The sequence below is a fragment of the Xyrauchen texanus genome, chromosome 45, assembly GCF_025860055.1.
Source record: "Xyrauchen texanus isolate HMW12.3.18 chromosome 45, RBS_HiC_50CHRs, whole genome shotgun sequence".
Taxonomy (NCBI): domain Eukaryota; kingdom Metazoa; phylum Chordata; class Actinopteri; order Cypriniformes; family Catostomidae; genus Xyrauchen; species Xyrauchen texanus.
Window position 1 is genome coordinate 920,603 of NC_068320.1, and position 144,179 is coordinate 1,064,781.

General features: G+C 39.8%; 2 protein-coding genes across 3 annotated transcripts; one reads left to right on the forward strand and one right to left on the reverse strand.

Annotated features, from left to right (window-relative positions):
- Positions 1-4,877: 4,877 nt before the first annotated feature.
- Positions 4,878-83,793, reverse strand: ptprb (protein tyrosine phosphatase receptor type b). Its single transcript, XM_052118159.1, has 30 exons — positions 83,362-83,793; positions 81,344-81,632; positions 64,838-65,101; positions 62,355-62,618; positions 57,939-58,208; positions 57,220-57,492; positions 56,382-56,648; positions 54,261-54,521; positions 49,826-50,089; positions 48,586-48,849; positions 47,215-47,478; positions 46,788-47,057; positions 45,310-45,573; positions 39,682-39,930; positions 39,153-39,422; positions 33,983-34,261; positions 32,414-32,557; positions 31,886-32,147; positions 30,288-30,394; positions 30,041-30,146; positions 29,882-29,962; positions 23,174-23,255; positions 22,913-23,003; positions 22,692-22,768; positions 22,429-22,563; positions 17,627-17,749; positions 14,516-14,679; positions 14,048-14,183; positions 5,802-5,911; positions 4,878-5,407 (listed from the first exon to the last, which is right to left on the reverse strand). Exons 1-29 carry the CDS (start codon positions 83,413-83,415, stop codon positions 5,804-5,806), a joined length of 5,682 nt encoding a protein of 1,893 aa, XP_051974119.1. The 5' UTR covers positions 83,416-83,793; the 3' UTR covers positions 4,878-5,407; positions 5,802-5,803.
- Positions 83,794-111,064: 27,271 nt separating this feature from the next.
- Positions 111,065-113,773, forward strand: LOC127637210 (uncharacterized). 2 transcript variants are annotated; one of them, XM_052118163.1, is made up of 5 exons: positions 111,065-111,242; positions 111,886-111,957; positions 112,126-112,191; positions 112,471-112,820; positions 112,997-113,773. In XM_052118163.1, the coding sequence occupies exons 1-5, from the start codon at positions 111,132-111,134 to the stop codon at positions 113,034-113,036; spliced, it is 639 nt and encodes a 212-aa protein (XP_051974123.1). In that variant the 5' UTR covers positions 111,065-111,131; the 3' UTR covers positions 113,037-113,773. The 2 variants fall into 2 exon arrangements, with proteins under 2 accessions (XP_051974123.1, XP_051974122.1); XM_052118162.1 differs by having other exon boundaries at positions 112,471-113,773.
- Positions 113,774-144,179: the final 30,406 nt, after the last annotated feature.

Sequence of the window (144,179 nt, forward strand, 5' to 3'; positions counted from 1 at the left end):
TAAGGTTATGGAAACTCTGGTAAACTGAACAATTGAAAGAGTTTCTAGCTACTAACAATATTTTGTCTAACTCTCAATCAGGTTTTCAGTAAAAGACACAGCACAACTACAGCAGCACTAAAAGTAGTAAATGATTTCATTGACTCTTTAGATAAAAAACAACATTGTGCAGCTCTTTTTATTGATCTATCTAAAGCATTTGATACTGTGGATCACCAAATACTAAAACAAAGACTTTTCAGTGTCGGGTTGTCAGAACAAACAGTTTGCTGGTTTGAAAATTATCTATCAGGTAGAACACAAAGCGTACAAGTAGATGGTCTCACCTCCAGCACTCTTAGTATATCCAAGGGTGTGCCCCAGGGGTCAGTGCTGGGACCACTCCTATTTATTTTATACATCAACATTCTTGATCGAAATGTCTCCAACGCAAATTTTCATTTCTATGCCGATGATACTGTGATATACTGCTCTGCTGCCACTCCAAACCAAGCTCTTTGTCAGCTACAACTTGCTTTTGATACTGTACAATTTACCTTGTTTGACTTAAAACTTGTTTTGAATGACGACAAAACTAAACTTATGTTGTTTTCTAATGTGAAATCTAAGCTACAAAACCTTCCATCCATTACGACTTCTCAGGGCTTCGAGATTGAGACTGTATCCCAATACAAATACCTTGGTATTCTAATTGATGATTCTCTCTCTTTTAAACCTCACATCCAGCATTTGGTGAAAAAACTGAAGCTAAGACTGGGTTTTTATTTTAGAAACAAGTCATGTTTCTCCTTTGAGGCAAAAAGAAGGCTTGTTGCTGCCACTTTCATGTCAGTGCTGGAATACGGTGATGTTATATACATGCATGCATCCATTCAATGCTTGAAATTGTTGGATACTGTTTACCATGGAGCCCTTAGGTTCATCACAAACTTTAGAGCACTTACCCATCATTGCTCTCTGTATGATCGTGTTGGTTGGTCAGCATTGTCCACCCGTAGGCATAATCACTGGCATATTCTTATTTATAAAGGTATTCTTGGTCTGCTTCCCCATACCTTCAATCTTATATTAAAAAGAAAGGCACAGGACGATATTGTCTTCGCTCTGAGGACTTATTGTTGTTGTCCGTCCCTCATGTCCGGACTGTAATGGGAAAAGGGTCGCTTATGTATGCGCCCCCAGCCATGGAATCAACTGCAAAATGTCTTAAATCTTCAGGAACCAGTTTCACTGGCTGCTTTTAACTTACTTTTAAATTATATAGAGGCTACACATACTGGCTGTAGTTGTTATGATTAATTATTTGGATGATCCTTGCTTCTATGTTTTATGTTTATGCTATATGTTATATGTTTTTTTTTTTGTTTTTTTTTTTATGTCTGCAACTTTGTTATTTGTGCTGCTGCCTGTCTTGGCCAGGACACTTTTGGAAAAGAGATTTTTAATCTCAACGAGTTTTCTTCTGGTTAAATAAAGGTATATAGTAATATTCATATCAAAGTGCACTCGCAAACCCCACTACTTTGGCTTTGTGTCTGGGGCCCCAATGTCTTAACCCTTGCCTAATTTTTATGAGACTGTTTTGACTTTCATAAAGTTGATTTATTCCTTATGTCATTTCATAGTTACAGTATACTGACTACTGACACCATGAAAGTTATTGTCCGGACCTTTGCTGGGAAGAAAATATAGAGACCAGACCTCTTGGAACTTTAATTGAATAAGCCTGGTTTATATCAAATAAAGTTAATATTTATTGCACCAATAGATGAAATATTGTGTGCATGCTAAAAGATCCATGTTTAAATAAAGCTGGGTTGTAGAACGAAAACAATCTTTTAGTAGCATGTATAGGCGGTTAAACACACAATGTAGTATTTGGAGGAACCTGTGCAAGTCATGCTTGTTCATAAGAACTATTTTGCATATTGCATTGTCATGCAGGACTGTTTGTGGAACACACTGCAAGAGTTCAAATGTTTAATATTTTTGCGTACATCATTGGCTAAGTTCTGTTCATGGTTAAATTGATTTATGGTGAAATAATGGGTATACAAAAGCAACATTACAAACTCAACGGATTTCCCATTTATTTATCATCAAAGGTGTTGCTTGTTTTCTCAAGTTTATTATTTGTTTTAGATCTGCATATGGAAAGGTTCGATAGTGTTTGTCAAAGAAGCACTTGTTGTCAATTGTCCAGTGACTGCTGTTCAACCTCTTGACCACCAGATGTCATTAGTGTGCAATGTGTTGAAAATAATTGAATATTGAACCATTTTATGATACAGTTGAGGGGAAAGTCTGTGCTTCGGAAAACTTAATTTTGCCACCAAACACGCCGAATAATGCTGAGGGGGACGAGTCAGAGTCAAATATCCCTCCTAAATAGGGCCTAGTAATGCCTGTGTGTTAGATATTCATATATTCTCAATAGAGATTATTTAAATCATGAAGAGCCTAATGAAAAGGATAAATATTTAAGGAGTAGGATATTTTCACTAAAAGTAAAAACAAGGATTATAGAAATCAGTTGTTAAATCAGTTTAGTTTTGTTTGATTTCCCACACCATCATGGAGGACAGCAAAACTTGTCAAATTCAAAATGTTCCAGATGCCTTGATGATCAAAATTAACCACACTATTGCCCACCCCTAACTACAATCAAGCATGCTACAAATAAATGCTAATATTAAATGACAAGAATCTGACATTTTTCAAAATGCAAAAGTTAATATTACTTGAAATGGTAGTTCCCTACAATAAAAATATTGTCTTTATAGCTTAAAACAATGACCTTTTAATTGATACATTTGAGTTGTCATTACTAAGGTTTACATGTTGAAAATATGAAGTCTGATGTGTCAACAAAACAAATTGAGTTCAAAATACACAACAGGAGCTACAGGCAGTCCTGCAACTGTGTGTGTATGTAACTGTAATGGTGTAAGGAGGACACCCCTCTGGGCCAAGCACGGAGTGGCGAAGTGTTGCATATGTTCATCTTTTCTGGCCGTGTGTAGTTTGTAAAGCTTAAACTATTTGGTTAGTTTAGACGAGGGGTCGCCAAAGGGGGCTTAATCACTTTCATGCAATCGACATTCAGAGAGGGGAATGTATTTTACTTATATGTTCACTTGTACCTGTAAATGGCATTCCAACATATCGCTTATTGTAATCCTTCGTCCTAATCACACAGTGCTTTTATGTAATTATGAGCTGAATGGGAAGCTTCTATTAAAGTGTGACAAATCTGCGCTAGTCAACAGGGCTAGCCGCTGATATAACAACGCAGTGCTTCGCTTTTGATGAGTCCTGAAAGTAAACATGTCCGCTTTGAATCATTGCAGATGACAGCCTTTATTTTCTTTTTCCAACACATTATGTAAATAAGAAAACACTTTTATCAATGTTTCAAGCATCTACTCCTTAAACCACAATGGACTTACAAACTACATTATGAACGGAAAAGGGCAAACACACAAAAACACACATGGTGGGTCGGGGAAATGATCAACACAATTAAGTGTTGAATATACACAAGCACAATTTTTCTCTTTTTACATTATTTTTCCAAATTGATAATACTGAAAGAATACGAATGATCCCAAAGAGCAAGAACGGTCAGATTTGGTGCAGTCCATGAGGAGGAGATGCACTGGAGTACTTAATGCAGCTGGTGCCACACCAGATACTGACTGTTACATTTGACATTACATATTTTAAACAGCAGGTGGAGGCAAAAGACCATTGTTGTGTGTAATAAGAGCCAGTTGGTGACGTGAAGAGAGTCAGCATCAGTCAGTGTTCACATTCAACAGCACTCCATGATCGCTTGTATTACGACTACACTACTAAAGCTAGGAAATAAACGGCTTTAAACTAACAACTTCAGCATTACAGCTCATCACAGCTGAGACACAACAAACTCAAGGCGCTTACCTCTTACCAGACTTTCCACATTGGAGAGGACAAAATGTCGGAGGAGATTGCAGTGTCTATAGTGAAAGACTCTTGCGCACCAGCTACTGTGAAATGTGGAGGAATACCCCCACTTGAACGACTTTTTTTCCATTGAGAAAATAGGATGAATTTCACCAAAATTCCATGTTCAAAAAGCTGACTAACAGACTACAGCATCATCAACAGGTGATCACACATGCTGCATCTCTCTCTCTCTCTCTCTCTCTCTCTCTCTCTCTCTCTCTCTCTCTCTCTCTCTCTCTCTTTCTCAGGCATGCACGCACACAAACACACATCCTTGTTTCTCCTTTAACATGTTAGAAACAGCCCGAGCCATGATACTAGTAGTTCTAAAGTTATGTTTTTGAAAGGCTTGTGCACATCATTTGTTTTGAACCAGCAACAGCAGATTCTGATCCATGGACAAAAGCTTCTTTTTTTTATGACTACTCAGTTTTTCTGAATATGTAAAAAAATGTACTTGTTCATTGAACTGTTATATATAAGCAATATCACTCTACAGCAGTGTTGATATAGGGCCATATTGCACTTTTGCTTGTGTGATATTGCTTGCTTATATATATATATATATATGAGGAATAACACATGAGCAAGAGTGTGATAGGGCCCTCTCTTTGGTGCAGTTTTTCCAGGAACACAACAACATCTGGGGTCCTTGCTTGACGTATTATTTATGCTGCAGTTAAATAGTACCACTTTCAGAGCTAAAGTACCTCAGCCACTTGAACAAGTGCAATGATTACTAATGTTGTGGAGGTTGGGCTATTCAAATGACATTGCACTGTGAGACCACAAAGTAGCCAATTTTACAACAAGTCTTTTTTGTAGAGTAGAAACAATAAATGCTCTTTTCGAAATGGAAAGGATGTTTTGTGCCCTGAAACTTACAGTGTTTTTATAGTATAATGACCAGAAGTCCAAATATGAAGGAAAATGTACAGTAGCTTCTTATTTCAAATAATCCTCAAGACAGAATTTTTTTTTTTTTTTTTGTATTCTTTTATTAGCACATTAGTTTAAGTTGAGGAAGTCCACTAGAGAATATTTATGCTACAAATGTCTCATACTAAATTAAGTTAGTCTTATATTTAGGCAAATGATTATTATTAGAAAACAAGTTTTCTTACCCAGCTACAGAAGAATAACCCTCTCATCATGTCATACATTAAACATTGAAACAACTAAAGAATAAATGGTCCAGTAAGTGCCAACAGCCTGAATATATTTAATACAGCATATAAAAGTTCATTAAAACATAAATTAATTATAAACTGTGGTCTGCAGTACATATGCATGTCTTGAAATGGTTGTATAAAAATAAAGGATATATCTCTATAGTGCATTATTAAAGTTGCATAATTTTCTTCTCAAATGTTCTTGTTTAATAAAGGAAAAAGTCTTCAACATCCTGTATTCACAAAATCTGTGAAGAGAAATACAAGCATTGTTCAGATACACCGACACCTCTCTCTCTTTTCAAAATGTTTAATGAATATGCATTTATTTAGATGTGCGTATTACATGCTTAGTTTCTTGTTTTATAATAATAATAATAAAAGAATTGTCAAATGTTTTACTTAAAGTGTGTCTGTGCTATATTTGGCTTATATGTCTTCTATATTTATATCAATGACATTCAGACATTTTAAGCGTGACTAAAGTATGCAAGTGCTGTTTGGAGCCTCTGTATATAACAGTTTTATCAGTGACGTCTTTAAATGAGTTTTATGAATGAACAGAACAGTGAAACACCTTTCACAAACTCTATGAAAATAAAATGCACTACAATATGATGAAGTGACAGATGTCATTCTTACCATTATAATAAGTTGTTGTAGATGGGGAAAAGAGGTTTATCTTGTTCATAACAAAGTTTACGGGCCCTCAAAACATCACGGACACACTGATGGATATATGAATACTGACACTGCAACAGAAAAGACTTTGATTAGGGATCTGTTCATGTAAACCAATTCATACATTACATACACATTTCTAGAACATTGCTACAGAACTTATTATACATTCACACCTATAAAGGTTGATTATTCTGAATATGTTGCAATATCTGTGAATGTGCTGCAGTATCTTGTTCAATCGAAAGCATTTGTAGCATCATTTTGATTATAACAAAAATCATTGACTCTTCCCATTGTTGAGATAGGGGGAGCTGAGTCATGTCTGGAACGGATCCCTCTTTCGTCAACATCTCGCACATGCGCAATCTGTTATGTATGTCTAAAGATGTGCAACTGCGTTCATCAGTTAACTATGCTTAATAAAACTAACGACATATAAAGTTAAAGATCAGTTCAACATGGCTAGAAAAATAACGGCATGGTTATGAATTGCTTTCATTTTTAAAAACATAAGCGTTAGTTACACAGTATTAAGATAGCAACATATGTGCCGCAGTGATGCACTTGAGGAAACGAGAATGGGTGCCGAGCACTCCTCGTTGCTGCGAGTTCTGCATTTCGCACTCTTTTCCAGTCAAATCCCATAGAAAAATGCAAACAAATGGGTCCCCGCTCAAGATATACATCCACTGAGGTGCAGATACAATCTTTGTTAAATAAAATCTAAAGTTACACATACGTGGATTAGAACCCTCTTATACATGGGGAGAAATGTGTAACTACTAAACCACCCAGTCAGACTGGCACTGATCGATGAACTTCTCCACGGACTTAGAATATCTCATGACCGACAGTAGCACACATAGAGATGAAGTTCTCAAATATATTATGTTAAATATTTATTTTAAAGTTGAAATTATCATTAAGAATGACTATTTATCAAACATTTCAAATAATCTTTTACTCATGCTTATCATTGCTGTGCGACTACAAACGCCATGTATAATCTGTAGAATTGTAGAATCACGCAAGATTGATGAAAGAGGAATCCCTTATAGATACGACCTTGGAGCTCGGAGGCAAAAATCCTGTTTTTATTCGCTTCCATAAATATTCAATGCACTTACCCTGAAGGATTGTTTTATTTTGTCTACTTTACTTATTATACTTCCAGCTGAAGTCAGAAGTTTATGTACACCTTAGCCAAATACATTTAAACTCATATTTTTCACAATTCCTGACATTTAATCACAGAAACATTCCCTGTCTTAGGTCAGTTAGGATCACTACTTTATTTAAAAAAATTGAAATATCAGAATAATAGTAGAGAGAAGGATTTATTTCAGTTTTTATTTCTTTCATCACATTCCCAGTGGGTCAGAAGTTTACATTCACTTTGTTAGTATTTGGTAGCATTGCCTTTAAATTGTTTAACTTTGGTCAAATGTTTTGGGCCTTCCACAAGCTTCTCATAATAAGTTGCTGGAATTTTGCCCCATTCCTCCAGACAGAACTGGTGTAACTGAGTCCGGTTTGTAGGCCTTCTTGTTTGCACACCCTTCTTCAGTTCTGCCCACAAATGTTCCATCAGATTGAGGTCAGGACTTTGTGATGGAAACTCCAATACCTTGACTTTGTTGTCCTTAAACCATTTTAACACAACTTTGGAGGTATGCTTTTGGCCATTTGGAAGACCCATTTGTGACAGAGCTTTAACTTCCTGGATGATGTCTTGAGATGTTGCTTCAATATAGCCACATAATGTTCCTTCCTAATGACGCCATCTACTTTGTGAAGTGCACCAGTCCCTCCTGCAGCAAAGCACCCCCCACAACATGATGCTGCACCCCCATGCTTCATGTTTGGGATGGTGTTCTTCAGCTTGTAAGCCTCCCCCTTTTTCCTCCAAACATAACTATGATCATTATGGCCAAGAGTTACATTTTGTTTCATCAGACCAGAGGACATTTCTCCAAAAAGTAAGCTCTTTGTCCCCATGTGCACTTGCAAACTGTAGTCTGGCTTTTTATGGTGTTTTTGGAGCAGTGGCTTCTTCCTTGCTGAGCAGCCTTTCAGGTTATGCCGATATAGGACTCGTTTTACTGTGGATATAGATACACGTCTACCTGTTTCCTCCAGCATCTTCACAAGGTCCTTTGCTGTTGTTCTGGGATTGATTTGCACTTTTTGCACCAAAATACATTAATCTCTAGGACACAGAATGCATCTCTTCCTGAGCGGTATGATGGCTGCGTGGTACCATGATGTTTATACTTGCATACTATTGTTTGTACAGATGAAAGTGGTCCCTTCAGGTGTTTGGAAATTGCTGCTAAGGATGAACCAGACTTGTGGAGGTCCACAGTTTCTTTTCTGAGGTCTTGGCTGATTTCTTTTGATTTTCACATGATGTCAAGCAAACAGAGTTTGAAGGTAGGCCTAAATGTACATCCACAGGTACACCTTCAATTCATTACACCTCATATCTGAAGCTAATTGTCTAAAGGCTTGAAATAATTTTCTGGAATTTTCCAAGCTGCGTAAAGGCACATTTAACTTACTCTATGTAAAGATATAAATATAGTAAATTAAAAGTGAAACAATCTGACTGTAAACAACTATTGGAAAAATGACTCATGTCATGCACAAAGTAGATGTCCTAAACAACTTGCCAAAACTATTGTTTGCTAATAATAAATCTGTGGAGTGGTTAAAAATGAGTTTAACCCTCTGGGGTCGACGGACATGCCAGCACATCCTGCTGGATATTTTCATCATTACAGCAGAAACAACTGAAATACTCTGTCATTTTTGGGTATACAGATAAGTGTAAGACATCATTAGAGACTATAAAGGGTCTACTTTTATTTGTGTACACTCACAATAACAACAAATCTTGTGCTTTTGTAAAATAAAGAAAATAAAAAGGGTGAGCTTTCAGCAGTCTCTGTGTTCAGAAACACGTCACAAAAATGAAAACTGAAACTCCACGAATACTGATCACACAAACATGAAATCATATGTCTAAAGAAAGCTTAAAATGTCTACTTTTAAATAAAACTATTCCAATTTAAAACAAATATTCTCCTGCGAATTATCTCTAATGTGATCACACCCATCAGCAGAGCGTGCCATTCATACGATAATGTAATAATATAATAATATTGAGGCAAATGGTAAACGCCCCCGACAGTGAGGTTTGATGTAAACAATTCATTCACTTTACTGCTCGTTTGTAACGATACACAGGCAAGGAAACTCCTGGATAGTAAGGAAGAGTTAACACTTTCCTCAGAATAAGAGCGAGACTCCGATGAACATTTGTATTTTGAAGAGAGACTTGATCCAGCCGAGGATACAATTTCGGACGAGTAAGTCATTTAGTTTTCATTAGTTGACATGTTATTTTATATAAACATGTACATATTTTACTAGTGGGATTGTTTCCAGACTTGCCAGCCAGGATTCAGAGTATTGACATTTGAAATATGACTCCTAATAAGCAAGTTTTAGTTACATTTAAATGCTGTTTCAGCTAAAGCAGGTATTTAAATTGTATGCTGCATGATATAAATATGATATGTAATATGATATAAAAATAATATGAATGTTTAGATTATATTTGATCTTGTGTTTATGCTGCCTCATTATCATCAACAAAGCTTGTGCTTGCAAATATGTGTTCAGGTTAAATGAGTAAAATACATTTTAAATATGCCCATATTAGAAAATCAGCATATTATAATGATTTCTGAAGGATCATGTGACACTGAAGACTGCAGTAATGATGCTGAAAATTCAGCTTTGATCACAAATGACATTTTACAATATATTCAAATAGAAAACTGTTCTTTTAAATTGTAAAAAGAGTTTACACAATGTTTTTACTGTATTTTGGATCAAATAAATGCAGTCTTGATGAGCAGAATCAATATTCATGATAGTTCACGCCTCCTCGCATATGACATTTCTAACACTAAAAGTGTCTTACAAAAGTTCAATTACTATATTGTTTTGTATGAATGAGTGATCAGGATGGTTTTCACATAATTTTGTCACAAAAACTCTAGGCTACAAGAGTTAAAATGTAGTTTTTTCAAAAACCACACATAAACGTTATTTTCTCAAATACAAACCTGTACACACATGTTGCTCACATATTATAGTAGCCCAGTTTGAGCTGAATACAGTGTTATCAGACTTTAGACATTAATATGTTTTTAAGCAACTGAAAAAAGCACAAATGTCAAGGCATGTCAAAACTTCTCCAGGGCCCAAAACATCCTCAGACCCCAGAGGGTTAATGACTTTAACTTAAGTGTATGTCAACTTCTGACTTCAACTCTATATGTAACCTTACATGTTTATTATATGTTACCTTTTAAATGATATTTTCTTGATATTTTAGCTTGTTTTAAATATTTTACTGTTGTACTTTTGAATAACCAGCATCAATGTATTAGTTTGGAGAGCAATGCTGAAACAATGTTCCATGTAACCTTGAAGAGCCTCTGTGTGTTTGATAAGCGTTTGTCTTCAAATATACAGCTGTGTGTATGAGTGTGTAATCATAAAAAGATAAAAGAGAGAAAAAGTTTTGATACTGCTTTGAATTGTTTTAAACTGTTTTATTATATACTTCTGTTTAGAATAGGAGAAGAAATGCATGTATTAGAATAAAGAAGATTAACCAAAATATAATCTGTGAAAACAAAAAATCTATAATTGCTTTGTAAAACATTCATACATTCCCCATTCTCTGTTGTACTGACGAGACGACAGAGACTACAAAGGAGATGAGCCAAAAGGAGAAGTCGGGTGGCTAGGAAAAAAACAGAAGGTTCTAATTTGGGCATTCCGAAACTTCAGTTAACATCATCGAAGGAATTTCCCAAAATGGAGAGACTGACTACATGAGGACTGATAAACTGATTTGATTTTTGATTCGACATGTATTTAGGCCATCTCCCCAATGTTATTGCTCAGCTGATATTTGTCATTTATTTGCAATACCTTTGTTAATTTACTTTATCTAAACAAGATTTTAAGGTTGCAAACAGCCTCCTGACACTTTGTTTCAAAATTTGAGTCTTTTTGGGTTGAAGTATATCCACGAATGTTGTCTCCATCTAGATTGTAAGTAACAAAGGCCTAATTGCTTATGATTTAGGGTAGTTTGACTATCTTTATCCACCTTGATTAAACAACAAGAAGGTGTGCACACAAAGCTATGGGAAGTGGGACACTTATACTGGAAGAGGACGGGGCCAGTCCATAAACACTGAAATATAAGCCACAAGACATAAATATTATACATGGTGTGATCAAATCACTTTCGAACCTTTTCGGTGTTATTTTCAATATTTCAACTTTGTTGTCATGATGACATTTGTAAACACTGTAACTCCAGTAAACCCTAATTTGTTAACAGCTAAAGTGTTTTAATCTTGTGGCAATACTTTTAGAAGTATGTATTTTAACATTCATGGACTGGTTCCATTCACTTCCATTGTAAGTGCCATAATGTAACCACAATTTATTTTTATATTTAGTATTTTAAATAATAAACAAGGGATGTGTAATTATTTTTGTCATTATCAGGCTTATTACATAGCCGCTTACCAAATTAATAAATACAGACATGAAAAATTGAGTTGATCTGTTGAGTTGATACAAGAAATTAGCACTGGCTCATTGCCATCGACAATGGACAAATATGCAGTTTAGCAGTTTGAAAAATCTTTCAACTATTCACTCTAATTGCTAGTTCAGGTTGGCCGAAGGCTGCAGTTTGTCCTGTTAGAACAACGATGTCTCACTCAGGTTATGTTCCAAATCGTTGGTTTATTGAAGATGCATAGATGTGTGGTTCTGTTAATACAAAATACAAATATAAACATATATAACCCACAAACAATATCAATAAAGCTTCTTTGGTAAAATACTGACGAATAGCAGTGAAATATAACACAATACAATCTCTATGATGATGATATACTTGAAAAGGTGGGGATGGATGTGTTTGCGCTAACACTGTGCACGAGCTGTGCACGCGAGAATGGCTACTGATGCATGTGCGGTCGAACCGAGATGTAAACAACTATGAGCGCATGCGCACGATCTGAGGTACAACCGTGCCTCGGTGATTATAAGGAATAAATATAACTATTACTAACAACAAATGACATTAATATACATGGAATTGTAGCAGTGTCACAGCAGTAGAATAAAATTAAGTAAACAACCTTAAATGTAAACAGGGATACAGGCGGATTAGCTTCGCTGAGAATGTTCAACAAGTATGTGATTACTTACAGTGTGATGCACGCACACGCACAATCGATAAACTCCTCTGATTTGGGCTAATACACTATATTTAACTCTACAAACTATATACAATATTCAGCCGATCTCCTTTCCATTTATCACCCATCTAACTCTCTCCCTGACACTTCGCAAAACCTCCAGTGGACAGTTTTGGAATAGTCCATTTCTCGCTGAATAACAGGGGTAGCTGGGAGAGTCCATGTGCCAAAGGGGAGCACTTTTTACACAGTTATTGTACAAAAATATTTGACCACTCAATGTTGCGATTAACCAATCAGAATCAAGTATTCAAGAGACACAATTAAATAATATAATAATCTATTCCATTATTCAAAAATACATTACAAATGCAATTCACGAAAACAATTACTTGAATACACCTCTTCTATGCATTACTGAGTTCAAAGCCATTTTAATATTTTTCTGGGCTTAAAGTAAAAAATGTCCATTTACAGACAAAAGACAAGTGATGATTAAATATATCATCGCAAAGGGGAGGATCTCAGCTTTCTAATGACACCTACATTGAGCTTCTAGTCCAAGATAATCAATGAAATAACAAGGGTGGTGCTTGAACTGAAAATGAGTGTGAATGTCTATGGACGAGCTCATCTAAAATGCGTTAGAGTTCTGTATATTGTGAAGGAATGTGATGGAGAATTCTAGTTCTTACTGACATCTAGTAGAATAAAATGACACTATTCAAAGTGAGGTACAGTGAACAGATCCAGAATTACAAGTTTACAAAAATCTGTTTATTATAAGATTACATATAAAATATTATTTATTAATAATTGAAGTCTTCTTTTTTATTTGGGGGGTCTCTGAAAAATTTGACCAATTGTTAGCAATTATTCCACAGCATGTGTGAGTGGTAAGCTTTTAAATTTGAGTGTGAAAAATTGTAGAAGGGGTTAAATAATGAGTGAAACAATTTAGTTTTAAATTCAGTTTTGTCCACCAAATCAAAGCCATGTGGTGTAATCAACACGTAGGCAGCCATTTTGTTGTCATATTACAAAAAAATTTTAAAAATCAAGAGCTCATGGCAAATTAGCCGTAAATGCGCCACTGATTTTTTCACTTGCGAATATTAATTTGTAGCTCTACACCTGAATTTATATAGATGTGTGTTTAACACCCTTAGTTTTTTGTTTTATAATAATAATAATAATAATAATAATAAAATAATTGTCAAATGTTTTACTTAAAGTGTGTCTGTGCTATATTTGGCTTATATGTCTTCTATATTTATATCAATGACATTCAGACATTTTAAGCGTGACTAAAGTATGCAAGTGCTGTTTGGAGCCTCTGTATATAACAGTTTTATCAGTGACGTCTTTAAATGAGTTTTATGAATGAACAGAACAGTGAAACACCTTTCACAAACTCTATGAAAATAAAATTAAATAAAACAGATAATCTTGATCGCGGATTGTGTGAAGTAAAAAACTAAAACAAAAGGTAATTTTGTAATGAAGGATTAAATTACACTCATGTTTGAAGGTGTATTAAACATGTCATGTGGCATAACCATTAAGTATTAAAGTATTCAATCTTTTTTATTCTTTCTTTTTTTTTTTTGTAGCAAATGACTTTCAAAAATGTGTAAAATTAACATGGACACAAAGATGAAATTACTCTAAAAATAATATTTAAAACACATTTGTTAAGTTTAAAGATTTCTCATTTTTATCACCGCAAACAACCTTGTACAAAAAAGGTGCATTTCTGACTGCTGCACTTCCTGTAGGGCAATCATTCAATGATGATGCTGTCAACTGAACTGTATTTAACATATAAATATATCATGAAGCACCCCTCTTCTAATGGCAGTATGAATGTTGCTGATGAAGGTACAGGCAGATTCATACCTCAGTTTGTACCATGTACGACCGATGCAGGCGCAGATCAAACACACAGCCGTAAATATCCACTGTGCAGGTCTTTTCTAGCTGCTGTAAAACACGGTCAAGCACAATGAAAGTGCCAGTTCTGCCCACGCCAGCACTGAGATAAAAACAATAATGCCAGTTGTTATTGTGATTTTGAGGGTTTCAATCTGAATTTGAAATATATCTATATATACACACATTAATTAGGTGAAATGTAAAAAAAGAAAATTCTGTCATCATTTACTCGCCCTCATGTTGTTACAAACATGTGTGATTTTCTTTCTTACAAACACAATGACTCTCAAGCGCCAAAAAATATATAAAAAAAATTGTATGGAAAAGATCAATGTGAGTGTTTCACAAAAGGAAGTCACATGTGTGAAATTGAATTTTCATTTGCTGGTGAACTGCTGTGTTAATGTTGTTAATGTTACACATATCCTGTACCTGCAGTGTACTACAGTGACTCCAGGACTGCTCATCCGGTCAGTGGAATCTCTGACAATCCGCACAAACTGAACCAGTGACTGGGTTGTGTCTGGTACACCGTGATCCGGCCAAATGGTGTAATGAAACTGACGCACCATCCACGGGTATCTCAACTGACCCTCCTGAAAAACAGTGTTGGGGAGTAATTAACTAAATGTAGCAACACTATTAACTTTATAATCTTTCAGTAGCATGACAGCATTTCAGTTATTTTCACAATAGTGTATATTTTCCAGTAATGAGCAAAATTAAAACGCTACAATTGTCACATTATATTTTGAATGCAGCAATGGAGTCGAGGGACTCACCTAAACCATCTTCTCTCTCATGTAGTGCTGACAAAACCAAATCTTTTAAGTGAATCAGTTCATGTAAGTGAACCGGTTAAAGTAAACCATTTTCTTGTAATTAGTGTTGGGAACTCAGATTCATTTAGTAAGATGGTTCATTCAGACACTGCACGTTAATGAACTTGTCACATAAAAGATGAAGTGATTTACTTGAGCCCCGCGCAGCCTTAAAGGTGCTTTTCCTTCTTTTTTGGAGTGAAATATTTAGTTAATTGCTGGCGTTTATTATTCTCATGATTCACTATTGTCTGTGTTTTGCCTCTGTCATCTATTCCTCATGGACTACATTTCCCATAATTCCCTGCCCTCATCAATGCCAGCTGTCCTTGCTTGTCTCTCACTGGTGTCTCATTCTCCTCATTAGACATTGTGTATTTAACGCTCTGTTGTTTGCTATGTGTTTGAGCACCCGTGAGCACAATGTAGATGTTTTCTTTGTTCCTGTGTTTACCCCGTTATTCCGTACTTTATTTATTTAATTAAATACTTGTAGCTGCATTTAGATCCGGCTCCTGTCACCTCCCTTATTGTAACAATTGCTTCACAGTATTTTGATCCAGTTATATAAAAATAGGCTGTTTTGTTTTTAGCTTATTTTTGCTGTTATTAGTGTAAATGAAGTAAAAATGTATGTTCAGTTTCATATTGTCACCCTACTTGTTTAACCTCTCTGGAAATTGTATATCGCCAGAAGCCTCTGATGGTGAGACCCTTTCACACTCGGCTGACAGACCAGAGGATATTTCACACGATCCTCACGCTCTCTCTGCCATTGTGTGCCAGGCTCAAGAAGAAGGTTTCAGTTTTGAGACTGTTTGTGTTGCCATTGGTGGCGTGCCAAAAGTTTGTTACGTTCCAAAAAAAAGTTTTCAAACATTATGCCATTCAGTCAAACAACTAAATATTAAATCATTATTTTAACATTAAGAAACTGATTTAGCAAAAACAAAAAGCGAATCATCCCGGGTTAACATGTGCATTTGATTCTGTAAATGGTTGGTTTAGTAATTTAGTTTGATTCTAAACAATACCTAATAAAAAATGAATAATTCAATTGCAGTTTATTTATTGGCGTTTTTTCCAGTACTGTCCATTTCCTGTCTGCACTTTGCAAACACTATATAGTACTTTACAAATAAAATATATAATTATTAGTAGTAGTCTTTTATAATTTAACACATCGTAGGCCTACTGTAGTGCTGTCCTTAAATAAATACATGAACAAACATTCGGCCTCTTAGCTCTTAAATACGTTTGCTGCATTTGTGAGTGTGACAGAAGGCACAAACCTACCTATGAACCTCATTACAAATGATGTAAAACTGTACTGTATCTTATGTTTTTTTAAGAAATGGGATCTATAATTTATTATTCTATACATATTAAGATTCTCCAGTGCTGTGTCAGTTTGAGAATGCCTCTTCACATGTGTCGACACAGTCGCTCAGTACGTTTTTGCAAGGAGACCTCTCACCTTGTTACCGTCTTGGTCTGGGACTTGGTCTGGTGTTGTAAGCGCTTACGTGTTACCTTTTTGAGCAATTAAATGTGGCACGCTTACACACACTCTCCTTGAACACTGAGCTGCTGCTCGCCTCGGCTCAAGTCAAATGTGTTGGGGAGCTTCATGGACTTGAGTATAAAATCCTAGGGAAGGTTATGTGTCCAAAGCATTGGCCACTTCTTTCAAAGCTCATATCGCCACCTCGCATGCATTCTTTTCTCCTCCGTTTGAGTTGGATGAGGATAAAAGACTACACATGCTTTGTCATGCGGGGGCATATGTATATTGACAGTGTGTCAATTCAGGCTGTAAGATCAGCTCTTTGTCTGCTTTGGAGGCAGAGTAAAAGGTATGGCCATCTCCAAGCAATGATGAATGATAATGTGCAACATGTAACAAACATATATTAAACTGTAAAAGACCTGACTTTATATATGTTTTTGTTTTTTAATATTTGAATATTTGGTTACAATACTTGCAATTATTTAAACATGCATCAACATATCAAAGATGAATGTGTTTAATATATAAGACTATATAACATGAGAAAACTGGCCTTGGAAACATGAGCTCCTGAATGAATAGCTTAGAATGACTATCCTGAAGTATTAGCTACTTTTAGAAGTTACTTCAGAAGTTAGAAGAAAAACTCATGTCTAGACATGTTTAGGATGTTGTGTTTTAAGGTAATTGCTTATTCACAACACAAGCTATGCATTCTGAGTAGCCCGTTACTTAGTTCTAGTTGTTCATTGGTCTATTTGCCCGTGCAGATGTAAGTTACAATCTGACGTTTATGTAGTGGGTATAGCGGATTAATGTCACATACTGTATATAGGATGTGTTTAAGGTAAATATCCCATTAGTAAAGTTCATTGTGAAGGTGTTCAGCTCTTTCAACTCAAGCAGATACAATGACTGCATAATTTCTCTCAATTATTTCTAGATTTTTCTTTCTTAAAAATAAAATAAATAAAAATAACATAAAAACAGTTAATTGTATCATATTTGTAATCTTTTTTACAGAATGTGTAATTTAAAATGTTTGATTATCATCATCATACAGTACCTTATTGTTTTAAGTCTCTTATTGTTTTATCTTATTGTTATGGTTTTTAATTTTGTCAACAAACATTTTCATCTCAGGTTAAGGATTTTAAAAATGGTACTTTTCTGAACATAACCATTTTTTATATTAGAAATCAGCACACTCACACATGATATCTTGAAGTCTCTGATGGTCCACTCTGGAAAGATCTTCTCAGAAAGCATTTGCACCACAACATCACCGTAATACACCGGCTCACTGTCAAACGGCCAGTATCGATCACACTTCACCTGAATAAAACAAACATACACATGTGAGAACTGATTGGTCAGTTCTGAACCTGCAGATCACTGATTGGTCAGAGAGAATCGTCACTACCAGTGTCACTGGATTTGCGACACAGGAGATCAAACCGCTAGTTTTAAAGTTAGCAACAGCGATAGTAGTATTATTTGTTCACATGACTTTCGAATTGTAAAAAGAAATGGCTGTATGCAAAACAACATCTTAGTCAATAAACCACTCCTCTCGTTAGCGACGAACTAAACGGAAAAGTCTTTCAGGAAGTGTCTCAGCTGTTGTCCGCACACGGCTACCACCGGACCTACCAACAGTGTAGGGAAAAGTAAAAAAAATAAAATAAAAAAATTTAATTAAATTAAATTGACTACAGAATCATCAAGGACCACAACAGCCAGAGTGGTTCAAACAGAAAAATGTGGAAGTGGTTCGACCAAATTGGCACTATCCATGACAAAAGACCGGCAAGCAATGGGACAGAGAGTGCCCTGGACTCGGCCACAGCGTTATTGGAGTCCATGATGGAGGATGGTACGTTTTGTTATGTTAACTCTATACTCTATTTAAAAAGGATTTCAATGAACTTTTTGAAACACTTAAAAGACTGAAAGTTCAAACATTCATCAGTGGACCACTTCCAGCAAGAGGAACAAACAGGTTTTCACGGTTGCTTGGGCTTAATACATGGCTGCAAAAAACCTGCAATATAAAAGGAGTGAACTTCATTGACAACTTCAATCTTTTCTGGAGTCAGAGGCAACTGTTTCGACAGGATGGCCACCACCCAAACAAACTTGGTTCAAGAGTGCTAAAGGACAATATCCACTTCTCCCTCAATTATCCTTCTGCAGTGTGTGCCAATCCACTCAGTCTGAATGGCACACACACACCTGGACACAGTATGAATGACCACAGGACTTCACTTCAGCACCTGAATGGACATGCGGTTGACAAATCACACAAGGACAATGATAACACCACTCAGCCACAACAATTTCTGCTCATGGACACAATCTCATCTGAGCCCTGCCCACAAAGTTCACCACAGACAGACTGTGACATATTAGAACTGCTCCAAGATTCAGCACCCAAGGACGACTTTCTGGAAAACATCCAGGGAAACCAGGACAGCATATTACAGCCACTCTCACCAGACACGTTATCCCTCTCTCCAGCATCTCCACATCTGTGTTTCTCAGAGAAAATGGAAGAACTGGTGTATGCTGGAACCAAACTATCCCACTCTTTTGCTGCAAGCCCCCAGATATCAAGCAAAAAACGTCAGGCCCCTCAAGCACCTGCGGGCCCAGCTCACCCTCTCCCTCCTCCTGTGAGAGCTCTTTGACCTCTGCCACAACGCCAGGGCTCACACCCTCCTCCATTTGCTCGAGGTGAACCAAAAACTGATACCAGCTCTCAGTGATATGTGTTGGGTCCCCGCTATGATAACAGTAACTTTCTCAAATGTTTACAAAACAAGCGGGAACCCAGTGTGCCTGTATCAATCTCTATTGCTGTTCGATTACATCATAGAAAGTCTAAGGCCTTCAAAAGCCGTACAGCAAACCCATCTAATCTGGTGCCTATTACACGCCAAACTAAGATTGCTGTGGGGACAAAAACTGTTAAGTTAGCACTTTTAAACATCCGCTCACTTAAAAATAAATCACTTCTAGTCAATTACTTAATAAGCACATACAACCTGGATTTTCTGTTTCTAAATGAAACTTGGCTAGAAGACAGCTGTAGTGCAACAGTCCTTAATGAAACATCCCCTCCTAACTTTACTTATTTGAGTGTCTGCAGAGAAGGTATTAGAGGTGGGGCTTTAGCTGCTCTCTTTAAAGATGTCTATCAATGTAAGCAAATATCATTTGGGAATTACCCGTCTTTCGAATATCTGGGTAGTGTGTTAAAATGTGCTCCACGCATTTTACTTATCATTATTTACAGGCCTCCAAAATACTCTCCAGCCTTCGCTGAGGACTTTACAGAACTGTTATCAACAATTACCTCAGAGTTTGACTGTTTTGCCATTGCTGGAGACTTTAACATTCACATAGATAATGCAGAAAACAATATGACAAAAGAAATCATAACTGTTTTAAAAACTTTTGATCCGACTCAGCATGTACATGGACCCACACACAATCATGGACACATTCTAGATTTACTTATCAGTAAGGGTCTAAACATTTCATCGATTGTTATTAAGGATGTAGCATTGTCTGATCATTTCTGTATTTTCTTTGATATATTGATCTCTCCTGCCATTGAAGCTAGATCTGTGTCTGTCAAGAAGAGATGCTTAAATGAGAACACTAGTGTACTATTTATGAAGGCTATATCTTTAGCACCAAGTATATCTGCTGACTCATTGATTTTCTCCTTGTAAAACAGTTAAACGATGGGCAAGGAGGAGGCGAGAACTTAAAAGTTAAAAGTGTAATTGATGATATTGCTCCTGTGAAAGTCAGGAAGAAGAGTGGCAGACAAAAAGCACCTTGGAGAAACTCAACAGCAGTGCAAAATATGAAAAGACAATGCGCATGTGGCGGAAGACAAAACTTGTAGTCCATTATAACATCTACAAAGACAGCATCCATGCTTTTAATATGGAACTAGGCAACGCTAGACAGACTTTCTTCCTGAATATTATAAACAGCAACTTAAACAACACACGCACTCTTTTTGCGACTGTAGAGAGACTGACAAACCCCCCAAGCCAGATTCCCAGTGAAATGCTCTCAGACAGCAAGTGCAGTGAGTTTGCTTCTTTCTTCTCTGAAAAAATCAATAATATCAGAAAGGTGATCAGCACATCCTTGAGTTGTGCTGGGGTCAGGCAAATCAAACCACAACCTGAGAAAGTAATTACTATGTCTGATTTCAAAGAAACTGATGGCAAAATTTTGGAAGAAACCGTACAGCACCTTAAAACATCAACCTGCGCCCTTGATGCACTTCCCACATCTCTTTTCAAAAGTGTGTTCAACTGTTTAGAAGCAGATCTCCTAGAAGTGATAAACTCCTCACTTCTCTCTGGGAGTTTTCCAAACTCCCTGAAAACTGCAGTTGTCAAGCCCCTCTTGAAAAAGAGCAATCTGGATAAGACCATATTAAGCAACTATAGACCGATCTCAAATCTTCCTTTCATAGGCAAGATCATTGAAAAAGTTGTCTTCAATCAGCTGAACAAATTCTTGAACTCAAATGGATACTTTGACAATTTTCAATCTGGTTTCCGATCTCATCACAGCACAGAGACAGGCTCATAAAAATAATAAGCGATATTCAGCTTAAATACTGATACAGGCAAATTATCAGTACTGGTACTACTCGACCTCAGTGCTGCATTTGACACTGTCGATCACAACATACTTCTTGACAGGCTGGAAAACTGGGTGGGACTTTCTGGGATGGTCCTAAAATGGTTCAGGTCATACTTAGAAGGGAGAGGTTATTATGTGAGTACAGGAGACCATAAGTCTGAGTGGACGTCCATGACATGCGGAGTCCCTCAAGGCTCAATTCTTGCGCCACTCCTGTTCAACCTGTATATGCTCCCAATGAGCCAAATAATGAAAAAGAACCAAATTGCTTACCACAGCTATGCAGCCGACACACAGATCTACTTAGCCCTATCACCTAACGATTACAGCCCCATTGACTCCCTGTGCCAATGCACTGATGAATTAAACAGTTGGATGTGCCAAAACTTTCTTCAGTTAAACAAAGACAAAACTGAAGTCATTGTGTTTGGAAACAAAGATGACATTCTCAAGGTGAAGGCATACCTTGACGCTAGGGGTCAAACAACTAAAAATCAAGTCAGGAATCTTGGTGTGTCTCTAGAGTCAGACCTTAGTTTCAGTAGTCATGTCAAAGCAATAACTAAATCAGCATACTATCATCTGAAAAATATTGCAAGAATTAGATGCTTTGTTTCCAGTCAAGACCTAGAGAAACTTGTGCATGCTTTCATCACCAGCAGGGTGGATTATTGTAATGGACTCCTCACTGGCCTTCCCAAAAAGACCATAAGACCGTTGCAGCTCATACAGAACGCTGCTGCCAGGATTCTGAGCAGAACCAGAAAATATGAACATATCACACCAGTCCTCAGGTCTTTACACTGGCTCCCAGTTACATTTAGGATTGATTTTAAAGTATTATTACTGGTATATAAATCACTCAATGGGCTAGGACTTCAATATTGCAGATATGCTCACTGAATATAAACCCAACAGATCACTCAGATCATTAGGATCACATCAGCTAGAAATACCAAGGGTTCGTGTTATTGTTTATGGTCAGTAATGTTTGTGTCGCGTTTAAGATGATGTCACGGCAGTAGAGGTGTCGCGACTATAACGATCAGCCTAAAATCCCACCCACGTTGAGATGGCACTAAACTGCAGTGGAAAAGCAAGCTCAGGAAAGTAAAGCGAGAAGAGTCGAGTCGAACCGTAACGTGCTGTGGAAAAGTGCCATAAGTTAACATGGAACCATCTATGGAAGCATTCTTTCTCTCGTTTTACTTTTGTACTTCAGATTTGATAATTTAAACTGGTTAAATCTTTTGTTTTTTAGCACTTTATTTTAAAATAAGATGCATTTTTGTGAGTAGACAGGTATGTTATTTGCAATAATCAATGACAGCACTCACCATCCCTCTCTCCACACACTGCGTCACCATAACAATGCTATGTACATTTTGTTCCCACACCATGCGCCAGAAATCATCTTTGGTAGCAGGAAGAGGCCCTTGTGTGGCAATATATTCCCATCTGAAATTGTTGCCCTGTTAAACAGATTACAATAAAATTAAACATGGGTAACAAATATGCATGTGAACACCACATCACCTAAAATATTCCAATCTAGGCCTAGCAAAAATCAGCTGAAGAAGATAAATGATCCTGAACTCACAGGTATGTAGTTTGCATTGATGAAGTCTGAGCAGGGGTCGTCCTCCAGGCAAGACAGTCTGACACGTGAGGAGTCATCTGCAGTAAATTAATTCAGAGGTTAATGAGTGGGGGCCAAATCTACCAGCAGCCCTTTCTTAGTCAATTTGAGCACACAAAGAAAAGGATTAAAAACATATACTTGATAAATTAGGTCAGAAAATGTAATACATCTCTACTTACAAGGCAGTATATTGTTGTATCGGTTTTTGCTTCGGTTCCATTGTAAACGTGCTGCGCTCTGAGTTTGGGTCCTTCCCACATCCTTTAGGTTCTTTTAATGTTGAGAAAAGGTTGATTACATAGCCATTAATGCATCCAAATGATAAAGTATACCTTATGTAGTGATATATGTTTATACATGTACTATCAACTGTGCTATTGTACATATCTGCTTTGGTGGACTTTGATATTTAATTGATTTGACGATATGAAGTGCACTACCTCAAACTCCTCTGATAGAAGGTAACTGGAATCAGCCTGAAGTTTAGCAAGATGGGACTCAAAGTGGGCTGCACTTACTGGGCTAATGCAAAATAGAGAACATACATTTTAATTTCTTATAGTAACACTTTAACTACTCTCTAGTTGATAACAAATGTAAATTCATTAAAACATCCAAAGCACAAAGAGATCAATACCTTGACCCTGAAAACACATCCATGGCCATGTACTGAAGTTTGAGCTTTTGAGATTTGGCAATAGCAAAGTGGACATCAGACTTGTATACTGACTGGCTAACATCTTGCAGCCCCTCGAATAGAGATATTTTTGAAACTCTTTCGGAAAATAATGAACCAGCTTAACATTATAAAACAAATGTCTGTGTTTACACATAATGCACATCCAAGATATTGCATCCATATATATTTAACTGTTCATCACAAGCACAACTGTCAACACTCACACCCTGTCTACACCAGACGTACAATGGAACCCATTGTAATCAATGATGCTGTCTACCATGGAAGTGTCCATTGTGGCACATCGATTGCGCCATCAGAAAACAGATGTCCTGTTCCATTTTGGACTGCACGCAGTGGCGGTACTACAGCCAACAACAAAAATAAACCTCTCAGAAAGTTTGTGTCGATGCGACCGGTGTAGACAGCCTCAAGCCTTTGTGTCGCATCAACGGATGCACTTGGTGTAAACAGGATGTCAGTACCATAAGTTATCACACCATCATGACATATGCAATATTCAATATTCATGCAATATTCATGAATTAAACAGTTTACTCACAGTTTTTGCAATTGCATCCAAGTGTTTTTAACTGCCTCATCCTTCAATAACAGTTCCTTTGCAAAGCTTGAATTGAATTGACCCGAACGGGCTGCGGTAACACATTGTCAAAAAAAGAGAGGTTTCCTCACTCCTTAGGTCACATAATTGGAGTTAATGGCAGCTGTTATCATGGGCACAGACACCGAGCACTCGCAGCCAGGGCCCTGCAAATGCGCCCATCACCCCCACCCCCCGCCTTTGCGCACCCGGCCGCGCCACACCTACGGTCAGCCGGTTGTGATGAGTCTTGAAGACGGCCCAAGAGGCCCTCTTCCTCAGTCACTAACCCGGCCTATGCTGGGTACATGGAGGGAGGTAAGTGCTTTGAGGTCCCCCTCAGCGCAGCCACCTCGGGTCGAAGCAATGTTCCTCCTAGATGTGGCATTGCCATGCCCCCTGCCATGAGGCCCCACACAGGTATGTCAGACACGATCGTCCCCTTAGTGCCCCTCACCCGGACCTTGGATGTGTGGCTAGCGTGTTCCAAGCTGTCACGGTGGATGGCCAGGACGGCTATGTGATTCAATTTGTCAGGCACCCGCCCTGGTTCAGCGACGTCCGCTTCACCTTGGTGCGGGAGAGAACTCCGCCACCCTGTGGGCGGAGTTTGCGACCCTTCTACGCAAGGGTGCGATAGAACCTGTCCCTCCAGCCGAGATGAAGAAAGGGTTCTACAGCCCTTCATCGTACCAAGGAAAGGCAATGGGTTGCGGCCAATCTTGGATATGCAAGTTCTAAATTGGGCTTTACACAGACTCCTGTTCAAGATGCTGCCACAGAAACACATTTTGGCATGCGTCCGGCATTAAGATTGGTTTGCGGCGGTAGACCTGAAGGATGCGTATGCTCACGTCTCTGTTTTACCTTGATGCAGACCCTTCCTGCAGTTTGCTTTCGACGGCCAGGCGTATCAGTACAAGGTCCTCCCCTTTCGCCTGTCCCTGTCCCCTCGCATCTTCACGAAGGTCGCAGAGGCAGCTCTTTCCCTGATGATCTGCATACTCAACTATCTCAACGACTGGCTGATCTTAGCACACTCTCGAGAGTTGCTGTGCACACACAGGTACCTAGTGCTCATACACCTCAGCTGTCTAGGGCTTCGGGTCAACTGGGAAAAGAGCAAGCTCTCCCCGGTTCAAATCATCTCTTTTCTCGGCATGGAGTTAGACTCGTGTCAATGATTGCATGCCTCACAAGCGAACATGCACAGTCAGAGCTGAACTGCCTGAACTCTTTCAGGCAGAGGACAGCAGTTCCACTGAAACACTTTATAGGCTCCTGGGGCATATGGTATCCTCGGCGGTGGACATGCCGCTTGGGTTGATGCATAGGAGTCTGCTTCAGCACTGGCTTCAGACTCGAGTCCTGAGATAGGCATGGTGCCGTGGCACACATAACGTGGCTGTTACACCCCTCTGCCGCCACTTATTCAGTGCTTGGACAGACCTTGCATTTCTACGGGCAGGAGTTCCCCTACATCAAGTGTCCAGATGCGTCGTGGTCACCACAGATGCCTCCAAGTCGGGCTGGGGTGCCGTGTGCAACTACATCGACACATCGTCTCGTTCCCTCCATCAGGGAACAGAGGTTACGACAGTAACTGAGACGTTATTATTAATGCTATTTTTATGACTGGATTCAGTGATTCCATCCCTGTTTTCAACATCGTAGACTCCTATCATTGAATTAATGAAAATTAATTCACATGTGTAAAGGCTGCATCACCATGCTACCACCTCGGGATGTGAATATTTTTTTTTTAAATCAGCGTTTCAGCGGTCGTCACAGTCTAAAGTTTACAACGCAAATGCTTTTGTAGTTAACACAACATTTAGGAATTTGTTTTAATTTTCCAGGAATTTTCCATGAATGGAAAACGTATCGGTTACCTAACGTAACCTCGGTTCTCTTCTCTCTGTCGGTGCACCATTTTGAGAACACAGACCATTTTGACGCTTAGAGTCTTCTCGTGGAAGGGGCTCTAGTGTGTATGATGGTGTTTATTACTCCTTCTGGCAGTGCGACGGGTAGTCGTTGATCACCCACGCATGCAGCGCCCAGAGAGGAGATCTGCTCTCACTGGGATGGGCCACGGCGCTGTCAGTGACAGCTGCGTAAGCTCCGGGAACCATGTCTGATTCTCCCAACGCGGGGCTATGAGGAGCACCGAGTGACGCGTTTCCCTGATCCTCTGCATTACCTGTGGCAATAGCGAGACGGGAGGGAAGGCGTAAAGCGGGCGTCTGGGCCAGTCCTGGGCCAGCGTGTCCTCACTTTTCGAGAAAAATATTGGGCAGTGAGAGTTCTCTTTGGACGCAAAGAGGTCTATCTCTGCTCTGCCGAATAGGTGCCATAACGTCTGGACTGTTTGAGCGTGCAGGGACCATTCCCCTAGGGGAATATTGTCTCTGGACAGTCTGTCCGGGCCGTCGTTCAGGTGGCCTGGCACATGCGTCGCCCTCAGCGAGCGCAGGTGGCACTGGGACCAACTCAGTATGCGTTTCGTCAGATGGAAGAGGTTCCTGGATCTGACACCGCCCTGACGGTTTAGGTAGGATACCACAGATCTGTTGTCCGAGCGGACCAGGGCGTGGTGACCCTGAATGACCGGGAGAAAGCGCCGGCGGCGTACTCGAGCGCTATCATTTCCAGACAATTTATGTGAAGGAGCTTTTCCTGAACTGACCATAGGCGAAAACCGGAGAGCCCTCGCGAGACCGCGCCCCAACCCATGTTGGACGCGTCTGTCGAGATGACTTTTCAGCGAGATACAGCTCCCATTGTCACTCCCGCTGATACCATTCGGCCACTGTCCAGGGCTGCAGAGCTGATATACAGGTCTGAGTCACCTTGATGGGCTGGCGGCCTGTGGCCCAAGCCCGGCGAGAGCAGCGGTGTTTAGCCAATGCTGAAGCGGCGCATGTGCAGTAAACCCAGCTGAAGTACTGCTGCGGCTGAGGCCATGTAACCTAGCACTCTCTGGAATTTCTTCAGAGGCGTGAGGCTGTTCATCTGAAAAGATCGCGGCTAGTCAGCTGAACACGGCGCAGCTGTGTAGATAAGCGAGCCGTCATTGCCACGGAGTCTAGTTCTATTCCAAGGAAGGAAATTGTCTGACTGGGCTGTAGTGAGCTCTTGGTCCAATTGACTGCAAGACCCAAACTGTTCAGATGGCTGAGGAGAACTGCTCTGTGAGACAGAAGCTCCATATGTGACTGTGCCATAATCAGCCAGTCGTCCAAATAGTTCAAAATTCGCAAACCCTGACTCCACAGGGTGCGGCGCCGCATCCATGCACTTCGTGAAAGTACGAGGTGCTAAGGACAGGCCGAGCGGGAGGATGGTGTATTGATAAACCTGGCCGTCGAGGCGAATCTCAAGAATGGCCTGTGACGGGATTTATCTGAATCTGAAAGTATGCATCTTTCAGATCGAGAGAAATAAACCAGTCTCTCTGGCGCACATGCGCGAGGAGTTTCCTGATTGTAAGCATTTTGAGCGGTCTTTTTGCAAGCACCTTGTTCAAAACCCTGAGATCTAATATGGGTCTGAGGCCGCCGTCTTTCTTGGGAACAAGAAAATAACGGCTGTAAAGCCCCGACTCGCTCAGAGAGGGTGGCATTTTCTCTATGGCCCTTTTGCACAGAAGGCTTGCTATTTCTGAACGAAGCATGCACGCTGCTTCCGTGTTCACAGTGGTTTCGAGCCAGCTCTGAAGCGAGGAGGGCGGCGATCGAACTGTAGCAAATAGCCCTGTTGTATTGTGCTTAACACCCACTTGGATATCCCTGGAATAGCTTCCCACCCTTTGAAGCGTAACGCTAGAGGGTGAATGGCCAATTCGCTCTGATTGCCGCACACAGAGCTGAACAAAATGTGTGAGCGCGTTTAGTGTGTTCATGCATGATTGCTCGCAGACAGCATGAACAGGCTGTTTTGTGAGTGACTTCCGATTGGAATGAATGGGGAAAGAGTCACATCTGTTACGTGATGCGCAAGCATAGTCATGGGCACGGGACTTACACACAGAGGAATGTTTGCTGGCCGTGTAACAGAGCGGGCAGAGAATGGGCGCGCGACGTATTCGTGAGCGCATTTATTGACTCTAGCGCTCGAGCGGTTCAGTAACCGCTTTATGTGAGCGTGCTCTGGTGGGGACACGAGACATGCAGTGCTTGTGTGCAGAAGTGAACACTGGATTGTGGGCACATTTTCTACACATAGGGCTGGTCGTGTGACAGAGCGGCCAGAGAATGGGCGCGCGCACGCATTTGTGGGCGCCTTCTTTGACTCTGACGCTCGAGCGGTTCATAACCGCTTTATGAGAGCGTGCTCTGATAGGGGCACGGGATGTGTTATGCTTGTGTGTAGGGGCGAACACTGGGTTGTGGGCACATTTTCTACACATAAGACATGTTTGCTCTTTACAAGATTTATTTGGGTCGCCGTGAAAACGGCGTTTGAGTGCTGAGCAAGCGGGCAGTGTTACCGGCTTGTTGGCTGCTAAATTCACCACTGTAGTAGCCTGAGAGAAGGGGACTGACAGGGGCAAAGCTTTGACGGTGGTCCGGCCGCGGCGGGACTGAGCCGTCGTTTGTTCAACAAAGTTAGGAAGACTTCGATTGCTCTGGTTTCAGCGTTACCTTAAATCGAGGCCCGCGGGGGGGCGGCGGTCTGCGGCGGCTGTCTGAGCGCGATCGAGGGCGGCCGCCCTGTCGACGCTGAGAAGTCTGAGATTGTTGAGCTGGGCGCTGTGAAGAGGCTCGTGCAGGAGGCTGATCACGTGAGCGGCCTGCTGAGGAGTTAGCGCGACGAGGCAGAAAGAGATTCATGGCTTGTGTGGCTTTTTGGACCTCTGAAAACCGGTCAATGATACCACTCACCGCGGAGCTGAAGAGACCGGATGGAGAGAGCGGTGCGTTGAGGAACGTAGAGCTCTGCTTCTCCCATGTCGGCTAGCGTTAACCACAGATGTCTCTCGGTCACAGTCAGCGCGGCCATGCACTTCCCTATAGCTTGGGCTGCAGCTTTGGTAGCCGGAGGGCGAGGTCCGTAGCACTCCGTATGTCTGCAACCGCCTCTGGATGCCTACTTTCCTCATCCCACTCCCGCAGAAGGTCCGCTTGGAGGATCTGTAGGACGGCCATAGAGTGCAGAGCAGATGCAGCTTGGCCGGCGGCGGAATAGGCGCGGCCAACACAGGCGGAAGTTGTTCTGCAGGCCTTAGACGGGAGCACTGGTTTAGACCGCCATCTCGCGGAGGGCGGGCAAAAGGTGTGCTGCTACCGCATCCTCGACCGGAGGGATGGAAGCGTAGCCCTTCTCAGTAGCGCCGTCCACCGAAGCAAGAGAGGTGGAGACGTGGGATCGGACCCTGGCCGAGAAAGGCGCGTTCCATGATTTGGAAAGTTCCACAGCTCCCATAAAAAACAACAACTTTTTTTAATTTAATAACTTATGACTTACGTAGTTTTATTTCAATATTTAGTTTAGTTTAATTTCAATACAGTTATCCATGTTTTTAGATGCTCTTATCTTTTCCGTGTTTTTTTTCTCATGATTTCTACAAGCCATTAAAAAAAAAAAAAAAACATTTAAAAAAATCATGGAAATGTATTATATGGGCCCTAATATGTTGAAAAACAGCTATTAATAAATTTTCAGAGGTACCTTTGTATGCTTGCATTTTTTAGGGGTAAAGGGCCTACAATTGGCCATTGTCCCCTACTAGTATAGGCCTAACAACGATATCATCCATAGAAATGTTTTAGTCTATGTAGTTAATGATATCAAGATTTTATCTACATATCAATGTAGTACATAAGGCTCAATATGAAGAAGAAAACAGATGAAATATTTCAGTACCTCTTTATTCCTGAGCACATCTGTGAGGTGGGCAATGCCTTCCACATACACATCTTCATCACTGGACTTTCCTGCACCGCTCTTGATACATAAGCACAAATTAGTACTGTCAAACGTGATATATTTATCTTACACCTTATCTTGTTCGTGCATACTTACATTTTGTGCACCCTCTTTCTGTAAATCAGTAAAGCGGTCACAGCAATCATCATGGTGATTAGAAATGTAGCGGTTGTGATTCCTGCCGTGAGCCCGTTGCGTGACACTAAGTGCAGGAAACCATTAATAATACAAATCTAGACGATCTTTGTTTAAAGGTTTTTCAGAACAACATGATTCCACACATCCATTTGATTTGATCCATTTGCTCATAAACTAAATACAATCAAATATTACTGCATCTTACCTGATTGAGTTAACAATGGGTGGGAGAGGTAGCTGTCAGTGTAAAGGGGATGAGCAAATTCTCTGTTTTCTTCATCAAACAGCTGAGTGAAGGCACGCACACTTAATCTAAAACAAGCATACATAAATATCTATTATTACCTCCTTTAATCCTGTCACAATATGGCAAGCACTTTCGAACTTCGATCTAATCATGTACAGGATATTAATAATAGATGTTTAATTAAATGTACTAGTTACAATGCTAATCCTTGCAGCAATGGAATTACTACTAGTGAAAGTGCCAATTATTTATATCAGTAATTAGGTTTGCACTGGTGAAAACAGTCATTCTTGATATCAAAAATTACATTTCAACTAGTAAAAAAACGAATTCTTAATATCTGTAACCATTTCAACTAGTAGAATTTCACAATGATATGTCATTCACTTTTGGGCCTCACTTCCCAAAGCCATCGTAACTTTAGTACTTGAAAATGGTCATAGATTTGCGAGTGTTCTGGAGTAATCATAGAGCGCTAAGAGCATCGTAAGGAGACAGACTTATGAGGTCATCTTCATCAATTTAATACTTTTAATTGTATGATGATTACAATGAGAATTTAATATCAGCTACTTTTAAGGTTTATTGTATATTAATCAACAATTAATAATAATAACAACAATACAAATAAATGCATAGCGGTGGAGGAATAGTGGGCTAAAGCTCAGTACTGTAAGCATTGTGTCCTTGAGTAAGACACTTAACTCCAGGTTGCTCCGGGGGATTGTCCCTGTAATAAGTGCACTGTGGATAAAAGTCACTTTGGATAAAAGTGTTTGCCAACTGCATGAATGTAAACATAAACAAACAGATAAATGAACTAGTAAATAAATAATTGACTTGATTAGTGAATGTTCCTAATGAGCATCTTCCAGCTCTCTGCTTTGCACTTTGCTGACTACACTGTGAATCTCGTTATATTCAATCTGTGCTTGATCGTTGGCAGGATCATTCACAGGGACTCACAAGGATCATTCACCATTAACAGACAGAATGTCTTCACTGACCCTTGAATCAATTGCACTTTGACCCACAGAATTTGTGGAAAGGAAACATTGCAAATGCACATCTGATGAATGAAGCAGTGATTGTCTAAAGGCAACGGATCGTTCTGCACAATAAGATCACAAAACTACATTTAATTAGCCTGTGTAGCTAATTAGTGTTTTGGAAAATAAATGCAACCATTTTCCAGCGAGGTAAATATTAAGCATTTCTAAAGAATTACAATGTCGAGCGACACTACACTGTCACATTTCAGCACTTCACATATACGGACAGCGACTCTCTTAAGTTACAGCATCCGCGCATGTTCATGTTAAGGGGAGCTTTGTGAAACACACTCAAAAAATAAAGAACGAAATGCTCCTATCTGCTAAGATCAACTGTTATTAGGAAACAATGCCCTGTTCAAAAGGCAATTACAGATTCCTTTAATGTCTTAGTAGTTAAAATTCAAAAAACACATTTCAGCTAACTACATCTTACTGGTAAAAACCCGTACAACCCTTTAAGGTAGGGGAGAATTCTTAGGCTAATAAACAATTCAGGCATACCGATATGAAGTTCTGGGTTTGAGTGGTCCATCGCAAAGACTTCGTCCATGCTGGATAGATTCTGGATCCCATTTACAAGGTCCTCCTAAACGCTTCATCCCAGCTCCGAGGTTTATCTCAAACACACGGATCATGCTGTCAGATCCCTCAGCACAGAGACTGTGAAAGTATCCGGTCTGGTACGCTTTGATTGAGCCGTTCTGTCTGTAGTCCAGATAAGAGGGCAGAGGGTGTCTCTGCTCAGGTTGGATATAATCAATATCTGTAAAAATAAAAAGACTGCATTAGATTTGTTATAGTTAGACGTTGTATTAAAGACATGTTATCTATGGCTGAAACCAGGCACAAAACTTCCTGCAGGTAGTCTCTGAGTCCTCAAACTATAAGATTAATCTGCCAGAAGAGCAGTGCCGAATCATAACTGACGTAAAGTGTTTTCTGCAAGTATCTTGCTGTTTAAAGGTTCAACCGCTAGAGGGCCAAAAGTTACATAGTGCAGCTTTAATATGTAAAAATGTGTGGTTGTACCATGTGACTCAGTGACGATGACCGTGAAGAAGCGAATGGCTCCGTTTACATCACTGAACCAGCTGCAGTTGAATTTGAACAGGACGGTGGAGTGTGTGATGACGCTTGCACTCACACGCACTGACACTGGTGGAGCAGGCGGCCCTGAAAAATAAACATTGACTGGGTGAGATTCTGTCATAGCATTTGAACACCTTGATTACTTCTAACGCACAAATCGAAAGAAATGGATTTACTGTTTAGTACCTTTTCTTTGGAGTAATTATTCTAGGTCTTACTTGAATTAATAATTAATATTGATAATATTTTCATGCTTGTAAACTAAACCTCATAAAACTCATTCTGAGAGTCACAGATTTACAACATCATTTTTATGTTTATATTACCATATTTATTTATATTGCCTGTTTGCTGTAGGATTCTAGTGTCATATACTGTATGTAGCTTCAGAAGATTTATTTTAATGAAGATTAAAAATGTACATGCATGTATTAATGGCAAGTGTATATTTTAGATGCTGTAACTGGCCACTGTTTCTTTATTTGAATCCCCAATTTGCCTTCACTGGTTCATTTGAAATGTTCCTGTGGTGTGACAAGTGCATTTTTATATGTACAACTATTCCATCTAGTCTCAATTCAAATGAGCTTATAATCACTTATAGTGAATAATAATTATCCAATAATTAGAAAAATGCTGTTTAACCCCCCAAAATAGGCAAGAATATAAAGGTACCATTTCTGTAAACATTAAATTCCATCTTTTTTTTCCCCCAAAACATTTTGCTTGTAGAAATTTTGAAGAAAGGAACATTTGCCTTGATGTTAGCTGCCTTCTCAAAAAATGCTGCCACGTTTATATGAAATAAATATTGTGAGTTGATGCCAGACTTTATATATAGTCACACATCCTCAGCATTTGTGTTATATCTATTCAATATTATTAACAAACGTGTCACAAATATTTCATGTCAACTACCCTACCTATTCCAGTTTCATTTTCTTCCAAATGATATTTGAGGCTTCAGATTTAAAAAATCTAAACAAATTATTGATCAACTCATGTATAGAGTCTAAATCAAATATGGTGACACGTCAGTCACATCAAACTTCAATAGTTCTTGCGAGTCTCGTGAATGAACAGCATGACACCAGGACACAGGAACCATTTGTTTTATTTAATCTGAGAGTGAATAACTTTAATTTTGATCTGTTCATCACACAACGTGATTGTAGACATTCAGAAGACTTGGAAAATAAAAAATGAGTTGTATGGACACTTTAAAGTGAGTTTTTATAACAAAAGTAATAGTCATTTGGATTTTAACATTTATAGTCATAAAAGTATAGCCATACAGAATACGCACACTGTTTTCACAATTTCTACGCTGATTTTGGTGGAAAAGCTGTGGAAATGTACTGATATTTGAAATCATCATCAAGTAAACACTGAAGGAATGGGGAATTTGGAGAACATTGTGAAGAGCAAATGTTCAAGTTCTGTGGATTGCTGTTGGCAAAGATTCTCAGCTGGTTTAGTAATGAGAAAATAAGTTATGTTGTCACTCACTGTCAATCATGGTGATAACGCTGTTCTTTGCAGCTGAACTCTTCTGGTCTCCAGAGTTCACTTTGATGGAGATGCTGTAGTTTTTGAAAGGTTCCAGGTTGTCAAACTGCTGTGAGAGAGCAGTGTTTCCCAGTGTGAATGTATAGACTGGAGACTCTGAGTCGTGTTTGTGGCATTCCACAACATAAGAGTCGTAATCAGACTCTGGAGGTGTCCATGAGCAGGACACAGAGTTGGAGCTCAGAGGATAACAGTGAATGCTTGGGGTCGGCTGTGGAGCTAGAGAGAAACAACACTTCTGTAAGTAAATAGTCACAAGCCAAATATTTTCCAAAGTGACAAGTAGTTCACTTTACTATAGGTAAAATGCCCTGAATGACCTGGGTTTCACAGTGCATCTACAGTACACATTCAAAAAATAATACAGACCCACTTTATATTAGGTGTCTTTAATTACTATGTACTTTAATTTGATACAATGTACTTATTATGCACATACGTGTTGTTGCACTGCACTTCAATTTAAAGAACCTGTTAAACTTAAACATTATCTTAAACCATACCCTCCCCCAACCCTTTTTTATGGCCCCCAGCTGAACCATTTCCATGTCCATTTCCAAGGAGAAGACCACAGCCTGCCCGAAGGGAAGGCAATTGTGTGGAAATATGTCACATGGTCTTACCGAGTCTTGTCGGTAGTGTCGCATGTGGAGAAGTCCCCGTGGTAGGTCCTATTCAGAGGGGATGGAACTCTAAAAACACGCCGACCATTGGCAGAGGGGGACTCTGCCCAAGGAAGACGTGGGTTTACCAATGGGGAAACCGTCTTGCAGAACATACATCACACAGGGTTACATAGGAGCAACCGGCACATGTGGAGCACCTACCCCAGTAGAAGGCCTATTAGCACACGTACTGGGCTGGCATTGAACTTCTCCGCGAATCCGTCTGCTAAATGGCCAAGAAGGAAGGATGCCAACTGTAGGCCTTATTCACCAGTGATGACATAAACCTACAGGCTCTGGACGGGAGTGTCAGGCAGTTCTGCCAGTTGGCGGCACTTTGCGGGCACAGGCCGAGTACCCCCTGGCAGCCCCATTGTTGAGGGTCGTGAAAGCAGAGGAGCTCAGAGATTGGGTCCGGGCAGTGAAAGGTGCATGCCACGACTTTGTGAGCTCCTCATGCACTTCTGGGAAGAAAGGGACCATGGTGAAGCATGGCCGTGAAACCAATCATCAAGCCGTGAGGGTTCAGAGTGGGGCGGAGGGTCTAACAATGGCAGAGGTGTCATGCCTACATTTGCACTGCTTGGAAAAGTCCCAGAAAGCCCCATAAAAAGCTTAAACTGTTAGAGCTCTTGGAACTTGTGCCCAAGATAACATTAAATAATTTGTCAAAGTGAGACAAGGCATGTCCAATAGCTCCTCCAATGTGAGTTCATACTGAAAAGTTCACCAAGAGGCATTATTCCCTCCCATTCCCTGGTGTTTGTTAAAAAGAGTCCAGAGGTCCACAGTGATATTTTTAAGCACCCCTTGCAGGACTGTCACAAAGGAAACAAGCATGGCGTGATCTGAAAAAATTGTTCTTAGTACCTCAATATCAAAGGGTCCTCCACAATGCATGAGGGATTTTTTGCTCAAAGAGAGATACTTGTTCAACTCTATCGGCTAACTGGCATTCCAGTCTTTCATGTGGGCAATGTATGCTTTGGCAAGCATATTTCTGCAATAGGTGGGATGAGCCAGCCCATAGTTAACAATGCATCCACTCACAGGGTGTGCATATACATTGTGGAAACACTTGTGACATTTTTTGTTAAGCTGAACAAAATTCAGGGAATAGTCAAGGTCCAACTCACTGAATATTCCCCACAAAGACCTGGAAATATCCATCTGCATGTGGTCCAAATTTTAACTGAAAGTGGCAGCCTCATGGATTGACAGTGCAATGTACAGTGTTACCCTCACACCTATCAGGTACAATCTGTACCTTGACCACAGAAGATGCATACTCAGATCTTTTCCTGAGATGCTGCAGTCTGTGTGGACAGAAACAGAGTTCACTTGTACAGTGTCCAATACTGAGCTAAGGTCCAGGATATCACCTTATTTTTGTGGTAAGGTCCAGAATATTCCTTTTGTCCAAATTTAATCAAACTCAAGACAATCTCAACATTTGACCTAGGGTTAACCCTCTGGGGTCGACGGACGTGCCTGCTGGATTTTTCGTCATTACAGCGGTAACAACATAAAACTCTCTGTCATTTTGGGGCATACATATAAGTGTAAGACATCACTAGAGACTATAAAGGGTCTACTTTTTTGTGTACACTCACAATAACAACAAATCCTTGTGCTTTTGTAAAATAAAGAAAATAAAAAGGGTGAGCTGTAAGCAATCTATGGGTTGCGAGCATATGTCAGAAACACGTCACTAAAATAACTATAATAACAATATTTTACAAGTGGGACTGTTTCCAGACTTGCCAGCCAGGATTCAGAGTATTGAAATTTGAAATATGTCCAAATAAGCAAGTTTTAGTTACATTTAAATGTTGTTTCGGCTAAAGCAGGTATTTAAATTGTATGATGTATAATATAAATATGATATGTAATATGATATAAAAATAATATGAATGTTTAGATTATATTTTAACTAGTGTTTATGCTGCCTCATTATCATCAACAAAGCTTGTGCTTGCAAATATGTGTTCAGGTTAAATGAGTAAAATACATTTTAAATATGCCCATATTAGAAAAATCAGCATCATATAATGATTTCTGAAGGATCATGTGACACTGAAGTCTGCAGTAATGATGCTGAGAATTCAAATATGATCACACATTGCATTTTACAATATATTAAAATAGAAAACTGTTCTTTTAAATTGTAAAAATAGTTCACAATATCACTGTTTTTACTGTATTTTGAATCAAATAAATGCAGTCTTGGTGAGCAGAAGCGTGTAGGTCTAAAATTAAGTAAAGGACATCGCCTATAGATTATAGCATCAAAGTTTCATCCACCTGAGACACTGCAAACTAAATTTAAAAGTCTGCAGATCTTAGGGGTCTGATTCTGTCTCAAGAGGGATCTATTGAGTCAAGACCTACATATTTTTAAAGGACATCCACTATAGTGTCTACACTAATCAGCAACAATATTAAAAGCACTGGCAGGTGAAGTGAATAACATTCATTATCTCATTACAATGGCACCTGTTAAGGGGTGGGATATATTAGGCAGCACGTGAACAGTCAGTTTTTGAATTTCATGTGTTGGAATCAGGACAAATGGGCATGGGTAAAGATCTGAGTGACTTTGACAAGGGCCAAATTGTGATGGCTAGATGACTGGGTCAGAGCATCTCCAAAACGGCAGGACTTGTTGGGTGTACCCGGTATGCAGTGGTTAGTACCTACCAAAAGTGGTCCAAGGAAGGACAACCGGTAACAGGGTCATTGGCACCCAAGGCTCATTGATCCACGTAGGTAGCGAAGGCTAGCCCGTCTGGTCCAATCCCACAGAACAACTACTGTAGCAAAATGTTACTAGCACAGACTGGTCAAAGATTGGGGCGGCTGTGGCTCAGGTGGTAGAGCGGGTCGGGTTTCTAATTGCAGGGTTGGTGGTTCGATTCCCAGCCCACATGACTCCACATGCCGAAGTGTCCTTGGGCAAGACACTGAACCCCAAGTGGCTCCCAATGGCAGGCTAGTGCCTTGCATGGCAGCTCTGCCGCCATTGGTGTATGAATGTGTGTGTGAATGGGTGATTGGGACACAATGTAAGGTGCTTTGGTAAGCTCTAAGGTTAAAAAAGCACTATATAAGTGCAGACCATTTACCAAAGTGCCCATGCTGACCCATGTTAACTGCTGAAAGTGCCTAAAATGGGCAAGTGAGTGTCAGAACTGGACAATGGAGTAATGCAAGAAGGTGATCTGCTCTGATGAATCATGTTTTTTTTTTCATGTGGATGGCCGAGTCCGTGTGTATCGTTGGGGAAGAGATGGCAGTAGGATGCATTATGGGAAGAAGGCCGGCCGGCAGAAGCAGTGTAATGTTCTGCTGGGAAACTTTGGGTCCTGGTATTCATGTGGATGTTACTTTGACACATACCACCTACCTAAAGATTTTTGCAGACCACATACACCCCTACATGTCAATGGTATTCCCTGATAGCAGTGACTAATGCGCCCAGCCACACTGCAAAAATGGTTCAGGAATGGTTTGAGGAACATGACAAAGAGTTCAAGGTATTGACTTGGCCTCCAAATTCACCAGATCTCAATCCGATTGAGCATCTATAGGATGTTCGATCCATGGTGGCCCTACCTCACAACTTATGGGAATTAAAGGATCTGCTGCTATCGTTTTGGTGCCAAATACCACAAGACACCTTTAAAGGTCTGGTTGAGTCCATGCCTCGATGGGTCAGAGCTGTTTTGGCAGCATGAAGGGGGCCTACACGATATTAGGCAGGTGGTTTTAATGTTGTGGCTGATCAGTGTATGTACAAATTTTCATCTACCTGTGACATTGCGATCATGGGGGTATGATCCATGGTTTCGAGCACTATAACTAACCTAACCTATTTTGCAGAACAACATGTAGTTACACAATAAGTACATTGCGTTGTATGTATTTTAATGTTAGTACATGGTAGGTAAAGACACCTAATATAAAGTGTGACCAATAATACAATGTCAGAAGCTAAAGTAGATAAAGTACATGTGAGAAAATTAATTTGTTCCACTTAAATACAGCAGCAAGCTGCTCTCTAACCATATAAAATGTTGTCTGGTATCCATTGTTGTCTTTTGCACTTAATTAAAATTCATTGTTTATAACCGACCACAAGTGACTTGCGACAAGATTAGTTTTGTCACTTTTGACGTGACCACTAGATGTCATTGAGTGTGTTTGCATAAACAATCGTAAACTAATTATACTTAATTACCCGACAACTTATATTGTGTGCTTATGTTCTGTGCATGCTTGGACATTTAGACATCAAAACCACAGAAAGAAAATTATCATTTCAAATCTCATATAAACTTTGTGATATCAGGGTTTGAGAATGGCAGATTTTTTATAGTTATCAGCATATTGTTGTTCTTGTAAACACATCATTGTTTAATGTTGGCCTATTAATCTGCACTTACGGGTTCTGATGGTGTGATAAACAGGAGTGCTGTATGTCACTGGACCTTCTGTTGTTCCGCTGATAGTGTGTAGGCTGATATTGTAGAGGCGACCTGGATGAAGTCCTTCTAGGATACGTCGGGTTAGATGAACACCAGAAACATGAAGTTTGTCTTGAGGAAACCATGTCAGTTCAAAATCATCATAATCTCCGGTCAAGGGTGCATGCCATGTTATCTCCACTGATTCGGTTGATCCGTTGACAGTCATTGATGACGGAGGGGCAGGAACTTCAGTGACACAAGGGGATATTTAGTTTTTTTTTTTCTTAGTGTATTGGTGATGCTTTTTTGCAGCCAATGGTGCATGGTTGCATTAGTGCCATGGATTATCAATTATTTTAAAATGGAAAAAGCTTTAAAATTAGAATGAACTAAAAGCTGCACCATTTTGATTATTACATGGGGTAATTAAATTGACTGTTATTTAAAATAAATATCTATTGTACGTGAAATATGATCGATGTACATGATTTGAAGTAACACTGACCTGTGCGGCCTTCTGCCGTCGCAGTGTTGCTCAGATCTTCACTGTAGCTCAAAACTGTAGCCGTATACAGTCGACCAGGAACAAGACTCTGGAAGACCACCTGAGTGCATTCTGGATCCAACCTCTGCTCTAAAACATCTAAAGACACTACATATCCACTGAGTCCTCCAGGACCACGAGTCCAGCTCAGCAGAAGACTATCTGACCGCCCCTCATTCACAATCTGCAGGTCCATGACTGATGCCGGGGCTGGAAAAACAGGATTACGTTGGAAATCAAGAATGATAATTGTAATGGGTTCTGTGTATCTCAGCAAGTATTGACGCTGACTACCACCCCTGGAGTCGTGTGTTCGAATCCAGGGTGTGCTGAGTGACTCCTTCCAGGTCTCCTAAGCAACCAAATTGGCCCGGTTGCTAGGGAGGGTAGAGTCACTTGGGGTAACCTCCTCGTGGTCGCTATAATGTGGTTCACTCTCGGTGGGGCATGTGGTGAGTTGTGCGTGGACGCCGCGGAGAATAGCGTGAAGCCTCCACACGTGCTACGTCTCCTCGGTAACGTGCTCAACAAGCCACATGATAAGATTCATGGATTAACGGTCTCAGACGCGGAGGCAACTGAGATTTGTCCTCCGTCACCTGGATTGAGGCGAATCACTATGCCACCACGAGGACTTAGAGCGCATTGGGAATTGGGCGTTCCAAATTGGGGAGAAAAAATGGGAGAAAATAAAAACAAAATATAATAATTGTACTAGTTCACTATTTCATTGGACAAAAATAAAAAACATTTATTGAAAATTACATTTCAATTGGAATTGCAAATTAAGAAAGTATTAATGCTTTCATTGACAATATCTTTATTTAATTATCAGAATCAGAATCAGCTTTATTTATATGATTTTCCCTCTTTATTAGAGTGATTACAGCTTGAATATTTGATTCACACATGTGCATAGCCCTGAAAAGCCTCTTTCTTCTGATTGGTCAACACGCACCATCTTCTGTTCTTACTTAATGCTGTGTGATTGATTTAAAGTTTATGCTGTCAAATTGTAAATATTAATTTGTCTCCACTGATATTAAATTGTTCATTAAAATGTACAGCTCCATTTTTATTGCAACTGTGCTATCTTTTTTAGCATGTAACCAGACAATGGAATACCCTTGACAAAGTGTAGCCTACTAGTCAGACAAACAACATTAGCTGAATGGAGGTTGGGTATCGCGATCCTACTTATGCTAAAGACTGTGAAGCAGTTTGTTTTACTATTTTGTTCAAGCAGCAGAGTACTGTAGGCTTACCGAACACTATATCTAGTTATATTACTAAATGTATACCTAATTGTGGCAGCGGGGGTGTGATTGAGCGTTTGTCCGAAGAGAAAGAAAGTGGTAAGTATGCATTCACCTGAGCCAGGTAACAGTTAACGCCTGTTTCCAATTGTAGTGAGTTTGGGGAGAGCGGCATAAAAGGGACCATGCCAGTGCCAAGGAGACAGAGAGCGTTAGGGAGTAGCTCTCTGTTGTGCCGAGTAGCTGATTTGCTATAGTATAGCTGATGTATAATTGTGAAGCTGTAAAGCTCAGAAAGATGTCAATTAAAAAGCCTTGCCTGTGAGTGGAGAAATCTGATTCCCTGTGTCCTCCTTCTGTCTTGTTGTGAAGTCTGTTACACAAATATTTTAAGAGTTTTGGCCACCGTGCGCAGCAATAGTGTATAACACAATGACTGACCGAAATCGCATGCACAACGTGCAAAAAAGGCTGGATTAAGTACAATTTAATTCTGAGGCTCTTCTCCGGTTATTCCAGCATGAACAGCTACTATACAGTCCATTCCCTCAAGCACCAACGATTTAAACAAAGACAGCACATTCAGAAGAAGTTGGTAGTGTAAATGGAAAGTATGAAAATAATTGAAAGAATAGAAATATGGATTAACATTCTTTTGTGCATTAACTATTAACAATAATCCATGACCTTTCGATAGATACCCTTCGATAGATACCCATCGAGAGTTCATAGCAAATTATGTTCACATGCAAATGAGCATGTTGCCAAAGGTTTGCTGGATGTTACCACTACCAGCGTAGAGCTACAAACTTCTGGCAAACATCTGTGGTGGATAAAAAGCTCATTTGCATGTGAAAATAATGAGTGGAAAATTTGCAGCTAGTTTCGAAGGGTTAACACAATCTCATAATTATTTTTTCCTCAAAACGGCTACAACAGTGTTTGTCAGAACTGAATTTGGACTTTGCGCTGAGATAAGTTGCCATTGCGCTGATATTTCAATACAAAAGATTGCCCAAGAAAATAGCAAACCGTGCTTTGCCCCACTTAATTTACATACGTTACACACACAGTTTACATGCATACACACTCAGTAGCTCAAACGCTCCCTCCAACGACTTTTAGAATTAGTGCTCTCACGAAAATTGTCTTAAGCTGCGTTCACACTGCCAGCTACTTTGTCGCTGCATGTCGCCAGTGGCTGGCGTTCAGGTCGCTAGTGGTGTGTTTGGAGAGTCTAAACAGCACTGTTTCTTTAAAATTAATATTATTATTAAAATATTAGGATCACGTGAGCTCTACCATCTTCTCTTGTATTGTACTTCTCTGTCGCTCCCGAAAGTCGCTCTTCATTTGCATTAAGTTCAACATTTCTCAACTTTGTTGTGTCGCTGGACACGCCCACATCCGGTCGCCAGCGGTCATGTTGCTCATGTTGCCGGAAGTCGCCAGCTCTCATTGAAAATGAATGAGATGAGGTTGTTTTGTCACTGCGTGTCGCTGGCAGTTTGAACACAGCTTAAGACGTTGTGCATGGTCGTAGTGTGTAGCATGGCAGTGAGGAACAACTATATAATTACATTTGTGCAAAATGCTTTGAGCTTAACTTTTAAAGAAACACATATAAATATAAACTGTAAATGAATCAAAACTCTCTGATTTTTTTTTTTTACATTTACATTTACATTTATTCATTTGGCAGACGCTTTTATCCAAAACGACTTACAAAAGAGGAAAACATCAGCGAATCATCTTAGGGAGACGGTGGTACAAAAAGTGCCATATTACAAAGTTTCACTATCATCATAATAGTAAACAAAACAGATTTAAGTGCAACAAGAAATGTAAATAATTAAAAAAAAAAAATTTTTTAAGTGCTGTTTTTTTAAACGATGTGTTTTTAGCAGTTTTTTGAAGATAGAGGCTTGCATCTTCATATAAATAGCAACCTTTGGTAACTAAATTCTCTGCGTTCACTGATCAGGACTTCTGAATGTGCTGCTAGAGTTTTCATTTATGCTCCCAGAGCTTTTGTTAGCAGTCCTATCACAAACGTCTCCTGTGGGCGGGGCTAATATAGATGGGTTCTAATTAGCCAGGGAGTTTTTGAGTGACACCTCCTTGACCTGGAAGTTGAGGTCTTTGGTGTTCATGTAAAGTGTGAGAATCTGCAAGCGGCTTCATGAATAATGAGTTGTTTTTTTTGAAAAATTCCCACTGGCTGTACTTTTTATTAATTTTGAAGAATTTAAACAGATTAAGAAAATCGCAATCAAGCATAGAGTTTGTTTTTACAGGATATAAGATATTCAAGGGTATAGCAGTGGTATTTGATCCAAATACTTGAAACACTGCATAAAATTGTGGCTTTTACAAAATCAGCTGAATGATTGATTTTAAAGATTGTAGATGCTAACATAGATGCATATCATCTTATTGAAGATGAATGAATTTAACTTAAGTAAAATTGTCATGGAAATCAAATTTATTATAACTACACCGTGTAAGTATATCAGTTAGTGAGTCTTGTGTGCAGTTCCACTACAATTTCAGTCATGTAGTTACAAGATGTACAGAACACACACTCACCAAAGCACACGTAATACACAATATCAATATTTACGTAATACGCACATTGTACACAATATACAGACAACAATACACCATTTACATGAAATATACACCTATATTCACTGTTACCATTTATAATGTAAAGTTCAAAAGGATGACAACGCATTCAAGGTTTGTTTGTTTTCATTTATTCAGTGTAACCGTACTGTATCCGTACCGTATATGACCGGCCACCAGGATGACAAAAAAGATATCTGAGGTAGCATCATATTTTCTCCAAAATAATTTTAAGATCTATGCATCTTAGTCACTGATAAGTGCTTGTATCGTACATGGACTAATTTAGTTTTTTGTGGAGCAAAAGCTGTTTTTATATTCTTTTTATGTTTCATGTAGTTACAAGTGAAAATGCCAAGATCAAACTCCTCATCGTTCCAGCCAACCCTGCTGTTGAACACATCATACAGTTGTTACTACAGTAACGCCATCCAAAACGGTCTGAAATCTAGGAGTAACCATCGATAACCAACTCAATTTCACAGATCACATCTCAAAGACTGTACGATCATATAGATTTAGACTCTACCATATCAGGAAGATAGGATTATGAACAATATTGTTCAGTCACTTGTCATATCTAGACTGGACTACTGTAACTCTCTCATTGCAGAACTCCCTGCATGTGCTATTAGTCCTCTGCAAATTATTCAGAATGCAGCAGCACGTCTGGTCTTTAATGAACCAAAGAGAGTACATGTTACACCACTCTTTGTCTCTCTCCACTGGCTGCCGGTTGATGCACGTATCAAATTCAAGGCTCTGATGCTGCATACAGAACAGTCTGCTCCAACACACATAAAATCGTTTCTACAGAGCTACACGCCCAAGTTTATATCGAGGGGACTTTTTTTAAACTAAATATTACAATTGCACACCTGATGAAGAACAGAAAACGGTGCGGATTGACCAATCAGAAAAGAGACGTTTCATGGCCATCAACATGTGAATAAAAAATTCAAGCTGTAATCTCATTTTCATTTTGTAAACTTATATTTATATATATATATTTCACTATAAGTTTTTTTTTAAATTTCTTTTATTTTGCATTATATACCTGTAGAAAATGAAAATTTTTGTTTTAATTTTGTATTGTGTAAGTTTTCATCATTATAGCACCACAATTAGTTCTATCTGCCTACAATGATGCACTAAACTTTATAAAAAAAAATTAAAAAAGTGACCTGTGATGGGTTGATTTACATGTCAATCACACACTTGTCAGATTGTACACAGATAATCTAATGTCAGGTTTGAGAGACGGTTCATACATTTATTGAATATTCAAAAACTAAACTCATTTTCTCTGTAACTGGACCATTTTACTTTTTATATACTTTTTAAGTTTTTATCATTTTTACCAAAAATATTTTTTCACTGATAATATTTTTCACTGAGTTTTAGTGGCTCTATGTAGCTAATATGAATAGTTTTTTGATGAACAAAAATCTCTGAACTTAAAGCTCTGATTTTTTTTTATTTTTATAAAAAAATAAATAAATAATATGCTCTCATAAAGGTAAAAAAAAAGCCCCTCAAAGTCTAAATATCAATTTCAGGGGGCAAATATAGCCTCTCTGAGTCATCCCATCAATGGAATAAGAGCAAAATGTTCAGGAAACCTTTGAAAATGGTAAATGTATGTTCTATTCAGTTTGGTGACACTAGTGGGGCAGAAATGACACACATCAGCTTCAGTATTCACCTGTGCGTGCCCATATAGAGGACTGACTGCTCAGCGTCCCTCTCCTGCTCATGACTGTGATCTTATAGAGTGTTCCCGGCAGCAGGTGTGTGAAGGATGAGCTGAGATCATCATCTCCAAGCGTCCTGCGTGACTGTAGAGTTTCACTCTGATCATACAGAGACAGCTCATACTCGTCCACCTGACCCGCCGCTGCAGTCCAGCGCAATGAGAGTTCACTGCTCGTGTTGGACATTAAATGCAATCCGGATACTGCCGCTGGACCTGGGGAAACAACATGAATTTTATCCAGTAAACTGTCCTGTAACCATAGATGCTGGTAAAGGCTTTGCTCACATATGATCCACACCGAATCTGTGCGTTTCTGCACATCTCAAGTCAAATCAATCTTGCCACTGTACAATACAATTATTGTGTTGTTTTCAGCAGCTTTGGAGCGGTTCTGATGCATTGTGAAGACAAAGTGCTGCAGATTTACCCATTCGCACGATTCCAAACATTACAAGATATTTTACAAATCTAAAAATGCAACATTGTATCACAGAAATGTATTTGGCTACAATGGCTGTTAGAAATGATTTTAAAATTATGATATAAAATCACTTTTATGTAATTTCACCTGGTTTTACGCCAAAAGGGGGAAATCATATCTTTGCTGTAAATGAGCGGCTTGGTTACATTTGGTACAACATGAAAGCCTCCTTTTTTTAAAGCATAAATCACCCGCAAAACACGCAAACGCAGTTTAGGAGATTGCACAAGCAAATTAGTTCCCTTTAAAAGGGATCCTAGTAATTTAGGCACTAAGTGTACATTCAAATATCATTAAATGACATAAGAACTCTATAACTCTAAATATTACTCTTAAAACTCAACATGGAATGCCATTCACAACCCTTATTTCAGGACATTTTCAGTGGAACACGATGGGATTTGATTTTATCCATGAGGAATTAATAAAATGGTGAAAAGTTTTTTTTTCACGTTTTTTTAAACGTGTTTGGGGAAAAAGGGGTTTGGTGATGGAAAAAAGATGTTTCAGAGACAGATTATGAAGACAAACATTTTCTGTGAAATAATATGTGCTGATCAATCGTGCACAATAAGACCAGGAAACCAGAAATGTGCGTTTAGAAAGTAAATTCGAGCCATTTTGAATTTTTACGACTTTGACTTTAAACAAACACATTTAAAAAAATTCCAAAATATTTTTTGTTCGAGCTCAGCGGGCGCAGATACTTGTAAGGCCTGGTCACAAGTTTACAGCCATTTAAATAAAAATAAGCTTCAGTTATCTTGTGTGTAATTTAATTACTGTTTAATTATTTTGTGTGGCTGCTTGTAATTACACATTGTTAAAGTTATTACCACAGTAATAACATGCTTTTTAAATAACAAACATTTGGTTTGTTTGACACTAGAAACTTAAGGGCATAATAAACAGTGATCAAACATTTGCTTTAATATTTGTATCTTACGTGTTAATCCCTTCACAGTGAGCTCTTTGCTTTTGGCAGTGCCACTGATGGTCTGTACAGAGACTTTGTACCAGCTGCCCGGAGTTAAACTCTTAAACAGATGGCGGTTGGTATCAGCGGGCACAGAGGTATTGGCGATCACTCTGTCACTGTCATCTTTTAACTGCAGTCTGTTTTCATCATAAACACCCACTGCAGACATCCATGTGACCAGCAGACAGTCAACGCTATCAACATTATCTGTCTGCACTCCTGTGACTGTAGAAGGGACTGAAACACACACACATTAAATATTCAGACTTCATAGCAAGTATTACCAAAAAAAAAAAAAACACACTTTAAAGACAATTGCTATTGTCTCTCAAGCCATAATAAACAATTCTACTGTTTTCATATTATCATCGCCCTCGTCACTCGTGCCTCTCACCTGTTCTGCCTCTGGTTGTGCGGTCGTTTGTTAACTCTCCACTGACTGAATGCACTGTAACCGAATACAGTTGACCAGGGAACAGCTGGTGAAACTCTATCTCTGTGATGTGTTTAGGGACATGTCTTATGTCCTGAATATGTGTCCCCTCAAACAGAGACACAGAGTAGAAGTCCACATCTCCATCACCAGCCGACCAAGAGACCGTGAGACTGCCGTCTGTGGTACCAGCGTTGAGATGTAGAGCTTCAACCTGACTGGGAACTGTGGTGTGAGGGGAAACATCACAAACCTCTTACTGGAAGATATTTAATTGTGATAATACAATAATAATAATAATATGTTTTTTTTACCAGGACTGTCAATTATAGTATTGAATTATAGAATGATGCACTTAAAAACTGATGCAGTGATAAGAAATGCCCCCTGACCCGTACGTAAATTCCATAATAAGGAATATTCCTGCCATCAAAGCAAATTCAAGCTTGAAGAAACAGCTTCATATATTTGTGAATGTGAACGGCCCTTAATTCTACCTCGGATAAATGAACAAAGTCAGTCACAAAAATGGAGTGATGTGGACTGACAATATAATGACTTCTAAAGCACTTATTGTAATGTGTATTCAGTGCTTTACTCCTCAATAATGTCTTTGACTTCATTTTGGGTGCTTTTCTTGGCGAGTATTGATAAATCTTCATAAATGATCAATTATACATTTTAAGCCCTAGTTTGAATTTTAATTCTGGAAATTTATTTTAAAAACATAACACATCATGAGGTACTTTTAGTAAAATTACCACAAATGCAACATTTCATTTGAACTTTTATTTGAGTATTTTATCACCATCTTACATAAACATGTCCAGGTCACATTTTACTCCCAGATCAAGAGAAAGAAACAAAGATTAGCCTTTATTTCACAAAAAGAAAAACGATTCCAAATTATAGAGCATTAAGATTTTTGTACACTTATCTAGTTTTTCATGACCATTTTTCACCTGCACCTGATTTTTTACGTTTGAGTTTTATTTTTAAGTTTTTTTTTTCTTTGTCCAGACATTTGTTTAATATTTAAATCAATAATTTTATTTATCAACATTATTATTTTAGGTTTACATTTATTTGAATGTATATAGTACAATACAGCACCAATGGTCACCAAGTTTTTCAGCATTTTTAATAATCTTTTTATTATATATAAAAATTTGCCAAATGCTGTTTAAATAGTTTTAAACAGACTATAGCATGTCACACTATAAGATGTCAACTTTCCAAAAGTATTTCATGTCAACAACCCATTAATAAAAGGCAGTGCATCAAATAACTAGGATAAATACGTTTCAATTTTAATGATATTTTTTTTTTTACCTGTACGCCCCTCAACAATCTCAGCACGCTGGTATGACCCGCTGTGTGTCGACAACACAATCTTGTAGAGTCGTCCTGGTGTGAGCGCAGTGAAGAGATGCTCCCTCACTGTGCTACTCACATTTTTAGCTGGTAACACCTGTGTGTCATTGAAGAAAATCTGAACCTCATAGTTATCAACATCTCCTGGAGCAGACGTCCAGTTTAGTCTCAAAAATGTGCTCCCACGCTCCGCCAGGGACAAATTACCTACAGCACCTGGAACTGAAAGATATAAGAGTGAAATAAGATCACCTTTATTTTAGCCCACTGAATACAACCTCATTAGGATCTTATTTAACCATTTCAAGTTCATGCTAAACATCGTTTTCCCTTTCAAGAAAGTAACTTCGACGCTTTGTCTGATGCTGACGCTATGAGCACACCCAAGGGGGCGCCATCATAGCAATTTCGATTGGCACTGATGCTTATGCTGATATCGTGGGCATATTTGTTGCAGCGCTTCAATCCCTCCTTTCAGAGTGCCAAGGTTACGAGAGTAACTAAGATGTTTTGCCCATTCCGATATAAGCCTAAGTTACTTTGTCCCTCTGCAAATTCTATAAATAATTTACAAAAAGATATCTAGATAGATCTAGCTCCAAGTTCGGAAAAAAGTCAACAGAATGTTAGAAACTTGTAGCAATATTTTAAGCAGCCTGATCTCATGTGGCAACATATTTGCAAAATGATATTACAGTATGTGGTTCATTACATATATTGTAGAAATTCAATAGTGTTGCTAAAAGCTAGTTACATTTTCTCTAAAATCAAATCAACAACACCTACCTCCCTAAGCGAAAATGTCAGATTAAAAAAAATTGCTGAAGCAACCACATCCTTTTGACACTTTCGGCTCAGGTGTTCGGCGTGCTCTTCAGGACTTCAACCCAGAGTATCAGTTGAGCTAATACGCAAATCGATCGTAATTGAACAAGCTTGTAAACGTAGTTCGTTTTGGAATGCAAACGTTAAATGTATTGGCTTACATGAATGAAATATAAGTATATTTCTAGTCAATATTTGTCTCTCCTCGTCCGCCATCTTGGATTAATTGTTTTTACTGATACTTCCCACCTCAGCGTCATCACCACGTCAGGAGCATGAATATGATGCCTTAAAATACTGTCTATGTTAGCAGCTTACTGAATTTAGAAGATTCAATGAAACAGAGTAATATAGAAAACATGATGTCACTCACATGTTCGGCCAGGTATAGAAACGGTAGCGTTGTAGTGTCCACTCCAGGTGCGTATGGTCACAACGTAGAGACGTCCAGGAATCAGATCACTGAACACACACTCGCTGTGTGATCTATTCAGTTTATGATGCTGTAGAAGTGTGCTGTTATATTCAATCACTGCTTCATAATAGTCATAATCTCCAGATGCGTGGTTCCAGTAGACTTTGAGGAAGTCATCTCTGGCTGAGTGGATTGCAGTGGGATTCTGTACTGCTGATGGCTCTAGATGAGGAAATGATACAGCAGCAGTGATTTATATGACTCTATTGAAGTTCAGAGTTTTTGGACAACAAAATCCTGCAAACACACCTCAACATTCTCTACAAGGCACTACGGTAAATACAAACTACGTTTAAAAGTTCACCCAAAAATGTTCATCATTTTACTTTCATCATTTACTCACCCTTATGTCATTCCTATTTCTTCTGTGGAACACAAAAGTATATTTTTAAAGAATGTTGTGATCCCTGATTTGGGTAAAGCAGCAGTTGATAGTGACTCAATTTAAAGCTTAAAACAGCAAAAAGTGTCATAAAATTTGTCCATATGACTTGTGTGGAGGTAAGATTGGCAGAACTCAATATTTTCATTGTTAAATAACTTCAGTTTATTATCAATTTCAGGTTGTTTCCCAACTAAATCTATTGAATGCCTTCAGAAGACTTGTAAAATGGCACAAATTACATGGCGTACTTTAATTAGAGTTTTGGGTGCTTTTTAAGCTTTAAAGTGAACAAAAACCAGTTAAAACTGCCATGTCTATGGAAGTCAGCAAATTACAGCATTCTTTAAAATAATAACAATAATTACTTACATTTATAAAGTGCTTTTCTAGGCACTAAAAGTGCTTTACATAGTATAGAGGGAAAATCCTCAACCACCACCAGTGTGCAGCATCCACCTGGATGATACAACAGCAGCCATAGTGCACCAGAACACCCACCACACCCACCACACACTAGCTATACTGGTGTAGAGGAGAGGAGAGTAAAGTGGTGTAGCCAATTCAGGGATGTAGATTATTAGGAGGCCATGATAGATAAGGGGCCCAATTTGGCCAGGACTCATACCTCATTCTCAACCCCCCTACTTTTTATGAGACATGCACAAAGATTTTTAATGACCATAGAGAGTCAGGATCTCAGTTTAACATCTCATCCCAAAGATGGTGCCTTTTTACAGTACAATATCCCCATCACTATACTGGGGACTATACACAGGACTATACACCCACACAGGCAGCAAGGTGTGCACCCCCTGCTGGCCTCCCTAATACCACTTCCAGCAGCACTTTCCCCAGGAGGTCTCCCATCCAGGTACTGACCAGACTCAACCCTGCTTAGCTTTAGTGGGCAACCAGGCAAGAGATGCAGGGTGATATAGCTGCATTAAACGTCTCTGTTTGTGTTCCACAGAAGAAAGAAAGTCATATGGGCTAGAAATTCAACTTTAATTAGAAAATTATAGTGTGAGTAAATTATGACCGAATAATCATTTCTTTAAATGTGTGACATTTTTTAAATATTTATCATAAAATCTATCATGTCCAGGTCTATCATGACACAAATGCTAACACTACTTTTAGAACAGATTTAATAGTTTTCCAAGTAAGTATTTGACCTTTAATTTTACCGCATGTTTATGATTGAAAAATATTACAGTATAATTAATTGTAACAATATCATTGTAACATTGGTTCTTGGAGTGGAAGAGAGGAGAGAGGCATAGATACTTTGAATCTTTTAATAATAAATGCTGGAGTGGAACAAACTATAAAGCTAACCTTAACTATAAAGCTTATATGATAAACATGTAACAACGTAACACTTCAAGGACTGACAAAGGAATTAACAAAACAGGAGGGTATTTATACAAGCAATGACAGATGAATGGAGGATAGGTGAGGAGGATTGGAAACAGATGTAATTGACGAGGGTAGTGGATTCGGGTAAATATAAAAAAATAAGAGTCCTTGAAGAACATGACTGAGACAGTCTGTGACATTAGGCAACTCCTGGCTCCCAAAGATGGATGAGGAGGGTAGGGTGATGCAGAAGGTGAAGAAGGATCTGGGGAGGTGGGCCCAGGGCAGGGGCTGGGTTAGGAGGCCTGGGAGGCAGCCACAGGGAAAGGACTGGGTCAGGAGGCCTGGAAGCGGCCACAGGGCAAGGACTGGGTCAGGAGATGGAACTGCTGGAGGAGGAGAAGCTGGGGAAGCGGGCCGAGCCATGGAAGAGTCTTAGGGCGGAGCCGTGGAAGAGTCTGAGGGCGGTTCTAGGAGAGGCTCAACAAAGGCAGATGGAGCCATGGAAGGCTCTAAGAGCAGAGCCATGGGAGGCGGAGCCGTGAGAGACCCGAGAGTCAGGGAACTTGGTTACTGGAGAGCAGCCAATGGCTCAAAGGGCCAGGGTGGAGGCGCAGGTTCAGAGGACCGAGGTAGCACCGAAGGCTCGGAGGAGCTGGGGGATCTGAAGACTGAGGTGGAGCCATAGGGAAGGAGGTCCCCGGTGAAGCTGGAGGCTCGGAGTGACGAAGCGTAGCTGGAGGATCGGACAGCTGAGGTGGAGCCAGGTGACCGACTGTGTGAACTAGTGTGTCCATGGTGTTGGGTAGAGCCAGTGGAGGAGGAGTACACTGGGTGGGCATACAGGTGGGAATGGAATCTAGGACAATAAGCTATGTGAAAGCAGGCTCTGGGACGGTCGAGGCTACAGGCTCTGGAATGGTCAAGGCTACAGGCTCTGCACGGTCGAGGCTACAGGCTGGTTGAACCTGGCAAGTGTGGGCGCTGGCTCGTTGAACATGGCAGGCGTGGGCACTGGCTCGTTGACCGTGGCAAGCATGGGCGCTGGTTGTGGCCCGGAGTTCCTGCAATAATTCATAGCGTATGGGAAATCTACCACCGGGACTTTGTGAAGGTCTTCCTTGTGGGTTGGTAGAGGTGAGAGGAGATGTAGGGACAGCATGGCTTGGACATATTCTAAAAAGGGCAGATTCTTCACTTGCGGAAGGGCTGTAGGATGATGAAGTTTAAGCCCATTCCATAAATGGCACAGAGGCAGGGCTGGACTGGTTATCTGGCATACCGGGCATTTTCCCAGTGGGCCGAAGTACTTTTGGGAAGATCAGGGGTGGACTGGCCATAGGAAGAACAGAGCGTGCCGGTGGGTTGGCCCGGACTGAATAGGGCGCTTTAAGCTAAAATGAGCCGCCGTGTTATGCAGAACAGACCACAAAACGGTGCCGCGATACAAACACAAGTGGAGTAGAAGGTGGAGAGGAATCGCGGAGAGTATGTATTCTTTGTTAGGTCAGTCTTTCTGTAATGCTGGTTCTTGGAGTGGAAGAGAGGAGAGAGGCAGGAGTAGATATTATTTATTAATAATAAATGCTGGAGTGGAACAAACTATAAATCTTAACATGATAAACATAACACAACATAACACTTCAAGGACTAACAAAGGAATGATCAAAACAGGAGGGTATTTATACAAACAATGGCTGATGATGGAATGATGGACAGGTGAGGAGGATCGGAAACAGATGATTATGGGTGATGAAGTCTGAGGAAACATTTCAAAATAAGATTCCTTGAAGAACATGAGGGAGATGACAATCATATATGTACTTCTGTATATATCAAATATCAATTTTAGTTGAAGCAAAAACCCATCGCTCAAACTTTTTTTATATATTCACACAATGGAGTCCATCAAGTAAATAATATAAACAATTCCAAATTATTTTTTTTAGCTGTTCCGTCTTGAATTTTTTTACATGGACTATTAAATATATTACATTACATAGATATGGCTATGGTGATTTGGCTATCGTGATTTTGATTATACCAAGAAATATTTCATGAATATCAACAGTACTCATTAGATTTTAATTTAAAACTTTCACTTAATGTTTAAAACAACAGCGGTAACATTTTAAAACAAACCTAAATGCTCAAGTGTTGCAACGTTTTTCCAAAATTCATCCCAAAACAAAATGTGCATTTTTATAACCAGTGGCTCCCTAAAAACACTTATCAACTTATATTTGTATGTGCTTATTTCACTTATAAAAAATAAATATCATTGCTTGGGTCTCTTAGGGTAAGAAACATTTCTGATCAGTCCAACCTTAGCAACTGTTGCTGTTCGCCATATTATCAGAGGTACTTTTACTCTTCTCTAATGTATACAGAGGTATGTTATGTTTTGGATAGTTATAAATGTATTTTTACAGAAATGATTCAAAACTATATTGACACAAGGTAAAAATAGGCTTACTTTCGTTTGATTTGGGGGTGAGATATGATTCAGACATTAGTTTCCTAATGAAATATGAAACAAAATATGACACAAATAATGCAATAAGAGTTATAACTCTCGAAACATCTTACGCGTTCTCTGGTGTAAAACGGTTTGGTTTGCGTAACTGCCACTGTGTGTGCTAATGAAGATGGTGTACAGTCGACCGGACACAAGACTGCTGAACACACACTCTGTAGTCACTTTAGACACAGAGAGAGTGTGTACGATCTTCTCCTGGTCCTTCAGCATCACCATATAACTGTCCACATCTCCTTCTGCAGCTTTCCATGACACATTAAGAGAGTGTGGAGCATTATTTGTGACTGTGATGTCAGATACAGCAGCGGGCACTAAAAAACAGAAAAAGAGACGAGTAACAATCACAAAAACAAGTGGTCGACATCTGCCTGGTAATTATCAATTTGTGAAAAATGAACATTAATTTTATTTACATGGCCGATATTTTTATCCAAAGTGACTTACAGTAGATCTATTGTGTATTCCCTGGGAAAACAAAAAGCTAACCCTTAAACCCGCAAACTTGCCACTCGTTAATTTCACATGCAAATGAGCTTTTGATTCATTACAAATGTTTGCCAGAAGTTTGCAGATCTTTGCCAGTAGTGGTGAAACTCCAGCAAACCTTTGGCAATAATGGACAAGTTTGCCACAAAGCTCATTTGTGTGAAATTTATCAGAGGTGAATTTGAGACAAGTTTGCGGCAAATTTGCCACAAACTCTCGATTTTCTTAAGGGAATCTATTAAAGGTGTTCACTGCTGTCTGAAATGCTTGAATTTCTCAGAAATTCTTGAATGACTCCAGAGTAATTTTTCAATGATCTAATATTGATGTATTCTCTATACTAAGATTACTTGACCAGAATTTGCTGCAACAAGGATGACTTTGTTTTTACACACAACTATGGGTTTAGTGTCTCTGCAGGCACTGTATTGACCTGAAGCTGTCAGATATCTGTTGTTTAATGTGCAGATCATATGAGTTAGGAAGTTTTCAGCTCTTAAAACACTGAACGTAAAGGATACACTCCCATTAGCTCCAAAACATAAAACAGCATTGAAATATTAAAATCGACTGTGACAGTAGACTGTAGAGACCTGTATGGGCGAACACAGTCACCAGACAATTGTTTAAAACGTTTTATACCAGTGTTTGTTGTGTGGATATCTTTTTATATATTTTTTATTTACTATGACTTTTGTATTTAGTCTGTTTTAATTAACAGACTAATCAATCACATTAAAGAACTGTATTTCAGGGGCAGATCTAGGGGGTAGCCACCAAGAACCAAAGCCTGGCCACCCCATTGGCCACCTCACTTGCAATTGCCGTTTTGGTCATTTTTTGTCTTGGGCACAATTTAGTTAGTCTGTCTACACCAACAACCACTATACCCCCTTCGATGATATGACCCCCCACACCCCTGTGAAAAACTCCTGGCTCCACCCCTGCTGTATTTCAATGAATAATGAGAGATATGCTGTGTTTTGAAATGGTTAAAGACAATCAACCTGAAAATGATTTCCAAGGTTCAAATATTGTCTCTTAATATTAGAGTGCATTTTTGACAGTAAGCTTCTGTTATTTTCTGTATTAGTTTAAAGTTGTTTTCAAGTGTGACAACTTCATTGTTTAGATCACTTAGAGTTCATAAATTTCTGGCTCAAAATAGAAAACCCATTTCAGCTCAGAAGGATGTGTTTAATACAACGTGCTCCATTTATATCTAGCTTCCTGAAATTCCACAAATCCCCTTTGTATTGGAACAGGGAATTGCATTGCAGAGATTCTATCATGAATTTAATATGTGGGAAAATATCTGACCACTGTTTTGTATATGTTTGATAGCACATTCTATCAAGCCTGTTTAAATGCACTGTAAATGTAAAAATATGATATATATTGCTTTTGTTATATCTTTTCATAATTGTAAAAAAAATTGTAATACATTATCATACTTCTTAATATTTATAATACTAATACTACATGAATAGTCATGGTTAAATCATTCAACAATGTAAAGTCATGTTATACATGATTTTGCTTAAGTAAGTGCATATTATGAATTGTAACTTTAAATTATTTGACCATGTTTTCATTTAACATTGGTATCATTTAAAAAAAATGTAAGTTTAAAATAAGTAACCACATTTAGCTGGTTTCTGCACGCTTGCACACTGTTATGTTACCTGTACGACATTCCGCCTCAGCATGTTTGGAGATTTGTGTTCCACTAACAGTGGTCACCAGTAACTTGTGTAAAGCGCCAGCTTTCAGGAACTGAAGCACGGTGGAGGTGATGTTTGCTGGAACAGAAATGTTGTAGACCACCTGATCTTCCCGCAACAACAGCAGATGATAGTAATTCAGATCTCCATGTGGTTTCTCCCAGCTGGCATTCAGACTGTTTGTATGTCCCTTGTTACTGAGTTTCAGGTGATTCACCTTCAACGGTACTGAGAATACACAATTTGATTACCATCAGATTAACACAATTGCATGACAATTCATAATTATTCATACTAGATTATCATAAAGTTACGTCTTATATTCCTACAGAGACCAACCAAGCAAAAAACAGAAATATAGGCATAACATTTTAGCTTGCCTTCTATTTAACAATGTATTTTAATAAAGTAAACATTATAACAAAATGCTGTTACTGATTCCATATTTATTTATCCAATACAAATGATGAATGCTTCCCTTGTCTCATTCCAAAGCCATATATTTCCTTTCTTCTGTGGTACACAAGTTAGTTTCCTTTTAAAATAATGGTTATGTTTGGGGTTTGGGAAAGGGTTTAGACTTTAATCGTCACAATGTTGTTTGTAGTGAGTTTATTTTTCTCAATGCACGTAAAAGTTTCTACAAGCCAACTTGTACAATATCTCCATCTTATTGTGACTTGTTATGAAACCGGGTTGGTTATATTCTTCACATTTGTTGAACCAAAACGTTTAAGTCTGTCAGAAAATCTAGGTATACTGAGTAGTTTTTGATTCGAAAATTGCAAGATAGGCATACATGTTCGTCCCTCGAGTGTAGCAGAACTCCGGAGGTTTTGTCTGGTGGTGGTTACAATAATGTGGTACAGACGACCGGGTGTGATGACGTTAAAGGTGCATTCTCTCATGTCACGGCTCAAAGTTCGAGTCTGAATAACTGCAGAGCTGTTGCTGTGAAAAAGCTGTACGATGTAGCCATCACGGGATGACGACCCAGCTGCGTGACTCCATAGAGCACTAATGGAGCTCTCATCAGAGTGACGAATGTGTAACTGGGATACTGGTGGAAAAGCTGAAAACAAACAGACAGATAGCAAGAGAGATGTTACTTAACCATGACCACACCACTGGTTTAGATGTATGCGCATAGTGCTGGGAATTTAAGGCTAGGTTTGTGATAGCATCCAATCATATGAAGCATTCAAAAGTTATATGCATAATGTGAACTCTTGGTGGCGCTAGAGGGTTTCAGTTAGAGCCTCCAAATTTGCCACAAGTAATGTTCAGGCTCTTGTCTACCAATGTGTCAAATTTCACAACTTTTAGCTATACAGTTCTATAAGATAACGACAGAATAATAATAAGACTAACAGATGCAATATGTGCTTACTGACCTTCAGTACTTGGATGCCTAATTAATGATATTTGTAAACAGCAGTAACATTTTTATCTTTCCTACTTGCTACAGTATTTTGAATCATGTATAGTTTATTGACAGTATTGGCACGTAGGTTATACCTATTTCGCCTTGGTAGTAGACGGTAGAAGCCAGTCCTCCACTCTCTACACTGACCGCTGCGCTGTACATTCTGCCAGGCTGCAAATTTAACCCTGACAAGATCACTTCCTTCACCATTTGATTCATCGTTTGGTTAGCAAGGATCTCACTTCCGTTTGAGAGCAGCACACAGGTTTGGTCCCATTGTCCTGAAGGAGGTGTCCAGGTGATCTTCAGAACTCCACGAGCAGACAGGTTCTCCATCATTAGATCTGACACCTGCCCTGGAGCTACAATATTCATAAAGTAAACATACAGATTTATGATTTTGATGTGCCAATGTACTTGGAGTGAATATATGCAAAAGCCTTCAATTAGTACATTTTCTTCATTATTTCGTTTTCTACTGTTCGTAACGATATAAATTGGACCCTTTTTACGCACTGTGACGACACATTTGCAGTTTATTTAGAAGTTTTTATGTTCCATTTTTTATATGATAGTTTGTGTTATTTTGCCCTGGCATTAAGTTAAAAAACATAACTAGTTACCACTGCTGAATCTGCTGAGGGAGTGACAGGACATTTGTCATCTTTCTCTGTTCTGACTGTCGTAATCCATGTACCGCTCTAAACTCTTTTCCGCTTGTGGAAAGTAGTGAAAAGATAATGGCAGATTTTTTCCAAATGAGAATATAAAAATATCTGCTGTTGGCTTTGGAAGTTTACCCTGCTATACTTTATATCTGTGTTCCAAACCAGTAAATGTGAAAATATTTTTTTTTGGCATATTTGTTTATGGTACCAGAGCACCCTAGGCCGAAGGTCGATGATCGATTTTGTAATCGTGTCGTCGGATCTGAGGCCATATGTTTTGGACACTCGGGTAAAGAGAGGGGCAGAGCTGTCAACCGATCACCATCTGGTGGTGAGTTGGGTCAGGGGGTGGGGAAAGACTCTGGACAGACCTGGGAAGCCCAAGCGAGTAGTCTTGGGTGAACTGGGAACGTTTGGAGGAGGTCCCTGTCCGCGAGATCTTCAACTCACACCTCCGGCGGAGCTTTTCAGGCATCCCTGCGGAGGTTGGGGACATTGAACCGGAGTGGGCAATGTTCAAAGCTTCCATTGCCGAGCCGCGGTGGAGAGCTGCGGCCTCAAGGTTTTAGGTGCCGCAAGGGGTGGTAACCCTCGAACACCGTGGTGGACACTGGTGGTCAGGGAAGCCATCCGACTGAAGAAAGAGGCCTTCCGGGATTTGTTGTCCCGGAGGTCTCCGGAGGCAGTTGCAAGGTACCGACAGGCCCGAAGGGCTGCGGCCTCGGCCGTGAGGGAGGCAAAGCAGTGGGTGTGGGAAAAGTTCGGAGAAGCCATGGAGAAGGACTTTCGGTCCGCACCAAAGTGCTTCTGGAAAACTGTCCGCCACCTTAGGAGGGGGAAACGGGGAACCATTCAAGCTGTATACAGCAAAGATGGGACGCTGTTGACCTTAACCGAGGAGGTTATTGGGCGGTGGAAGGAACACTTTGAAGAACTCCTAAATCCCAACACACCCTCTATGGTAGAGGCAGAGCCGGAGGATGATGGGGGATCAGATTCTATTTCCCTGGGGGAGGTCACTGAGGTAGTCAAACAACTCCGCAGTGCAAAGCCCCGGGGATTGATGAGATCCGACCAGAAATGCTGAAAGCTCTGGATGTGGAGGGGTGTCATGGATGACACGCCTCTTCAGCATTAGCGTGGAAATCTGGGACAGTGCCTAAGGAGTGGCAGAGCGGGGTGGTGGTTCCCCTCTTCAAAAGGGGGATCAGAGAGTGTGTGCCAACTACAGGGGTATCACACTTCTCAGTCTCCCTGGTAAAGTTTACTCCAAGGTGCTGGAGAGGAGGGTTAGGCCGATTGTCGAACCTCAGATTGAAGAGGAACAATGCGGTTTTCGGTCCTGGCCGTGGAGCGATGGACCAGATCTTTACTCTCGCAAGGATCCTGGAGGGGGCCTGGGAGTATGCCCATCCGGTCTACATGTGTTTTGTGGATCTGGAGAAGGCGTATGACCGGGTCCCCGGGAGAGACTGTGGGAGGTGCTGCTTGAGATGCGGGGTGGGGGGTCCCTTCTTAGGGCGATCCAATCCCTGTACGTCCAAAGCGAGGGCTGTGTCCGGATCCTCGGCACAAAGTCGAGTTCATTCCATGTGGGGTTGGTCTCCGCCAAGGCTGCGCTTTGTCACCAATCCTGTTTGTGATATTCATGGACAGGATATCGAGGCGTAGTCGGGGTGGGGAAGGTGTGCTTGGTTCGGTGGGCTGGGATCTCATTGCTGCTTTTTGCAGATGATGTTGTCTTCATGTCATCATCGGTCCGTGACCTTCAGCTCTCACTGGATCAGCTTGGCAGTCGAGTGTGAAGCAGCTGGGATGAGGATTAGCACCTCTAAATCTGAGGCCATGGTTCTCAGCAGGAAACCGATGGAGTGCGTACTCCAGGTAGGGAATGAGGTTTTGCCCCAAGTGAAGGAGTTCAAGTACCTCGGGGTCTTGTTCACGAGTGAGGGACAATGGAGCGGGAGGTTGGCCGGAGAGTCGGGGCAGCAGGGGCGGTATTGCACTCGCTCTATCGCACTGTTGTCACGAAAAGGAGCTGAGCCGAAGGCAAAGCTCTCGATCTACCGGTCAATTTTTGTTCCTACACTCACCTATGGTCATGAAGGTTGGGTCATGACCCGAAAGAACTAGGTCAGCGAGTACAAGCGGCGAAATGGGCTTCCTCAGAAGGGTGGCGGGCTTCTCCCTTAGAGATAGGGTGAGGAGCTCAGTCATCCGTGAGGAGTTCGGAGTAGAGCCGCTGCTCCTTTGCGTTGAAAGGAGTCAGTTGAGGTGGTTTGGGCATCTGGTAAGGATGCCCCCTGGCCGCCTCCCTAGGGAGGTGTTTCAGGCACGTCCAGCTGGGAGGAGGCCTCGGGGAAGACCCAGGATTAGGTGGAGGGTTTACATCTCCACACTGGCCTGGGAACGCCTCGGGGTCGCCCAGTCAGAGCTGGTTAATGTGGCTCGGGATAGGGAAGTTTGGGGCCCCCTGCTGGAGCAGCTGCCCCCGCGACCCGACTTCGGATAAGCGGTTGAAGATGGAGGGATATTTGTTTATTTCATTTTTTGTAACACTTTACAATAAGGATCTTGTTCTGTTTGTTCATTAGTAAATGCAATAGGTACAGTATAAAGAACTTAAAATGAACAGTCATTTTTAATAGTATTTATTAATCTTGTTTAATGTTAATGATAAAAAAAACAATTTTCAGTGTTAGTTCATAATGCATTAACTAATATGAACAAATATTGAATGTATTAAAATTTGTATATATATATATATATATATATATATATATATATATATATATATATATATATATATATATATATGTATATGTTTAAATTAACTTTAATAAGTGCTGTAAAAATATTGTTCAATGTTTATGTTAACTAATGTAGTTAAATAACAAATATTAATTATTATTTTCATTCAAATATTATGCAGAATCTTATTTAAGTCTACTTAATTTTACGATATAGCATTTATTATAGTTCATGTTTTAAATGCAAACAAAATAGTAACTTTGGACATGTGAACTTTTGAAACAGACGGTCAGAATGAAGCACACAAGATCATGATTTCAAATCATGCTGGATAACATTAGAACATTATTCGGGTTTTTGTTCATGCCAACTCCAGCGCATGCTGTCATTTAAGCAAAAGAAATACATACCAAATAAAAGCAATTCTAAAATTCATGTAATAAAATAAAATAAAAAAGAAATATAAAAAGAAAAAGTTCAAAATAATTTTTACTTATGCATTATTTGTAAAGAAAATATGTTTATTAAATTTTAATAGTGCATTTTGAACTAACATGAACCACAACAAACATTAATGCATTCATAAATGAACATTACAATATTACTAGTGATGTAAACAAAATACATGAAAAATAAATAAATGCAAATTTTCACATTGTAACTCTTGTAGCTTCTAAGTAATAAAAGAAAGGTCAAAAGAAAATGTCTGCAAAGAGCATAATTCATTGAAATAATAGGAACCGCTTAATATTAGGTGTCATGAACTACTATGTACTTATGAATTTGATACAATGCTCTTGTTACGTACATACATGTTGTTGGATTGTAGTTACATTTAAAGTAAGTTACACTGTTAATATTACAATTAAACTTAACCCTATCCCATACCATAAACCCTAATCCTAATCTAAATCCTAAGCATAAATACACCCCCCTAAATCTATTCAACCTCAATAGCAGCAAATATGAATCTTTTTAAATACATTGTGTTTTAATGTTCATATATAGTAGTTAAATACACCCTATATAAAGTGGGGCCAAATGAAATTGCAGTTGTTGCATTTCAGAGACATTTTCTCTGTTACTCACCAGTTCTTCCTGTGACCCATGTCTGATTAGACAGTGTTCCACTCCTGGTTTTGACGGACACCTGGTAGGCCTTTCCAGGGATTAGATCATGAATCATCACAGCTGTAATATCTGAGGAGAGGCTTTTCTCAATGGGCTTTGAACCAGGTGATATCACACTGACAAGATAACTGTCCACATCACCAGAGGCTTTATCCCATAAAACCTGCAGGTTGTTCTGGCTGCCATTGTTCTCCACACGGAGGTTAGCGACAGCAGCGGGAACTGTATAGAAATGGAGAGATTATTTACAGTACTTACTAAAGATCGTACAATAATGCATACTACTTGCTTACCTCACTAATGCTAGTAAAAATAATACAATGTATTTTTACTTTTAGTAATCTAATAACAATACTTTATTGAGACAAAACAAGTGAATGCAGTCTGAGTTAGTTCTTGGTTATAGTGGTGAGTAAAACAGAACAGTCAATCAAATGAAATTGCAGAACAAAATCAATAGAATTCAACGAATTCAGGGTCAATGGAATGCAGTATGTTTTAGGATTGAAACATCATGACGTAAGGTGAGATAACAAAAGAGACAAAGCTAACCTTTCAGTGCTAAAAACAGGAAAGGGTGTTAACATGCTTTAAATACTGCAGAGGAAGTTATACACGCAGAGATATGTGAACATTAGCCACTCACACAATTAGAAAAAGAGTTTTGATGGAAGTAAAAATGACTGGTAGTTTCTACGAATAACTTACAATTTATCTTTCTTTTTCAGCTAATGGTCAGTGAAACATATATTTATATACAGCCGTTTTATTTGCAATTTGCAACCCTGTTACCAATGTTTGGGTAAACTCCATGTCTAAAGTCAATTTAAAGCTCTAATATCTGATCTAACTTTATAGCAATAAACATTAAACGTTACTGTCAATCAGATTTTCTACATGATATGGTGGATAAATACATTAAATTATTGTGGCAGAAGAGAAAATCATTGATTAGACAATACAAAAAGTGTCTTTAAAAGGCAATATATTGTTTATTTCCATGCTATTGAACGTAAGCCTATCATTAACCTACATTCAACAGCAATCCATTTTGCAATTGAATTTGTCAATATGTCTGAGGTAAACTTATTAAATGGTTGTTTATCACTTTGGTTGTTTCTTGTGTAAAATCCAAGTTTTTAGGTCAAGTTTTACAACCCTTATGAAAATCATTGACACAAATTCGCCGCTGATAATTTTCACATGCAACTGAGCTTTGTGGCAAACTTGCGGCAATTTATCAATATTTGCCAAAGGTTTGCCGGAGGTTCACCACTACTGAACTGGAAACTTCTGGCAAACATTTGTTGCGAATCAAAAGCTCATTTACATGTGAAAATAACGAGCTGTAAATTTGCAGCTAGTTTAGATATTTTCTAAGGGTAAGTTGCATTTAGAGTTGTGCTCCATCTAGTTGTGTTAGAATGTAAGAATGCGTCCTTATCTTGTGCCATCTGTAAGTGTGGTGTGTAGCCATGAAAAGCTGAAAATTCCTTATTATGCTGTGGTGGCATGATTCGTTTTTTATATAACCAATTACACTGAATTAATGCATTTATTCATAACCCTAATTATAAGCATTATACAAAAAAACACAAAATGTTTTAAATTTAAAAAATAACGGGTAATATGATTGCATCCCTTGCTAAACTAGCTGCAAACTTGCCACAAATTTGCTTCAAATTATTATTACATGCAAATGAGCTTGTGATTCACAGCAAATGTTTGCCAGAAGTTTGCAGCTCTTCACCGCTAGTGGTGAACCTGCAGCAAACATTTGACAACCATGAACAATTTGTAGCAAGTTTGCTGCAAAGTTCATTTGCTAGGGAATTTATCAGTGATGAATTAGCTGCAAGTTTACAGCAAATTTGCAATGAACTTTCGATTTATGCAAGGAATGTAAAATGTGACAAATGTAGTAGTCAACAACATTTTTGTAAAATTTGTGAAAGTGGAATATTTATTAAGTTGTCTTTTTGTCATGCTTTAGAAATTGTTAAAATTTTGTCACTTGGGTCTCACAATTCTAAGGATACATTTTTAATGGGGAAAACACATCTCAAATGTATTTTATTAGTAATAAAAATGTAATAGATTTTTTTGTTAATAATTAAAAATAATGATTTACTATAATTAATTGAATACCACTAAATGTATATGTCATATGATTTTAGTTCTTGGATACTGTTGAGAAAGTCAAGACTTCTGAGGTGGGACAGGTCAAACGCATAATATTAGGGCTTAATACAGACATTTAATTGAGTTAAAATGGCTACTTTTCTGCTAGCCAAATTATCAAATATTTAATCATTCTCACAACAAAAAAACACAGGATTTGTGACATGACTTAGAAAATGTAATGAGACAGAAAAAGTATACAAAATAATTATTTATTTTCAAATTAAAACTTTTTTTTCTGAATATCAAATCCAAAATACCTGTTTGTGCTTGTCCAGATGTTGAATTTTGTAGCCCTGCCACCACTGTTATGACAGTGACATTGTAGAGGCGTCCAGATGTCAACCCTGTTATTACATACGAGGTGGCTGTGCTTGCGACTGTGTAATTCCATGTTGAATCCATGTCCCTGCTGTCTATGAGAACAATCCAACATCGCTCTGTTTGTCCTGGACCAGACTGCCACAAAACCTCCAAGCTGTTTGAATCTCCAGAAATGCTGAGATTTTCCACCGCTGATGGTCCTATAGACATACATCATCAACAGTTAGAGCTAATATCATATAATGTAAAACATTTTGTGTAAGGGCGGAGGGCAGGGCCGGGTCGTGATTATACACACCTGGTCCCTTGTCAGGCTAATTAAGCCTCAGAGAGGGATAAAGGCCGACTGCGGATGGTGGTGCGACGAGAGAGAGATTGTTTGCGGGAAGCTGACTGTCATGTGTGTTTGTGTCTTTTGGTTTATTTCTTCATTAAACTATTATTTATATTGTCAAGCCGGTTCTCGCCTCCTCCTTTCCATTGTTCCCTTTACAATAACCTTGACATTTAAAAAATAAAAAGGGAGAGTCACGTGACACCAAGCAAGTAGCAGACGTGTAAACGCCGAGCTCTGTGCAATTTGCTAGTTTTAATAATTTTTAAACCGGTGAGATTCGATACACCCTGCTACATAACTGTTCTTTGAAGTCAACATGGCAAAGAATTCAAAATCCTTGGACTCTGGAGATATTAAAAGAAACTTACATGCTCAAGCTTATACCTCAAATAAGCCTGTAGACCAGGGAAACTCAGGGTCAACTGTCCAATATATCTGTGATGCTGACAAAAGTTGTTGCAGACTTAGAGGATCTTGCTGTAATATGTCGATCGATTACTGCAATGCAAATGAATTCTCCGAGTTGGAGAATCGGGGACGTCGAGAGACAGATCGATTATCTGGAGTCATCGGAGAGGGAATTATCTGCTAATCCACAAGCGAAGTAGAAAAACTGGAGGATTTGGAGAACCGCAACCGGCGAAACAACATCCAAATTGTTGGAATTTCTGAGCATGAGGAAGGCCGAGATATTGTGAAATTCGTAGTCGAGCTCTTTCCGAGTCTGCTTGACATAACAGGCCACAAGCTGGAAATCGAGCAAGCTCACAGAGACCTGGCTCGGAGATCTGCTGAGGGAGACAGCCCCTGATCAATTCTGGCCAAATTAGGAGTGGAATCAGAGTGGAAGAATCACAGCATTTTCTTGTACACAGACTTTGTGAATTTGACAAGAGAGAAACGTGATCGATTCAAAGAATGCAAGAAACTCTTACATCAATGGAAGATTGCTTTTGCTCTGATGTTTCTGGCCAAATTGAGAATAGATACTAAGGATGGACACAAAATATTTAAATGCCCACAGCAAGTGATGTCTTCCATAAAATCAATAAACTGAGGAAGTTAATCTATATTTCCTAATATGTCAAAATGTCAGATAATATGAGTGGATGATCTCTCTCCACATGGAATGTGAATGGTTGGGGGACCACATAAAAAAAGGAAAGTTATTTATTTTCTTAAACGTAGGATATATGATATAGTGTTTCTTCAAGAAAAACATATTTTCCAGCAGGAATCTGAAATATTTGGGAAGATATGGGGTGGACATGTTTTCTTTAGTGCTGGCTCAAGTAAGAGCAGGGGAGACATTATATTGATATATAAACATCTACAATCCAAATGTCTCAAACTGATGAAAGATAAATTAGAAAGAGTCATTAGTGTTTTAGCAGAAATTCAGGGACAAAGGTTGATTTTGCCTAATATTTAAGCACCTAATGCTGATGATCAGGGATTTTTTTTATTAAACTTGAAGGGCTTGAATTTTGCAAGCTGCTGGCACCCCTCATGATATAATATTGGGAGAAGACTTTAATCTTTTTATGGACTCAGTCCTTGATTATAGTGACGCAAAAGTGTGTAAGCCCCCTAGAGCAACAGTGATACTTCACATGATGTGCAAAAATCTTGGCCTTACAGATATTTGGAGACTTCTGAACCCATCTTCTAGGGACTATACATTTTTTCATCAATCCATAAGATTTATTTTAGAATAGATATTAAAACATTTTTGGTATCTAAGTCCCTCATTTCATTTGTTGTTGATTGCTCAATTGGAAACATGTTAGTCTCAGATCATGCCCTGGTGAGTTAAGAGGTTTTTCGACATACAGAGTAAAACAAATCATATAGTTGGTGCTTTAACAAGTTGATACGCAATTCCCCCACACACGGTAGTGACGTCACTCTACTTACATTTAATGTAGAAATTACCATCAATAAATGTAATTTATTGATGGTGGTGAAATTTTTACTTCGACCTTTGATATAAATAATGCTTTTAAAGGATTCTATATTGATCTCTATAGTTCCATGTCTTCGTCTACTGATGAAGATATTAGAAACATTGTGGAACCATTAGAACTCCCTAAAATTTTGTTTAACTGATTAAGTAAAGTGAATATGTCTCTTATACATATAGATCAGGTGGGGTTTATTCAGGGCCTCAGCTCTTCTGATAACATTATCAAACTCCAGTCACTGCCATCTCACTTGATGCCGAAAATGCATTTGATACGGTAGAATGGCATAATCTTTTTAAGAATTTGGAAATATATGGGTTCAGGTATACTTTTATTGGATTAAGTTACTTTATAGACACCTGGTAGTGACAGTACAAACAAATTTATTAATTTCATATTATTTTACTTTGGTTAGGGGCACCCGGCAGGGTTGCCCTCTTTCCCCATTATTGTTCTATCAACTGTCATGAAAGGAGGATGATTTTCCAGATTTTAAGTTTTTGCTCTTCACAGATGATATTTAATTATAATTTATTTATTTTATTTTATTTCAAATTTTATTCCCAGCAACTTTGTCTGATTTAGTTCGAGTTAATTTTGATCCCTTAATTAAAATGTTCTAGAGCGATATGGGCAGGTGGGCGTCATTACATTTAACTATGATTGGGAAGGTTATTGTTATTAAAATTAATTGTATTCCAAAACTGTACTACCTGCTATAATTTCTCCCTATAGATGTCCCTCTCTCTTACTTAAAGCAATTTGATAGCATAGTGAAGTCCTTCATTTGTAATGGTAAGCGTCCTAGATTACATTTTAACAAGTTACATATACCAATTAAAAAAGGTGGGCAAGGCCTACCCAAGATTTTGATTTATTATTTTGCATTCGGTCTCAGACATTTGGCTCACTGGTCGCTTCCACCTGAGAGAGCCCCTCCCTGGTTTTGTATTGAACAGAAAGTTCTTGCCCCTATTTCACCATTACAAAGCCTTTTTATCAAACTAATTGGAGAAGTTAAGTTACACCCCTTTATTTCACATTTGCACTGGTCAAAAGTGTCCGGAGTGTTTAATTCAGACATTTATGTTTCCTCAAGCATATGGCTGAACCCAAAATTATGTATTGATAAGTCCCCTTTCTGTTGGTCAGAGTGGATTGTGAGGGGGGTTGCTACACTCGGTGACCTATATGAGAGCGGAGTGTTGAGATTTCAAAATTTGTTTCAACATATTGGGATTCCCAGATCTCAGTTCTATAGGCATTTACAGCTGCGCCACCAGCTATGTTTTGTTTTTGGGAGTAACACACACCCCCTAAAGCGGCAGATAGTATGGAAGAGGTGATTACTGCTTTTGGAAAAGTTCATGAGGCATCAGTGTATTACTCCCTGTTAATTCAGAGTCTGGGGGACAGAGTCAAAGCTCTATCGAGAGATTATGGGAGAAAGATTTAAACTTGGTATTGGAGGAGAGAGCGTGATTGGTATTGGAGGAGAGAGCGTGATCTAGGATTCTAAAAAAATGTCAAGTCTGTATCTAGAGTTGCAAGGATGCTCCTTATGCAGTTCAAGATTTCACATATATTCTATTGGACCCCCTCTAGATTGTATAGGCTTGGTCTTAAAGAAACACATAGAGCGATATGGGAAGGTGGGCGAGGATGGAGACGCAACCCATGTTTTTTGGGTGTGAGTTAAGAGCCAAGGGTTTTGGTTGAGGGTGCACTTGGTTTTCGTTTTTCCCCAGACTGTATTTTGGGAGAAGGGGTGTAATCAATAAGGAGAATAAACATGTGGAGTATTGAGTCCTAACCTGTGTTATGGTTGCAAAGATAGGTGATTTATAGGGGTTGGAAGTCGGTTGGAGCGCCCCCGATTGGTGCTTGAAGATGGGAGGGTGGCAGCCTTAGAGGAGGGGTCTTATAGAAGTTTAGGGAACCAGGATTTGTTTGTTGGAAAATGGGGTGGATATGGGGTGTGATAGTCAGTGTGTGTGATTTATATACAGTGTATATGTTTTTTTTCCCTTCTCTTTATTAGTTGTTTGGTTTTTGTTTCCTTTGTATGTGTTCATGTAAGACCACAGGGGTGTTTGTTGCAGTTCGGGGTGGGTTTGGGGATGAGGAGGAGGAGGAGTGGGAGTTGGATTCTGTGTATTTATTTTATGTTTTTCTGTGTTTTAGTAAAAAATGTTAATCATAAAAAAATATTTAAATTAATCCAGAAAAGAGCATGGTAAATAATAAAAAAAATAGCAGAATGACTTTGAATTCAGAATTTTATAAAATGTTCATCAAAGAAGAAGATACTTCTTGGAAAATTGGTCACATTACTTTTTGATCCATCCATCCATCCATCCATCTTCAACCGCTTATCCGAAGTCAGCTGCTCCAGCAGGGGGCCCCAAACTTCCCTATCCCGAGCCACATTAACCAGCTCTGACTGGGGGAATTACTTTTTGATATGTATCTATATTCCTGTATAAATTCAATAGGAATATATTAAGTACATGTGTTTCCATCATAGTTTATGTACACATCTTCTTAACTTGTAAAAATGTATTCACCACAATCAAGCATATCACTTATTTATTAATTGTTTTGCATTTTGGAAATTTTATAAGCACATAAGCATTGCTTATTCTCTTTTTGTGTGTGATTTTTCTCCCCTTTTCTCTCCAATTTGGAATGCCCAATTCACAATGCACTCTAAGTCCTCATGTTGGCATAGTGACTCGCCTCAATCCGGGTGGAGGAGGACGAATCTCATTTGCTTCGGCATCTGAGACTGTCAATCAGTGCATCTTATCACGTGGCTTGTTGAGCTTGTTACTGTGGAGAAGTAGCGCATGTAGGGGCTTCATGCTATTCTCGGCATCCATGCACAACTCACCACACGCCCCACCGAGAGCGAGAACCACACAGTATAGCGACCACGAGGAGGTTACCCAGTTTGGTTGCTTAGGAGACCTGGCTGGAGTCACAGCATGAACTGGATTCAAACACATGACTCCAGGGGTGGTAGTTAGCATCAGTGGTGTAAAGTAACGAATCACAAATATGCACGTTACTGTAATTAACTACTTTTTACCAAGAATTTTACTTTTTTTAAATAGTTTAAAAATTGTGTACTTTTACTTGAATACATTTTAAGTGCTGTAACTATGCTTCTAATGTGCTATTTTCCCACCGTCTGTGTTGGCTACTTCCCTGTCCTAATTTTATTTTTATCTATCAACATGATTGGCTAGGGGCAGCTGCAGATCTGGCACCAACTGTTATGGATATGGAGAATGCCTCAAACACAGTTCAACACCTGAACATCACAGCAGCACCTGAAAGGGCTTTTTGCAGTGAAAAAGGCCAATTACTTGATCGTGTCATGTGAGTTTAACTTGCTCAAGCCATATATCAGCATTAAACCTGCCTCTAATTTGAAGAAACATATCGAGGAAAATTTAATATTTATGCTTACCAGATTCTGTGTCTATAACGTAGCCTGTAATTGAACTATCTATCACTGACATTATTGGGCTGCTGTGAGAGGTTAATGCAATTTTATCAATAGGGCTGGGCGATAAAATGATCTAGATGTTAATTTAAAAAAGAGAGATTTCCTCGATCAAACATTTGAGTAGTTGTCTTTATTTAGCCTATGTTCTACATCTAGAACAGGGGTGTTCATTACATCAATTGCGATAGCAAAAATGTCCTTTTTAGAAGAATATTTCAGCTCTGTAGCTCCATTCAATGTAAGTGAAGGGGTGCTAAAATTCTGATGCTCCAAAAAGCACATAAAAGCAGCATAAAATTAATACATACAACTCCAGTTTTTTAATCCATGACTTCAGAAGTGATATGACATGTGTGGGTGAGAAACAGATCAATATTTAAATCAATCTTTGCTAGAAATTATTCTCTCTGCCCAGTAGTTGGCGATATGCATGAAGAATGCGAATCACCAAAACACAAGAAGAAAATGAAAGTTAAAGTAGAGATTGACTGAGCAGGGAGGAGAATTAATAGTAAAAAAGGAATATTGATCTGTTTCTCACCATATCTATCATATTGCTTCTGAAGACATGGATTAAACCACTGGAGGCACATGGATTAGATAATTTTTATGGTGATTTATGTGATTTGTGGAGCTTCAAAATTTTAGCACCGATTCACTTTCATTGTATGTACCAAAAGAGCTGAGATATTCTTCTAAAAATCTTTGTGTTCTGCAGAACAAAGAAAGTCATACACATCCAGGATGGCACGAGGTTGAGTAAATGATGAGAGAATTTTCATTTTTGGGTGAATAATTCCTTTTTTAAGCGGAATCCCTTTTTGTAGCCCCTGTACCAAACAAATTTTCCCATTCCTGCTCTACCACCTCTATTTTGCAGGACATGATGTGCCAAATGATCCTGCTTATTTAGCATTTTTTTGCATTCCTTGCATTGTTTGAACATGTTTTATGCAAAACAATAATGCTCTGTTGGCATTAAGGGAAATTTAGACCCTAAACATAAACTGATTTTAATGTAATTGTTTCATACATTACGATTTAAAATGGTGACCTGTGTATTGAAAATACATTTTTAATATTTTCATTTCTGTTATCATGTCTCCCTTTAAATTTTTGGAATCAGATTCATGTAGTGTTGATCATAGATAAGTGATGTATTTTAAAGTTGGCGTACAGTGTTCATTATAATGGGGCATAGGTTTTGCAACTCAGTATTCAATACTCACTACTCATGAGTACTTTTAATAGAGCTACTCTTTTGCTCTTACTTGAGTAGTTTTTAGGACAGCTACTTTTACTCTACTCACACTAAAATACTTTGGGAAGTAACAGTACTTACCCACTCATACTTGAGTATAATTTTTCAGTACTCTTTCCACCCCTGGTCATCGTCAATACTCACTGAGCTACCCAGGCCCCTAGCATTGCTTATTCTTATTCTTATACGTTCATCGTTTTATCCTTTGCCATTTTAACGCATTCTTCGGATTTTTACACTTTCCTACTGTTTCATCTCTGTGTATTATACCACATGCGTTCACTAAAGATAATGTTAAAGAGAACAAAACCATGTCAGACACTGTAATATGCTCTGGTCCTCTCCCTGCTCATCGTGGTGACAAGGTTTATAGTAGCTTATTGTCACTGAATGGCTGGATGTCTGAGTGGTGTCTGGAGAATAAAATAGGATTTATAGACATTTGGAAAAGTTTTTGGGGTAGACCTGACCTGCTAAAGAGAGAGACGGACTCCATCCCTCCAGGGAAGGTGCTGCTCTCCTCTCTAGTAATTTAGCTCATAGTCTTAATAATGATAGTATTTGAACATTTTTTGCATAGGTCAGGAAGCAGACACACTGGCTAATCTGAATGTCTGCTAGCTGCCTTGAGACGTCACATAGGTCACATAAAATACAACACATAGAGACTGTATCACCTAGATATCATATAGAGTCGGTGTCTGTTCCCTGAACTACCAAACACAAAACTCACAATAAATCATTTAAAAAATAATTTATTGAGGTCAAACTCAAGGTCAAACAAATTATGATAAACATCATATAAAGGTAGGGCTACTAAACATTAGATCTCTTTCTACCAAAGCACTAATTGTAAATGAAATGATTACAGATCATAGTTTGGTTGTGCTCTATTTGACTGAATCAGATAAACATATTAGTTTAAATGAATCTACTCCCCCAAGTTATTGTTATAAACATGAGCCTCACCTGAAGGGTCGAGGAGGAGGTGTTGCTACAATTTACAGTGAAGTTTTTTGTAACGGACAGGATATAAGTTTAAGTCTTTGAACTAATAATGCTTAATGTGACACCGTCAGATATAAATAAAAAATCTTGCTCTTGCTACAGAACATATATCACCTGGGCTTTACTCTGGTTTCTTTGGTGAATTTGCAAATTTTCTACTAGTTATATAGATAGAGCTTTAATTGTTGGTGACTTCAGCATTCACATATATAATGAAAATGACACATTGGGATTAGCATTTATCAATATTCTATATTCTTAACTCTCTTTGAGTCAGACAAAAAGCATAATCAAAGTCCAGGCAGAGGTCATAAACAAGGAAACAGCAATCAAAGTTAAACAAATCCACACTTGTAAATCTTAAAGGCAAGCAAGATTGGTACACGAAAAGCAAGGGTTCTGGGAGATGTATTTCGTAATGTTTTAGTATTCAGGAGATAGCTCCCTTTGGTGGTTTAAAGAGTGGTCTGTGAGCTGAGACGTTACACTCAGATCATTACCTCATCTCTTGTTTGTTGCGCTCAGCTAATGTCACTCAATCTACACCACGCAATCTTTCAGGTAGAACTATTCTTTTGACAACTAAATATAGCTTCACTAATAATCTTCCAGAATTGTCTCTCATACTCAGTAGGCCAAAAAGTCTAGAAGAACTTGATGTAATAACAGAAAGTATGAATACAGTCTTCTCTAGCACTCTTGACTTTGATGAAAGAAAATGAAAGAAAAAAGCCTCGTACCACGGTATAGTGATCAGACTCATGCTCTCAAGAGAGCAGCTTGGAAAATGGAGTGCAAGACAAAATTAGAGATGTTTCGCTGTGCATGGAAGGATAGTGTCCGTAGCTACAGACAGGCACTAAAAGCTGCCAGGTCAGCATATTTTAGCAAACTCATAGAAAATAACCACAATAATCCTAGATGTTTATTCAGTACTGTGGCTAAATTGGTTAGGAATAAAGCCTAAACTGAACCAAATATTCCATCGCAGCACAATAGTATTTTCCAGTAATCTCAGAACCTCTTCTTAATATTATTAACTCCTCGCTATCCTTAGGACATGTCCCAAGAAACTTTAAAATGGCAGTTATGAATTAAGAAGCCACAGGTTGATCCTAGAAAATTGGCTAATTACAGACCGATTTCAAATATACCAATTATGTCGAAAATACTATAAAAGGTAGTGTCCTCCCAACTATGTTAATTTCTACAGAGAAATGGAATATATGAGAAATTCATTCAGGATTTAGGCCCCATCACAGTACAGAGACAGCACTTATCAGAGTTATAAAGTAATTGCTCTTATCATCTGATCGCAGCGGCATTTCCTTCTAGTGCTTTTAGATCTAAGTGCTGCCTTTGACACAATAGATCACGATATTCTCTTAAATAGGCTGGAGAATTATGTTGGCATTAGTGGACTTGCATTAGCATGGCTTGGGTCATATTTAGCAGACTGCTACCACTTTGTATGTTTAAACAGGGAACTGTCAAATCAAACAGTATGGAGTTCCACAGAGATCAGTTTTAAGACCTCTTTTCTCCTTATACATGCTTCCCCTGGGAGATATTATCAGGAATCATTGAATACATTTCCACTGTTATGCAGATGCTACCAAGCTTTATATTTCTTCTAAACAAAACGAAAAGTTATAATTCTCCAAATTAACAGAGTGTATCAATAAAATCAAAGATTGGATGGCCAGGGGGCCTGGGTAGCTCAGCGAGTAAAGATGCTGACTACTACACCTGGAGTTGCAAGTTCGAATACAGGGTATGCTGAGTGACTCCAGTCAGGCTTCTTAGCAACCCATTGGCCCAGTTGCTAGGGTCATTTTTCTCTAAGATGCTTGCCTTAGTGGTAATGACAGCAGTATTCTTTAATATTAAAAATTACAATTGGTACATACAATAAATACCAAATGTATTAAAAATTAAAAATGGAAAAGTAGAGTTTGATTAGACTATAAAAAAATTTTTTTTATGTTTTCATTAAAATCAGACTGGGTGAAATAAAGAATAAAAAAAAAAAAATATATATATATATATATATATATGTCTTTCTAATATGCCATATGCCATTCCAATATGCAATCCATGAGAAAAGGAAAGGTGTGGATGGCAGAATGTCTAAAAAACTGTATTGGCAAACACAATCACATTGCCCTTTGCTGTTTTATGAAAAACAAAATATGTTCTCCATATGGAATTGTGAGATAACAGGTCAAGAAACTTTTGAGGTTGAAGGTCACATTCAGGCAACCTCTTCTAAAGAATGTTGTTCAGGTGAATACAGAAATCAAGAGCTTCTGTCTGTCAGTAAGCCTTATATTTTTATATTTGTAACTCAAGTAAGATTAATAAATCACAAAATATTATTTTAAATCAGATTTTTTTAAAATATATTTTTAAATGAGGAGTGGTGGTGGCGTAGTGGGCTAAAGTGCTGAGCTGGTAAGCAGAAGGTCACTGGTTCGATCCTCAACGCCACTACCATTGTGACCTTGAGTAAGACACTTAACTCCAGGTTGCTCCGGGGGATTGTCCCTGTAATAAGTGCACTGTAAGTCGCTTTGGATAAAAGCGTCTGCTAAATGCATAAATGTAAATGTATGTTCAAGTTTGCCTACATACATTTTATGTTTAATTTTAATGAATAATTCAATGTTTGGCTTTCAAATATTGTTACCTAATACGATTCAGACATTTTGAACTGTGACTTCAGTGTACAAATATTTTATATTATATAACTGTTATCACTGTAATCAGACTGACCCTCTAATGAGCGCTAACAAGTCTTTGTATACATTAGAACAAAAGAACAATGAGCAGGAAGGGAGTGGGCTGGAAGAACTGACCTGCAGTCAAGCTGGAGTCGAGCCCAGACATATACATACACACACCGCATTAACAACACAGATCAAGCTTTCCTCATATTCACACAAGAACTTGGACTTGAATAGCACATACAAGCCTAGATTTAAATAATCTACAGTTTTTACATTTGAAATTATCAGTTTTTTCTCTGCTTTTGATGTCAAAATGTAAACAGCCATGTGTAAAACACTTGCGCACATTGCATAAGTTGCTAAAAATGTCAGTTAAGGTGTTAACATGCAAGACGACATTGAGGTAATTGACTAAAAAGTATGTGTGCCAATCATTTAATCCATTTATGACCTTACACTGATAAAGGAAAGCCGTTTAAGGCATTTACATTTGGTACATACGTATGACCCAGGATTAGGTGGAGAGATTACATCTCCACACTGTCCTGGGAACGCCTCGGGGTCTGAGGGAAGTGGCTCGGTATAGGGAAGTTTGGGGCCCCCTGCTGGAGCAGCTGCCCCCATGACCCGACTTCGGATAAGCGGTTGAAGATGGATGGATGGATGGATGGACATACGTATGAGGCTGTTTACATGCTCACCAAAATGCTGATAACTCTGCTGAAAAAGATTTATGATAACATACTAAAAAAAATCTGACAATGCAAGAAATCCACATTTACATGAGATGAGAATAAATCGAAGTGGCATACACACAACACTTGCGAACATTGCATAAGCCGGTAAGAACGACGGTTAAGGTGTTTACGTGCAACGTGGAATCAGTGTAAAGGCCAGATATCTTCCGTGTTGATCAATTTATTCTCATGCGTTTATGACCTTACAATGATAAAGGAATGCCATTTAATAAATGTACATGACTACATATGTTCCCTTACGAAAATCGAGAGCTCATGGCAAATTTGCAGCACACTGGCCGCAAATTAGGCACTGATAATTTTCACATGCAAATGAGCTTTGCGGCAAACTTACTGCAAATTCTCCATTGTTGCCAAAGGTTTGCCTTCTGGGAAACATTTGCAGCGAATTAAGGGTTGTCAGTTTATTCAGCATAATCTGTGTAAGAACATGTATGTAAATGTGATTATTGTCTGCTTATTAAGCGATGTAACTATCTTTTTGGTGTCCAATCCCTTCCCAAATCTAAACTTGCCGCAAATTATTTTCACATGCAAATGAGCTTTTGATTTACTGCAAATGTTTGCAGATCCTCATCAGTTATGGTGAACCTCCAGCAAATCTTTGGGAACAATGGACAATTTGTTGCATGTTTGCCGCAAAGCTCATTTGCAGGTGAAAATGATCAGTGGCGAATTGTGGCAAGTTTGCGGCAAATTTGCTATGAACTCTCAATTTTTGTAAAGAGAGTTTTTGGCAGACGGGGGAGCTTTGAAAAGTCTTATTTTTGCAATTATATTTGTTGGTGCTAATGGTGCAAAAATCATGCACTGGATCTTTAAGATGTTCATTAACTGTCTTTTGCAAATTGCCCTCACAAAAATCTAGAGTTCATGGCAAATTTTCCACAAACTCACCACTGATTATTTTCACATGCAAATGAGCTCTGTGGCAAATTATCTATTGTTGTCAAAGATTTTCTGCAAGTTCACCACTACCGGCTAAGAGCTGCAAACTTCTCGCAAACATTTGCGTTGACGTACAAGCTCATTTGCATGTGAAAATTATGATTGGCAAATGCAGCTAGTTTGCCAGAAGATTTTTTGGAAGGATGAGAAAACACAATTAATGAATTGTCTTACCACTATTCACAATCACAGTTTAAACACATGTGCTTCAGCCTTCAAATTACAAAAGCAAAAATATTTACATTTTCTGAAGAAAATATGAGTGATTCTTGCCCATACAAATGTCTCCACCACAATTCTGGAGTGTTAGGTTGTCAGGTTGATTCTATGCAGTTGCTATTGTTCTGGGAGAATGTTGCCGGTTGCAATGAGGTGTTCCACATGCTTAAGTAATAGCCAAAGTCAAAAGAGTCTATCCAAGTCTTTATAACATTCTGGTCCCTAGTTGTGGTTCAAGTCTATTTTATTGTCCATCAGGCAAAAACTGGCCTGAACACTTAGTTCTAATCCTTTACACCACAAGTGCAATGCTCTATCAGTTGAGCTACTGCACAATTTAATCGTGCACAAACAAGCTTGTAAATGTTGATGGTTATTTAAAGAAAACAAGTATTGGGTAGTTGTTAATTAAAAGTAGTGATGCTACTAGCTTCACTAAATTTTTCATAGTATGACTATCTCAGATATTTTCACAATAGTGAAGCTTTTCCAGTAAGGAGCTACATTTTCCAACAAGTAGCACTGTAGCAAAACTCTATATAAAACAACTAGTTTAAATAAACAATTTTTTTATATTTAGCATTGAGAACTCATTTTTTATTAATTTTAGTGAGTTGCTTCTTTCAGATGGTTGTAAATTAATTTGTTCACATAAATCATTCACTTGAGCCCCAAGAGCCTAAAAGGGACTTTGCCTTCTTTTTTTTAAGCGAAATATTTAGTCTATTGGTGATGTTTATCACTGTATTTAAATTCATTTAGATAAAATAGGGTGTTTTCTAGTTTATCAGTATATATTAAGTATTTAACATGTTGGCCCTAATTGTTTCACCCTTATGAAAAATAATCATGATATTACTGTATTAATATCATAGCAACCACAACTATAGTAAAAATTGTTAATTTTGTGGATACTATGGTTTGAAAGTCTGACAGCAGGAGGGGGTGATTGTCACACTGTATGTGCCGTGGCACCATGCCCATCTCGGGACTCAAGTCTGTAGCCAGTGCTGAAGCGGTCTCATTATGCATCAACCACCGCGATGGGTTGGGGAGTGAAAGCCGTGCGTCAAAACTCCGCATGTGGGGCACTAACAGGACAATTGCTTTTAACGTACTGGGTGGGGCTTCGTGGCGGGGGGAGCAGAAGAGCGTCCCGAGGCTTGGGTGCTGAGAAAAGACTGAAAGAACTTAGCTTGCTCCGTGCACCCGGCAGCTGGGGCTGAGAGATGGGCCTGGGTTAAGGCGGAGCTACCTGTTGTTTAGACACAGGGGGACGCCCTCGGCGAGCAGGCGGGGCGTGCTGGTTTGGCGGCGCTGCGGCAAGATGTGGGATATCACTCTGTCTGCTTCTTCACCGCCGAAAACTGCTGGGCGAAGTCGTCGGCGGTGTTGCTGAAAAGGCCAATCTGGGAGACGGGGGCGTTGAGATAGCGTGCCTTGTCAACATCGCGCATCTCGACCATGTTCAGCCAGAGGTGATGCTCCTGGACCACGAGGGTGGCCATCGCCCAACTGAGTGCCTGCACTGTGAACTTCGTGGATCTGAGAGCGAGGTCAGTGGCAGATCGCAGTTCCTGCAGCACGTCGGGGTCGGTACTACCCAGGTGCAGATCTTTGAGTGCCTTGGCTTAGTGGACTTGCAGGGCATGCAGGGTGGAGGCGGCCTGTCCGTTGGCGCTGTAGGCTTTCAAGGTCAGTGATGACATCATTCTACAGGCTCTCGGGACACAAGTAGATTGCAACTGCTCTGTCCATCTGGGGGACCTCCGTTTATCCGTGGGCCGCCCCTCCATCCAGGGTAGTGAGAGCAGGCAAGTGGAGGGGTTGGTTTCGGGCAGTAAAAGGTGCCCTCCATGAAAACGTCAGCTCGTCATACACTTCCGAGAAGAAAGGAACCGGGTTATGAGCGGCAGCCTGATCCGAGGAACCGATCGAGTAGCCGTGAGGGGGGGGCGGAGGTTTCCAGTCCAGCCTCGCGCTCACAGCGGCCCGGGAAAGCATAGCGGACATCTGCGGGTCAGCCTCAAACTGGGCCATCAGACCCGAAGGTGGCAGCCCAGATGAGTCATCAGCATCAGACGCCGCTGTGATGCTCTCTGATGCAGCGGCGATGTCGTCATCCAATTCCGGGAGCTCAAGGGAGAATGATGGCTGGCTGCAAGGCGAGCCGCACTCATCCCAAGCTCGGACGGAAGCAAGCAAGTGCTCCGGGGGGCAGATGGTTCATGGGTATTTATCCGGCGAAACCGAGCCCATCATTATCCCCAAATCGCCTTCATCACCAGCCGAGTCGTCCTCAATCCCGTGGGAAGAAGGAACGACACGGGGATGGCTGAAGTGGCTTTCTCTCGTGAGAAAATAAATATAAATAAATAAAGCCGCGACCATAATGTTGCCATGGCTATGTTCTCGCACTGATTCATAAAACGCTGCCTGTGTGTGATCGCAGCCCAGGAACGCAAGGCAGCTTTTATGACCGTCAGAAGTGGAGAGAAATAAACCGCATCCAGGAACTACACAGAGGCGGCAATACATCTTTAAAAAGACACCTCCTGAAAAGGACATTCAATGCCTGCTGTTTATTGCTCTTTTATGAGTGGGAACTCAAACTCTTTTAGAGGAAATAAATTATTTCAGGCAATGAAAGCGCTGTCGAAGCGCCCATGGGCGTGGACTGCACAGCATGCTGGAAATGTGCCATAGATCCAACAGCAGTACTTCTTGCCAACAGAGGTGAGTGGACCAGTGGTCTGTCTGCCAATTTGACAATGGCCTTTTCTCAAGTTCAGAGGTACGTTTGGCATCCCAAGAAGACCCCTTGTGTCACTTCATTCGACACAACTTCGAGTGAGTGACAGAAGGGGAACATGGGTAAATGCTTGACGCTGCATGAAATCTATTCAAGGCTACATACAGAGAAGTAGCATAATAAACTCATCACCTTCACTTTGTTCATTCTTGAAAGAGTAAAAAAAAAAAACTTTGTAACTTAATTTATATGGTGACTAGATTCACAACTAGAATTAGAAAGGAAAATATTAGGCTTCTAATTTAAATGTTGGCTAATGTTAATTTATTTATTTTCTCAAAAATGTATCGAGAAAATAACGTGCCGATCAATGTACCTATATATTATGACATTACTAGTCATTTGATAGCACTGTGTGAGGAACCCTGATAGCACATGTAGATCATCGAGACGTCTATTTGATCTGTGTGTTTACATCTGGAAGACGTATTTTTTACGTTGTTTGCTCATCTGCAATAAGTCTTTGAGACGTTTGTCAATAAGTATGTCTCGGATGTACATAAGACATATAGCAGATGTCTTTGAGCTGTTTATGATATAAAAAGTTTGTAAATCAGATTTTTTTTAAAGATGTTTAGCAGAAGTTTAATTAGATTTTGATGCTTTCCAGATGAAAAGATCTAAAAGAGAGATGTACGTGTGCCATCTGGGAAGTGTGTATAAACTGATAATCTGCCGTTTTACTCGTGGTTAAATGAATAAAAGTAATTGTTGTGGTAACGCCTCTAGTGTTCATTTCACCAGGAAACTGCTGAGATACAATTCTAAACGACATCTTGTTTGCCACCCATACAACACGTCTCAAAGGACACAAGTCATTTTGGAATTATACATTTGATGATACTGCAAATAGTACAGTAAATACAATATAGGTTGAAAAAGAATATCTTACTAGTTGGCAGTGACACAGTCTCTTGCATCTGTAGCTTTCCATGCATCATTGATATTATGTCCAGATGGTATCCCGTTCCGGGATCTAAATTCTCCACTTTACATTCAAAATGTGAGGAATTGTCCTGGTCTTGATGACAGTCTGTTGAGTCAATGTGTCTTCCCCTAATAGACACTGTGTATTGACATTTCACATCTTCAGTTTTCAGTGTGATTAATATAGATTCTGTTGTAGAAATGGCCTTCACAATTTTGATGCTACATTGCTGTGTATGCACCACCGTGGTACTCTGAAAAAGATAAAAGCAATTTTCACTGAGCTGGCAAAACACAATTTTAGCCACATTTGGGCAAATAATTGTTCATGGGTAGTTGATATGTATTGTAGTCTGACATGCTATGCTCTATCTAAAACTATCCCTGCTGAAAACAACAACATAACCATTAGAATAGATTTGAATTGTTTCCACTACAAATACCATTATGAGAGTAGTGTTTAGGGCAATACTTCATTAAGATTTAATGGTTTGTTTTGGTTTCCAACACAGATATGTATTGTTCCAAATGGTATCCTCTACACATAACATGCCACCAGTAGAAGCTTACACATTACCAGTAAAGATTTATTTTTATGGATATTTTCCATTATACCAACACCATTCCTATTATGACCATTAGAAAAACTATTTCAGTGATGTTTTGTATAATTTTTTTTTCTCCCCACAGCGAGGACTTTTTGCTAATTCTTGTATGATTATTATGCATGCAGCTTTTGGGACCTCATTTTAATGCAGTACTCAAACAAACATTTAAAAGTACAAGAAACCTACTAAAGAATGTCTCACTATTTAGCATGTGTGACTAGGGAAGGCAAAATTTGTATTAAAATTTGTAAAATAAATAAATAAATGATTTGAATTATTATTGGTAACCAATAAGAGCAACTGAAAAATATACATTCCCTTAATCATTTTAAGCTAAAATCTTGATGTTGAAATAAATAATATTATAAAAAATGACATTTCCAAAATGATTTGTACACTTAAAACACACAAAATGAATGTCTTTTGCATTATGTAAGAAATTACCAAATCATTTGTGTTTACTTTAAAGATAACTCCATTTTCAAACAAACATTTTTACAAAAATAAGTTTCAAATATATAAAATAAATATATACATTGTTCAAATTAAGATACAAGTTTTTGAAAAATTAGTTTGTCAAATATTAATGGAACGGACTATTTAAATAGCTGGCTAGTGAACTCCCCCTGTGGTTACTTTGCTAGGACTGTGGTTTCCAAACGTATTTGAAAAGGACCCCCAAATATGATGATCCTTTTGCAAGGGACCCCCTTCCTAAAATAAAAAGGCTGCTATGTATATTTACATTTAAAGACCCCATTTATTGTGTGTAAGGAAAATTCTACATGTGATATTATAAAGACAACATGTTTTTTTATTTTTATACATCAGGTCAATATAAATGATCAAAATATTATCTGTATTATTGTTTTAATTTGCATTAAATTTACAGCGCTTCTTTTTTCTAATCAATATTAGACAAACGTTAGATGTAAAAACTAGTCTTTAGAAAGCAGAGTAAAACGTTCATAATGTGAAATTCAAAACATGTTAAAGTTTATTTTCATGATATTTTCTGCAGACCACCTAGCACCCCCTTGTTGGGCCCCTGGGGGTCCCTGGACCCCAGTTTGAAAACCCCTGAATACACAAGTTTGAACTTGAGGGGAACTGACTTCATACATCCCAAAGAAAATCAACAAAACAACCGCTGATTAAAAGTCATTGAGCAACAATTGCCCAGAAGTTAGTTTTGAGAAAAGCGCTTGCAGCATTTGTTTGATATTTTTTAATTTAATGTAATGACTTTAAGACATTTTGTATTTTGTATACAAATACTTTTTGGGGTCACTGTTTGTTAACCCATATAAACGTTTCCTTAACGTTAGTAAAAAAAATCAGTTTTTCAAAATTAAATATGTTAATTAAAACTTACCAATATTCCACATGCTACCCAAACAGCTACAGGAATGGCATTGGTTTTCAGCATTGTTGGTCATTAGCTTTTTGGGTTTAATAGGCAGAAATCCTCTTCAAAAAACACACATTATTCCTTAGCATGCGATCCAGAGAGTGGTTTCAACAAAATCTAGTGTGTAGGAGAGGACTTCTGTGGGAACCGCTCACTTTCACTCATTAGCAGCAACAATCAGGAACTTGTGAAGGAAAACAGTCCCGTCTTGAAAGGATATCCTCAATCAAAACACCAGAAGCATTGTTTTCAGGAGTCCAGTTGAGACGCAATGTACTGTTTAATTACAGTCTTTTCCTTAAAACATCTTAACTACACTAGACTCCCACATAAGGTGGATGGTAAATTTATTTTCTTCAACACACTTGCTCTTCTTGAACCTTTTTAGGTCATAAATGCCAGTGAATATGAACTTTCTCTAGAACAATAGATTTCAATGACTATGTTCTCCATGAATACTCATACAGCCCAGCCCCATTTCCTTCCTGTATCCTCAGTGTTCCTGCAGAACGACATGTTGAAAAGAGAAATGATCTACTTGTCACTGACTTTAAGCATTGAATGCAATATGACAGTGACTTTACTGAAAGTGATTCCCACTTTTCAAAGAGAGGTTTTTCAGATGGAGTGTAAAACAATCTCTAACAGCAAGGGTGAAAATGTGATAGAAACAGGTAACATTGGAGCAATGTGGCAGTAGCAGACATCTATGATGGTAACACCTTACATTATGTTCCCTTTGTTAAGGGTTTATAAAGGGGTTGATTCATGACCAATGAGTCATTTATAAATGCATTATAAATCAATGAAATACACTTATGTCTTCGTATTTAAATTTGAATTTGTTACGCATGTCACAATATCCACCCACGTGACACATAGACGGTTGAAAAGATCAACTGAACCTGCAAGCATAGTAAGAACAGTAATAGTTTGTGTTCAATTATGTCATCAAATACGCCCCTGCCACCAGGTTGTGGACAAAGTCCCGGTAAACAAAGCATTGTGTTTCTTTTGTGCTAATGGGATAATTAAATAACGAAAGGCTTCTGGTTCTGATAATACTCACCTGCTGCAAGTTCCTCATTCTTTATGCACACTGCTTACACCAGTCAGGAAAGACATTCAAGTCTGTAAAATCATGTATTTTTTCATGTTTGGATGGTTGCTGGACATCCCCCAGATAGCACGCGTACCTCTCCGAGATGTCCATTTTAGATCTTTTCATCTAGAAAGAATCAATCTAATTAACATCTGCTAAACATTTTAAAAAGATCAGATTTACAAACATTCTAATTCATGAATGTCTCAAAGACATCTGCTGAATGTCGTATTTACATTTGAGACATACTTATTGATATTCATCTAATAAACGCAATGCAGATGACCAAACAACGTAAAAATTCCGTCTTCCAGATGTAAACGCACATATCAAATAGATGTCTGGGTGATGTACGTGATGTACGCTATCAGGGCAGGGGCGAATCTAGGGGGATGCTGGGGTAGCCTTGGAGAACATGATAACGTAATAGTGGACTTTTTTCTTTTGCAATTCAATTAAATGAGTAAGCAAAAATTATATTTGCTGTAATCTCCAATACTTCATGTAGGTCTGGCTACTGAGTTTAAAGTATAATGCCGCCAGTCAGGGAGTTGTGAAGTTCAATAGTTTGACATCTGGTAGGATCGTGGAAACATACAAAGGTACAACATGAGAAGGGTATGAGTGTTGTTCTTGATGTCAATTATGGTGGTTATGTGCTGGGTAAGACTGCCCTGATCATAGTCTGCCAGGAAAAGGTATATTTTGATTCAGAGATACATCAGTCGGTGCCAGTGATGGACGTTGCTGTGCACTGTGTACAACATTACAGTAGATTCGTTATGAGTCTGTTTGTGTTCACAGGCTTGTAGATTATCACCCAGTGCCAGCCTATAGACACTTTGATCTCGATCTTGTTGTGCTTCATCATTCCATCTGTTTAGGTCAACAGACATGAATGAAGCCAGTCATGAAGTACCGTGACATGTCTTCTTGAATATCTACCCGCCTAACAGGGAACGTCCCAACAACTTTGCCTAACACTATTTAAAGGTTTGAAACAAATGTTGTAAATAAAACAATAATGGAACATCCCTATAACGTAACAAACGTAACCTAACACGTTATACTAACATTAAGAAAGCTGAAGGCATTGCTAGATTTCAGTATCATCCGGGGCTTAGCCCACAATCCATATAATAATATAAAAATAAGAAGAATCCTTCCTTCCATGACTTAAAAAATGACCATCCTACCTGTCAAATAATAATTAAGTGCAACACCGACACCAGTTCAGAACTTTATATAAGCAAATGTCAGGTGGACAATAAATGGATTAAATATGTTTTCATTTAAATTGTGGAGAATAAAAGTGAGAATTACAACTTGCCAACTCATTGTTCATTGTGCAGAAATGAACGCTAACAGTAAAATCGAAGTAATGTAACAGTTTAAATTTGCAGTTTACATTTATCATAATATTTTCAGAATATTAAAAACAATATAACATGTTAGAACAAGAGCTCACACCTTCCTTGTTGTTTTTAACCCTGATGTACTTACAGTTTTTTACGATTGCTATGACAGATTTTTCAATACTTTTAACAATTTTCCAAAACTCTTAACACAGTTAGCACTACATCTGTCTGTGTAAGCTATACTATTAACACATTTCTTGTTGCTTTAACACAAAATGCATACAATTAACACAAATTTAAAATGCTTGAACTTCTTTTACACACAAGCTCAAACAAGACCAAAACAATGGATTTTTATTGCCAAATTTACCAATGCTTTAACACTGTATGTCAGAACAGATAACACCATGTTCTAAACCTAACCTTACAGGCTAAAGTCAAGGTAAACAGCTGTTTATATTGTGAATTGAAACACAAATATATCCCCTGTATTCTATTCTATTGTTACTGAGAAACAGCTGATTGAATTATGCAAATATATAAATCACAGCTGATTCCCATCTAGGAAACACACTCAGGTGTTGAGGTTCTTTCAATCGCATGACCATATGGTGTAATGTAAAAGAGGACCTTTTGGGCTGATCTTTTGTGGAAAGGGAAAAATATAGCGCAACAAAAGAAAGAAATAAAAATGTCTGCACTAGGTAGAGGAAGACATATACCAGGACAATGGATAGGAGTGGGGCAAGGGAGAGGGAGAGGGGTCTTTTTTTTTAATTGAATTTCTGCAGCAAAAGACCTAAACCCAACAAAACAAAAATGTAGAGAGGCTTCAAAAGAAACTGCAGTGCAAAACACAATCTCTGATCAATACAATATATACTGTCTGTTGTATTAGATCAGAATCAGAATCAGCTTTATTGCCAAGTATGCTTACACATACAAGGAATTTGTCTTGGTGACAGGAGCTTCCAGTCAACAACAATACAAACAATACCAAAAACAGCAGCAAGACATAGGTAATTAAAAACAAAAAAGAACACAAAATAAATAATTATACATATACGTACATACACTCACCTTCATACATACCCACATACACACTAGTAGTGCAAATCTAATACAATCTGTTATATAAATAACAAAAACCTGTATATTATGTACAGAGCAATGTAAGTAATGGCAGAAGTGGATATGTTGGATAATATAAATTAAAATTAAAATTAAACTGTGTATTGCACATCATTATTGCTCAATGGGGCAATTTAATTGTTCATTAGTTGGATGGCCTGAGGGAAAAAACTGTTCCTGTGTCTGACGGTTCTGGTGTTCAGAGCTCTGAAGCGCCGGCCAGAAGGCAACAGTTCAAAAAGGTAGTGGGCAGGGTGAGTGGGGTCCAGAGTGATTTTACCAGCCTTTTTCCTCACTCTGGAAGTGTATAGTTCTTGACGGGGGGGCAGGGGGCAACCAATAATCCTCTCAGCAGACCGAACTGTCCTTTGTAGTCTTCTGATGTCTGATTTCGTAGCTGCACCAAACCAGACAGTTATTGAAGTGCAGAGGACAGATTCAATGACTGATGAGTAGAACTGTTTCAGCAGCACTGGTGGCAGGTTGAACTTCCTCAGCTGGTGAAGGAAGAACAACCTCTGCTGGGCCTTTTTCACAATGGAGTCGATGTGTATCTCCCACTTCAGGTCCTGTGAGATGGTAGAGCCCAGGAACATGAATGACTCCACTGCTGCCACAGTGCTGTATAGAATGGTGAGGGGGGACAATGTTGGGGTGTTCCTCCTATAGTCCACTATCATCTCCACCGTTTTGAGCGTGTTCAGCTCCAGGTTGTTTTACTGCACCAGAAAGCCAGCTGTTCAACCTCCTTTCTATATGCAGAATCATCGTCATCTTGGATGAGGCCAATGACAGTGGTGTCGTCTGCAAACTTCAGGAGCTTGACAGAGGGGTCATTGGTGGTGCAGTCATTGGTGTACAGGGAGAAGAGTAGTGGGGAGAGCACACATCCCTGGGGGGCACCAGTGCTGATGGTACAGGTGGTGGAAGTTAATTTTCCCTGCCACACAAGCTGCTGCTTGTCCGTCAGAAAGCTGGTAATCCACTGACAGGTAGAGGTGGGAACAGGGAGTTGGTTTACAGTTTTTTTTACAGTCGCTAGGACACATTTATCAATACTTAGGTCACTTTTTCAAAACTCTTCACACAGTGAGCACAACAGAAGTATATGTGGGCTAAACTGTGGATCAATTATCATTGCTTTGGCACAAAATGCATTCAGTGACTACATCTTTCAAATTACATTAATTATTTTCTCACTTCGACACAACAACCGCCAAAACTCTGTGTACCGACAGGCCAATGTGCGCATGCTTACATACTGTTTTCAAAACTGTTACAGTTTTTTTAAATTGTTTAAGCACAATTTTGAAAACAGGGCCCGGTTTGTCAAAACACTACACACAATTATTTTGGCATAAGCACAACCCTTCACCAAAGTAGCACAACACTTCAGATCATTTGCAAAATGGAACACTTTTGTCAAAACTATACACTACTTCATAAAAAGAATATTTTGTGACCATACGAAACACACACATTTCATATGACTTCAATCTTTTTGAACCAGTTACACACTGCTGTTGCTAACCTAAAACACTTTTAGCAAGTCTAATTGTCAGTGATTAGAGTACTGTAAATGAAGTACAAAGAGAAAAGTGCAACTATACAAACACTACACAAGGCCAATGCTGCAGACTGAGGAAAATATAATTCATTTCTCTCCATATACCCATATCAGTCAACATGGAGAATCACAACAAAACATGTCCCAGTTTTCATGCTACTACAGTAGTGTGCATAACACTATTAGCTCAAACAACAGACAAACGTAAAATACTGTATCCAGTACAGGTTATAATTACAGTAAATAACAACAACAACAAACATAAAAAATAATCTGAAAAAACTGACAATATTGTACACAATACTACAGTAAACATACTATACATTATCTCTTCGACTAGCTGGATCTGGCCAGAGAATTTCATCAACATCACAAGCAATATCGTCATTAGCAAGACAATGCGGGAAGAACCGTCTTGAATGTCGAATCCATCCTTGCACAGCTGCGGCGTCGACTTGGTCACAGGCATCCTCCATGGCCTGAATGAGGGGTACCTGAGCCTGGGGCTGGAGATCGTAAACCTTCCACTGCCATGCAGTGAAAAACTCTTCGATAGGGTTTAGAAACGGAGAGTACGGTGGAAGGTATAGTACTGTCAACTGTGAATGGTGTTGAAACCAGTTCTGGACCAAAGCGGAGCGGTGGAATGACACATTGTCCCAGATGACCGTGTATTGCATCTGGTGCATTTCATTACCTGCTGTGACGATGTGGTGCAATCGGTCCAAAAATGCAGGAATGTGAGGTGTGTTGTAAGGGCCCATTTTGGCATGACGGAGGACAACCCCATGCTGTGAAATGGCAGCGCAAAGGGTGATGTTACCCCCACGTTGCCCTGGGACGTTGATTATAGCCCTGTGGCCAATGATATTTCTGCCTCTCCTTCTTGCTTTTGTGAGGTTGAACCCTGCCTCATCAATATATATGAATTCATGCAGGATTTCCTCAGCATCCATTTGCAAAACTCCCTGAAATACAGTGAAAGACAAGATTGTGTAGTTCAGGATAGGTCTAGTATACAGTCATTGTAAAAAAGTCATGTGTGCAGTATGCAACATCACAGTGCTAAAGTGAACAATACAAACCTCCACATACTCATGCCGCAGCCGTTTGACCCTTTCTGAATTCCGCTCAAAAGGCACTCGATAAAGTTGTTTCATTTCAACCTGATGTCTTTTCAGGATGCGTGCCAGTGTTGACAGAGACCTGATGGACATTATTGAAAATGGCATGGTCACCGATAATGTTGGCTTGTAGTTCTCTGAGCCTGATAGCATTATTGGCCAAAACCATGTTTATTATAGCTCGCTCTTGTTCTTGCGTGAATATGGGCCCCCTTCCTCCTTGACGTTCCCGACCCTCAATCCTATGTAGAGAATAATACATGTAACTTACTGTACAATGTCACAGGAAGGGGTATCACAAGTGCTGATATGGTGCATAAAATAAGCGGCTGATTACTGTAACTGTAGACAGATCTTTTACCTGTTTTCCTGTGGAAAAGTCCTTATGACAGATGCCACTGTATATCTGCTAAGATTTGGCTGAACTCTCAGTCCAGCCTCCCTCAGCGTCAATCCGTGGTTCACAACATGGTCCACTAGTGTTGCACGAATGTCATTTGATAAGTTTGGTCCTCTTCTTCTTTGTGCACGTTCTCCTCCTGCTTCAGGTCTTCCTCGACCTCTGGCTCTGGCTCGGCCTCTGCCTCTTCCCCTACCTCCTTCTCCTTCTCCGTGTACTCCTCCTCTCACCCTCACTCTTCTTCTGACTCCTTCCATTTTGGTTGAAGGCAGGTGAACCTACCTGCTGTATTTTTATAGTGCTTAAACCTGATTTGTGTGTCTACAATTTAGCAATCATGTGTTTGTGCACCTGATGGCTGTGTTTAACAGATTGGCTCATAGGTCATTTGACAGTCAGTGCTTTGGAATTGCAAGGAAGTGACATCATGATATACTTCTGTGTCTGATGTATACAAGTGTGTTTAGTGTTTTGCAAATAGTGTGAAGCTGACAATATGCTTACAGTTGTGCAAATCTAGCCTTGTGTTTTGCTCCTTGAGTGTAAGGTTTTGCTAATTGTGGGAAAAGTTACATTTTAGTGTGTAAGCAATCGTAAAAAACTGTAATGTTACAGTTTTTTACAATCGCTATGACAATTTTTTCAATACTTTTAACAAATTTCCTAAACTCTTAACGCACCAACACACCTACAACACACAATTGGCAAAACATTTAATTTCATGCTCAAAATCACACATTGTAAACTAAACTCCAACACTAATTTTCAAAATACAATAATACACTAGCAACAATACACTATGTCTACCAAAACACTGCAAACATGTCTCAAAATCAAATAATATTTCAAAACACTAACATATGTTCTCGTCCAACAGGAAGATTTAGTCAATCATAGCAGAATGTCATAAAAACGTCTCGGGTTACATGTGTAACCCTTGTTCCCTGAAAAAAGCGGAACGAGATGTTGCGCTGCTAAGCGCTACGGGGAACAGCTTTAGCTGTGAGCCGAGCTGAAATATTGTGTGAAACACGTCAATGAACATTGACCGGAATTTATAGCCTCGGCTGATGTAATCATTAGATGCACCTGAGGCCAGGCTATAAATGGATACGTCACCAGGTGTCGTCAGATACTTCTTTTTGAAGAGCAGTCCTGGGACGTCCCAGTGCGGCAAAGCAGCGCAACATCTCGTTCCGCTTTTTTCATCTGATCACATTCCTGGACACCCTACACAACACACTCATTCCACCAGATCAGGTGTTTTCATGGCTGCAATCGCCATGCTAGGCGATATTTCCCCCGCTGCTTGGCCAGGGAAAACATTGCTTGTGATGTGGATGAGGTGCAGACCGCAACAGAAGAGAGGATGCAGCATAGTTTTTTTTTTTTACTGTAACTGTGTACAGTAAATTCTTCTGTTGTTTTGTATGTAGTGTATGTGCAACATTGTGTTGGTTGGGAATGGGATGTACACTGTGTACATTGTTTTTGTGGGAAAAATAAAATATATTTGTTACCGTATTTGTGTGTTCTGAGTATAAAAACAATATTCTCAAATATTTTACAACACACTTATGTATGTACTGTCTGTAGTAAGTGTAATACTGAACAAAAAAAAAGGCCCAAGTCATTATGATGAATAAAGTGTTTTCCATTCATCATAGTGTTTTACATTGAGCACATCAGTGTTCAACTGGTTCTTATAAATGTCTATTCATATGATGGTTTGTGTGTGTCATTTGAAAACAAAATACCATTTTGAGAAGAAATAACATTGTTTTGAATGTAAAGTTTCATTTTGCAGGAGAATTGAGGGGGTTTGCCCATTGTGTGTGTGTTTTTTGATTTGTGTGTAGAGTTCTGAGAATATGACACATTCTTTCAGAAAATGTGTGTAAACAATTGAGAAAAACTGTAACATAAGATCTGAGACTTCAGCCCTATCAGCCAGGGTCTAGCTACACCACTGCCCACAACCAAAATGTTTAAAGAACATACATTTTTTAGCCGGGTATCTAGCACTGTAGTAAGGCCTTACTACCGATTTATAACAGAGGATGATTTAAAGCACATCATTACATTAGATGATGGCAGTAAACCTCTGGATGCATTCAAAAACAAACGTAAATTATTTTGCACATGTATGTTATACACATTGTGAAATAGAGTCCCTAATGTAACATTCCATAAAATTTATCAAAACATGTTACAGTTGTTTTGTAATGTAATCAATAAGAGAATTATAAGTGCCTGCTTTTCTGTCAATATACTATCTGTACTTGCCTCATTGAAGTTAGGAGTTGCAAATATTCTGTACGTAGTAGGGCTAGTTTTTATGTTCTTTCGATGATGGTGGTACCAGAGCAGTCAGCTATGTGACAGAACAGCAGCTGAAGCCTCTTAAAAAATTACTTTATTACCAACATGCTGTGTCACTGTGCAGCAAAATACATGAATTTGCACATTCCAAATACCATAGGAGAAGACTAGGCTCACTATACAAAGATGTCTTGCTCAGAACACAATCCTAAAAGAGGTAGACATGTCACAGACAGTTATGGCTGTATACTGTAAGCTTGCAGTCATATCAGCTACCAGAAGGACAGGCAATGCAGTCTCTGCTTCAGAATAAAAGAGGAGCTTCAACTAATTTTCTGTCAGGATGAACCAATTGGAGTAGATTGTAGAAGAGTGTATGTTTGGATGGTGTTAACTTCAGCAAGTCAGCACAGTGCAATCAACACTACACCTTCACTTTTGTGTGCATAAAGTAAAGAGAGAATGGCCTTTTTCTGATTATGAAGTGTTTTCACAGCTGGAAAGGGAAGAAGGGTGCACCAGTTCGTCATAACTCAGCTGCCGTGTTGGACAAAGGAGGTAACGATGGTCCTCGCTGACATAGAATGTAGCCAAGGCAAAAATATGGACTCTGCTTTGCTGTCATATTGCTGATGATGACCTTTATCAGAGATAATGATCATGCCCTTTTCCTTTTGTTGATGTGGATAAATGTTTTACTGGATTCATGTAATGGCCAGTGAACATATTTTTGAAGTTTATAAAGATGTATTATTGTTTAATATTAAATTACTTCTGTCTTCTCTTTTTGCATGCAGGTTACCACTACCCAGGTAAATACAAAGACCACCAATGATAATTCTGCTTGGTACAATTGTCAGAAAGTACACAGACATACAATAGTTTTTCTTAACACAGAAGTTTCTGACTTTGATCTAACAGAAAATTCTGCCCTTTAAGAACAAGTTTACAACTTTGTTTTTCAGGAGATTGTATTCTGACAAAGAAGACATGTATGTTGTCCATAAAAGGAATAGTGGTCATCCAATCAGTTCACCTCCAGAGAAACTTCACATCTGGTCTCCGAACCCACTTGTAAAGAGGTTCATGAAAGGAGGAGGCAAGAACCGGATCAACACTCAACAAGACTTTAATTATAACATAACATCAAACTGGAACATAATAACAGATGTCGACCACGAACACACACACAGCTCTGTTTGTGTCTCTCTCTCTCTCTCCAGCAATCCCGACTCCTCCTCTTATCTCTCTCCTGCTGATTAGGCCACTCAGCACCAGGCGCGCACACTCACAGCCTGGCCACGCCCTCCTCCTCATCACATACCCCCACTGCCCCATTCCCCCTTCTTTCCTGTAGGGGAGGAGTTGCTCCTTCAGCTATGTAACCCGCTAGTATTCCCCTTTTCCAGGGGCAGGAGAGCTAGCTCCTCCACCTCCTGGCAGACGTCAGCGGCTGCTCCACCTCCCTACGGATAGAGGCGAGCTCCCCCGCCTCCTGGTGGATGGTAGCGACTCCTCCGCCCTCTAGCGCCCAGAAGGAGCTCCTCCATACCCTGGCGAATGGCAGTGAACCTGGTGGACGACAGCTGTTCCTTCATCTCCTGGTGAATTGCAGCGGGCTCCTCCGCTATTGGCGTGTCTTCCTTCAAGTAGCTTTTATTCTCTGCCTTCTGTTCATTTGAGTGCAGCATTCTCAGGGCTTTCTTATTTGTCAGTTCGAAGCAACAGAACTGTCATTTCACACTTCAGCTTCACATCAGTCATAATAATAATATTAAGACACAATAAGGCATGGCAGGCACTGCCCTTTCTCTGGCATATTCTGCTGTTTTAAGGTGTCTCTCCACTATCACTGTAATGAGAAACAGCTGTAAGAAATCAAGTCAACCAGCTTGACGAACCACACTCTGGCAGATATGTTACATTAGGTATGACTATTAATTACTGGTTCAATAAATGTAAAATGTCAACAAAGTACCAACAACCAAATGTCTAATTTAAATATCTTATTCAGGTAATTTTTATTTGAATAGTGTTTAACAACACACATTGTTTCAAAGTAGCATTACAGGATATTCAACTGTAACAGAAAATGGAGCTGTAATGTTTGTATTGTTTTAAAATGTATAACAAAAATTTATCATGGCCAATCATACAAACACTGCAATTTCATGCAATTATGAGCATTTTAACATTAAAAATATTTGTTATCAAGCAGCCGGAAATATATATTTGTACAGGTAGATGACCCCCCAAGAAAACTTTCGTAAATATATGAGTAAATTCTGAGTAATTTGTGCATAAAATGGACCTTTCCGAAACTTTCTTCTGAATTCACGTATGTTTCATATTTCCCAGATTTGTTAGTAAAACCTGTGTAAGTTTGTGAATTCCAAACATTCCTAAATAGGGGGCGTGTGCACCTTCATTCACAATTCTATTAGGAAGGCACCAGACTCGCTCACTAGAAAATTCTGCTAACATCCATGAGGAATAGTAATGAGATCATTTTTATGAATGAAGTGCATTCACATCATACATTTTTGAATAAATTAAGGACTTATGTTGCCGTTTTTAATGTCATCTAAAGCTTTTTTTGTGAATCAAACAGTTCCAAAAGTTGATAAAAATGGTTTGACATGAGTGTAAAAAAAATTTAGTTCACACCGGGAGGAGGATGTCCACCACCATTAACCTTCTCTGGTTCAGTTCGTAGCGCATCGCCAGCACCATTTGTGAAATTCTAGGGAAAATCATGATGTTAACAATGATATACTTGCAACTGTATCATTAGACAAAATTAATCATCAGAAAACTTAATAGAATGCCTGAAGAAGATTTTTGACAAAAATGCTGTTAGAAATTACAGATTTGCAAGCTACAAGACAGTGTGCAAGCTTTTTCTATTTCTTCCTTGTTGTATTGTACCTGCCCACAATGTGTTAATTTAACAGCATTTAACAGCATTGGCATTGACCATACGTTATCAGCTGAACGTCTTGTTTACTAAAGTAACCTCCACTCCCTGATGGAGGGACCGGGACGTTGTGTCGATGAAGTGACACTAGGGGTCACTCTTGGGAGTGTCATTCTCTGATCTTTTGAGAAAACGGCAATGAAAATTGGCGAGTGGAATTTGCATGCCAATCCCGGCATATTCCGCTCCGGACATACGGGTAGAAAATAAGGAGAGAAAATGCAGCCACTCATTTAGGTTTCGCACTGAGGAGCCGAGACAAGGTCCCGGCCATTTCAGCGAGTAGTTCAGAGTTGTGGCAGGAGGGACACAACGTCTTGTTCCCTCCATCAAGAAACGGAGGTTACGTTAGTTCTCCTTCTGTCACTCATTTTACATTGTGCCAATGAAATTACACTAGGGGTCCCAACTCAAGGGATCACTGGGTCATTGTTTGGAGACAGCGCTTCCCTTCCGCTGTCCACCAAAGCAGACAAAGAGCTGCTCTGAGCTTCTAAAGCTCTGCGTGCGATCCAAATAGATGCGCAAAGCACGCACCGGACAGAGCAATGCTCCTGGGGCAGCGCTTGCAGGTTCACTACTTGATCCCTGAACGGAGTCATGGAAACCTTTGTTGGGGGGCTCTAGATAACTTGAGAGTAATCCTGACTGAACTGCAGGCCCGGTTCACTGACAGAGAATGCCTACCCCCCTACCCTCTTGATGGAGGTGAGCACTGTCAGGAGAGCAGTCTTCAAAGAGAGCACCTTTAACTCAGCTAAATCTAGGGGCTTAAATGGAGCTGCCCATAGGCCCCAAAGGACCACGGAGAGGTCCCACGTGACACAGCCTGGGGGGGTTTAACCACCTTGCGCCTCTCAGGAACCTGAGGATCAAGTCGTGCTTCCCCAAATACTTACCATCCACTGCATTGTGATGTGCCAATATAGTGGTCAAATACACTTTCAAGGTTGAGGGGGACAGCTGCCCTCCAATCTCTCCTGCAGGAAGGAAAGCACTGATCCGGTCTTCGTTTTGGGAAAAACACCACTTAGCGAACAGACCCCACTTTAGGTCATACAGGTGCCTCGTTGAGGGGGCCCTGGCCTGAGTGATCATGTCTAGCACCACAGGTAAGTCTTCCACGTCACGTCCAAGGGCCAGATGTGGACATTCCAGAGGTCTGGTCACAGGTGCCAGATGGTGCCCCATCCCTGAGAAAGAAGGTCCTTTCTTTGGGGAATTTGCCAGGGAGGGGCTGTGGCGAGAAGCATGAGGTTCGAGAACCAAGTTCTGGTGGACCAATAAGGGGCCACTAGGATGACCTGCTCCTTGTCCTCCCTGACCTTGCACAACGTCTGTGCAAATAGACCTGAAGCCAGAGCTGAAGTGGTCCCATATGCATCAACCCAAGTGGCGTGACAGCAGCTGAAGATGCCATATGCCCCAGGAGCCTCTGAAAAGTTTTTAGGAAGGTTCTCGTTCTTGTACCCCGTGGAGGCAACTACATCGGGATGATGTGTGCCACAGCTGGGCGCACGGGGGCAGGGGACAAGCCAAAAAGAAACAGTCATGAAAACGACGGCCATCTGTATGGGCCCAGGACTGCTCTTTTCTTGAAAAGGTGGTGTTGTAGAAATTTTGATACTCATTGATCAGTGATAGTCATTGCAAGGAAATGCCCCTGTGTCTGAGGAATGCAGAGGGGGAGGATCTGCTTCTGTCAGAGACCTTGGATAAAAGAGTATAAAAAACAAGTCAGCCCTCCCCTTCTCGTCTCACTCATGGCACAGATTAACTCCTGTGTAATGATTGGGTCCTTCTTACAAGAATACATTCTTTTAAGAGACTGTTTGACTGGGTCCTTCTTGCAAGGATAAATTCTTTTAAAAGACTGTTTGAGTCAGAGTGTCTCTTACACAGTGATAATGGTTGGTTAATAATTTTTTTGCCACAACAATTTGGTGTCAGAAAAGTGGGATTCCTTGGAAGTGCCTTCTGGACCTGAGTGTGGATGGTGTTTGGCCACCTGGACTGAGAAGTTCCAGCTCTACCTCATAAGCTTAAGAGAGAGGGGCCGACCGCATCAGGGCCAGGAGAAACTCCACTGGAATCAAATGAAAATGAACCCGTGGCAACCCAAATATCTCTGGTAAGGGACGACTAAAATTATTTTCTTTTGGTATAAAAGTGAGTGAACCATAGTGGCTGAAACTGTTTTCTGTGGTGCGAGTACAAGAGGTTCTCGAGCAGAAACTGAGACCTACGAATAGGTCAAGAGGTTTTCTAAACAGAGACTGAGTTCTCACAAATTGTTAAATTAGGTTAGCTGAAATACTGAGCGCTGGAACGTACTCCAGAGAAAGATTTTGAGCAAACCGTAATTAACAAAGCACTAGGGAGTGCACCCTTAGCTGATCTTGGGTTAAGAAATCAGATCTGTTGGAGACGTCCGACAGATTATTAGACGTGCGTCGAACGGTAAATCCACAGAGAAACACAAACAGCCAGTATGGGGAAATCTCAAAGCATGTTTCAAAAATGACACAAAATGTGTGTGCGTTCTCAGCTTGCCTGACAGAAAAACAAATGCAGTTCTATTTGATAGCAGGGAGAAACTGTGCCGCACTTATCTTTGGTCAAGACCAAAGAGCAGCTGTGGGTAGATTTGGGCCCCTTTGTGAGAGAATGCATGAAAGCAACAAATTGGGCTGAAAATAAGTGCAGAAGTGAAACACAGGAAAAGTGTAGGAGCATTTATATCAAAATGTGATTTTGAGATTGAAGTACAGTATGTGGATGATTTGTTGATCTGTGCATGTGATGAAGCTACGTGTGTGGCTGAGTCTGTGTCCCTTTTGAAGCACCTAGAGGGGGAGGGGCACAAAGTCAGTCTTTCAAAATTGCAGTTTGTGAAACAGGAAATAAAGTTTTTGGGACATGTTATCAGACCAAACAGTAAATGTTTGGTCTGATAAACGTTTGGTTTGGACCAAACGTCTCTACTTTCTTCGAAGGCTTTCCCCATCCTCACTACATTCTATAGAAGGACTATTGAGAGCATCCTGAGCAGCTGCATCACTGCCTGGTTTGGGACTTGCACCGTTTCGGACCGCAAAGCCCTGCAGAGGATAGTGAGGACAGCTGAGAAGATCATTGGGGTCTCTCTTCCCTCCATCAAAGACATTTACAAAAAACACTGTATCCGCAAAGCAACCAGCATTGTGGACGACCCCACACACCCCTCACACAAACTCTTTACCCTCCTCCCGTCTGGCAAGAGGTACCGAAGCATTCAGGCCCTCACGGCCAGACTGTGTAACAGCTTCTTCCCCCAAGCCATCAGACTTCTCAATACTCAGAGACTGGTTTGACACACACGTGTCCTGAGTTGCACTTTAATTACTGTCACTTTATAACTGTCTGCTACCTCAATAACTGCTATGTGCATAGAACATTATCTCATAGTATGTTATGTTTACATTTTTAGAAACTGTCATCTTTTTGCACTACTGAGTACTGGTCGGCGCTGCACTGTCTATTGTCCTGTTCATTGTCAGTAATTTGTTGTACTGTCCTGTACTTTTTGCACATGTATGCACGTGCACTTTATATAGGTATATATAGGTAGTTTATATAGGTATTTTATTTCGTTGTGTAGTCTCATGTGGTCCTATGTTGGTCCTTTGTTGTTTTTATGTAGCACCATGGTCCTGGAGGAACGTTGTCTCGTTTTGCTGTGTACTGTACTAACTGTATATGGTTGAAACGACAATAAAAACCACTTGACTTGACTTGAAATCCATCTGTGACAAACGTGTACAGGCCATAAAAGATGTGCAAAAACCGATTACGAAAAAACAATTATTGTAATTTTTAGGAATGTACATTTATTCCTAATTATGCCATTTTTGAACAGCCTTTACGAGCCCTGATGACAGGGAAAGGGCTGAGGTCATGTGACAAGCTTGTTTGACCAAGCGAAGCCGAGGAGGCATTTGCTAACATGATGATTTTGGTGCTTTATGGAAGCACAGAAATTTTTTTATAGTACAAATGGCTCTGGCTCCCACTTTGGACCTGCTAGATGTAAACAAACCGTTTGTTCAGATAGTTGATGAGAAAAATGGGTTTATGACTTCTGTTCTTTTGCAGACTCATGGAGACAGACTGTGACCTGTGGCATATTTTTCAACCAAACTCGATGCAGTAGCAGCAGGTCTACCACACTGTTTGAGGGCTGTGGCAGCTGCTGAACTGGCAGTACTGGCATCCAGGGAATTTGTGGTGTATTCTGATTTAACTTTGATGTTTCCACACGCAGTCTCCATGATGTTGCAAGAACAGAGAACGTCACATTTATCTACAGCCCGATGGCTGAGGTACCACACAATTTTATTGGACATGCCAAACATAACTGTTAAAAGATGCACAACTTTGAATCCTGCTACACTCCTCCCCACAGAGGAGGATGGCGAGGGACATCACTGTTGTCTGTCAGCGCTTGAACAGGTGTGCACTCCGCGTCCAGATCTATTATACACGCCATTAGACAATTGTGACAATATCCTCTTTGTGGATGGGTCGGCTTCCAAAGATCCACAAACAGGAAAGAATAAGGTTGGTTACTGGCAACCTTCCATCAAATTATTCAGCTCAGGCAGCTGAACTGGTTGCTTTAACAGAAGCATGTAAACTTTTGGCAGACAAATGTGTGACAATTTACACAGATTCGCGTTATGCCTTTGGGGTAACACACAATTTTGGTGCTTTATGGAAGCACAGAAAATGTTTGAAGTCAGATGGTCATCCAATATTAAATGCATCTCTTGTGTCTGAGCTTTTGGAGGCCATTCTTTTACCAGACAAGGTTGCGATTTGCAAATGTGCAGCACATACTAACGATAACAGTTCAGTCTCAACAGGAAACGCACGAGCAGACGCGGCAGCGAAGGCCACGGCAGCAATAGAGACAAAAGAGACTATGTGTGCTTTGATATCTGACAATAACCTCAACATTTCTTCTTGTTTACAGAGCATGCAAACTTTTTCCACAGGCAAGGAGAAAAAACCGGTGGAAGGCAGCTGGCTGTAGCTTTAGAGAATGTGTGGATGAGCTGCGATGGCATGCCTTGTTTACCCAAACACTCCTTTTCTCATTATGGAAAGTTGATACATGGGTTAGACCATGTATCAAAAGCGGGGATGGTTGCGCAAATGAAAGAATTGTGGTTTGCTGAACATTTTTTCAAAAGATGTGTCATTTGTAACACACATAACGTGGCAAGAGGGATAAAAACACCCATAGTATCTCAACCACCATCAGGGGGGCCTTTTGAGTATCTGATGATGGATTTCATCGATTTAACCCCTTGTGGGAAACAGATATACTGCCTGGTGATGGTTGACATGTGGTCCAAATGGGTTGATGATGATACAAGTAGCGAGAGCTACTGTGAAATGTGTTAAAATGAGGTATGTCTTTTCTTTCTGAGAATGTTATGATATGTAAAGAGGGTTATAAGCAGCTGTCAACCATGTTACGAGATGACGTACAAGGAGAGGGTTTGAAATGAGGGATTTTACTCTTTGTATTTTTATAGCCTGCTGATATAACCAAGAGATGTGACATAACCAAAATGTTAAATTGATGTGTTTTTCCTACTTAATCTGTACACTATTTCTTGTTTATACTGAGGTGACTGAGGTCTACAGTGTTGCGTAACAGTGTTTACTCATTTAGCCCGGCTTCAGATAAAGTCTTTACTTGCTTGCTAATACTTAAGGGGACTGTCCCCACAAAAAACAGCCTAAGCTTTTTATTTTTCCAAATGTTATTTCACAAATGTTTAAGAGAGGGATCATTTATGTGAAAATCAGAGATGAAGAGTGTAAGTGTGATAATATGACTTAAAATTTGTCTTATTGTTATTATTTTGATTGAGTAATCTGAATGATAAAAAGCGGGGAATTGTTGTAGAAATTTTGATACTCATTGATCAGTGATAGTCATTGCAAGGGAATGCCCCTGTGTCTGAGGAATGCAGAGGGGGAGGATCTGCTTCTGTCAGAGACCTTGGATAAAAGAGAATAAAATACAAGTCAGCCCTCCCCTTCTCATCTCACTCATGGCACAGATTAACTCCTGTGTAATGACTGGATCCTTCTTGCAAGAATAAATTCTTTTAAAAGACTTTTTGAGTCAGAGTGTCTCTTACGCAGTGATAATGGTTGGTTAATAATTGTTTGCCACAACAGTGGGTACTGCCGCCCATCGGGCATGTGGCAAATCCAAAAGAAAAGGGAAATAAAGATTCTCCACACGGCCCTCCACCGCGGGAAGGAGTGGTCTCCTTACCTGCTCCTGAAGCACAGCTACCGAACTTCCCATCTCAGGGGCACTTTGAAGCCTTCTGCGAGTTCTTGGTGGCCGGTTGTGAGACAGGTGGAGTCTGCTTCCTGCGGGAGGCTCCACGGCGGGCCGGTCCGCTGGGACGGGCTGTGGCGGAGCTGGTGCTGTCTCCACAGGAGGACACCCTTGGCAACGATTCTCTGGGGTTTGAGCCATCTGGGACGGGATCTAGAGCCGCGCCGGAGCAGGATGTGTTGGATAGCCTCTGTCTGCTTCCTCACCGTCGAAAACTGATGGGCAATGTCTCTGATGGTCTCGCTGAACAGGCCACCCTGGGAGATGGGGGCATCAAGGAAACAAACCTTGTCGGCCACTCTCAACTCGACCAGGTTGAGCCAAAGGTGACATTCCTGGAACACCAAGGTGGACATCACCTGCCCGAGAGACCGTGCTGTGACCTTTGTCGTCCGGAGGGCGAGATCGGTTGCCGAGTGCAGCTCCTGCATCAATCCCGGATCAGGACTAGATCGTGCAGCTCTTTAAGTGCCTTGGCCTGGTGCTCCTGCACGAGTGCCATGGCATGCAGGACGGAGGCGTGCATGTCCAGCAGCACTGTAGGCCTTAGCCACCAGTGAAGACATAAGGCTACAGGCCCTGGACTGGTGTCTCCGACGGTTCCACCAGGTGGCAGCGCTATGTGGGCACAAGTGCACCGCGACTGCCTGATCCACCTGAGGAATTGCCGCATACACCCTTGCCGCCCCACCGTCGAGTGTAGTGAGAGCGGTGGAGTTCGCGAATCGGGTCAGGGCAGTAAAAGGTGCCTGCCACAACCATGTAGGCTCTTCATGCAACTCTGGGAAAAAAGTAACAGGGGAAGAGGGTGACCTTGAGCAGCGCTCTGGCCCCAGAAACCAATTGTTAGCCTGCAATTGGGCTACCGCATCCGAGGGTGGGAGCCCAAGCGAGACCTCCGCGTCAGACATGACGAGGCCGCTCTCCGATGCAGTAAACGATAGCTCATCCTCTTCATAAGCTCCGAATGGAGCCGCGAACCCGCCAGCGGTTTCATCCCAGAACTCGGGTGGGGTGTACGAGCGTGCTGGGGAATGGGATGTCCGTGGGGGTTTCCCGATGGAGAAGCTCCCACTGAAGTCCCCAGATCGCCCCCAGTGCTAACCGATTCCACCTCATTTAACATTTTGGATACATTTCAGTCTGGCTTCAGACACTTGCACAGCATAGAATCTGCATTATTGCAGGTCACTAATTATATTTTTCTCTCCATGGATTCAGGTTAACCTCTTGTCTTAGTTTTATTAGACCTCAGTGCCACATTTGACACTTTCGACCATAATATTCTTCTCAACCGTCTTTAGAGTATGATTGGCATCCAGGGTATGGTCCTCCTGTGGTTTGCCTCCTATCTAAAAGATAGGACATTTTCTGTAAATCTAGGGAATTTTTCTTCTACGACAGCTCAATTATCATTTGGTGTCCCTCAAGGATCAATTTTGGGACTCTTACTATTTTTACTGTTTATGCTTCCTCTGAGTTCTATTTTCCAGAAGTATAGCATATCTTATCACTGTTATGCTGACGATTTAAAATTTTATTTTCAGACAAGAAGGTTAGACAAGAAGTGGTCAATTGATAATGTCCTATATTTCTTCAAAGATATTAAACATTGGCTGGCAAAATTTTTTTTTACAATTAACGCCTTATACCAGCAGGGGGGCGTGTTTATAATTTTATTACCTTTGTTTTATAACAAATATTCAATCAACTATCATAAACTATGCATCATTTGAAAGCTAAAACACTCAAGAATCACGTTCTGAACTTGTTTTTGCAATCAATACACCAGAGAGGAAAGGGTTAAATTAAATGCTGACAGACCGACCCTGTAAATATGAACAAAATGAACGGCAATACTTATCTTTCATCTCCTATGGTTCAGATCAGTTCGGACGAATCCAAGAAACACCAGCATACATTTCAATGTAAGGGTCTACGCTTCAAAATGCATCCCACTTTTTAATCCAAAACAACAAAAAAATAGGGAAAAAAACGAAATATCCACCTCAGTTTTCATGAGCGCTTCCAGTTAGAGTAATCCATCATGTTCACTTTCAATGAAATATCGATTCTAATTTGTATTCCAATGTTCAAAAACCATCTCTCCCCCGTAGTTTGGACTGTTTCCGATAAAATGAGCCATTCCCTGTTTCTCTCCTTCAATCACAGGCTCTGTAATGACCAAAATATGAAGGGAGCGCAACAACAGGCTGCGGGACCTGTCACTCTCGCACCTCGGTTTTTGACTGGATAAAAGCCACTCAATGTCTGGTCAGCAAAATTTTGATGGATGGGAGTATTAACCAACTAAAACACGATTGCCGTGATTGACAGTTTGCTTAGTTTACCTCAGAAGATCTGTCTAATACATAGGTCTAATACAAGTGCGTCCACGTGCGCTCTTCGTCATTTTACGCACAGCGCGCACAGAGTAGCTAGGTGATAGCTGTATATTATACATAAAGACATAATATTTATATCACACACACACATTATATTTATGATGCATATAATATAACAAAAATATCTTTATCTTTATCTTTCCTGTCTTTCAGTGGCTTTGGTTTCCAGTTGGTAACAAACCTTGTTAGTGACTGCCTTGGATCAACATAAATACTGTAAATACTGTAATTGGTTTTTTTTTTTCTTTAGTAATTGGATATTTATTATAATTATCAGTTTATTGTAATTTATTTGAGTAAAAAACACTGTTGTAATTACAAATGTTGTTTTCTTTTTATATAATTTATTAATTAGTTGTAAAACGATCACTTTTGAAATGCATACATGGAGTGAGTTTTTTTTGTTTCACTGTTTTTGCTATCAGAATTGTTCAAAATAAAGAGTATTTTGTTAAAATGTTAAAATGTTGTGCTGAAATCATTTTTTCTTGTGTGGTTTGATGAGCAGAACAGTTCTGAATTGATATACATGTTATGTAGTATGTAGTGTTTACTCCTTATGTCATTTGGTTACCAGATGTCCATTTGGAGTCTCCAAATGGCCTTTTGGAAAGGACGCCTAGACTTTCCCTGAATAAAAGCATACAGAAACTACATTTTTGGGAGTATCATCTTCAAATTTGAATCAGAACATGGTCAGACATTCAGTTTTATCTTTATGGTGTTTTCAGGCCTTTAACAAAAAAGTCTGATACATTTTTCCCTAAATGAAGTTCATTCATAGAAATCGTGAGTCACTTTCATGTAAATTTGACCTTGTTTTACTCTGTTCCTATGCTACTTTTGAATTAATATGACTCTTGGGTAACAAAGTTTCAAGTGTCTAGTTTAAAAAAATATCAGAGTTATGAATGTGGACCATATGGTTTAGGAGCTACAGACATTTGTATTTGGGTATGTCATTTTCAGAAAATTCTCAAAAATAGGGGTGCTGGTTAAGAGGTTAAATGAAAGCAAAACTGAAGTCATGTTAGGTCCTCCGTCGTTGAATGTACAAGATCATGTAAGGAGTCTTGGAGTGATTTTAGACTTATCATTTCTCAATAAGCAGATCAGTGTATTCACTAGATCAGTGAATACCGATCAGTAAAAGGTGCACTTGCGCCCGGATACGGTGAAGAGTATAAACAAATATGAATACAGGGAACACAAGTAGCAATATAAGGATATTCAAAATTGTTTTGAACATTATTATAGAATCCTTTGTTCCCAACCAACTCAAATAAACACTTTTGAATTTTCTCGGATCTTTAGACTTACCATCAATTGGTGTAGAACAAAATAAAATATTAATGGCCGAAATATAATATCAGAAGAACTAGACAAGGCACTATCCAGATTAAAAGCAAATATGTCCCCTGGAACTTCCCAACCGAATGGTATAAATTATTTTGCACTAAATTATCCCCCTTATTCCGCAGATCCTTTAACCACACACTCAAAGAAGGAGTGTTCCCTCGGTGTTGGAGAGATGCTATTATATCTTTGATACATACACAAGGAAAGGACAATAATGAATGTAGCTCATTCAGACCCATTTCAGTTCTCAATGTAGATTACAATTTATATACCTCAATCCTCACAAACAAAATTAGAAATCATTCTACCTGAATTAATAGACTTGGACCAGACAGGTTTTATTCAAAACAGACAAACCCATGATAATATTAAACATACATTTCAAAAGGTGAGCCATATTACTAACGAATTTAGCACAGTTATACTTAGTCTAGATGCAGAGAAGGCATTGGACTCAGTTAGTTGGCTATAACTATATCAAGTGCTACACAGATTGAATTCAAAGAACTTATTCAGTGTATTAAAACATTATAATTGCCCTCCACAGGCAGATTAAATTTAAATGGTCATCAATTTCAGACTATTATTTTGGAGAGAGGAACTCAACAGGGCTGTCCACTATCTCCATCATTGTTTGCACTATTTATTGAACCCCTAGCACAACTAATCTGTGAAAATATAGATTTACAAGGTATACATGTTATATGAAAACAATTGAGTCCCCATTAATAAGGCAATAAAAACAAAGGTGAATATATGGGCTTTACTTCTGTTAGATATTAGTAACAGAATAGAATCAGTTCAAATGTATATAGTGCCCCACTTGCTATATTTATTTCAGGCTTTGCCAATTGGAATTCCATAGAAAAAGTTTAATGAATGGGAAAGAATTATATCTAGATTCATATGGAACAGTAAAAAACCTTGGATTAAACACTAAAATTAGCAAAGGAAAAAGGGTGAAGATCAGTAACGTGTCTTCAAGATTATTATTTTGCAGTCCAACTGAGATATTTATGTTACTGGTGTGATTCAAGCTACTGTATACCTCTAAATGGAAACAGTTAGAAATCTCATAAATATCAACTCTTATTCAGTCTCTGCTAGGCTATAATAAAAATTTTAAAGAATATGTGGAAAGCTGAATCAGTGTACAAAATTTGGTCTAGAAGAATGCTACAAATTGATAAGGTAATTAAAATTAGAACATCAGACAAGTATACTAAGTGTGTGTGTGTGTGTGTGTGGGGGGGGGTTGAACAGACGACAGTCGATCACAAGGCCAGAATACAGGACATAGAGAAACAGTGCACAATGTTCAAAAATTACAACAAAACCCTGAAAGCCCGATTGGAAATGCTTGAGTCGCATTAAAGACGCCAGAACATCCAAATATTTGGGATCCAGGAGGAAACAGAGAAAGAGAAACCTACTGAATTAGTCTCGGGCTGATATCGCCATTGTTGCATCATTTAAATGTCAGCATCATTTGTGCAGAGCTACGTTCCCACCAGAAACCTGCGGTCAGCTAAGGCAGGGGTTTTCAAACTTTTTAATCACAAGGACCCCCAAATATGATGATTACATTCTGGGGACCCCCTTACCTAAAATATAAAGGTAACTATGTATTTTTTAATAAATAATTGTATATAATGTAAAGACATATTTAAATTCATATAAAAATTCAAATTCAATAAACATAAATATGAAATGCTGTTTCAATAACAATTTTCTTTTATTATTTGGCAACTCACTATAGACAAAAATAATTCTCACAATTAACAATTATATGTAGCTTCTGTATTTTTTTGTATTTCTGAACAATTAAAACATATATACATTAACTGAACAGGGTACATTTTTTCAAGGTATTAATGCACTGGTAGATGAAAATTGAAACCTGAAAGGCAGCATTTGCATATTCAAACATGTGAGTCAAACTAAACAACACCACATTCACTGATTAAAGATGTGCTAATGGGATGGATGAGCCTGGTGGCTTCTACACAGTTTGTCAATGCGTGGTTTCATTTTAGTGAGAGCCAGGCGCATGTCACTTTCGACCTCCAGACGGGCCCGGTGCTTGGACTGAAGTACTTTCAGTGTTGAAAATCCAGCTTCACACATGTAGGTTGTGGAAAATGGTAAAAGACACTTTATGCCTTCTCAGACAAAACAGGGTAGTCCTTTCTCACAGACATCCAAAACTCTGACAGAGGAAGGCAGGGTGTAACGATGTGGACGAAGACAGAGGCAGACGAGGAGGTGGGATCCAAGTGCGGTTCTTTATTTAAATCAAAGTGCAAGTAAACAGACAGGAACAAAAGAAACTACCACGATGGGTAAACAAAAACTTAAACACGAACACATTCAAGGGCACACGAAATGGGAAAACACGACTGAAATGAACACGGGAAGACAGGCAACGGGGAAAACATCAAAACAGTTGAAACCATCCAGAACATTAACATGCAATGAAAACAACGACCGACAGAGAATGAACAGACAACCAGGGTTTAAATACAAAAAGGAACAAACAAGGGAATGAGGGACACCTGGGGGCACAATCAGGGAAGGAGAACAATCAGGGGAACACCAATCATAAAAAGAAACTACAAAGGACTACAAAAACCAAACAGGAAACAGGAACTAAACTAAACTTCAACATAAAAGCACAAAAACAAAAGACAACAGTGAATCGTGACACAGGGGATCTTTGTTTTCATACCTCCCTCATTTGTAAAATCAATCAGTTGCTCTTGGGCTGCTAGATCCAGATGAGTGCCAATTCCTGGTACAAATGGGTTTCTAACACAGTCCAGGTGGGTGTTGTTCAAATCTGGGAAATATTGTTTAAAATAGCCCTGAAGATGTGACAGGTGAGACTGGATTATGGGTGTGATGTTATCAGCAGTGGAGGAGATGCACTCCTGGTTATAGAGAGGCAACATTTCTGTAACTCCCTCTTTCAGTTTGCTTTCCCACAGAGATAATTTTTGCGTGAACGTGCGCACCTTATCTTGTGCGTTCAGTATGTGAACATTGTGCCCTTGCATGCTCTGATTGTCGACACTGAGATGCTGGAAAAAATCTGACATGTATGACAACTTCAGTATCCATGAGCCATCTTCAAAACAGCTGGCAAGCTCTGAGTTTTCACCAGAGAGAAACTCTCTCAGCTCTTTGCACAGCGCATACACGCGATTTAACACAGCGCCCTCTGAGTGAAGCAGCAAGCTCTCATAATCAGCACCCATTTCTTTGCAGAGTAAACCGAATAGTCTGTGTTTCAAGGGGTGTGATTTTATATAGTTCACAGTTTTAACTACATCCCTCAGCACGAGATGCAAATCATCATCAATGCGTTTGGCCACAAGAGCCTCACGGTGAAGCATACAGTGTGTTGCAACAGCATTGGGGGCTTTCGCTTTGATCAGGGTCACCACACCACTGCGCTTTCCGGTCATAGCGGCAGCACCATCAGTGCACACACCAACACACCAACACCAGTCTATTGAATTGACCGTCATGAACTGATCCATCATATTAAATATGTCCTGCCCTGTGGTTCTGCCTTCAAGGGGTCTACAAAAAAGAAGTTCCTTGATAAATTTGTCCTGCCCGAGGAAACTAATGTAGACCATAAGCTGTGCTTGATTTGCAACATCAGTGCTTTCATCCAACTGCAGTGCAAAATATTCACTGGCTTGCACTTGTTCTAAAAGTTGCGAAGCAATATCATTGGACCTATGAGTCTGCTCACTGTATTGTCCAACAAAGGCACACAATCTACTTTTCGTGCCGCTTCCTCTCCAAATAACTCCCTGACAATGTCTTTAGTAGCTGGTAATAATAATGTTTCGCCAATGGTTTGCGGCTTCTTAGCACGTGCGATGCGGAGTGATGCCAAATATGATGCCTTCAAACTCCTCTCAGGGACCGATGCTTGCTGCCGAAAAGTACTAGTCTGCCGGGCCAAACACAACTCCTGATGTTTGAAATAGTCAGTGGACTTTCCTGCCTCACTGGGATGTTTCTGCTGTAGATGGCGTTTGAGCTTGGATGGTTTCATGCACTCATTGGAGAAAATCACACTGGGGTCTCTTGACTCCCTGCTTTAACATACAGGTAAAACCAAACGTAATGTAAGATTTGTCATATTTTCTAGTTTTTTGTTTAGCGTTCGCCAAGTCAGATTGACACGAACTGCTTGCAGGAGCGTGATTATTCAAAAATCTTTCCATCATTTGTAGAGCATGTATTTAGCCGCTAATTGCTCCGTTCACCTTACTATAAGTGCAAAACTTAAATAGCGCAAAGTATTTTGGGATAAACATGTTACATGGAACCACTCTTATACATCACGAAACTGTATGTTGATTTGGTTATTAACATCTTTAGGTTAAAAGATAAATTATGTAAAAAAAAAAAAAAAAATCTTACATATATGTTTTTTTTTCTGTCAAGTTTTTTGCGGACCCCCTAGCTCCCTCTTGCGGCCCCCCTTAACCGCTGGGCTAAGGAACATCGCCTTGTAGTACCAAAACAAAAAGGCACCAAAACACTTTCCCCCACTACCACAGTCTCCTTAAGATTCGCTTATGTTTTCCTCTTTTGTAAGTCGCTTTGGATAAAAGCGTCTGCCTATGGGGTGCCGTTTGTAAAGTGGCTCACGCTGAAAATAACAGCAACATTTTGTCACATTTAGCTTCAAACAATGTTTAAAAATCTGGTATGAATTTTTGACGGTCACTTTTTAGCACATTTACAACAATATTTGTTAACATAGAGATATTTTAAATAGTTAAATCTAAATATTAAATGCTACACTTAAATGTTAAATGTTAAATATAAATGTTAAATATAAATATAAATGCTAAATATAAATATAAATGTTAAATATAAATATAAATATAAATGTTATATCTAAATGTTAAATATAAATCTAAATGTTAAATATAAATATAAATATAAATATAAATGTTATATCTAAATATTAAATATAAATCTAAATGTTAAATCTAAATGTTAAATCTAAATGTTAAATATAAATGTTAAATATAAATATAAATATAAATGTTAAATTTAAATGTTAAATATAAATATAAATATAAATGTTAAATATAAATGTTAAATCTAAATGTTAAATCTAAATGTTAAATCTAAATGTTACATCTAAATGTTTCGTGTGAAACTAAATATTTAGCTAATATGCAAATTTAAATGCCGGTAACCGGAAGTGCCAAAATAAAAGCTCGAGGAGGTCAGTGGGTAGTGTCAAATAACGAATAAAAAACATCTCATCAGGGAAATGGACTCTTGGACATGGATTATCATGATAAAAACTAACTAAAAGAATAAGCACGTTTGGATAAACTGTAACTGTAAACAGTAGACTACTTTGAGGTTTTAGTGTCACTTTTATGAAAGATGAGGGACTTATGACCTGTGGCCATTATAGCCAGCCACGAGGGGCTCACTTCGACTGATCTGTCATGTTTGCTTGCATAAAGGCCAGAAAGAGACAATCCCTACCCGCCCCTGACCAGGAAAGGTACTGTCGGTCATGGCCGCTCTGTGAAGATGTCAAACGAATCGGCGTTAGCCGAGAACATCGGCAGAGCCGTCCTGGCGGCTATACAAAATTTTTCAACAGCGACAGCAACAGCCTCTGGGACACCACAGAACACCTCAGTAAGTATGTTTTCCAAATCACGTAGCGTTGGATTCTTGTTAAGGCTAACTTTACGAAACTAGCTAAGTAGAGATTTGCTACTAGCACCAATGCACTTTATGTGTAACACATTTGATTCTATAAGCCGTAAAACTCACACCGGTTAAGTGACGCAGTGGGATGAACTCATGAGTAAATAAATGTGAGTTCAAGATTATGTGAAGATGGTCTGAGCAGCAAAGCACACATTATATAATTTAGCGTAACAGCTAACGGAGGCTCACAAATGACACTGTAAATTGTCGGTCAAATGGAAATCTGCCTCTGTCCTCAGTCAGACATCTCACCTTGGTTTACCTGCTGGCATTTGCTCACAAGATAAAACCCGTTCTCTGCTTGGCTAGGAGAGAGAAAGAGTAATGCTGATGGAGGACAGAGGCAGTCACAATGATAAATACATTTAATCTAATGTTAATAAAGTACCAGAGTCAGAGTGCATACTGTTAAAAAACATAAAATGTATCTCTCTTTCTTTGCCAATCTCAACCCTGGTTTTTGACTGCTGGGCATATAAACATTAAAAACACATGGAATATCTAATAATAATAATAATAATGTTGAATAATAAATAATGTTGCCCATATTTTGCTTTTGTCTCTTCAGGCTCCCACCACCTACAGTAACACACTGGGGCCAGCCACACCCACCACCTCCACTGGGACATCATATCGCTCGGTATACTTTCATACTCTTGTAACCTAGCTGGCTGTTTGTTGGTTTTTAATGTGTGTGGTGTAATGTTTCAGCATTAGTTCCAATCATGGTGGCATGTTTTACACAACACCAACATGTGACAAGATAACAATGTCTTTGGTATTTTGTTCATATTTTAAAACTCCTCAGGGCTCCAGCACCAGCGCTAACATACCTTTACCAGCAACAGACTTTGCTTCAGTGACCAGTCTTTCAGTAAGTATTCATTAATATTCATGTTCATATTTGTTTGATGGATTTCTCATTTACATTTCAGTAACCTCTCATCTTTTGAGTGTCAATTTTATTTAAACATTTTATTTTACATAAACATTAAAAAAAAAAAATGTACAGTACAATCTATAATTCTATTCAGTCAGAGAGATAATGAGTAGATGTGAATGCTCATCTGTTATAATGTCTGTAATTCTCTCTTTAATAACCGTTGTTTGTTATAGAAACTTGCCAAATGTCATATTCTTTGCTGTGTTCTAGAATGACTACCAAGGAAGACATCAGATTTCCAAAGAGGAGCTCGAACATGTTCTTTCTCTGAAAACCACCTTTACAGAAGCGGCATCTATTCTTTCAATTTCAAGGCCAACTTTCTACAAGTTACTTCAAGACTATAATATGCCAACGTCAAAATTTAAGAGCATCAGTGATCAACAGTTGGATATTGAATTGTCACAAATAAAAACTGAACACCCAAATGTTGGAGAAGTGATGCTTATGGGACATCTCCGCTCCAAAAACATTGTGGTTCAAAGACAACGAGTAAGAGATTCACTCCGAAGGATGGACCCAATTGGTGTCCTAGCCAGGAGAAGAACAGCAATAGCTAGGCGAGTATACTCTGTCCCACATCCAAATTTCATATGGCATGTAGACGGAAATCATAAGTTGATTAGGTGGAAATTGGTTGTTCATGGTGCCATAGATGGCTACAGTAGGATGTTAATGTTTCTTCACTGCTCCAACAATAATCGTGCTGAAACTGTAAGAGATCTCTTTACTGCAGCTGTTCGACAGTTTGGCAGACCACTGCACATCAGGACTGATCACGGAGGAGAGAACGTTCAGATTTGGGAGGACATGCATGTGAGCAGGGGGATGGCTCTGTCTTAACAGGAAGTTCTGTACACAACCAGAGGATCGAGCGTTTTAATCGAGACTTGAACAAAAACTGCAGCCATATTTATGCACCCATTTTTTATGAACTGGAATCCCTGGGTATCCTAGACATAGACAATGCAACAGACCTATTTTGTCTCCATTATGTCTTTCTACCCAGAATCAACCGCACTTTGGAGGAATTCAAAGCTGGATTTAACAATCACTCTATGTCATCTGAAGGAAATAGAACATCAGTTCAGCTTTTTACTCTGGACAGTGATTTGCCTCATCTTCACAACCCAGAACTCTCAACAGCAGGGGTAGTTTTTTGTTCCTCAGCAAACTCTCAAAGTGTACTTTCCCCATTGAATGACAGGGATTTGCAAGAACTGAATGATGCCATTAACCCTCTTCAAAATGACAACAACAATGGCAAAACATTGTTTCAGAGAACACAACAGTTTATTTTTGATAAACTTGTAAATTTGTGATCTCAGCATATAACATGTACAATTGTGTAACATTAGTCTTATTTCACTTTCAAAAGTACACTGTGAAACAAATTTCAGGGCTCTACAGATGTATTGATACATAACTGTCTTCCACTACATTGCAATACATTGTTCCTGATTTTTAAAGTACCTAAATGTGCAAAGTAAAACAACTCAGTGAAGTAAAACAATACTTGTCATTGTTTTGTAATATCTTATATATTACATAACTATTGTCTCTTTATTATGTATTTCTTAGAAGATGGCTGTTCACAAGGTAAGAACAAAATGTGTTTTCAGTGATTTTTGTGATTATGCATTTTGCAGCTACTAAAAGGTTTGGTAAAGTGCTTGAGGAGTAGGAATAGAAGGAATTTTTTTCAACACATGAACAAATACAATCTTCAGTTTATCACAAAATATTCAACATCAATAAATCTGAATATACATGGCTTTCAATGGTGAGGAGGGAATTCATAATTGTAATCTAAAAAGTACTTAATTTCTACAGAAGAACCTTACTTGAGTAAATGTCATTGTTAATTCCTTCACTACTGTTTCAGTATAAAAAACTCTGGTAGTTAAATTCATCAACTATAATTGTTAAAAAACACACAACAAGGTTGAAGTAACTACATTAGTGATTTATTACTCTGACTGATTCCATATCCTTCCAATCATACAGTACAACATCTTACAGTATAAAGAAGGGTCAGATACAGTCTCACAGAGGTAAACACTTTTTGTAATTAACATCCACAAACAGGAATATCGTTTATAACAATCAGAAACCACATGGAAACCAGAGCTGATAGCTCCATCAATCCTTTTATACTTAAACGTATAGCCAAACATTAAGTCCTTAAACTATAATGAACTGAAAGGGACTACGGTTGCACACTCTTGTTCAAGTACAGCTTTAAAATTATGAGGGGGGGGGCAGAGGGTATACAGAACACCACAGCAGCCTGGTTTAACAAACATAGGGAGCCCTGCACTAAACAGTGGTGTATTACACTGCAGGGGTTCTTTCACAAATTAACTGATTTTAGTAAATTAGTAGTAGATTGACAGTAAAAATAACTAGGACAGTTCACTTATGCTCCAGTTGTGCTTGCAGAAAATAAGCCTTATACTTTTAATGATAGCTGTTATACATCTCATTGTTTAAATGGTGCTGAATAAAATGGTGCCTTTATGCAAGCAAACATGACAGATCAGTCGAAGTGAGCCCCCTCGTGGCTGGCTATAATGGCCACAGGTCATAAGTCCCTCATCTTTCATAAAAGTGACACTAAAACCTCAAAGTAGTCTACTGTTTACAGTTACAGTTTATCCAAACGTGCTTATTCTTTTAGTTAGTTTTTATCATGATAATCCATGTCCAAGAGTCCATTTCTCCTGATGAGATGTTTTTTATTCGTTATTTGACACTACCCACTGACCTCCTCGAGCTTTTATTTTGGCACTTCCGGTTACCGGCATTTAAATTTGCATATTAGCTAAATATTTAGTTTCACACGAAACATTTAGATGTAACATTTAGATTTAACATTTAGATTTAACATTTATATTTAACATTTAAATTTAACATTTATATTTATATTTATATTTAACATTTATATTTAACATTTAGATTTAACATTTAGATTTAACATTTAGATTTATATTTAATATTTAGATATAACATTTATATTTATATTTATATTTAACATTTAGATTTATATTTAACATTTAGATATAACATTTATATTTATATTTATATTTAACATTTATATTTATATTTAGCATTTATATTTATATTTAACATTTATATTTAACATTTAACATTTAAGTGTAGCATTTAATATTTAGATTTAACTATTTAAAATATCTCTATGTTAACAAATATTGTTGTAAATGTGCTAAAAAGTGACCGTCAAAAATTCATACCAGATTTTTAAACATTGTTTGAAGCTAAATGTGACAAAATGTTGCTGTTATTTTCAGCGTGAGCCACTTTACAAACGGCACCCCATATCTGCCAAATGAATAAATGTAAATGTAAACTCTCTGCTCTGGCTAAGCTGCGAGTCGGCTGGATCGGTCAGATATACCAGTCTAACTTTGAAAAAAAAGCAAGAGAGGTGGCAATCCTGATAAGGGAAAATATTATATTTACTTACTCATCCTCGATTTCAGATCCAAATGGTCGGTATATTATTGTGGCTGTAAATTGTATTCAAAACCAATAACCTTAGTAAATTTATATGGATCCAACTTCGATGATCCATCATTTTTCAAAGGGTATTTAAGGCCATACCAAATATCTTGGATACAACTGTTATTGTTGGAGGTGACTTTAACTGTACGTTAGATGCTCTTTTAGATACAGTTTTTCTCAATCGATTTGGTACATTTCTCCAAACTCGGGTAACTGCTCTCAAAACATTTAACACAGTGATCTGTACACTTCGTAATTGTCCTAAACAGATAGTAAATTATCCTTCATTTCATACAAATTACAAATCAAAAGCATAATTTTCTCAAAACACTGTGCACAAAATTCCCTAATGTTATCACAGCAGTTCATACAGCCAACCAAATCTTTAATATACCAGGAAAAACTTTTGCAGCTTTTTCATTGGTCTTCATAAAGATCACAAGCGTTTTTGTACCATTTTCAAAACACAACAAACAAAACTCTATGAATTGTAAAATAGTCAGTTGCACACCTTATGTCCTCAATTAACCCCAAATTGATATCTGATGAGTTAATAATCCACTCAACACAGAAAAAGCCAATTTCCTAATTGTTCACACAGCTGTCTTAATTACAACAACTACAAAAGGGGAAGAGAAGAAGAACAAAGATGAATGAGGAGAAAAGACAATAAAAAGAATGAGCAGTGGAAAAGGAAGAGGTGTAAGAGTGAGAGGTGGTGGACAGGGTAGAGGGAAAAGAAGAGGAAGAGGAGATGGAGAAGGAGCAAGAAGAGCTGAATATGTAGGAGAAAGAAGAGCTGAGGATGTAGGAGAAAGAAGAGCTGAGGATGTAGGAGAAAGAGAAAGAAGAGCTGAGGATGTAGGAGAAAGAGAAAGAAGGGCTGAGGATGAAAGAGAAAGAAGGGCTGAGGATGAAAGAGAAAGAAGAGCTGAGGATGAAAGAGAAAGAAGGGCTGAGGATGAAAGAGAAAGAAGGGCTGAGGATGAAAGAGAAAGAAGGGCTGAGGATGAAAGAGAAAGAAGGGCTGAGGATGAAAGAGAAAGAAGAGCTGAGGATGAAAGAGAAAGAAGGGCTGAGGATGAAAGAGAAAGAAGGGCTGAGGATGAAAGAGAAAGAAGGGCTGAGGATGAAAGAGAAAGAAGAGCTGAGGATGAAAGAGAAAGAAGGGCTGAGGATGAAAGAGAAAGAAGGGCTGAGGATGAAAGAGAAAGAAGGGCTGAGGATGAAAGAGAAAGAAGAGCTGAGGATGAAAGAGAAAGAAGGGCTGAGGATGAAAGAGAAAGAAGGGCTGAGGATGAAAGAGAAAGAAGAGCTGAGGATGAAAGGGAAAGAAGAGCTGAGGATGAAAGGGAAAGAAGAGCTGAGGATGTAGGAGAAAGAGAAAGAAGAGCTGAGGATGTAGGAAGAGGAGAAGAGAGAGGAGTAGAGGGAGAAGAGATGGATAGATTGGAGGGCAATGATATAGTGGAAAGAGAAAGAGTAGAACATATAAGAAGAGATGGACAGAGAGGAAGAGGAGGGCGAGGTGTAAGAGGAGGGCAAGGTGTAAGAGGAGGGAGGAGAGGTAGAAGGATAGGGTACACGTGTGTTTCAAATGAAATCAGAGCCACACTGATTGACCATGTCATAAATCATGGTCTCTCACTGAGAGAAGCTGGGCAGAGAGTTCAGCCCAATATAAACAGATCCACAGTGGCTTCAATTATCCGCACATTTCAGAGGGAAAACCGGTAAGTAACTACATCATTCTACTTCTACAATGATAGTCCATGTAGTCTTGTTTGACATAGGTCTAGATTTCTACAGTAAATGTTCCTGCTTGTCCAAACATTTTTCAGAATTGAAGTTCGAGAACATTCAGGTGGACGAACAAGACTTCTTTCAATTGAACAAGAGCATGCCATTGTTGACATGGTGGTCCAGAACAACACCCTCCGCCTCAAAGAAATTCAGCAAAGGATAACACAGGACAATCAACTGTTCCACAATATCCACCAATGCAGTCTCTCCACAATTGATCGTGTTCTAAGGAGAAATTCAATCCGAATGAAGCAAGTATACAAAGTGCCCTTTGAGAGGAACTCCGTTAGAGTGAAGGAGTTGCGATTCCAGTTTGTTCAAGTATGTGCAACCCAATTACTGCACTTTTATTGTCAAAACAAAGATATATTTTTTCTGAATTTTAAGTATGTGTCAAACTATTCCATGCTACTGTAAGTGAAAAGATTTAGGCATATCTATGTATACTGCTGCGTCAAAGTGTGAACTCAAACTTCAGCAACAGTTTCACAGTAGTATTGACTGCAATCAATGCCATTACTGTAAAACACTAACTTACTGTATTGTACCTTGTGTTCTTTTTACTCTAGAGAATCTTGGAGTTGGATAGCAGTGCAACTCATTATGAGTACCTGTATATTGAAGCAGGCTTCATTCTTCACAAAAAAAGGAGAAGAGGGAGAAATGTGATCGGCCGTCGTGCTACAGTCAATGTCCCTGGACAACGAGGAGGCAACATCACTCTCTGTGCCACAATTTCTACAACTGGTGTTGTGGCACACAATGCTGTCTTGGGACCATACAACACAGCAAGGCTCCTACATTTTTTAAATCTCCTCAATGAAATCCTCTTTCCGCAGGGTGATCAGGAGCAAATGGTGCGGAATTTTGTAGTTGTTTGGGACAATGTCCAATTCCATCATTCAGCACTAGTGCGAGAGTGGTTTAAGAATCACCCACGTTTCAGGATGGTGTTCCTTCCACCATATTCTCCTTTCCTGAATCCAATTGAGGAATTCTTCTCCTCTTGGAGATGGAAAGTACATGACCGCAACCCTTACAACCAAGTAAGTCTTCTTCAAGCGATGGAAGAGGCCTGTGGAGATATTGGGGCACAAGCATGTCAAGGATGGATACAGCATTCAAGGCGTTTTTTCCCACGATGCATGACTCGTGAAAACATTTGCTGTGATGTTGATGAAATTCTCTGGCCAGATGTAATTGAGAGGCATGATCAATAAATTAATTGATTCAATGAATGCAGTTTTTTTTTTTTTTTTTTTTTTTTTTAAAACCTATGTACTTATTTGCATTTTTTTTTTGTGGGGTGACAACTCATTGTAATACACCTGGACTCATCATTAAAGAACTTAATGAAAAACATGTATTTGCATTTATTTCTTTGTGTATCTTCAGCTGAATTTGTTATCAAATCAACAGAGAACACACTTTTAGTTTTGGTGTTAATATTGAATTTTAATAAATGCATTACTAGAATAAAATGCTGTGTTTCATTGTGCAGTGAATACTTAACTGTTTCGCCAACATAAGAGTGTGTTTAGTTTGCTGTGTTAACTGTTTTGAGAGCAGTTACCTGAGTTTGGAGAAATGTACCAAATCGATTGAGAAAAACTGTAAACAGCTATCAAGGTCACTTCAACAATCAAATACCAGCGTCTGTCTAAATACCTTAATGACAAACCTTATCATTGTCAATATTTGGAGACTGACACACCCAAAAGATAGTGATTATTCTTTCTTTTCATCAGTTCATAAATCATATTCAAGAATTGACTACTTTTTGTTGGATTCCAAACTATTTTCAGCACCTGCATCGATTACCTATCACCATATTCTAATTACGGACCACTCTCCTCTGTCCATAGTGATGAAACTCGACAATATGTCTACAGGTCTGCGACTGTGGCACTTAGACGCATACCTGCTGAAAGATGAGATTTTTTTGTCAGTATTTGAAGGAACAGATTGCCTTTTTGCTCAAAGATAATGACACAGGGGATGTTGACGACTCCACCCTTTGGGAGTCTCTGAAGGCTGTGATTAGAGGTTACATTATCTCTATACATCAAATAGGAAGAAACGTGCCAATACTAGGCTGAGAGAGATTGAAAGAGAGTTAGGGGAACAGGACAATTTTTTCAAGACGAATCTCTCGAATGCAGTCCTTGAGAAGATTACAAAGTCGAAATATGAATACAATACAATAATTTTGAAATGAGTGGGCTCTTTACTTACTAGAATGCAACAAAGATATTTCGAACTGGATGACAAACCATATAAATTATTAGCAAGACATCTAAGGCATGTACAGGCATCTAGAGCGATTCACAAAATAAAAGACAAGAAGAGTAAAATAGTAACAGATACACAGGATATTAATAAATGCTTTGTGCAGTTTTATTCAGAGCTATATCAATCAAAATGTGATGCTACTGATCCACAAACTATGGAACGGTTTCTCACTGAATGTGAGCTAGACAGGGGGACGTCTGATGCACTTGATGCTGTGATAACTTTAGAGGATATTAACATAGCGATAGCACAATTTTCAAACAGCAAGGCCCCTGGGCCCGATGGATATGTAATAGAATTCTATAAGATGTACTGCGCTAATCTAGCTTCACTTATGTTTTACGAATTTTTAAACAATCCAAAGAAAATGCCAAACACCCACAAACACTGTATAAGGCTGCAATAGCACTGATCTTGAGAAAAGATAGAGATCCCACGGAGAGGTCGTCTTATTGCCCTGTATCGTTACTCCCCATAAAAAAATAAGGTTTTGACAAAGATACTGGCATACCAATTGAAAAAATATATTTCTGGCATCATACACCCTGATCAGATGGGTTTTATCCCATGCCGACATATATACTACAATTTGAGATGCCTATTCAACATAATGCAACATGATCATAAAGCTGAGGCAGTGATAATTGCTCTTGATGCAGAAAAGGCATTTGATCAGATGGAGTGGAAATATATGATGTCGGTTTTGGAGCATTTCAGGTTTGGAAAGGAATTTATTAATTGGATAAGAATTATTTATGCACACCCTGTTACGATTGCAGATGAAGGCAGACGTGGAGACAGGATCTAAACGCAGTGTAACTTTATTGATACGGAAAAAGCTTAAATAGACAAAACCAAAACAAAGGAAATACCCGCGATGGGGATATAAACCAAAAACACGGAAAACATACGAGGAGTTAACAAGAAGGATAAACATACAAAGACCACGGAAACAGGCATCCACAAACATCAACAATAGACAAGGGAATGGAGAACAAACAGGGTTTATAAACACTGGAGACATGATGATGACAAACTACAATCAGGTGAGCACAATGACACAGGGCTGGCAGTGATGAGGGCCGGGGGTCATGGGAAGTGTAGTTTTGGACAGAGACAAGTGAAACCCAGGGCAGACAACAAGGGGATCGTGACATAACCCCCCCTCAAAGGAGCGGCTTCCAGACGCTCCTCAAAAACAAAAACAAATGGAAATCCTCTAAAAAAACAACAATCGTCCAAGGAGTGGGGGAGCAGGCCAAAGAGGGGACAAGGGGCAAACAGACAGACCAAGGGAGCGCAAGAGGCAAACAGACAGACCAAGGGAGCACAAGGGGAAAATGGGCAGACCAAAGGGGCACAAGACAGGCAGTCCACGGGGGCACAGAGAGCAGACAGGCAGTCCAGGGGGCACAGAGAGCAGACAGGCAGGCCAAGGGGGCACAGAGAGCAGACAGGCAGTCCAAGGAGGCACAAGGGGCAATTAGGCAGTCCATGGGGGCACAAGGGGAAATTAGGCAGTCCATGGGGGCACAAGGGGCAATTAGGCAGGCCAAGGGGGCACAGAGAGCAGACAGGCAGTCCAAGGAGGCACAAGGGGCAATTAGGCAGTCCATGGGGGCACAAGGGGAAATTAGGCAGTCCATGGGGGCACAAGGGGCAATTAGGCAGTCCACAGGGGCACCAAGGGCAATCAGGCAGTCCATGGGGGCACAAGGGGTGGGCAGGCAGACCAGGGAGGCCGAGAGGGCAGACAGACAGTCTATGGGGGTATGAGATGGGGCCAGGATCAGGTGGTGTGGGAGGCGTCCACCGGGTGGGGGCAGGTTTAGGTGGCCTAGGAGCTGGCGGAACCAAGGAGGACTTCTGAGGTGGAGCAGTCGAAGACTTGGGTGGCGACGCCGTGGAAGGCGTAGGCTGTGCCGAGGGAGGCTCGGGAGGCGGAGCCGAGGGAGGCTTCGGAGGCGGAGGCGTGGTTGGCGTAGCTGTGGGAGGCTCAGTGGGCGGAGCAGAGGGAGGCTTCGGAGGCAGCACCGGGAGAGGCTCGGGAGACTCCGGAGGCGGAGCCGTGGGAGGCAAAGGGGTGGAGCCGTGGGAGGCTCAGGAAGCAGAGCAGAGGGAGGCTTCGGAGGCGGAGCTGAAGGAGGCTGTGGAGGCGGAGCCGTGGTTGGCAGAGCTGTGGGAGGTTCAAGGGGCGGAGCCGAGGGAGGATTCGGAGGCGGAACCGGGAGAGGCTCGGGAGACTCCGGAGGCGGAGCCGTGGTAGGCTCAGGAGGGCTCGGGGGGGTGGAGCCGTAGGAGGCTCAGGAGGCAGAGCAGATGGAGGTTCGGGAAGCGGAGCCGTAGGAGACTTGAGAGGCGGAGCCCTGGAAGGCTCGGGAGGCGGAGCCATAGGAGGCTCGGGGGGCGGAGCCGTAGGCGTCTCGGGAGGCTCAGGATGCTCGGGAGGCGGAGCCCTTGGAGAATCGGGAGGCGGAGCCGTAGGAGGCTCGGGAGGCGGAGGCCCAGGAGACTCGGGAGGCGGAGCCTTAGGAGGCTCGGGATGCGGAGCCGTAAGAGGCTCGGTAGGCTTAGGAGGCTCGGGAGGCGGAGCCCTGGGTGGCTCGAGAGGCGGAGCCCTGGGATGCTCGAGAGGCGGAGCCCTGGAAGGCTCGAGAGACTTGAGAGGCAGAGCCCTAGGAGGCTCGGGAGGCGGAGACCTAGAAGGCTCGGGAGGCTCGAGAGGAGGAGCCCTGGGAGGCTCAAGAGGAGCCCTGGGAGGCTCGAGTGTAACTTTATTGATTCGGAAAAAGCTTAAATAGACAAAACCAAAACAAAGGAAATACCCGCGATGGGGAAATAAACCAAAAACACGGAAAACATACGAGGAGTTAACAAGAAGGATAAACATACAAAGACCACGGAAACAGGCGTCCACAAACATCAACGATAGACAAGGGAATGGAGAACAAACAGGGTTTATAAACACTGGAGACATGATGATGACAAACTACAATCAGGTGAGCACAATGACACAGGGCTGGCAGTGATGAGGGCCGGGGGTCATGGGAAGTGTAGTTTTGGACAGAGAAAAGTGAAACCCAGGGCAGACAACAAGGGGATCGTGACACACCCAATGGCGTCCATGGAAACCAATCAGGAAATGTCATGGGCATTCTGCTTGTTCAGGGGCTGCTGGCAGGGGTGTCCTATTTCACGGCTCTCTTCGCTATAGCAATGGAACCCCTTGCTAATCGCATTTGTGCATGTGCCGACATAGCTTCTTAAAATAAAAGACACGCAGCACAAAATGTCCCTATATGCAGACGATGTTCTTTTGTTTTTATCCAAGCCTAAAAGTTCGATTCCCCCCTTATTAAATTAATTCAGCTCCTTCTCCGGCTATAAAATAAACTGGCAAAAAAGCTAATTGATGCTGATATCACGGCCTGTGGATATGCAATTTCTGCAATTGACCCCATTTAGAACAGTGATGGACAAGTTCACAAGCCTTGGCATTGTAGTGACAAGAGACCTTGATCAGATATTGAAAGCGAATTGGGACATGAAAATCTACCAGCTTAAACAAAATATAGACTTTTGGAAAACTCTGCTTATTTCCTTGGTTGGTCGTATAAACGCTATTAAAATGGTTACCCCTAACCACGTTTCTTTACCTCTTCCAATGCATACTCAATTTCATACCACAAAGCTATTTTAAGAAACTGGAAAAATAGTAATTCCATTTTTATGGGATAACAAGGCAGCCAGAATTTCAAAGAAGCATCTATGCAAGAAATTCTGGCTTTGGCTTTGGCCTTCCTCACTTTAAACTGTATTATTGGGAAGCTAATCTGAACATTGTATCTTTCTGGAGGGAGAGTGTACATGGAATGCGACAGAATGCCTTCATGGCTTTTGATTGAGCAGGCCTCCTGTCAACGTTCCTCACACCCTGCACTTGTTAATAGTCCATCATATGTGAAAAAAGCTACTTATGACTTATCCAGTCATATATCATACGCTTAGGATCTGGAAACACATACCCACTGTATATACTGACAGCCCGATTTGCCTGAACCATGCTTTCCCCCCTGCATTAAGTGATGTGGTGGTTTCACAGTGGAGGGAGAAGGGGCTCACAGTTGGTAACTTCTACATTGATGGTCAGTTAGCTTCATTTCAACAATTACAGGGTAAGTTTAACATGCCAACAACACATTTTTTCAGATACCTCCAAATCAGAAATTTCTTAAAGACATATATCCTTCAGTATGGCATTAAGCTAAATAGCCCTACATTAGGTAGCCTGATCCTTGTCAAACCCCACTCAAAAGGGTCAGTCTCTAGACTGAATGATGTGCTACAGGCCCACATAGAGGTATCCATAGACGCTATTAAAAAGGCTTGGGAACAAGAACTTGGTTTAGAAATCTCAGATGAAGACTGGGCAGAAGCTCTCAGGAATATAAACAACAGTTCAGTGAATGCCAAACACAACCTAGTACAGTATAAAGTAATACACAGGTTACATTAATCAAAAGTAAAACTACATAAAATATTCCCGGACACCTCACCACTATGTGAGAGGTGCAAGCAAGATGAGGGGACATTGACCCCTTTATTTTGGACATGTCCTAATTTACATGCCTTCTGGGCTCTTATTTTTCATTACTTATCTAATGCCATTGATAGAGTTATAGCCCCAGATCCATTGATCGCTCTGTTTGGTACAGTTGATGGAAATAACCAGGAGGGGATGGCTGTCTCTCTTTGTACTGTATTAGCCAAAAGGCTTATATTGCAATTTTGGAAATTGGAGACCTTACCTACCTTTGAAATGTGGTTACGGGACTTAGAGAATGTAATACATATGGAAAATATTCAATACAATACCTCCAATAGAAGTTCAATGTTTTGCAAAATATGGGATATTTGATAAATGGTCAAGTCCCGCTTCATAACTGTGTTGATGATCTGCTGCTACTCTGTGCTGTATCCCACTATATACTTATGTTTGTCTTAACTATATTGCTTGTAATGACTATATGCTGTCTTCTTACACATGAACCACCTAATAGGATTTATTTTTAACTTTTTGTATATGTGAGTTAAGTTTTGTTTTGTCCTCTAAATTGGACATCCCATTCAACTGTATAATGAATGTCAATGTTTGTATTGTATTTATTTTTTTATTGGACAATAATAAACACATTATAAAAAAAAGGATAGTAAGCTGGATCGGCTATAACTCTGAATTTCTCCCTGCTCGGATGAATGAAAGATTTAGAAATTGGGCACACAAGGGAATAACTACATACTGCACTATAATATCAAAAGGGGAGATTGAGGATTTCCAGAAACTAATGAACAGATATGGCTTGGAGAAACAGGATTTTTACTGATTCCTACAATTTAGACACTATTATGATACAGAAATCAAAAGAGGGATAAATGACTATTCCTCTTTGAGAAATCTATTCATTAGTGCATACAATACAAATTATAGCAAAAAACAGTTAACATCAAGGATGTTGTATCCAATATGTATCCAAGATATTAAAGGGCATTCTGCTGAATATATTAAAGAAAAGTGAGAAAAAGACATGCAAATTCTTATCTCAGATGAAGAATGGTTAAATATATGGCTTGACCAGTCACTCTATGGCTTTTAGAGTATTCTGTTGTAAAAATACAATAATTTTTTTATAACGCCCAAAATTAAAGCAAAACAAGGAGTAACAGACCAAGGAAACTGTTGGAGACAATGTGTAACATTATTGGCTGATCATATGCATATCTTCTGGTCCTGTCCAGTCATAAAATTATTTTGGGAAGAAATACATTAAATTATTGAAGAAATCTTAGAGATCAAGGTAGGGGACACGGGTTATTTTCAAGTCAAGTCAAGTCAAGTGGTTTTTATTGTCGTTTCAACCATATACAGTTAGTACAGTACACAGCAAAACGAGACAACGTTCCTCCAGGACCATGGTGCTACATAAAAACAACAAAGGACCAACATAGGACCACATGAGACAACACAACGAAATAAAATACCTATATAAAAAAACCTACATATACCTATATAAAGTGCACGTGCAAACATGTGCAAAAAGTACAGGACAGTACAACAAATTACTGACAATGAACAGGACAATAGACAGTGCAGCGCCGACCAGTACTCAGTAGTGCAAAAAGATGACAGTTTCTAAAAATGTAAACATAACATACTATGAGATAATGTTCTATGCACATAGCAGTTATTGAGGTAGCAGACAGTTATAAAGTGACAGTTATTAAAGTGCAACTCAGGACACGTGTGTGTGTCAAACCAGTCTCTGAGTATTGAGAAGTCTGATGGCTTGGGGAAGAAGCTGTTACACAGTCTGGCCGTGAGGGCCCGAATGCTTCGGTACCTCTTGCCAGACGGGAGGAGGGTAAAGAGTTTGTGTGAGGGGTGTGTGGGGTCGTCCACAATGCTGGTTGCTTTGCGGATACAGTGTTTTTTGAAAATGTCTTTGATGGAGGGAAGAGAGACCCCAATGATCTTCTCAGCTGTCCTCACTATCCTCTGCAGGGCTTTGCGGTCCGAAACGGTGCAAGTCCCAAACCAGGCAGTGATGCAGCTGCTCAGGATGCTCTCAATAGTCCCTCTATAGAATGTAGTGAGGATGGGGGTTGGGAGATGTGCTTTCCTCAGCCTTCGAAGAAAGTAGAGACGCTGCTGGGCTTTCTTGGTGATAGAGCTGGTGTTGAGGGACCAAGTGAGGTTTTCCGCCAAGTGAACACCAAGAAATTTGGTGCTCTTGACGATCTCCACAGAGGAGCCGTCGATGTTCAGCGGAGTGTGTTCACCTTGTGCTCTCCTAAAGTCAACAACCATCTCTTTTGTTTTGTCGACATTCAGGGACAGGTTGTTGGCTCTACACCAGTTCGTCAGCCGCTGCACCTCCTCTCTGTATGCTGACTCGTTGTTCTTGCTGATGAGACCCACCACGGTCGTGTCATCGGCGAACTTGATGATGTGATTCGAGCTGTGCATTGCTGCACAGTCGTGAGTCAGCAGAGTGAACAGCAGTGGACTGAGCACACAGCCCTGGGGGCCCCAGTGTTCAGTGTGGTGGTGGTGGAGATGCTGTTCCCGATCCGGACTGACTGAGGTCTCCCAGTCAGGAAGTCCAGGATCCAGTTGCAGAGGGAGGTGTCCAGGCCCAGCAGGTTCAGCTTTCCAATCAGGTGCTGGGGAATGATTGTGTTGAATGCTGAGCTGAAATCTATGAACAGCATTCGAACGTATGAGTCCTTATTGTCTAGGTGGGTGAGGGCCAGATGGAGGGTTGTGGTGATGGCATCGTCCGTTGAATGGTTTGAACGATACGCAAACTGCAGTGGGTCTAGTGAGGGGGCAGCTGGGTCTTAATCTGCCTCATGACGAGCCTCTCGAAGCACTTCATGATGATGGGTGTAAGTGCGACGGGACGGTAGTCGTTGAGGCAGGACACTGAAGACTTCTTTGGCATGGGGATGATGGTGGTGGCCTTGAAGCACGTTGGAACAACGGCGCTGCTCAGAGAGATGTTGAAGATGTCGGTAAGAACATCTGCTAGCTGGTCTGCACATCCTCTGAGCACTCTGCCAGGAATGTTGTCTGGTCCAGCAGCCTTCCGTGGGTTGACTCTACGTAGAGTTTTCCTCACATCTGCCGTGGTAAGACAGAGCACCTGGTCGTTGGGAGGAGGGGTGGACTTCCTCGCCATCACGTCGTTCTGCACTTCAAACCGAGCGTAGAAGTCGTTCAGCGCATCTGGAAGGGAGGCATCTTTGTCACAGGCAACTGATGTTGTCCTGTAGTTGGTGATGGCCTGGATGCCCTGCCACATGCGCCGCGTGTCACCGCTGTCCTGGAAGTGACTGTGGATTCTCTGGGCGTGTGCGCGCTTTGCCTCTCTGATTGCCCGTGACAGTTTGGCCCTAGCTGTTCTTAGGGCTGCCTTATCGCCTGCTCTGAAGGCGGAGTCTCGGGACCTCAGCAGCGTGCGCACCTCCGCAGTCATCCACGGCTTCTGGTTGGAGCGTGTGGTGATGGTCTTGGAGAAAGTGACATCATCAATGCACTTGCTGATGTAGCTGGTCACTGATGCTGTGTATTCCTCCAAGTTGGTAGAATCGCCATATGTTGCAGCCTCCCTGAACATGTGCCAGTCAGTACACTCAAAACAGTCCTGAAGAGCAGAGATGGCTCCTGCTGGCCAGGTTTTCACCTGCTTCTGAAGCGGTTTTGTGCGTCTGACGAGCGGTCTGTATGCTGGAATTAACATAACAGAGATGTGGTCTGAGTAGCCGAGGTGGGGGCGGGGCTCCGCCCGGTACGCGCCTGGGATGTTTGTGTAAACAAGATCAAGCGCGTTCGCCCCTCTCGTTGCAAAGTCCACATACTGATGGAATTTAGGGAGCACTGTCTTGAGATTTGCATGGTTGAAATCTCCGGCGACAATAAACAGTCCGTCGGGGTGAGCGTTCTGCAGTTCGCTCATAGCCCCATACAGTTCACAGAGCGCTTCCTTAGCATTAGCGCTGGGGGGAATGTAAACTCCGGTTATGCAAACAGTGGTGAATTCCCGTGGTAGATAAAAAGGTCTGCATCTAACAGTCACAAGCTCCAACAGCGATGAACAGTAACTAGAGACTAGCATAGAGTTCTTGCACCATTCCGTGTTGATGTAAACACACAAGCCACCACCGCGAGTCTTACCGCAGAGAGCTGTATTTCTGTCGGCACGAAACGAGGCGAGCCCGTCTAGCTGAATGGCGGCATCCGGAACTCTGTCGCTGAGCCACGTCTCTGTGAAAACAAAGACGCAGCAGTCTCTAAACTCACGCTGCGTAGCCTGCTGGAGTCGGATATAGTCCAGTTTATTGTCCAGGGAGCAAACAGCAGGATAGACGGGAGAGCCGGCCGGCTAGGGTTTGTTTTTAGCCTAGCATGGACCCCCGCCCTCTTTCCGCGCTTCCGCTTTCTCGCACTCCGCTTACGACGTCCTCTCCCCCGGCCACCGGCATCAGGCGACGCCGAGGGCTGGAGGCCTGGTCTCCGCAGCAAGCCGAGTACGCGTAGCGCCTCCTGCAGGTCATCATGCAGCTTGGTTTTTGCATGAGTCTTATATTTGAGTAGTGTCTGGCGATGGTAGACACGAACACTGGTTGCTCCGATGTCCATGTGTTGCAAAAGTCGGGCTTTTTTAACAAAAATAGCACCATTGTGGATCCGGAGTGGCCGCTGCGTGCTACCGCGCCGCCATCTTGGATCAATAATAAATTCTGTATCTAGGACACATACCTGAGTCAGTTAATAATAGGAATAAATACTTACTGAGAATATTATTAGCGGCACGGAAAAAAGGGATTACTCATCTCTGGCTTCAACAACATGCCCTGACTAGAATTCAATGGGAACATATTTTTACAGAAATATATATTATGGAAAGATTAACATTTAAATTAATCTTACAAGAGGAGACTTTTAAAAGGCACTGGGGAAATGTATTGAATATATATATATATATATATATATATATATATATATATATATATATATATATATATATATATATATTAGGGCTGTCAATCAATTACAATTTTTAATCAAATTAATTACATGGTGTCCCGATATTTGCTGAGAAAGCCCCTCTTATAACAATAATTCAATATATAATGATGAAATAATTATACATAGTTATCTTTGAAATATAAAAATATTATATATATAATAAAAAATATTCAGATAATTACAATGCATTACATTCTAGTGGCAGAAGAGTTAATCATTGATAAGAAATTCAAAAAGCGGTTTTAGAATACAATGTATTGTTTACTACCATATTATTTATCATAAGTCAATCATTGACATACAGTTCACAGCAATCCATTACACAAGTGAATTTGTCAATCAGTTGGAGATTTATTATGAGGGCTTGTTTAAGAGCCCGTCAATCTACACCTGTGTCAGACATTTTTTTTTTTTTAGAAACAAGCCACATAGTACACAATACTACAGATATATTTTACAATAATGCCAAGACATTATATTCATTACATAGTGCAATGGTTTTCAATGCTTTGGAGTTGTTGGAGGTACAAAGAGTATTTAAATAATATGTCAAGTCTTTACAAAAAAAAAGTGCAAATAGGGGCTTTATAGACATACATTTACACTTATGTATAAAAAAAAAACTTGGCAAGCAAAATAAACAGATTCATCAGAAAATATTAACTTAAGTTATCAAAACTGTGAAAACCAAATAAAACGTCTTTATTAAGCAAAGAATAACTAGTTAAAATAGAGTTACGTACAAACAAACAACATTTTCTCCAAAATACTACAGCGTGGACACATTCCCAAAAAAGGTAAGGGGCAGATTCATCTACAGCATTACAGAAGGAGCAAAGTGGATCTATTTCAGGGAGCATGTTCCTTAAATAAAGATTGACTGGGTAAAAATGGTGTAACAGTATAAAGGACACCTCCTTAACCGGTAATTAAATATTTGTGAGGTAAAGACCATATGACCTGCGTCAGACATGCTTGTGTCGCGTCTCATATGTGTCGCGTCATAAAAATAAAATGTCTGTGTCAAGTTAGTTTAATACTCAATCTTTAAACACATCTTGAGATCCCTTGGTTCACATTTGTGCTCCTTCAAGTGTTTTGAACGCAAGAACATGTTTGTGTTGTGTGTCCGCTGAAGGGTTGTTAATGTTTTGTTCACTGTAATAAACTGTGTGTTGCTAAATCAGCTGAAATTTCACTTACTGCCCTCTGGAGTAAACAGGTGGTACTACAAGCTTGCATTTCTCAGGAATTTCTCAGGAAAGCATTGCGATTAATTGCGTTCATTTTTTTACTGTGTTATTTTTTGTAAAATTAATCGCACGTTATTAACGCGTTAAATCGACAGCCCTAATATATATATAGGAAAGGAAAGGGTGACATATGTATGTGAACATATAGATGAACGTATGTACACATATAGGTGGATATGTGTGTTTACATGTGTATATGTTCGTTATATGCACTCAGAGGTGTAGATGTGTATATTTTTGTATATGTGTATGTATACACTTGTCTGAATGAGTGTATGTGTAATGAACTGGCCATGGAGATGGTGTTATGATCCATGTGCTAGAAGTTTATTAGAACACAAGCAAACAATCCAAATCAGCATGCAAATAGAGGTGGTCATTAAGCAGGCGGTATAATCCAATAACCTAAAAATATAGTACAACAAGGCAAACAAAACAAAGGGGTCTCCAAAAAGCAGTAAATCCAGGAAAACAGGCAATGGTCATAACATGCAAACAATCAGCAATGGAAAAATGCTTGGTAAGGCAGGGTAAACTGGCAATACTTCACAACGTGACAATGGAAACAGCATGGTATTTATATAGTTCAAACAGGAAGTGACCAATGAAGAAATGGGACAGAGTTAGTATTCGGGAGTATTCTGGTGGTTGGTAGGAGGGGTAACAACCTCGGATGTTACTGAAGAGCCTATGCAGTTGGGGAGAACCAGGTTGTCACATCAACCTGAAGAGAGAGAGACAGGCAAATGAGGGAGAGATGCTGTTTTTATTGTGTATAACCAGGCCATTTCAGATCCAGCTGCCCTGAACTGATGGGAAAAGCCACCTCTCGTCCAAGATGAGGGGGGCTGGGACAAGCGTAATCACTTTCCCTCGTCCGGCAGCTTCCGGCATCTCAATTACTGTTTCACTCTCTGGGGTAACCAGCATCACAAGCTTCTGGCCTTCATTAACTCAGGCGCTGCCAGGGATTTTATGGATCTCGCATTGGCCAAGTAGTTGAAGATCCTGCCAATTGCTCTCCAGGATTCCCTAATGATAACCGCATTTGATGGGAGACCCCTGGTTCTGGACAGGTACGCCAGTGCACTACACCCCTCCATTTCAAAGTAGGCTCTCATACTTTCAAATATTTTCACCAGAGTTACACTTGATCCTTGGTTTCCCTTGGCTAGCCCTTCATAACCCACAAATAGATTGGTCCTCTGGATCAGTGACTGGTTGGGGTCCTAACTGCCTTGTTTCTGATCTGTCTCTTTGTCAATCTCCTGAGATACTTGCGGATCCTAAAATCATCACCTGCAATTTCCAAGCCGCTGCCAGCCCCTCCTGAGTTACCAGCTGTATCCACAGAGGTGCTGGCTATTTCCGAGCTTAAACAGGGGTCTCCAGTGTTCCATAAGTCCCTTCCAAGCGAGACCTCTGTGAGGTCTTTAGCAAGGCCCGGGTGCTCTCTCTTCCACCCCACAGAGCTTATGATTGTGCCATTGAGCTGCTCCACGTAACCTGGAGCACTGATTACTGAGGCCTGAATTGTATCACTGTAAAGAATTGCTATCCAGGTCTACTGATGAACACCGCTTTGAGCTCCTACAAGGAGCAACCATCTTTTCCAAGCTAGACCTCCGAAATGCCTACTACCTCATCAGGCTGGTCAATGTGCCAGCTGTCTTCCAGGCATTCATTAATGATGTCCTGCGGGACATGTTAAACAGGTTTGTATTTGTTTACCTCAATGAGATTCGAATTTTCTCCCATGGTTACCAAGAGCATGTCCAGCACGTTTGGCTTGTGTTATCTCAACTACTGAAAAACAATCTCTTTGTGAAAATGGAGAAGAGTGAAATCCATGTGTCTACTGTCTCTTTTGTTGGGTTTATTGTTTCCAGTGGCAGCATTCAGATGGCAGCATTCAGAAACCTGGACTAGCCCCAGCTCTGCTCCATCGAAAAGGTCCAGCACTTCCCAATGTTTGCCAATTTTTACAGAAGGTTCATCAGGAACTTAAGTTCAGCTGCAGAACCTCTTACTGCTCTCACCAAGAAAACATCCAGGAAGTTCCTGTGGAATGAGAGGGCTAGATGAGCGTTCAAGGTTCTCAAACAGAGGTTTACTTTTGCACCTATTCTGACTCTTCCAGATCCCGTGTTACCCTTTATAGTGGAGGTGGATGCATCAGACGTGGGGGTTGGAGCGTTCTTGTCACAGAGAGCCAGGAGTGACTACAAGCTTCAGCCTTGTGGTTTCTTCTAATGTCGATTCACTCCAGCAGCGAGGAACTATTACTTTGGCAACTGGGAGCTGTTGGCTGTGAAGTTGACACTTGAGGAGTGGATGTTAACATGTTATTTCTCCTCTACTCTGTTCACCTCAGCTCAAGGTGCTTATACAATATTGAATACGGTGCTTATACACTATTGGATACTGCACATGGTGCCGCAGGTAGTTCAGTGAGATGAACGGTGATGGTGGTTAAGTGAAACCTACCTGTGAACTTAATAAAGAGAATTAACTAAATGAACTTAGTGTTTATTTTGAATAACATTGGTAGCAGAGGACGGTTATTGGCAGCCAGTTATAAAGTTCTGCCGAAGTTTGATGAAGCCCGGTCATACGAGTGTTGGAAAAATGAAGTTAATATCTGGATGCGGTTACCGACCTCGCCAAAAAGAAGCAAGCCCTTGCTGTCGCCTTTGGGCTTGAGGGAAGAGCCTTTGAAACGGCGATGGAAATACCTGTGGAGGATTTGGACAGTGATAACAGTATGGAAACGTTGATGGCAAAGCTGGACGGTGTGTTCCTCAAAGAGGAAAAGGATCGCGCATATGAAGCTTATTCTTATTTTGATGGCATAACGAAGAATAGTTCAGTTTCCATGGAAGACTATATTATTGATTTCGAACACCGATACAATATGACGCTTCCTGATGCTGTGCTGGCTTTTAAGCTATTAGACACGGCCTGTCTCGACGAAAAAAGCAGACAGCTAGCATTGACGCCCTGCACCGAGTTGAAGTTTCCCTCCATGATGTCTGCTCTAAAAAGGATTTTCGGAGGGAAAATGACAGGCTCGTCGAGCGGAATACAAGTGAACCAGGACGTGGTGTTTTTCACAGAAAGTAAGAGGAAAATGGAGCGTAACTTTCCAAAGTGGACAACTAAAGCAGCCATTACCAGGGACTAATCCACTTGATAAGTTCGGTAAGAGATCCAGATGTGCTATTTGCCAGTGTACATTTCATTGGGCGAAAGACTGTCCCCACAAAACTGAACAAGTAAGACTAACTGAAGATGCAAATGTAGAGTAATGTAACATTACACTGTTTACAAAGGCCGCCATGTCAGACGCAGAGATATTTATGACTGAATCGCTGGGATCTGCCATTATTGACACTGCTTGTACCCGTACTGTGTGTGGGGAGAAATGGCTGGAAAGCTACACTCACCTAAAGGATTATTAGGAACACCATACTAATACTGTGTTTGACCCCCTTTCGCCTTCAGAACTGCCTTAATTCTACGTGGCATTGATTCAACAAGGTGCTGAAAGCATTCTTTAGAAATGTGCCAACATTTCTAAAGAATGCTTTCAGCACCATATTGATAGGATAGCATCTTGCAGTTGATGGAGATTTGTGGGATGCACATCCAGGGCACGAAGCTCCCGTTCCACCACATCCCAAAGATGCTCTATTGGGTTGAGATCTGGTGACTGTGGGGGGCATTTTAGTACAGTGAACTCATTGTCATGTTCAAGAAACCAATTTGAAATGATTCGATCTTTGTGACATGGTGCATTATCCTGCTGGAAGTAGCCATCAGAGGATGGGTACATGGTGGCCATAAAGGGATGGACATGGTCAGAAACAATGCTCAGGTAGGCCGTGGCATTTAAACGATGCCCAATTGGCACTAAGGGGCCTAAAGTGTGCAAAGAAAACATCCCCACACCATTACACCACCACCACCAGCCTGCACAGTGGTAACAAGGCATGATGGATCCATGTTCTCATTCTGTTTACGCCAAATTCTGACTCTACCATCTGAATGTCTCAACAGAAATCGAGACTCATCAGACCAGGCAACATTTTTCCAGTCTTCAACTGTCCAATTTTGGTGAGCTCTTGCAAATTGTAGCCTCTTTTTCCTATTTGTAGTGGCGATGAGTGGTACCCGGTGGGGTCTTCTGCTGTTGTAGCCCATCCGCCTCAAGGTTGTGTGTGTTGTGGCTTCACAAATGCTTTGCTGCATACCTCGGTTGTAACGAGTGGTTATTTCAGGCAAAGTTGCTCTTCTATCAGCTTGAATCAGTCGGCCCATTCTCCTCTGACCTCTAGCATCAACAAGGCATTTTCGCCCACAGGACTGCCACATACTGGATGTTTTTCCCTTTTCACACCATCCCAGTAACTGAGCAGATTGTGAAATACTCAGACCGGCCCGTCTGGCACCAACAACCATGCCACGCTCAAAATTGCTTAAATCACCTTTCTTTCCCGTTCTGACATTCAGTTTGGAGTTCAGGAGATTGTCTTGACCAGGACCACACCCCTAAATGCATTGAAGCAACTGCCATGTGATTGGTTGATTAGATAATTGCATTAATGAGAAATTGAACAGGTGTTCCTAATAATCTTTTAGGTGAGTGTATATTGATTTTCTCACCAAATATCAAGTGAACCAGCTGATGCAAACAGAAACTCCCAGTTGCAGACCATTCGGAGATGGGAATTTGGTATATTCCACAAGAATTGTGAAACTACCAGCTAAAATAGGACTGACAAAATGCCAAATTGCAACTGAAGTTGTTAAGGTTGACATTCCACTTCAGCTGAGTAAAATGTCCCTGAAGAAGGCAGGGACTATTTTGGACATGGAGAAGGACAGTGCAGTGATGTTCAAACAATCCATTCCTCTTGAATTTACTAGTTCTGGACATTACTGTGTTGATATAAGAGACAAAGAAACAAAAAAAGGCCAAACTGAAGAGGAAGTCCTAAAAGTGATGTAAAATCCATAAACAGTTTGGTCACTCGTCGGCAGACAGGCTACAGAGGCTCATTCACAGTTCAGGAAATAACGACAAAGAATGCTATACTATCTTACAACAAATAGTATATGACTGTGAAATATGTATAGTATAAAGTATAAAAAGACAAAGCCAAACCTGCTGTGGGATTGCCCTTAGCTTCGGAATATAACGAGACAGTGGTGGTGGATCTGCACGAGTTAGAGCCAGGTGTATGGTATCTCCACATCATCGATCACTTCACACGTTTAAATGCTGGAAACATTGTGAAAACAAAGAAGTCATCTGAAATTGTCAATTCCTTCATTCACACTTGGATAAGTGTCCATGGCGCCCCCCAGAGGCTGTACAGTGACAATGGTGGAGAATTCAACAACGAAGAAATCAGAGACATGGCTGAAAACTTTAACATTGAGACAAAAACAACAGAAGGATACAGTCCCTGGAGCAACGGACTACTCGAGAGACATAATCAAACACTCACCGAGATAATTCAGAAGGTCAAACGAGAAAATGGATGTGACTGGCACACTGCCCTTGACTGGGCCCACATGGCTAAGAACAGTATGTTGAATGTTCATGGCTACAGTCCATATCAATTAGGGTTTGGCAGAATCCTAACCTTCCTTCTGTATTAGTTGATAAACTACCTGCTCTAGAAGGTACCACTATGAGTGCTAGAGTAGGAGAACACATTTCAGCTTTACATGATTCTAGGAAATCATTTACTGAAGCAGAGTCTTCTGAGCGGATAAGAAGGGCACTACGTAAGCAGCTCAGGCCCACAGATGACATGTATGTGACAGGAGACAAGGTATATTACAAAAGAGCAGACTGTCTTGAGTGGAAGGGACCAGGGGTAGTTATTGGTCAAGATGGAGCTGTTGTATTTGTAAGACATGGGGGGACTCTTGTTAGAGTACATCAATCCAGGCTCTGTCATACAAACACACAGGATCAGGAATTTCAGGATAAGCAAACTGTACAAGACAACAGTGAGACAGCAAGTGAAAAAGGCAGCTTAAACAATGTAGCAGAAAGCTAAGATAATGAAGAACAGGAAAACATCAGCAACAGGGAAGTGAATACAGGAAAAGAGGTTCATCTAAGAATAACACAAACTGAAACAGATCACAATGTTTGTGGTAACCATGTATCTTCTACTGATGCGAAGTTAAAACCAGGCCAGACCATAACATTCATGAAACAGGATGGTGGTGGTCTACAGAGAGCCAAGGTTTTAGGCAGAGCAGGCAAAGCCTCTGGGAAACCCAAAAACTGGTTTAATCTGCAACATATTGAACCTTATGGCAGTGATGGTCAAAAGGAGTCTGTGGATATGTCATGTGTTGATAATCTTAACATTGAATCAACTGATAGGGAGACTGATGCATTCATAACAAAAGACATTTCATTTGATGCAGCCAAACAGGATGAAATTATGAATTGGCAGTTGAAGTTGATGATGCAGGTCAAAAATGTGTCTCTACCAGATGGGTCTGTAGTCTCAAAGAAAATCCTAATGGAATCATGCCTAAAGCATGACTCATTGTTAGAGGTTTTGAAGAGCTTAATATTCATGAACTGCAGAAAGATTCACCAACCTGTGACTCTCTGAGACTATTATTAGCCTCAATCTGTCAAAATAAGAGGCATGTCCATTCTATGGACATCAAATCTGCTTTCTTACAGGGTATGCAGTTGTTCAGAGAAATCTATGTCCGGCCCCATCCTGAAGCTGGAAAGGAAAATATTCTATGGAAACTTAACAAGTGTGTTTATGGCCTTGCAGATGCTTCACTGTATTGGTATAACAAGGTGAAAGAAATCATGCTGAGTACGGGTGGAAGATTGTCTCAAGTAGATCCAGCAGTATTTTATTGGTTGGATGAACAGTGTAAGGTTACTGGAGTACTTGCATGTCATGTTGATGATTTTCTTTGGGCAGGCTCACAAAACTTTTTAACCGATGTGATTCCCATACTAAAGTCTGCGTTTCATTTTGGACGTGAGGAACATGAAAATTTCTGCTATGTGGGAATGGACTTTGTTACTATTAATGGTGTAGTTCATGTACATCAGCACAGTTATATTGAAAACCTACAGCCTATTCGCCTGCAAGTAGCACTTGCTGTGCAGAGAGATGCCTCTCTTAATGAGACTGAAAAAGAGCAGCTTAGGTCAAAAATAGGACAGATACTGTGGGGGTTGCAAAACAAACCAGACCAGACATTATGTTTGATGCAAGCAGCTTAGCGTCAAATATAAAAGAGGCTACAGTATAGTCTATTCATGAGACAAATAAGGTCATTAGAAAGCTTAAATCTGAAAATGTGACTCTCAAGTTTCAGCATTTGGGAAACAGTGATGCTCTGAACTTCATCGTTTTCAGCGACGCTTCCCTTGGAAATCTCCCTGCTGGAGGTACACAAGGGGGAACATTGATTGGTCTCATGGGAGAAGGAGGGAAGTTTTCTCCTCTCTGTTGGCAATCTAAGAAAATTTGACGTGTGGTGAGGAGTACTCTGGCTGGCGAAACTCTGGCCCTGTCAGATGGAATAGACAATGCTGTTTTTCTGGTTACCCTCTTTTCAGAGCTCACAACTGGAAATGCTGAGCTGAATGCTCCTCCCTTGATCTGTGTGACGGACAATCACTCTCTGTTTGATGCCCTTAAGTCAACAAAACAGGTCACTGAGAAACGACTTGGACTGGAAATAAGCGGCATAAAGGAGCTCATACAGAGTAAAAGGATAAAGAAGGGTACTCTGTTCGGACACAAAAACTCAACTCGCTGATTGTCTTACCAAAAAGGGAGCATCAGCTCTGGTACTATTGAAAGCACTCAGTGAAGGGCTGTGGTGTTATTGAAAGCACTCAGTGAAGGGCTGTGGTGTTATTGAAAGCACTCAGTTAAGGACTGTGGAGACTTTTATATAAAAAAAAATAAAGGGGTGGGTACATTTGAAAAGACTGATCACTTTCATTTGCATATGCTACAATTGTTTTGTTGTAGCTGTGAGCTTTGTTATATATGTTTTTATATATATAACATTTTTATTTATTTGTTTTTTTTGTTTTGTTTAAAGTATAGGGAGATTGTTAACATGTTATTTCTCCTCTACTCTGTTCACCTCGGCACAAGGTGCTTATACGCTATTGAATACGGTGCTTATACACTATTGGATACTGCACGTCATGCCGCAGGTAGTTCAGTGAGATGAACGGTGATAGTGGTTAAGTGAAACCTACCTGTGAACTTAATAAAGAGAATAAACTAAATAAACGTAGTGTTTATTTTGAATAACATGGAGACACTGGCTGGAGGGGGGCCAAACATCCATTCATCATCTGGATGGACCACAGAAACCTCACTTACATCCAGGAGGCCAAGGGGTTGAATTCACGCCAGGCCCGATGGACCGTTTTGACTTCACCATCTCATACAGCCCAGGCACCAAGAATTCAAAACCCGATGCCCTCTCTAGGCAGTTTGACCCACTAGAAGTACAGGGCAGACCAGACACCATCCTACGGAGTTCCAGAGTGGAAGCAGCAGTCCGATTGGGTATCAAGGTGGCAGTGAAGAGGGCCCAATAACACCAAGCTGTTCCAGGTAACGATCGTTTGGGGGATGAGACAGAGAGGGTCAACCAGGAGATCAAGAAGACCCTCAGATGCTTGGTTTTGAGTAACCAGAGCACTTTGAGTTCACGTCTGGGCTGAATTCACTCATAACACCCTGTACCACTCATCCTTAGGTATGTCCCCTTTTGAATGCAAGGGTGACCCCTGTGCATATGAACAAACCAGTGCGATTAAGTTAGAATATGTGATGCATTCATACTACCACGTTCAAAGCTGCGTTCACGCCATGGGTGAGCCACAGAGGCGCTCATTGAGCAGTTGTCATTTATAGAACACAAACAGTCTTTTCAACCACATAAGGTTTATTTTATGCTGAAGACCTACATACAGTATAACCACTACAATATTTTTAATGTAGAGTTTGTATTTACACACTGATGTCTATGAAAGAAAAAAGTGTTTCAAGCGTAGTTTCACACTGTTTGGTGTTACGTTTAATTCACGTCTAAACGCCACTCCTATTTTTATCCCAGTTTGCCAGTGACTTGTTTGCATGCTGACCAGAAGAAGTGGATGGTGTTGCATGTTCTTTGCTTAGATGGCCAATCTCCCAGACTCCACTGCTGCACAAACAAACATGGCTGCACCTGTATCCCATTATAACTCCCCATTATCTTGTAATTGATGATAATACGACCATTATAAACATTTAAAAACACATGACATGTTTATTATCATCTATTTAAGAATCAGAATGTTTCATATTTCATAATCTAGTGAAGAAGTTTATGGATATTGTGTATTAGGGCTGTTACAATATCAGATTTTAACTATACGATTATCGTGGCCAAAATAATTCACAATAACAATATTAATGTGATATCTATAGAAATTTTGAAATAATAATAGTAATAATGCTATCAGTCAAATTCATCTTTAACTTTGTTTATTGTGTGTTTTATCTTTTTTGGCCAATGAATAAGACACAATACAAGCGTAGGGAGGTGGAGAGAGTTTGTAACCATAACTGTATAAAAACATACAAAAAGAACCATTACACTTAATGGCAACCAGATGAACTGATTAACAAAAGATAAACACAAGGCCTAACATCTGCCATCATTACAATGTCAACTGATAATGTCAGCTTTTACTTTTAGGTACATGTTTGGGATTTCTTTATGAGAAAATTATTGTCTTCTTGGGATTTTATATTTTCATCAATGCTTTAAACCCTGGCCTCTCTACAATTCTAAAGGACATCATGTCCTTTGCTATAAAGTAGGCTAATGATTTAGAGATGGCTTCATCCTGACATGCCCTAGACATATCTGCTTTTCCTTTCTTTTCCACTGACTCAAACAACATTAGCTGACCTGAATCTCTGGCTCTCTCTCGCTTCTTTGACACTGCCTAACAAATAAACAGGAGTGAGGAAATAATTTATGTTCGGGGGAGTGACACACAATTTCCACTTGCCAATTTTCATTGGCCTTTTCTCAAATATCAGAGGAGATTGGGGCTCCCAAGTTCGATCCCTAGTGTCACTACATCGACACAATGTCTTGTTCCATCCATCAGGGAACAAAGGTTACAACAGCAATAAAGACAGTTTGCCAACAGATATTGGACCACTGGGTTGTCCTTGTGAAACAGTTAGTATTATAGGTGATGGGAGTTGTTCATTCAGGGCAGTGACCCAAGTAGTGTGTGGTACACAAAACTCTCATACGACTGTTAGATTTGCAGCGATAAAAGAAATGGAATTGCACATTGCGAAATATAGTAATTTATTAAGATGTCACTATACATCCATGGAAGATTATGGTCAAGTTCAAAGATGAAGTATGTAGAATTGTAGGCAACTGAACAGTCAACAGCAAATTATTTAGGGGTAGATATTTATGCATATCATAATGAGAAATGAGTAAAGTACTGTTGTATGTTTGCAAAGGTTTGTACGCAAGGAATACATTTACAGCACTGTGATCAGAATCACTATGAAGAAGAGGTGGGTAGTAACTCGTTACATTTACTCCGATACAATTACTTGAGTAACATTTTGGGGAAAATGTTACTTTTAGAGTAGGTTTAAAAGTGGCTACTTTTAAACTCTCACTCAAGTACATTTCTAATGATTTTTTTTTTTACTTTTACTTCTTTACAATGTGTTACTGTTGTTACATTACTAGATTTAATTTGAATTAATGTCTAATTTATTGAGAGATTATTGAATGCGACATTTACGAGAGTGGAAGTTCACAGCTGCGCACAATGAGACGTTTCCACTTGAGTGATGAGACTGTCACTCAAGTTATCAGTGCAGCAGCATCAAACTCTTCAAAGTAAACACTTATAGTTTCATCATTCAATGCCTTCATTTAACACCAAGACAAGCTGATATTTCAAGATTAAAGTCACAGCTCCAACTCCAGGCAGAATGCTGAGGAAAGTTTGAGATCAGATTACATTTACAATTATGCATTTGGCAGATGCTTTTATCCAAATTGACTTACAGTGCACTTATTACAGGGACAATCCCCCCGGAGCAACCTGGAGTTAAATGCCTTGCTCAAGGACACAATGGTGGTGACTGTGGGCATTGAACCAGCAACCTTCTGCTTACCAGTTATGTGCTTTAGCCCACTACACCACCACTACTCACATTAGATGGTGATAGTCAATAAGATGGTCACAGTTAAGTGTACATTTTTAAATCAGCGCATCAATATATCAGTGTGCTTTGTCCCACATGTCATAAGCAGTATGAAGTTACTCCGCGCCCTCGTGGGGGTACTGGAAATTCTCACTGCTACTTCATGCAGATTAACTGAATAAATCCATGTAAATATACAAATTGAGCGTAAATCACTGCCATTCGCGTGATCAGTACCTGGAGCACGAACAGCCAGACATTTCTGCGCATGCACAGCGAGGTGCGCGGTGAGCGCATGTGTGATGTGCACAAGGCAATCGTCGCGACGAGAGTGGCTGTGTCCGCTATCATTCACTCATTCACTATTTCCTATATAGTGCTACATCTCAGCAGTAAGTGAATTCGGACGAGAGTGTCGGAGCTCTGGGGCTGGTGCAGAAACATCACATATGAAATTGTTGGGCCTTATTTGTTATTCTTATTAAATAATATATTAATACAATAATCTTCATTCTGTTTGTCATTTTTAATATATACTATGTGTTAATATAAAGAGAAAACACATTTGATCAAATAAAGAGTACATTTCAAAATGTATCTGTATGTTTTGTCTCTCTATATGTTATTATGTTATTTTAATCCAGTGATGATTTGTCAAAAAGTAATTTACTACATTCAGAATAAAATAAAACATTACAGGAGTGAAGGAAGCAGTAAACTCCCAGCTTGTACGTCTTCCCCATTGTGGATTGTGGGAAATCAACTGTCATCGAGTGTACTTGAAATGTACACTTGAAATTAGAGTGCATTGTGGGTAAAAATGAGTGAACAAAAGTAGGGAACGAGTGGCTCACTCAAAATTCAGACACTCCTACAAAATAGCAAAAACTCGAAATAGTGCACTATAGTGGATAGGGGGCGGTTTCAGACACTGTGAGTGTTCCACGACCGGAATTGGTGCCCTCCATAGGCTTCATTCTCTGCATTTAGAGAGCGGTGGTACTGCTGTACATAACTAATGATCTAAATACTTACAACACTGAAAACTTAACTGGAATAAGAATCCATACAGGACTTTAAAAGCTATGAAATAGCAAAAGTATTATATTTCAGCATTATATATAATGTCCTTGTGGGACATTTTCACTGTAATAATTACTAGAATGTGGAATCCTAAAAGACGTGTCCAGAAAACATGATGATAATCCATTCATATGTGGAGAAAAAATCTAAAGTTATCAATACATACATTTATATCTCTCCCCCTATTAAATATTTTGAATAATCATATCATCATTCTAATCGAATGCATCACAATCTTAACTGTAGGGTATTATATTCAGCATTAAATATAATTGAACTTTTAATGATGCAAAACACCAATTGATCTAATCAACATTTTAATATTGCATAGTTTGACTTTAATCGATTGCCATCTAAATGTATTTTAGTGCTGTAGGCTAATTTATGTACTGTATTATACATTTGCAGATGAATAAGCTCAGCAAATGCGAATAGTGGAAGATTTAAAAATGCTAGTATTTCTAAAAGTGAACTCTGCATTAGACACATAGTTTTGACAGTCTTATCTAGTTTTCATTAAAAAAAGTGTAGAAAATGTTTTCATTCACAGAATTTTAGGGCAATGTTAATTAAAATAAGTACAATAATACAAAATAATAGGACATAATTAGGCAATAATACATTGACCTAATAATGTTTTTTTTTTTTGGTAATTTATTAATTTAATTTAATTTAATGTTTTGTTTTTGGCCTGGTATATATATATATATATATATATATATATATATATATATATATATATATATATATATATATATATACACTTTTCTTTTTTCTATATTTTTTTTGGTTGTTTTTTTATCTAGCAATTTATTTAATTGATCAACCCAGAGAATGTTGCCAATTTGTTTCAAAAGTAAGCTATACAATTATTTTATTTAGTCTTGGGCTTATGTTAGTGTTCTAATAAAGCACATTGTAGCTTTTCTTCTAGTATTGTGTATTTATTTTTTATTTAATACACCTTCTGCATTAAGGTTGTGATATTAAAAAGCATACTGAAATAACTTTACAGTGGAGAGGCAGTTAGGCACTAATTTTGCCATGGAATGACCACAGAGTGGGGTTTCTCTAATACAGGAGGGCGGAGTGGGCGAGGAG

What these genes read in the sequence shown, in the direction of transcription:
- ptprb (XM_052118159.1), bottom strand. Translation starts at nt 83,415, where the DNA reads ATGCTGAAAACCAATGCCATTCCTGTAGCTGTTTGGGTAGCATGTGGA. An exon ending in TTATCACACCATCAGAACCC is followed by an intron (nt 34,262 to 39,152) that starts GTAAGTGCAGAT and finishes GTTTCTCTCTAG; the next exon opens with CTCCACAGCCGACCCCAAGC. An exon ending in CCCATTGTTAACTCAATCAG is followed by an intron (nt 30,147 to 30,287) that starts GTAAGATGCAGT and finishes TCCTGCACTTAG; the next exon opens with TGTCACGCAACGGGCTCACG.
- LOC127637210 (XM_052118162.1), top strand. Translation starts at nt 111,132, where the DNA reads ATGTCAAACGAATCGGCGTTAGCCGAGAACATCGGCAGAGCCGTCCTG. An exon ending in CTGGGACATCATATCGCTCG is followed by an intron (nt 111,958 to 112,125) that starts GTATACTTTCAT and finishes AAAACTCCTCAG; the next exon opens with GGCTCCAGCACCAGCGCTAA. An exon ending in CTTCAGTGACCAGTCTTTCA is followed by an intron (nt 112,192 to 112,470) that starts GTAAGTATTCAT and finishes GCTGTGTTCTAG; the next exon opens with AATGACTACCAAGGAAGACA.